This window comes from Aythya marila (genome assembly GCF_965140915.1).
Source record: "Aythya marila genome assembly, chromosome: 18".
NCBI lineage: Eukaryota > Metazoa > Chordata > Aves > Anseriformes > Anatidae > Aythya > Aythya marila.
The window spans coordinates 6,222,758-6,345,101 of NC_139059.1; the positions used below are offsets into that span (position 1 = coordinate 6,222,758).

Sequence of the window (122,344 nt, forward strand, 5' to 3'; positions counted from 1 at the left end):
AAGCAACAGTATATTTATGTTATGTGCCCAGAATTAGCAATAAATAAAGAAACTCTGTTAAGATGCACAGGCAAAAATCCTAGTTTACACAGCTGCACCAACCCAAAGCATTTTTTAAAACCATGCAGGACCTGAAAAAGGTTGAATTGCAGCCTCCTATGAAAGGGAGTTTCACAGCAGCTTACAACAGGATGTGAGGGTCATCAATACACAGTTGTAGCTACGAATTCATGTTCAAATAGGTAGAAGGAGCTGAAGTTTAGCCTAAACAGACGCATAACTTGCATCATGAGCTCTTTAAAGCTGACAAGTCATTGGAAACAAATACTTTATCTCTCAAGAGGTAGAGTACTTATTTGTAGCACACGAAGGGCTCAGACTGGGAAAAGGAACGTCAGCTAATTGGCCATCCCAGGTATTCCTGAAAATCTCTCTCCAAAGCATCTCCTGAGGTACTGAAAAAATGCGTTGAAAACAGCGAATGAACACAGAGGTCAGGTTAACATCCATCCCCGCCTGTATTTACTTTTGAGAATTGCATTATCTTGGCTGGCTGTGGCTACGATTACCAGCCAGATGTTAATACCGGCCTCACTGCAAACAAGGACAAGGTAAGGCTGTGAAATGAAATTTGTAAACTCTTAACCCTTTTCTTAGAGGTCGGCGGCTCTACAAACATGCCCTGGCAGCTGAGTAAGGAGCACGCTCAAACACGAGGCAAACTTCTGCAAGAGAAGCAATGGAATCACCTCAGCCTCTACAAACTTCTAGCTTATGAAAGGTGAATCGTAACTGCAGAGGATAAGAATGAGCCTTAACTGCAGGGCAGGGACATCAGTGGTTTTCCATCCTTCTTGACACAACAATAAGTGCATGTCAAAGAGAAAATGGCAGCATTTCCTTAATCAAAGCAAGGAACGAGTTTTCACCTGCTGGAAACAAAGATTAAGACCTAACTCTGATGAAGTTGCTGTCAGACCAATATGATTGAAAAAAGATTCACACCCTTCCAGACGTAGGCTCAAGAATGGCATTTAAAAAATAATTTGCCAGTGCCAGCTGATCTGTGTGCTGTTCCTCTACCATTTTTCATGCAGATTCAGAAAACTGCAATCTCATGGGAAACTCTAAGAGCTGAAAATTCTAAAGGCCAGATAGCTGTTTATATAAAATATAAAAGTCACTTTCCATCATTAGCCGAGTAAAGGAACCTGTGAATACGTTACATTTAAATTTAGCTTAATATCCTGCTATGCTGCTGGGGCAATGCAGTCTGTCTTTCCTTGTAATTCAGAATCAAATCACACTGCAAGTTACAGAGAGCCCTGAATACCCTATTTGATTAGGGCAAATGTCGAAAAGCAATGCTCAATGCCAAGCAGTTTTCCATTGAGTTCGTCAGAGCCTCACGGCAGTGCAGACCCCCCTGGTGCAGCAGCACGTATTTACCAATGTCCTTTGTGCTATTTCATTTTAAAACAAGAAAATGGAAAGACTGGGCAGAAAATAGACAGATTTTCACAGTCAAAAAGTGAGCCACTGTATCTGAGACTACAGCTGTTGATGGATTAAAGTAATATTAGGCTCCGCATTGCCCCATATCAGGCAACACAGGAATGAAAGTGATGATGTTTATCTGAACAAATAAGTTGCAGGTCATGTAACATAGATAAAAATAGAAATGGAGGAAAGATTAGAATGGAAGTCTAGAAGAAAGCACAGAGAATTGATCAATATGTAACAATCGTATCACAGTGAGTTGAGGTCTTCCCCCAGCATTACTGACTTCCAGCTAATTGCTTCAGTGTCACTTCGGTGGTCCTGCTGCCACCCAGTACCAAGGAATTTGCTTTTCTTCTCTGTACTGCAATAAGAAGTGTCCCTGGGTGCCTTCCCCAGCCCTGGCTTTGCCAGGAGCTGCCTTCCTCAATCACACAGCACCTCCTAGCCAGATTACCTACAAACATCCGTGATTTATCTCTTTCCTAAAGCTGAAAACAGATGTAAAACATAGCAAGCTGACAGAAAATTAAAGTTTTTTAGAAGACAATTGATTTGCACCAATATTCAGGAGGGGCACATTGTGGAACTGAAAGCACCGGGTAAGTCGTCACATTTGGTTGGGTTTGAAACATGAGAATGTACAAGATAAGACGAGGACCACAAGCAACAGACTGAGGGCTGTGTTAGAAGAGAGGAAAAGAGACTGCTCTGTCCTAATATGAGAAATATTTTTGGTTGATCTCTGCTATGGTCTGAGTATTCTCCAAAACAACATAAAACAAACTTTGGGAAGGTATCTGTTTTTGCCTGTGCCCTGGTTCTCTCTACAGTTCCCTAATGATCAGAGTATGACAAACGTGCTAATAGCTGTGGTGTGTTTGTATCTGACCACAGATTTCATCCCAGGGCTCCATGGCCATCACACAAACTACAGTGAGCTGCTCCCCAGAAGTATTTGAAAAGACAAGGAAAGGGTTCCTGCAGTTCCCACGGAGCACTGTGATAGTTTTCAACAACAAAGAGTATCCAGGTATTCCTTGCAAAGGAGTCAGGGCACATACTTAGACTGTAACTTGCAAAAGAGTAGATTTTGTAGCTAAAATGTGATGGTACCACAGTGACTTCTGACAATTTATACCCACTGGAGCTGTGTCTTGGGACAGCGCGTTTCCTTCCTTATCGGTTTATTTTGGTAGTAGGATAATATATCTACTGCTGTCAAATATATATGTATATATATATGAGACCCCATTTTAAAAAAAATAAATAAATCTCAGAACAAGTAGTTCAGAGAAGGAAAACTGATTTCCTATCAGTTGAAACCAAAGCCAGACTGGTGAAGTAATATCAGCATAAGACATCACACTGGAACAGCTCACCCTGGCATATGATGGCACAGTAAGACTAGTGCCAGCCTAATGCCAGTGAAGGATCAGGCATAAATGTGCAAAGGGATCTTTACCTCAGACTGATGAGATCTCCCTGTTAGGTTCTGACCAGCAGTGGCTTCACCTCAGCTATCAGGGGCAGCTGGTGTTACTACGGGGCAGCAGCTCAGCTCCAAAGGTACGAAGAAAACACCCACACATTCCCTAACAGCACAACGTTGTGCTCTCAGCACTTCTCACATCTATTTGTCAACTCAGTCCTTTTTCCTCGGAGACCTCCCAAGATATTAAAGCCAGCACTCGAAGAAAATTTTGATCTGTTTCTCTTCTCTTGCCCTTTCTTTGTGTTCCCAAAGAGGACACATTAGTTGTTTGCATTAGGGAGAGATTTGTGGCCGATGATTCAAGCCACATCTGCTGAAGCAAGGCTTTAATCATTTGATTTCGGAATAACTCTAGTTCTCATGCTCTGGTTAGAAAGTCATTTTTCAGCAGAGTCCAACGGGCATGTTTGAGAACAGAGTATTTGTTTCACTTGTAACGTGCCCGCCTTTATGGTGCGGAGAGGAACTAGTAAACCAAGGCTGAAGACCACACAATAAGCAGATGCAAAATTAAAAGTTTATAAGGCATACAAGACAGATTTAACCCTTTTGCAGTCATACCACTGACACTTCGCAGTCCACATTCTCGCAGTGGTCCCGTTACTAGGCGTAGGTTAATTTACTGAGACAGGCTGGCCTCATTTAAAAACCAAAGCAAACCAAACAGCACCCACACACATGAAGTTATATACGTGAAGAAAAGATAAAAAGACCAGAAGGAAGCTTCACAGAGAGGAGTACAGCGTGCCCTTGTAGGAATCTGCTCTGAGTACCAACCATGGAGCAGTCAACAATGCTGCACACAAGGAGGACATTCACTGAAGGAAATAGAGAAGGACACGACACAGAGAGGAGTCAGTCTCACTGCTGGGAACTTGGTGTCATCACCAGGTGGCAATAAGGCACGTAGCCATGTGTTTTCTAGCCTGGCATTCCTAGCTTTGCAGATTTTTTTTTTGCCTTGGGACTCAGAGCACTCGTTTTTGTCTTATATGCATTCTCAATTTCATTAATTCGGTGAAAAAAAAATGTTGCTTTAGTGATGGGCCACAGTCACATGAAGACAGCTGTACTTCACAGAATCTCTTGATAATTAGAAACAAATTATGACTGGGTTCTGTACTCAACAGAACACCCTCAGGGGGAATGGAGAGCAAACGTTGCAGGTGTGAAATACAGTTGCCCCAAATTATGGGAATTTTCATTCCAAATGGGATTTCCAACAACTCCATTAAGGTGCTAGAAATACACTGTCTGTGTTAGACAAGACAACATCTTGTCAGACTCTGAAGTAATCGAAGGCTCTTACAGACAAAGCACTTTTTCCTAAAGGTTTTTCCCTTCCTCCAGGTGACCCTTCTGCGTTTCCTGGAGAACCAATGGTATCTTTACAACATTTACACTCCTCCAGTTCCCATTCCTCTAAAATCAGCTGCTGGTCTTTTTCTAAGAGAATTCCAACATGCAGCCATTTCTGTTTGATAAAAAGATCAGGGGCTTTTGTTGTCCAGAGGTAGGCTGCACCACAAGAAGCAACTGGCTAGGATCACAGTTTGTAAACTACAACAATGCTTTTTATTTTTATTTAATATTCACTAGGTCTGCACATATATTAATTTGGTAGGGTTGTCAGGGATTAAGAGACAAATGCTTACTCAGGATGTGGAGCCACGTAGATCAGAGGCAGAGTATGCATTGAGAACTCACACCTAATACAGTGATACACATCTCCAAAAAGCTTCATGAATCACTCTTACAGAAAACTCCTACTTCAAAGATCCTTATTCTTAACCCAGAAATTGCATTCTCAGAAGTCAATATAACCTTAAAATCTCACATGGTTATTCTTCAGAGTGCCTCTAAAATGATTTATTTTTCTTTTTGCACATATTGTCCTGAAAAAAGTTACAGTGGGAAAAAAGCAGTCATCTTCAGTCTGATGCTGAATTTATGCTTTAGCTTAAAAAGTTACGAGCCACATAATTTAATATGAAAAGCAAAGGCTTCTAGCCAGTCCCATAAAATGATGTTTATAATGCTTTGCATCTTGTGAAAAACAGGTAACGCAGAGAAAAGAACTAGCACCAAGCCAGACTCTTGGCCGAACTTAGCTTGCATTGATGCCCAATGGGAAGCTCTTTACAGTGCAGGTTCCCCAAAGGCATCGCCTGTACGCAGGGTCTACAATGCTATAACTGCCTCTGCCACAAATAAAACTTAGAGCTGAAAAGCAAAATCAATTGAGGGAAAACATCACAGAGAGAGATTTTTGAAGTGCTCAGAGAAACTTAGTGGCACATGGGGAACCGCACCATTGGTCCCCTCAGCCAAGCCCTGGGGTTAGCACTTTTCTGGATCAGACTTAAACCAAGCTAGCTTGGCAAAGCTCTTCTCATTCAGCTGGAAATACAGGCGACTCGCTGTCACCATAGTAGTAAAGAGCCACCAAGAACATTTAATGCTTTGACCGGTACATCTGGTGACACTGCCAGGCTGGCAGGACAAGCAAAGACTTACACACACTACCCCAGCTGTGTGCTTAAGGGCTCAGTTTGTGAGCCTTCAAGAAATCAGTCCTCACACTTCTGGCAGCTCACACCAAAGGTGTTATGAGTGAAGGAGCATAGCTCTGAAAAATAAACCATTAATGAGCTGGGATATAGTGTTATGCAACTCAAGAGCATACTGTGTACCTGGCACTCCAAATGACACCTTGGAACGAGATGAAAGACATTTTTGTTAGTGCTCAGTTCCAAACAACAACCACTCATTAAAGCGAGCTTCCTTCTGCCATCTCCTTCTCTTCGGGATGAGCAATTTCTACTTCGCTTGACATGACACGAAGAACTAACAGTGAAATGATCTCTCCTGTTCTCTATGCCACCGATGTGCAGCAATGGTTTATGTCCACAGCAGTTATTTGACAAGGTGCCCAAAGGTTTAAAACCGCAGATAGTGTACATGCAAACTGATGAGAAGTATCCTTGCTTCTTCAGCCACGCACTCACCAGAAGGGGCAGTGGCACGTTGGTAAGGAGATTGGCTTAATCCTGTGATTTTCCAGGACTGGTGCACTCACTCAGACTCAGCTTTCACAAAGCCCTCCTGTGGGTGTGATACAGGAACTACCTGAACACATATATCTACATATTTCCTCCAAGTTAGCTGTTTCTCTACTAAGAACTGATGCAGAACAGAACAGCCCAGGAGTCTCCATCTACAGAGGAAACTGCAGTTCATACAAATACTCTTAAACACACTTTTCATCCTCTCTCCCCATTTAACTTTCTATTAGTGAAAAAAAAAAAAAGAAAGGTTTAAAGGTAAGGTTTGTTTTACTCGAAGTTTGAGAGGAAGGACACTACTGTGCTGGGATGAATGATGTGGAAAATGAACTGTTATCCTCACTCCATGTGTCATCGAGAAAGTCATTTCCTTCTCTATGCCTCAGTAGCCAATCAGTAAAGCAGAGTAAGACTCACTACCTCCCACCTCTTGTCTACCTTGTCTTTTCAGACAGTAATTCTTCCAAATGAACTTTATCTACCTGGTCTTAAAAAACAATAACAAAATCAAACACTACAAAAAAAAAAATTTCCACTGCAGGCCTTTATCTGTTTTGGATGGGGCATTCCCATGCAGATATTGTCCACGTCACCCTTTGCAGAGGTTAAATCTTTGCCTGCTGTGTGCTAGCCATACCCCACCCACAGCAGGCAGAGCCTCTGAGCCTGACCCCAGGAAGAGGCAGCAGTGACTAACCAGTGAGCAATACGTGTGTGGAGGGAGGGAAGCTGCACTGCTGCTCTGCTGCAGCTACTGCCAGCTCCCCCCAGCCTGCCCTGCCCTTGCTCCTTTGATTGCTGCTAGGGTGAAGAAGAAAGGAAACAATCACATCCCCATGAACATCCTTCTGAGACTGCAACAGCCCTTCTATGGATACCTACTTGAGGAAAAACTTGCAATTAAGGACCTGAAACTATGGCAAATGCCATGCTACTGAGTTACCACCAGACCAATGCATGCCTTTGCTTTTGTTAATTATTTTCAACGCAGACACAGGGCATACATCTTCAGAAAAAAATTCACACACAGTTTCAAAGCTCCTGACAAACCACTCCAATCTGCTGCTTACCTCTGTCTGCAGCTTCGCCAGTGATCTGAAGACCAGGTTGAATCTCATCAGTGTGAATAATTAGTGCTTTAAGATCCAAGGGTCTCAAGGTACTTTCACAGAAAATAATAAAATTGACAACATCCATAGGACGTGAGTGTCATCATTATAGCACATTGCACGGTGGTATAAAAATTAACATTCAGTAAAGTGAATCACCAAGGCCATTACTAGAGCAAGCCAGCAATATAATGACAATCTGATTCTCAGTTCCCGGCACTGTCTGGGCTGTGCTGCTTCCCCCGTTGCGCAATTACCGCAGAATCCTGCTTGTCCTCACTGCTGCAGAAACTGAGGAGAACTGCTCAGAAACAGAGTTCGTCACAGATAAATAGAATAATTTTGTTTCTGGTGAAAATTCAAAATGCCAACAAAAAAAATCCCCTTTGGCAGAAGAGATATTTACATTTGGAAACACTGCCAGGGAATCGTATGGGAGATATAGCTTAGGCCCAGGAAAGCTGACAATCTGCTGCTGAACGGCTGCATTCTTATCTTGCCTCAGTTTTACTTTCTTAAGCAGGCAGGACTCACCAGAGCCTTTGGTCTGGAAGGCAGTATGAAAATATTCATACTAGGGAGCCCAGTCCCAGAGAATATAATGTGAAACGCCTTGGAAGCAATTCGACATTTCCTAAAGGAAGCACGCTCCATTTCAGAAAGAAGTATTGCAGATCTCAGAAATGAGGATTAAAACAAAACAAAACAAAACAACACTTTCAGCAGCAAACACTTCCTCCCCCACCCAAATGACTACGATTACAACAAAATAAACATTTATTTCCCAAAGATTCAGGTCTTTTTTGACCAACGTTACTACTGGTCATTTAAGCCAATGTTCAGGAATGAAAATGGGAGCTCTACACCTTAAAAAGAGCCATAATTTTTATGTAATGTTAAGAGGATGCCACAATCCACTATTTTTCTGATCAATGCCATGAGTTTTTCCCCCTCAGCCTTCTAGTACCCTGGATCCTTTTGCCTGTCGTGTCCATGTCCTACACTCTGTTTCATATCAAAACTAAACCCTAGGCACAATGACAGCACAATGAAGCCTTGATCAAGCACTCTGAGCTCTACTGTAAATATATCAGATAGGATGAGATCTTCCCATTTGCCCTCTGTAAGCTCTGGATCAAGTCCAGGACAAAGAGAAGTTTATTAATGCACACACATTCCTACTAGCCTTTGAGCTCTTTGGTAAAAATTGTTTTAAACAAGCCCCTGTAGAAACTGAATGAGCAGAATTCAAATATTTACATCGAACAACAGAGTTAATTACACTTCAAGACATTAGTAAGATTCACTTTGCTGCAACCTCAGCAACATACTACAGCAAACCAGCAACATAAACCATTTTCCGCAATCTGAGGCGGGCAGCTTTCCATCTGGGTTTCAGCTAAGGCAGGAATGTTTCTGTCTACAATAGAACCTCACTAATCAGCACTTCACTAATCCACACATTTTATTAACTTCGCCAAAAAACTCACAGCCTCTCCCTGCCCCTCAGCAAAGATTTAATAGCAGAGACCTCAAGCAAAGTCTTTCATTACCAAAACACATTTTTTAGGCAAATGTTACGTGCATTTGAGTCAGACATTACAAAGCACTTTGATAAATAATTTGAGCAAAACTAGAGTTGTCAAAGGAAGAGAGGGATCTTGTGCATATGTAGAGAAGAAAACCCAAGGCAACCCAGAGTTGCTTCTACAAAACAATGTTTTATCAAAAAACACTTAATCCTCAGTATCTCTCGGGATTTGGCTTTTTGTGAACAAAATAACACGCACAAATGAAATTTACTTCCTTCCAAGTTAACACTACATTTGCCCACTTACTTACTGGCTCACAAATTCAGAAACTTTCAAAGAAGTCTCCTTCCAGCCACTTCTGACACTTCATTCTTCCTTTCGGATAGTAGTCAGCATCCTTTAAATGTTAGCCAACAGAGAGAGCAGAGCCAACAAAAACATATAACCATTCGCTGGAACGAAAAGCTCTGTCCATCCTGGTTTCTTAGCTCTGTGTTTCGCAGCCCTTCATACCTCTCCGAACTGAATCATATAATTCAGCCTATTAGCACTTAAAGCTTGTGGCTATGGCAGCTTCGTGTTTCAAACCTACCAGATATTATCCACATGCCATCCTTAAAAATGAAACTAAATGATTACACATTGTTAATTATCCTTCCACTTCCAAAGACATTTTTAAACTAGTGAGAAGATAACAAAATATACTAACTTGATGTTGTTTTTTCCCCTCATCAATTATGTTTGCTGTTAGTATAGAATATGAATTTATAAATTATGTACACGCATTTATAGAGCAACATAAGGAAAATTCATATGCAGAAAACCAATAAATTGGATGACGTATATTGACCCATTTCTACATTTTTGTATGAAATATTTATTCATTTAATTACACATAGAAAGCAATGCCATTTAAATACTACAAATGCTACTGAAGTTAATCAGACATTTCCAACGGTTCCATTACAACTATTGTTTTTTTTATTTTTTAGTTGCACCTTCCATTACAAATCATACGATTAATATTAGAAGCATGAACAAGTACATGCAAAGAGCATAGCATCCATTATTTTCTTCATTCCAGAAAACCAACTATAAAAGCTACCCTCATATATAAGAAACAGACAAAAAAAAAAAAAAAAAACTTAAGTTCTTTATCATTATGTTTGGAAGTGTAGGTAGATAGAAATTAATAGTTTTTACTTTATATATTTTAAGCAGTGTATTGCTAAATATTTCTTCATTGCAGTGATGCACCAGTGTTCCTCCATGCATTGTGATCAGCACACGGGCCAGGAGGAGGTGAATGGCACCAGCCATCAATAATTTGTGAGGCTGTCTTTTCAGGTCACCAGCTTGAGTTGGAAAATCATACATACTGAGAGCTGTATGTTCACCTAAAAAAAATTTCTAATGCCTGTTTTGCAGCAGATAGGAGTTCAAAACCCCACGATTTACAGCTTTGCATGGAGTCTCAGCAGGTGCAGGCGAAGGTATGATATAGACCCACCTATTGTCCTTGAGAGCCAAGGTACACCAGCAAGAGACCCTCACAGCAAGTAGGTGGAGGGGAGGAAGCTGGGATCTCACAAGTTCAGTCCAAAAGCTACATACGCCCCTGCTTCACATAACACCCTCTGTCCTGCCGCAGCCCAAAAGAGCATTGACTGTGGATGCTCTTGCACAGGACTCATTTAGAAAGTACATCCTTAAATTATGATTTGGTGGACAAAGAGTAGATGCAGGTAGATACAGCCAGAGAACAGGCCATCAGATGACCCATCCCCAATTGGCTCAGGGCCCCTCACAAAACCCTATTTCCTCAGTCTGGCAAGGTTCAGATGGCTCCATCATACCCTACTCCTCCTCATTCCTAGCTGCAGATGCCTTGTGCTGGATTTACAGTGAGAAGCACCATGAGCCTCAGGAATATAACAGTTTGTACCTGTTAATGATCTAACGCAGTTTATTACACAGACCCTGACATTTTAAATTAAATTATGCTCTTATAATAAAGCATAGAAGAAACCCTGGTGAACTGTAACTTTAAGTGAGACCAATAAGAGCAATCCTTGTATCAAGCAGTAGCGCTGTCATGTGGCTGCACATTCAATCGTTATTGCCATTTATTCTCTAACTTAGGATTTCTCTTTGACCCTTGCAATTAGCTCAGTAGGTCAAAATTGGAAAACACCACATTGCATTTAAATACTTGAATGCTGCTTCTGTCCTTGAGAGCTGAAGCAATGTTGAGATGTTCAGACTTCCTAATCAAGATTCCCCTTGCCTCCATTTGAATGAGAATGACACTGGAAAGACAGGCTCTGGGCAACACTTGTGGCAAGATCCATACACCCACTTGTATGCCATTCTCAGCTTCCCACTAATGGTTACTGGAGAATATTTTGATTTATTCAGACAGATACCCTGAAAAACACCCAATTCACCAGAACAGATGTGATACTGCTAAAGGCTTTGATGCTGCACATCTTTATCAGCTCCAAAGCCTGTGTTGTCTTAATCTTGGAAAATATTTTGCTCATTGCCTCTTTTTTTTTTGAGCTGCATTTGAGACCAATGTAGGGGTGAATCCTTCCACGTACCTTTGGAATCACAAGGGCCAATGTCAAACCATAATTTTATCTGAGTACGGAGGGACTGAGGCAACGTGTCTTCTTTTTTAAGGCAACCTGCTTTGCATCCAACAGAATGAGAGAAACATACCCTGCACTGTCATACACGAGGAAATCCAACTCTGGCATAACTATTTCCATCAACTGCATCACACAGGGCATGATGGGTGTGGCAGAGACTTCCTCTGTCAGAAGAAACTGGCAGTCCTGTGCAAATGCTATTAAGGAGATGATGAAACCAAATCTGTGGATATATTTTATTTCTTACATGAAATAGTCAATCAATGTATCTGAGAAACTTGCATGCTCCACTTTCCTTCTGAAACACCAGTAAAACCACTTCTCCCACCTTATGGATTACACTGCATTTGTTCTCACGATTCCAAATTATATTGTTAGATTTCAGTTAAATTCAGGCGGAGGCGGTGTTAACACCACGTTATGTATGCCACCAAACAAGCTGTAAGCACGCAAACACCTAGCTATAAACATGCAGATGATTGATGTAAATAACTATACGCACATGTACAAATTCCATTTACATAGAGGCAGACCACGTCTCAATCCCGCAGTCTGCACAGAGGTCTACTCTTCTTTGCAGCAACTCCCACACCACTGGGAATTTCTAGATATGTTCAAACTTGAAGTCAACCCTGGGCATGCTTTGACACCTGAATTTTTTGGTGTAAGATAGATCTGTGCTTCCACAGATAGCTCCTCAATCTCTTAATCCGACCTTTTGGTTGAAAGAAACAGTTTATTAATGATAGCCAGCAAAAAGGATTATTACACTTAATTTAAATGTAAATTAAGAGACTTTGGAAGAATATTTTTTGATATTTGTTATTTTTTAAATGAATTAAATAATATCAAAATCAGAGACAGACCTAGCATAGCTCATAAAATCAGCCTGTGGAGACATAAAATTCATCAGGTCTTTGTCTCCACCTACTGTTTGGAGGAATAATACTTGAAACTCCTTCAGGGACACAGTGAAGATACTGAATACCTTTCTCTTTATAAAAACATCTATTCCATATACATTGCAATACTTTACCAGTTGTTATCATAGCTGCTGCTAAAAACCTAACATTGAAAGATAATCACGTCTTATTTTATTTAGAAGAGAACATTAGCCCACAACTATTCCAAAGGGGCAACTGTTACGGTTTTATGGAACACCCTTCCTTCCATGTAAGTTTTGATATACAAAAAACTCTGCTGAAAATGTAAGCATAAGAGGTGATTTGGAAACTTCCTGAACAGGAATGAAAATTAAGAGCCTACACTTTTTTTTTTTTTTTTTTAAATGACCAACAATTATATTTTGAAAAACCCCTCAGGTTTGCAGTCTAAACCTGCACAGGCTTGAGAATGCTCTCAGGTGTAACGGCAAAATGAATGAAACAAAATAGTCTTAATTAAAACTGATCAATCTGTCAAAGCCTGGAAGAGATTACAGACATGTCTGATCAGTGGCTGCTCTATACTTGCACTTCCTAATCTGACAAAACAAAATGTAAGCTATACAGTTTTTCTAAAGATAGATCTTTTCCTGGTATTTTAGCACTGTCTGGCTACTTTCTCTCTTTTCCATCACTACACTTCTGGATAATCAGAAGCCAAAATAAAGCTTTTGCTTGCAACAGTCTGGGGAGGACAAGTGCTAGGCCTGCTTGAACAAAAACTGGGGAAGCCCTGGGAGTCCATTAAAAACTTGATTGAAATTGTCAGGCTGATGGCACAGTAGCAGCTAACCTGCACAGTAAGGGGGCACAGATGCACTGCAGGCAATTTGGTGTTTTTATTTATTTAAACCACATGATGTTTCCAACCCTCAGAACGTGTTCAGGCAGCAGATTGAAGTGTGCCAGAAAATTGAACCTTGAGACACGCTGGTATTGGTGAATAAGCTCTTTCAGAAATACGCCCTGGATGGACCTAAAAATGTACTTGCAAACATGCATATGGGAATCATTTTGTTTTCACAAATAACTGTCTTGACTGCATGTTGCAAAACTGTGAGGGCTTTCAGCTATTTTCAAAACTGCCTGTACGATTTAAATAGCAAGTTCCCTATTTATTACCGTGAAGAAGAGGATATGGACACTGATGACTGACAAACTCACATTTTGATCCCTTTCTTCTCTGAGTATGCAATTACATCGAATATTCTTACGTCACCTCAAAAACACACAGACGATAAAGGCTCTTACATGGTAGATGGACCTGCAAGTATCAGACTCAAAAGAAACTTCCTCCACTCAGCTCCTGATTACCCTCAGGAAGGTTGGTACAATGACCACCTGCAGATTTCCTCCAAAATAAACATTTTTATATAAGAAATACTAGATGTTACGTACGCATCCAAGCTGTAATAAAACTTGCAGTTGATATTACCTCACCATTTGTTTTTCACCTTCACTTGAGGAAGCCTTTGGGCACTCCTGACACAAGGACAGGAGAACCCCACAAACAGGTGATGAATCTGGCCATAAGCAGTGCACTGGAGACCTACATCCTCCTCCTCTGTGTCTGAAGCAGGCTGAAAGGAATCCTCACGCACCTCTCCAGCCTAACCCACAACAGACAGAGCCGTGAGGAAGGGGGTAGGGAATTGTGTCACCAGGAATGTCACGGCTTGGCCAGATGTGCACACTCAAAAACTTACTGAAAGCTTTTATGTATCCTGATAGATTGTTTTCCTGAAGGATAAAGTTTTGCAGCTGTAAAACAAATAAACTTAATTTAGCAAATACTCTCCCTCCAACGCTTATTTACAGACACTAATGCACATCTTAAAAATTGTTTTAAACCATAAGCAGAAGCTCCAAAATGGGTAAATAAAAAAAGGTTTGATAACATGCAGAAAAGGCATGTCCACAGCAAGAAAGCCGTCTTTGCGTAACAACCCTAGAGGACACGATAAGATATGCCCAAGTGCATACCCTTTTCTTCTCAGTATAGGACAACCCCCAACAGAAGTAAGCTGTGTAAGCAGCACTCAATCTTTGGCCTCTGCTGGGCAGATGTGCTGTTGGGGCAGGACAGATGCCAGGATGACAGAGCAAAACACTTTGGGTTTATTTCCTTTGCTTCACACGGTGCTGTTTTTATAACCTCACTAATATTGTTATTTGTTGAGCTCGGGGAGGAAAGCTGCATAGGAATTGTCAAACAGGATCTCACCAGAGGGCTTATGTCCATCCCTTCGTAGTAGAAATAACAGGCTATACTTTCCGACAGATGTGCTAATATTCTGCAGGAATTGGTCACAACATTGACTGTGCCAGCACCTGCAGCTTCAGAGGAAGTGAGCCCTAACGGAATAATAACGGCGTATCTGGCCATAAAAGCCATTCCTTCCAAACTTTTCATATGCTAGTCAAGGTGTACTGTACAGCAGAAATGTTCAGAAGCGAGAGACTAATTTGAAGACCAAGTGGGCATAAGCCACTCATATAAACCTGAACGCACACAAACACAACCATGTTCTCTCAGTATCACACATGAGACCCCCAGTGGTATCTGTTTGAGGTTTATCCACAGTCAGCGAGCCGCCCTGAGCTATACTTGTCTTCCCAGCCAAAGGATGGTCACCCCTGCCCTACGGTATAGACCTGAAGAATAAAATTTAATGAGATTTAATTCAAAGGTGTCACCATATAAAAGTGTGTGCTTGGGGAACAGCTATATTTCTGGCTTTTCTGATTCCTCATAGCAACAATTCCACCAACTAATTCATGCAAATAAAAAGCACTTTTTGAAGTACTATTTCATTATTTACTGAAAGAAGGGAGGAAAAAAAAAAAAGTCTTCTTTGAAGTGAAAGGCACTGCCATCCTGGAGCTAGGGAAGCTTTGGTAACTATAGCAACATTATAATTTCCATTATAAATTTTAATAGATAGTTAATTTGGCAAATCACATGCTGGAATTCAAGCCATTTTTTCCAGCGAACCCGGACTTTTCAATACACGAAGCTATTCATGTTTACAAGCAGTTGCCTCTAAAGCGCTCTACAACACAGCTGCCTTCCAAACATAATTTTCATATCAGCCTTGACAAAGAAAGTTTGATAAGTGGATTCTACTTCTGCTATTATTGCCCTTGACAACGTTTTTTTTCTTCTGAAACCAAGTGAAGTGTTTGCAAATGCTCTTTTTTTTTTTTTCTTTTTTTAGGAAGACAGAACAGGCAACGTTCAGTGGGGACTAACTCATACACTGTTAACGTAGTTCAAATACTTTGTCTTCCAAATCCTGATCAATATCCAAGTTATTTTAAAAGTACATAGCTGTATGGATAGGAGATTAATGAATAAAGTTGGCTATGAGCTATGACAGAATGTTTTATCAGGGTGAAATTCACCTGCAAAAGACTTTCTGAAATTCACTGAAGAAGGTAAGACTGCTAAGCAAGAAGAAGCATGCTGTTTATTACTAGTGAATTTGATGAGGCATTCAGGCATGGAGGCTTCCTCTATCACTGCAAAATAAGCTGCATTCCTCCCTTGTATACTACACACTGTAAAAAGCTTGAAAACAAGCAACTATCTCAAAAATCCAGATTTTTCTCAAGATAATTAAGATGAATCTTAAACATGACAGACTCTCCACCCATTCCAACCCTTTCTACCCATCCAACCCATTCCAATAATCCAATCTCTTTGCTTTGTAGCCCAACACTACTCAGCCAGGAGGGTCACTACATGGCACAGCTTACTGCAGCCACTAAGGCTGCTGCTTCCCAGTGAATTTCAGCTCCAGATTCATTCTTCATGCAGATTTCATGTTCCCCTAGCACAACGTTATTGCTACGAAATCCAGATGGCAGTAGTCAGCCTGCAGTGTTCAAACCCAGCTTTCCTCACCCCTACTGCTAGCTCCTACTCTTGAGATTAAGGTTTAGCAAAACCCTGGTAAACCGGACACAAGCTAATTAAAAAGCAAAAAATACCCCCAAAGAGCTGAAAGCCTCCTGTGCACATGCAGAGTCAAGAAGAGCCAAAAGCCATCAACATACTTGATGTCAACACACGAACTGCTTAACTTTGGGAACACCTGTTCTACATGTGGCTTCAGAAGAACCAACAGCTTTGAATACTCTTACCTTGCACTTCTCAAAGCCCATGAAAGTACAAACCCCCACCAGTGCTCTGACATCACCAAGCTGAACTTCTCTTTACCTCCAGATCCAGCTCAAACCCAAACTTTTTCTTTTCTTCCTGACGTACAACATAATAGTTCAGCCATCACCTTCACCTGATTTTTCCCTAGGTATGTATAACAAACACACATGTAGGTTTAGTGACTGTATTTGTATTCCCTTGTATCATGGAACCAAATTTTTCTTCAAAATTACAGTAATAAGCCTACCTAATGCTGTTATAGTTGGGATTATTTATTTATTTATTGAAAAAGAAATCTATGTAAAATTTTTGTGCCATACAACTGGGACCCTTTGGTAACTCAGTAGATTAACTGTCCAGAATGGTTAAGATAATGTAACAAATGGGAAAAGAAGCTTCGTCTTCTCATTTTTGCTTTATCAGATTGTGAAGAACGCATAACATTACATGCGGTCTTGCTCAGCAGGAAAAAAAGATACCATTTAACAGTGATGCCCCACATTCTGCCTGATAATATCAACCAGAAAGAGATCTCCTGTAAAATTAGACAGTAGCTACTAAATGGACAACAAAAAGGATGAGAAAAAATACGTAGAAAAATCACAAAATAAGAATTTGTAAATGGCAGCATTAACACACACTCAATGGAAGTGTTAATGAAAACAGAAATTAGCCTAATTAAATCTTCTCTACAGCACCTGACAGCAAAGTACATTGGTCTAATTGTATACAGAGTACATTTTATTGATGCAACAAGGTAAGGCAGTTAAAACTACTGAACTGTTAAAAAATAGCCTTAAAATGTCATCCTAGATCTAATGAAAGGATCAAAATAAAAACGAATGTTAAATCCCCTACTTCTTTTTTTTTTTTTTTTTTTTAAGAAAAGAATCTAGCTCTCTAGTCACAAGTACCTATTCCTAGATTGCAGTCCCCATGAAGAAATGCAATGAGATCCCTTGGGTGGAAATTTGGAATAGCCAAGAATAAAGAAGCTTCTTTGTTATTATTAGAACATGGAGGATATTTGATAAGACATGGAGAAAACAGCTGTTGCCTACATTATTAAAATAGCATTGAATGGCCAAACAGAACCTGCATGGATTAATCATGGGAAGAAGTGCTAAAAATAAATATCCTTCTCACATCAGAGTAGTGGTAAGGTAACATAGCAAAAAGGATACAAGGATACAAAGTACTCTAAACTAAAGAAGGGAAAGCTCTCAGCTCAATTAGATGAGGCTTCAATTAGTCTGAGGAAGTCATCAGATCAGACTTGATGCATGCTCAAATTGTAGAAGAGAGCACAGTTACTGTGCTCTCTCTTTTAATGTTCTCCCTTATTTACCTCCTTTCAGTCTCCTCCCAGATGCGCTGTTGATACCATCCCTGAGTTACGACACAAGGTGGAAGCTATCATAATTATCAGAAAACATATTTCTTCTTTTCTTTATCTAGAACCCATAGCTAGGGCTTACTATTATGGGCAGAAACAGAAACTAAATTTAACCCCAGGCAGAAGCAGCCACTGGGAACAACAACAAAAAAAAAAAGTGAAACACAAATCTTAGTGATAAGCCCCCAAACCAGGAGAAATCCTATTGCCAAGCCTAAGGACTGAATTGTGATGGCAACCATCACTAAACCCTTAGCAACATCCAATAGCAAGGTAAACTGAATGGGAATAACAGAGCTAAGCTTCAAAGAATATATAGCAAAAGAGGTTGTTTCCCACATACCTGGAGTCTCAGTTAGGGAACAATTAAGTCAATTAGCAGGACACTGAACTTAGTCCTTTTGTTTGCAGGCAGTCAGGATCACAAAGGCTGGGTGTTACCAGTTTCCCCAGCTCAGTAACACCAAACAGGGAGACTGCTACCTGATGGCAAAATGTTCACGTCTGTCCCCAAAGGAAATCACAATAACGTAACCCACAAATGACAAGATATGGCTGATGCATCCTTTAGTCTGTTACACGTTGCGGAGGAATGGAAGGTGCCTGGTGCAGTCAGCATGGGGAGAACGGCCTCCTCACACTGTCAGCGTTAGGTGCTTGGTTTATTTCTTTGTGCAACAGAAACCCTGCTGCAGTTAATGGGACAGGTGATGGAAACTCCCTGATCTTTGGTCTGAGAGTTTACCTCTATACATAATTAGAAGCACCATCATTAAAGTTAGTGCTTAAAATTGCAGGCAGGAAGCAGACACACAACATATTCCTACAGGGCTACAATGCACTTTATGGACCATGTAGGAAAGTCTGTGCTTAAACCAAATCCCAGATGTGTCTGAAAAACAGTTTGCCCACTTCTCCAAATTAAATCTAATCCACCTACCAACACAAGCGCAGATAATAGAACTAAATGTAGTTTTTATCTAGTAGACAGGCAGTTTCTCTGCCTGGGAAGTGTTTATGTAAGTGATTATAATGTCTGACAGGTCCTACTGAAAACACCAGGCTTCCTGCAAACCACGAGCTGCAGTTAGAGGCCCAATCAAACAAACCAAGCGTGAATGATGCGGAAGAGCTAGAAGTAAACAAATTGGATGGTAAAAGGTGTTTCAGACCAGGAAAAAAATGGGTTGTTTGAAGAATACAGGACCCAAGGTACTAGTAATTCCCTTTGTTCTCAGCATTATATTTAATATCCTAGCAAATCCAGTAATGATACTAGACAAGAAAATGATGATGGCTTCTGAACCAGCACTGTGATACTGACAAGGCTCCAGCTCCGTGCGTTCATTTCAGATTACTTGTCCAGCTTCAGGCTGTAACAGAATGAGCTAACCACAGCTGAAACAGAATCTGCAAATTTCTTTTACATATTTTTCTCCCATACTAGCACAATGCTTCCCTGATTTATTGATCCTTTCTTGGAAGCATCAGTGTAAAGCGCCTCTGAGAATCAATGATCACCTCCCTGTCTCTTCCCCAGCACAGCCCACACGCCCAGCAAAAAGCTGCATCTTGCAATAAATGTTTATGTTTGCTTCCTTAAGGACCCAAATCCCATATGATTCTTCAGGCTTGGATTGAAATTCCAGTACTACATCGATTCCCCCGCATCCATTGGATTTCTTCAGGTTTTCACAGAGGGACAAGGGCACAGCATTAACACTCCAAGTACTAGTTTGTACATCATATCACGTTTTCATGCTTAATTTTTAAATCTGTATTTATAGCTTTAATTTGTCTGTGAAGTAAGAGCCTGTAAGACCTACTAAGCTCCTAATTTATTTTGCCACGAAAACTGCTTGGCTGTATCCTGGAGGACTGAGGTTTAGGCCAGATGACCAAAGTGATCCCTATGATGTGTAGCCATTACAAGTTTAAAATAGTAACTATATTAATTTCACCCTTACAGCCTTCCCCTTTTCCCTAGGAGCATTTTAAAAGGGGTTCTAAATTGCAATGCAAAATCAGATAACTTTTTATATGAGACACAATGTAGTTTGGTAAAATGCAGGAAATACAGCAACTAGAGCTACAGTAAATTCAGGGTTCCAGCAGAATAAACAAACATAAAGGTCTGCACAGCATAAGCTTTAGATGAACCTTGCTGCCCTTCTCTAAAGATACTGTACTTTCACAACAGGTGCCATTTTGGAGCAGATGAGGTTCTTAAATTTTCTAATACTGTCCTCTTAGTGGTATGTCAAATCCAGACCAAAAACTTAACATGCACTTAACATGCTTCTCTTCTGACAAACAAACAAACAAAACATAACTCAGCTAGAAATTAATTCAAATAAAGTACTGAACAAAGCTCTAGTCGTCTACCACCATTCCCCCTAAAAGTTACTTTCTGAGACAACCTCAAAGATATTATTTTGATCAGTTGCCCATACTAGTGTTGAAGTATCAGTTATTCCTGCACTTGGTATTTCAGTTCCAGCAGCACCACGGTCACCAGTACTGTGAAGATCAGCTCAACTAAAAGACTTTTCCCTACTGCCTGGAACTCCAGGTACATAAAAGGAGATGGTACTCTCTGCTGTGGAGTATAAATCCTGTTTAATTGTACCTTCACACTTATTCCCTTCCCCAGAAGTGTCTGAGCATGCAACGCTCATAAGAATTTTAGAAGTTAACACTCCTAGGCTGATTTCTGCTATACTTCCTGAAATTACCTATCCTAATTGTTGAAAAAAAAAAAAAAAAAATCCAAAGAAAGGGAAACGGACCTTAAGACTCGTTCATATTTTTTTGCTGTGCAAAGATCAGTGGAGTTACAATGCATGTAAAGAAAGCCCATTATATAAAGAACTGAAATCCACAGCAGTAATGCAAGCTTTAGCTGAGATGCCACAGGCATTACACAGGCGGATGTACAGGGACACAGCTTCCACTTGGGTAATGAGCTGCTGGAGTTTCTACCAGCTGAGGATCTATTCCAAGTGCTTAAAGGATATTGCTTCCACTACTAAAACCAATTACTAGGGTTATGTGATTTGCAGCTTTTTTTTTTTTTTCTTCAGTAGGTTCTTCTGCCAAGCTAGGAAGTTAGGCTATGAGCTGCTAGTACCCCCAGCACTAACAACCCACCACGATTATGTTCTCATACTTGCGTATCCAATGTGTACATTTGTAATACAGAACCACTGAAAGTAAGACTCACAAGTTCCTTCCCCATGCCTACAGAAACCTACGACCAGCTTGAGAAAATGACCTTTGTTACACTGGGATTTACACTGGTGTCCTTGGAAGCAGCAGATGGTCAGGATGGGCTGCTGCCATCAGCATTTTTCCTTTAGTCTGTGAAATTATTCATATAGACACCTCAACAGCGAAGATGTTTTCTCAGTTTCAGAGCCAAAGCACAGCAGTTACAAGATGGGACAAAAGAGCAGTCAACCAGTAGTCTTTAAAATATATTAAAATGGGCTGGACTTCGTGGTTATATAACAGCAAGAAACCACTATCTCAATCTGAGGTATGAATTAAATGTTGTACCATATCAACAGGAAATATGAACACATTTCCTTTAATTACTTCCTCTTGCAAATCATTCCGCATAGGTCTCAAAGGAAATAACTGATGCACCCAAAGCAAGTTTAGTTTCTTTGCTGGCCTGTTTAAAGAAAATGCAAAACTCTTGTCATTCTTTAAATGCTGCTATTTAGACAAAATTTCTTCCTCAGAGAAGTTCAAGTGCTTTACCAAGAGGCTGGTCTCTTTGTCTGCACCTGTAAAAAGGGACTATGAGACAGAGGAGGAAAAGAAAAACAAGGGCAGCTTCACAATTGTACCCAGGTCTCCTTCTGAGTCCTATTATACAAACTACTAAGCCTCTGCCACAAAATAAACCCAGCAAGCACACTAACCTGCAGTAGAGCCTTCTGTCCTTTGTGTGGTATCTTATACTGTAGGTGGTATGAAGTGAAAAATACATCTAGAAATGGATACACATTCAACTGAGTGCTTTTTGACACTTCAGATACATGTTCAAACTAAGTTATGTACTGCCAATATGTTTCCTGCATGCATAAAAAATATTTATAATCTTGGTCCTGCAGCAGGATGCTTTCACCTCTAAAAATTTCAGCAGGCTGCAGGATTGACACTCTTGGCTTGAATTGTTGGCTCATATGCTACCTTATGTTCGTTTTAATTGCGAAGTATTCTTGCCTAGAATGACATGCTTGTGTCAACACAGAACAGACTCGGTGCAAAAGTCACAATGGAATCTGAAACACCCTGTAGTGTAGAAACATTAGAATCCATGAGCTTGGTTTCAAATCCTTCCAGGGAGATGCTTTCTGAGAAGGCTGCATCTGGTTTTCTAATCCCACTGAAGTCTGAGAGTATTCAGATCAAACCTTACATTAAGCCCCTTCCCTAACAAGCACGGCCAAGACGAACGAAATTAGGTTTGCCAACATTTCCCCAGAGAGTGCAATGCTTCTCTGCTGTAAAACCCACATGCTGTTTCTTGTGAGGTGGGTAGGGGTGGTGTCAGATTTAACCTGAAAGGGAAACTGAAAACAAATCTTTTAAGTTTACAATCATTTAAAATACAAACAGCTTGACAAGGCAGCCATTCAAGACAATTTCTCCTCAAATAACACAACAGTCCAGACAAATAAGGCTGATGGCAATTAAAGGTACTAGCTGGAAACAAACAAACAAACAAACACCTTGATTTGAGATGCAAAAGTCAATTTATAAAGTGCATAGAAAATGCCTTGGAGACTTCTGGACTGATGGAATTTTGGAATCATACAGGAATAAAATTAACCTAATTGATGTTAATAAGGACTTTGTGGTTTTCATTTTAAAACAATTCTAGAGAAGGTGGCTTTGCTTCCACAGAACTCCGTTGGTTTCATCTTTATTAAGTCTGATGGGACATCTCCCACAAGCACAGTAAAAAAATATATATTAAGCCCAAAGTCAAGTGATGTTCTTTTCTCAGCCATGGGAGAAATTCTCAGTCTAGTAAATATAACTTCAGAGTGAAATAAAAAAAATGAGAAACTAATCAGGGCCATGAATCAGTCTCACTGGGGAACAACTGAGCAATGCAGAACCCAAATCTAAATAGCTATCAATGTTAGAAATCCAGCCCAGGGATCTGACACTTGCTGGTGAAACCATACCAGATGAAAACACACTTAACAAGATAGACTTTTTTTTGCTGCCCTCTGTAGGGTAGCACTGAGCATTGCCATCTACAGCTGAGGCTTGGTAAGTGATAAATAGGCTCACAAGATAAACTGCTTTTTTCCAAACAGCCTTTACAATTTACTGGTCTATTGTTGCTTCACTAATCAGCACTCAATTTATATTTATTGATGTTGAATTTATAAGTGCAAGTCAGCAGTTTTACTCCAGTTGATGAGTCAGCTACAGTCAGGCTCAAGAGTTCTATTCCCGTTTTCTAGGTTAGAAAAAGAAGCCATATCCAAACCTAAAAGCTGGGCATAGTCAATTCCCTCTACAGAGGTATGTGCATGTTCTATCACAGGACTCCAGTTAAAGAGCAGTTCCCCTATACCTCTGATTCAATACACAGCAGTCGACATATCAAAACCCACCAGTGCCTTAGCAGAGACAGGGCTTTCTTCATGTGTGAGGAAAGAACAGAGTGTTAGCCTGGGCCTTCTGTGTAAGCATGTATTCTGGATGCATGCCGAAGTAAGTTGCAATGCAAATACTACTCCTCAGAGCACTCCATCAGACAAGAATAAAAGAACAGGCCCTCTTGTTGCAATCCCACCAGCAGGCTTCTGTTAAAATCTTCTGTTAAATCTTGGTACATAGCAAGCAAACTCTGGTTGCTTGCTATGTACCAAGATTTAACCAGGAACTCCAGTGTACCAAAAGAAAAGTCTCTTCCAAGCTCTTTTACTTCTCTGCTCTCAAGGAGAAGATTAAGGAAATATCACTGTCTTGTTCACTTCATCCTTCCAAACTAATATGGAAATTATTTTACTCTCAGAGATTGGATGATTAAAAAAAAAAAAAAAAAAAGTCTTCCAGTGTTAACTCCTTGCTTGAGAATAAACAAGCACAGGTACTGTGCTTTAGTATCAGGCAGCGTCAAAGTCATCAAGAAATTCTTGAGAGAGAAGTGATGAATGAAACATGAATATTAGAAGATCATTGTTTCTTAAGTCATCAGCCATCAAATCCACTTACGTATTTTATTTGAGATCATTTCTTTTAATTCCAAAGCAAAGGCAAGGAGGATATGGTTCTCATTCCAGCTATTCTCTTAGAGACATTGTGGAGTTACTTTGTGTTCCCATTTCCTCATTTGTCAAAACACAAGTAACAGCAAAAATATCCACATCTATCGTGAACTTTACCTCACTGCTGTGTGCAAGACACACCAAGATTACATAACCATAGATGTTTTCTTTGTCATTACATATCTGACGTAACATGAGGATGTTATAAAGACAGCTGTGGGACTGGAAGATGATATGCCTGTATGCAAGAAGGTCTGATGTGGAAAAACCTCTGCTGGGAGAGGGTCAAACACCCGGCATTCCTATTGGATAAAGAAATCCCAACTATACGTCCGCACGCGTGTTATAAATGTGACATACATTTTTCAAATACCTTCATACTGAAATACATTTAAAAAAAAAAAAAAAAAAACTCATTTTGTATTTGCCACATCTGATTTTGTCAAACATGAATATTAGACATGGACTAACAAACTACAACACAGAAGTCGGAAGGAGGAAGAGTTTTCAGAACTATCTGAACTGATTTGATAACATCAAACGGAAAGGAAAGAAAAGTACAGGTTACATGGCCAGACACACAAGTATCAGCACATCAAAGCTGGCAAAGCTTGGTGACCAAGCTGAAGTTTAGAAATTAAATACTTCCTCCCAAACAATTAATTAGCAACAACCTAGATCTATATAATACAAACTGAAAGTAGTCCAGAAACACATTGACTGCGTGCAGCTAGCACCTGCACTCTGGGTCCCCAGGGGTCAGGTGTAGTCGCTTAATAAACACCTCAGAAACAGTCTAAGATAAACTTCAGAGATGGCGTGACATTTCGGGCCTTAAGCAGAACTCTGCAAGCAAGCCAAATGGCTTGACACAACTTGGCGAAGAACACAATCCAACTCAGAAGCCGTACTTAGTTCTGATCTCATTCATCAGCATCATCAAACTGGCCAATCTCAGTCACTCTAACTGGCAGTGTAAAAGCAAGACTAGCCGCATGGTGACAACATGGGTTGTACAATGATTCCTCTTGCAAGGAGTATGAGACCAAAGGATTATTTTCCTGAAAGCTTCCGCAGTAGAGATCACCAGCATCTAAAGATGAAAGAAAAGACGTAAACCATGAAAGGTATTTAGAAAACTAGCGGTATAATGTAGCAGATTATTTTGCACTTCTACAGCATTTTCCAGTCAAGAATTTCAGTCTGATCTGCCAGCACTCATGAATTAGACCTAAAAACAAAGCAAACAGAAAGCTGAATTTGACAACATCTTCATTTTAATGAAGGTTCCTGCCACAGAGACAAAATAGTTTTCTGAAAAGCTCAATGATATACCTGAATTCAGAACATCTAACACTAGCTCTTAAAATGCATGCAGTTCTCTTCTCTCCAGGCACAAAAGGTTCATGAAGCCATTTCCCTTATTTCTCCCTCTTTCTCCACAACCACATCCCAAATTAGGATACCTCCAAGCCCTTTTAAGACTGGGTCACTGGAGAGAAACAGAAGGGCGGGGTTCTATAAAAGCTACCTCTGAACAGTATTTTCACTAGCCTAGAATTAAGCCTAATAAACTGTTTATTTAACCAACCTAGCACAAAAACAGAGCAAAGTCCTTCTACACAAGCAAAAGATTTATAGAGAGCAGATGCTGAAAGGCCAGTACATGCTACTGGCTAGTTTTCCAGTAGTGCTGCAGGACAAATTTTAAAAACACTTGCATTCAATGAAGGCAAAATGCCATAAAATGATTAACCAAGCATGTTTTTGATTTGTAGTAGTCAACAACTCAGGCACCTGTATTCAGTGTTGCAAGCACTCAAGTCCCATAATCACAGCTTCTTCCAACTAAATTTGTGAGCATTTGAAGAGCATAAACTACAGGTCAAGATGACTTAACTGAATACAGGAAAAGATGAGAACTTGTGACAGCTAAAACAAAAATCTATATAACAAAAAAATCAAAACATTCCATAAATTTGAACAGACGAGATTTAAAGGACAGCCCAGAATGAAAGAGGGAAACATACAAAAAGGAATTAGCACCCATAAAAGAATCAGTCTTTTTCTCAGGTTACCCAATATGAAAAGCTCCTGCTATATTCCCACTTTAAAATCAGAATGATTTTATAGAAGGCTGCAAAAACTTTCCCAGTTCATTCTGTTATCAACCTATGGAACTGGAATATTTTAATTCCATAAATGGCTGTTGTAAACAGAGAATCGGTATTTCCTATATAAAGAATGAACTGCGCGTATTTAATTCCAATAAATTCATTCACATTAATGAGAAGAAAATGGAAATGGTTCTTTTCTATGTCCACAAAGACACAGCAGGTTATCGCTCACTGTTGGCTAAACACCATCCAGTTGTTTTATCCCAACACACCGCCTGGCCTGAATGTCTCAGTTCAATACATGAGTCACTGTAAAACAGATTACAAACCACAGGATTAATATGACTTTAAAGATGTGGATGAAAGTGCTTCTATCCATTGCACCTTTGTCCGTGGGATCGATAGGAACATTGTCAATTACATGCACAAAGACTTCAGAGAATCAAGCTTCAAAGTAAAATAAAAATATATAATTAAAAAAAAAAACCACCCTCAACTCAAAAAAATGCCAAAGAAGCAAACAAAAAAACCACCACACGACACAGAAAACACCTACAGCAAAAGCAACAACAAACCATATTCACAACAGAGACTGAGTGCTTACACCGCTCCACACCCAAAAAGCCCACACTCTTGATGGACATTAGGGCTGGATGCTTGGAGGGAAGGAGAGTTCCTGAACTCTTCTGATTCAGAGTAACAAAGATGCATTATAATAGAGTGCTAACTTCTCCAGAGAAACTTGATACCCATACACTATTCTTACCATTTCACTCCTTAAGAATTCAATTGCTCAAGCAAGATTTACATGTGAACTTGACAACATTGCCTATAACTCCTATATTTGGCAACAAAATTATACATTACAAATCCATGAGGTAAATGTAAACATAAAATGATTCAAAAAAAAAAAAAAAAAAAAAAAGAATGTGGAGTTATTTATGGAGTTATTTTAATACATTTTCCTACACAGCACCTACCTCCACATACTCAAATGAAGTACAAGTAAATTTGTACTCACCATAAGGATTACTTTCAGACTCCTCCAATTCTTTATCCCAGTCCTCTACCTCATACACTGAAGCAGTTTGCTGCTCAGGAGAAGTAACATTCTCAAGCATATTCGAGATTTCACAATTCAGGTCTTCTAGGTCAGGCTGTACATAATGATAGTCAGCAGGAGATCGACCAACATCATCTTCATACGAAGAGGTATCAGAGAATTCACTTTCTTCAGAGTCACTGTCAAGAACACGTGGAATGTTCTTCCGCAAACATTCTAAAAACAAAAGAAAGCCAACAGAGATATTTAGGAATTAAATGGGAACAATTAAATGCTTAAGATGGAATCATTTGGCTAAGTATGTGAATGTGCTTTTTAACTAATGGTGTAATTATAACAGATGCTATTTCAAGCGGTTCTTTAGGTTTCAGATGATTGGGAATGTCAGAAACAGGCACACATCACAACACTAGCTGAAGTAAAGATATTCCATAAACTCTTGTTGAAACATTATTCTTTAAACCATGGCAGAGGAACCAGCAGACCTTCTTCACCACATTCATATCTATTATTTTTTAAAATTATGTTGAAATGCTATCGCTTTGGCTTACAAAAAATATTTTTTTGTACTATTAATGAAACACTCTCATTCATAGGAATGCACAAATATCTACATGAAAGCAGTTTAGCAAAGTAATTCAACAGGCATTTCCTATGTATCACAAAAAGGTTTTAAGTATCTTTCCTCAAGCAGAGTTCCATTACTTACCATCTGCTTTGGTTTGCCCTAGTATTATAGGATTAACTTTTCTGGGCTTCCAGTTCTTAGCTTCCCTCTTGTCAGGAAGTTGCTCCTCCTCAAAGGTTGTGTGCTCAAGGGAGGCAGCCATCACCTACAAAATAGTTTTAAATAATTTGGTTGCCTCTCATTGATTCCTCCAGCAAGGCTCACGCAACTGCTACTGTATTTGAGTGCTCTGGAGCTCTTGGGCACGACCTGTTTGTTCCCTTGATGAATCAGAGGTTTTAAACCAGACAGGCTTTGATTTCAGAAAGCTGATCTGCCAAAGGTGGCAGCAGCCACCACAGACCAGCTAGCCTCCTCAGTCACAGCAGAAATCCTGCTACCAACCTAAATTTGGGGAACAGGGTGCAAAACTGACCCAACACATAGCAGTTGGGGAACAGCAGCAGATAGCAAAAGCTGCTAACAACACAAAGAAGACAGACAGAAGTATAAGCACAAAGACCACCAACTATGGTCCAACCACCTTGTGGGGGCCGCCGTGCTGAGGGCACAGCTGAGGACCAGCGCTTCCAGCAGCCCTGAGGAACTTCTTAAAGATAGAGGACGTGATTTGAGGGCCCCCGACGAGGAAAGCGAGGTGAGTGACCCCCACCAGGGGCATTACAAGAGACAAACTCCTCGGCGAGCAGCCCCCACACGGTGCCGTGGTGCAGGGCTCCCAGTTGCACACACACACCCGGGGCCGCGCCGGCTGCCGGGAGCGGCCTGAGAGGGGCCGAGGCGGGCAGAGCACCGCGTCCTTGGGGCAGCACCACAGCAGGAGCCCCCTTTTCCTCCCCTCCGCGGCCGGGAGAAGCGAACCGGCCCGCCCGCCCCACCGGAGCCACCCCCCACAGCCGCTGAGGCGGCGGCCGGACGCGCAGCCGCGGCCCTGAGGAGACGGCGGCGCCGCCCCGGCGCCTTCCCGCCCTGCCCGTCCCCTCAGCGCGCCGTGAGGTGCGCGGTGCTCCGCGAGGGGCGGCCGGGCTTCAACCGTGCTTCGGGCCCCGCTGCTCGAACCGGCGGCTGCCACGGGAAGGGGAGAGGGAAATCTGGCGGTGAGGCGGCACCGGGACAGCCAAGAGCACCAGCGAGCGGCAGAGCATGGCCGCAGCTGCTTCTCCCTCCGCAGCGCTGAGCGCCCACCTGCCTCACAGCGTTATACGCCTCCTTTACACACAGAGACCAGTGCTGGCCGTAGTTCTTTGAGTACATGACACAAAACTTTTTTCTCTGTGACTAGAAAAGGAACTATTGCTGCACATTCCTTTACTTTCCCTAGAACTCCTCTACAGGATGAGCTAATGGCCCAGTGATAGCATTTATGTTGATTTAACAAGCGTGATACCAGAAAACGTAGTTCTGCAAACAGCCACGGACAGCAGTGTCTCAAACTGTTAGCCAGTTTTTCAGGGATTGAGGACAGAAGGTTGAAGCGTAGATCAGAACTTGTCACATCAGGAACATTTTTGGCAGATTCTCAGCTCACCTCCACATTTCATAGTCACTCTCAGAATTACAATGTAGGATGCAAACACTAACTCAAGGTGCTGACAGAAGTTGTTTGGTGTTTGAAAAGAAGGTTACAGATGACTTCAAGGTTAAGAAACAATAAATAAATACCATCATTTTACAGATTGATTCTCCAGTGTTCCGTTACTCAACTTTAATACATCTCACAGATGTAAGGTGTTGTATTTTTTCATGGTGGCGTGGGTTTTTTTTGGCATTTATGTGTTGTAATATTAACTTTCCAGAGTGTAAAAGCTGATGTATTAAGATTATTCCACCTCAATAACTGGGCAGAAATAAATCTCTTAGAATTCTCAAAGAACGTGCTCACAGGCTCCTCTGCTTTCTCCAAATGTGCACTTGAACCCGTCACTGAGATGAAAGGCTAATAACCATTGCAATGGAGGAGACAATTTTTTTCACATATGCAAGTAAAAAAAAAAAAAGTACACTTTAATATGATCCAGAAACATATTTACCTTTGTATAAAAGTTTAAAAAGAATCCACAATGTCACAATGTAACTATTTTTAGTTTTTTCATAAATGTCCAGTTTGCAATAAAGTATATTTGGAAATGAAGTCTTCCACCTGATCTCCCTGCAACATCTTCACAGCTCGCCAGTGAATACTCCCACAGTTTTCTGGTTTGCCTTGGGGATGGCTTAGTTCCTCTTTGATATAATCCAGCCAGAGATCTTAAAATGAAAAAAAAAAAAACTTCTGGTTAGATTTTGATTTGATATTACTTAACAAACATACTAAACCTAACCAAGAAATGCTCCTTTTATAAGTGTTCTTGGTCTTAATGCAACGAGGTTTGTCAAACCTCTTCCCCTCAGTCCCTTGCAGTCCAAACGTCTGGGTTCTGCTCCCAGATGGAACAGAAATAACAAAACCCTTTAGCAGCAGCTTCCTATAGCATCAGGGAAATAGACCTATTTAACTTCTTAAAAGGCATACTGCAAAAATCCTGATTATAAAAACACAGCTCCATACTTTTCACAAATGTAAATTAAAGCTGATGTGCATCTCTTATTCCGGGCCAATGTTCAAAACTATTATTTGCTAGTAATTCTGCTGAAGCTAGACTACCATAAACGAAGGCCCCGGACTGCAAGTGTAGTGTCACTGCAGTGTCACACACTTAAGGGCACAGAAGAATTAAGCTCCACTCTGCATGACAGTAATCACAAGGACAGAACAAACAACTATTTTTGTTCAAACTGACAGAAATAAAGGAGGCAGCACTGAACTGAAAAGACAAAAATCCCTTACCAGAATCCGTTGAACCAAACTCTCTCAAGGCACGTTCGTAGTATTCTCTCAGATGAAGCATTTTGCAGGATTCCTTACAAAGGAAGGTATTAAAAGACCGTTTATTTTCACAGAAGTGAATCTGCAGCTTGATTAGATTCTTACAAAGTAAAAGAGTCATGGTAATTATACATACCCACACGTTGCCAAAGATTAGTTACCATGGAATTTGGTTTTGCATTATATGCTATGAATCAACTTTGAAAGACAAATACGAACCGATTACAAACTAATAACACTACTCTTAAGCCCTTAATTTTACATCAAAGTTGGAAGTGTATTTTACAAATACAAGGTGCTAGTTGGATCTTCAGCAACTTACTTGCTCCTTTTCAATTTGAATCATCTTCCTGAAGAAGTCAAGTGAAAGTGGACGATTTTCATGTAGGCTAAAGTAAAAACAGAAATAACTTTAAACCTTATGCCTTTTACAATTTGCCCTAGAATAATCAGATTTAAAGTTTTTGTTACCTGGTAAAGACTCTTTTTACTTTCTTATAACCACCATTCCTATAAGCCCAGTCGAGATATTTTTCTTTCATAGTCACAGATTCAGCAGGAGCTGTGGCATTCAAGGATCTCTGCAAGTTAAAGAGAACCAACTACAATTAAAAGGCAACAAGGAAGAAGAAATTGAACAGTACCTTCTAATTAGATATCTGACATGCAGCAGATCTCATGAGACAAAGTACTGACAAAGGCACCCTGAATGATGTCTGAAAAACAGTATTATGTAAAACCACCAATATTTTTTGAACTAGAATATTAGTTGTAATCTAAAATACATTTATTTTTCCATAATCCATGCAGCTGGCATTTGGCATTCCTCTATCATCCTTCATGAGAGGGTTTTACAATGCTCTGCAAACAACCGAATTTAAGCTTTCACTGGAAATAAGTGTTATATGCTGTAAATAGAAAAGAAAAAAAAATGCCAGGCAAATAACACATGTTTTGCCCTCAGCGATTTAGAAAATTTACAGTGGGATTCAAATCCCTGTTTTGTTCTCAAGTCCTCTGCAACAAAGCTGACATTTTCACACAGATTGGAAAATGCTCTTTTTTGTGTTCAGACAGACATCTGAAAATACTGCAAAAATTCCAGATCATGAAGTAAGAGCCCATCAATAGTTGTGCTTACAAACATCTAGATGTCTTTGAAGCATGGGGATGACATATGTGCTTATGAGCTCACATTCAGCTGACTCTTGGTAACAGTTTTACTTGAAATGTTTTGATATCAACAAATCCACAAAGGAACTGCAGTATAAGGCACTTGTTAAATGCTCCATCCACACACAGTTCCTGTTTACTTACATATGGTCATAAAAAGAAGATTTCTATTAGCTTAGTACCTGGTAGAGAGCTTCTGTGTCTTGCTTGCTATTTGTGCCTTCACTCCATTCCACCCAGAGGGTCCATAATGGCAAAGTGCCCTACAAGGTAAGCAGAAAAATCAACTGATTAGAATACAGTAACTCAGATTGATTTACAGAAACAGATAGCAACACATCTACCAGGTTTTACATCACAACTGCTGTAAAAACTCTCTAGGGAACCTGCTTTGGCAAGAGGGTTGGATGTGACAATCTGTCGAGGTCCCTTCCAACCCCTACAATTTTGTGATTCTGCAAACTGTCCTTTAGATACAGCTTTTAGAAAGACAACTTTGAACTGCGCACTGAAATCACTTCTTGTCTCCTCCCTAACTTACAGGACAAATACTGCTTAGATGGACAGCTGCTAGACAGGTTGCTGGGGATGGGAGATGAATTCTTGTGTATCACAAAGCACTGGAGTACAAAGGTAACGTCTGAGAATAGGAAAGAAAAGGAACATATCACCTGCTTGCTTCCTCTCATCTTTCCATGTGGGCATAGTTTGAAATGTAACAGCAAATAAGCAGATAGCTAATTTAAGGCTTGTCACCCCCAAACAAACAATGCATCAGGACAGTGATGAAAGGAAACACTTTTCAAGACACAAATACCAGCATGCAAAAAAAAAAAAAAAGCATGCAAAATATCACCTCTGAGCATTCAAACTGTACAATTTTGAATTTGAAGTTAATCTGCAATTTCTTGATGCTCCCAAATGCAATGTGCATGTGAAATGTTAAGCTTTTAGTTTTGACTTTAAAAGCTGTTAGGGGTTGTGTATGTCTTGTGAAGGAAAAAAATGTTTCAAGTGTTAGAGGTTTCCTACTCAAGACTTAATGCATGCAAGTCCACAAAAGCAGCACAGACCTTAGATTTCAAGTGCTTAAAGGCTTCTTCAAAACACTGGGTCACGTTGTCATTCTTCAGTTGGATCAACACCTGCAGCCTCATCTGCCACATTTCTGCTGACAGGCTGAAGCGCTTAGTTGCAGCTTCTGCCACCTCTGTAGCCTTCTCGGAAAGGTTGGACTCCAGTAATAGTTGAAGCTAAAAAAAAATTAAAAAATAAATACATAGCAGATGCAGCTAATCACACGAGATTAGTAGCATTGTGTTAAAAGCAAGGCCTTGCACACAATATTGCCCACTTTACTAGCTACACAAAGTGGCAGTTTTAGGCATGCATCAATGCAGGACAGTGTCCCAGTCTATTCTTCTGTATCAACTCTTACCCACTGCTTATAGAGAGATTCTGGCAGCAAACTGGACTCATGCGCTTTGCTGAACACACTTAGTGTCCTCTCCAGTCTCTACACAGAGAACAAAAAAAAAATAAGCATTATTCCTTCATATAAAAGATCCCAGCATTACCAGAAGCCCAATGAATTTGTGTATCAAAACATCACTGAAATTCAATAAAAGTTATAAGTCTAATGCTTTATGTGCCCATGTACATTACAAGATAAAGGTGGAATTTAAGCATTTGAATTACACCTCCTCTTTAAGGAGCAAAAGAACAACAAAGCAATGTTCTTTTACTGTATTAAAAGGGAACATAACCACAAAGGATGATTACAAAAGGATGATTTGCACTCTTAGCAACTTCCATCCAAGGAGCTTGCAGTACTTTACTGACAAGCCTGGTTTATGCCTGGTGTATTCATGTTCAGGCAGGCCACATGTAAGCCCAACAGTAAAATTGACTCCATCAGATGGAGACTACGTTATTTTTAATCACAGCCACTTGTCTCTATTTCTGATAAAAAAAAAATCAAATACACTTACTCCTTGTCTGAAAGATTACATAGGTCAGTAAAAATAGTCTTGTTTTGTTACTATGATTTCCTAATGACCTTTTTACCTTTTGCTTTAATTCTTCACTGTTGGTTTTCCTGTTACATCTCTCTAAGCAAAAAGTGATGTAGCATTTCCACATGTCCTCTGTAGAATGAAAGGCATAGTATCACGCTTCATTGAATCACAACAGTAAACACAAATATTTGTCTTTAAGGTAAAGAATAGAGAGAATCCAAGCACTAAATGCTAATGCCATTTTTGTTTTAATATTACACTGTACAAGAAGCCCTGCATTTAAAACATTAACGTTTCAAAATGACTTCCCAGCATAAGCTGCAGTCACTAATTCTTTCTAAACATCATCAAGCTCTTAGTTCAGCTGAGGCTTCCACAAATGCTGTCCCAATTAATGTTCAGTGCACCCTTTGCTTGTAGTTTTCAATGGGCCTGCAGGAGTGACAGCACTCTCAGGCAGCTGAGAAAATCCTTTGTCTGTCTGACCCCAAAGGCTAAATTAGCAGCAAGTTTGAGTCTACTCCATGCCAGTATCCTGATAGACTTTTTTGAGAATAAGGACAATGACAGATGATGAAGTTGGATATCCCTTCCACTGGCAACTCAAAAGCATTGCTTACTCACGGCTAACCAACAACGAACTTCATTTTATCTACAGGTTTCCTTTATTCAGGTAACTTTATTTACGATTCCCAAACCTCTGTTCATCTGTCTAGATGTGAGTTTCTATTCTCCTCATCAATTAAGTCACATTAATGTTACAAGTAAGCAACAAAAACCACTTTGTTAAGCAATTCTTTCAAGACCATAGATGCATTTGAAAATAACCTGAGTAACACATAAAAATGGATCTTGAACTGCATCTAAAAGCTGCCTGCATCCTCCAAGGTATGGTAGAGCCTGCCAACAACTCCTTCAAAGCTTTCACAGTATGCTAAAATACCAGGAAAAACAGATGTTAACATGAAGGCAGAATATTTCACCTGTGGGGACAGCTGTCACAGCCTCTTCAAAGACTGCACAGCACCGTTCCTCCCTCTGGGTCATTTCGGATACTTTCATCTGTTTTGTAGTGGGTTCTGTGGACTTCAGGGACCCCAGACCCAGCTCTCGACGGGCCATGTAGTCCCACGTAAGAGGATCATCGGCATATTCAGTCTGCAAACTAACAAGCCATGTCTGTAACACCCCTGTACAACCAACATTCTTGTACAAGTACGTTTAAAAGGGTTGTTGTGTTGGTATCATGTATAGAAATGCACTCAATTTCTAAACAGTCAAATGTTAGAAAAAAATTTACCTTTCAACAAGAAAAATATTAGTTTATTTTAATATATATATATTCTCCAATAATAGCATGAACTAGACTGGTATTTCCAGAGACACCTTTCTTTTGAGAGAAGAACAACTGGGGAAGCCAAAGATACAGAACCACGAAGTAAACCAGAAATTCCATGGTTCCTACACTTAAGTAAGGGAAACAACTGTTTGAATAATTCAGTGACAACTGTATTTCATCTGCATTTTTCTTAGCAGGTTTTCAAATCCTAACCTGAAGCCAGATACAAGCATTTTTTTGTAAAGAGTATGCATGCCTCAGACACTTTGCTTTTCTTGAAGTATTTCAAATACACCTTAACGCCTTAGATTTTTATTTTCCTAGAGGAACAGCTTTTAGTCATTAATCTCTAAGCTCACTATTAATTAGTGAAGTAATAAGAGCATGCATGTTAAAAAAAAAAAAAAAAAAAAAAGCTCACCTTTCAAGAATTTCTTTTTGCAAATCTTGGGTAAAATCAAAGAGCTTTGCAATAGAAAGCACAGCCAGATGGAACTCAACACCTATAAATCAAGAGAGGAAAAATGGTACCAAGTAGAATATTACATCCCATTACATACTTTGTATTTTTGTATCTTCGTAAGCTTTTTTCAAGGCACAGATACCATTTAAGTCTTCAGACAGATACTCTTTTCTGCAAGTCTCAGTATTCAAGCCATATGGTAAGCCATATGTTACTATGTTAATTGCCTGACTGGATTCTTCATGATTTCATATTGGCCCATGACAAAAAGATGTCACGAGAGGCAGGACACTCCAGATTCCAAGGTGATAAACTAGTCCTGTCCTCTGACACGCCAACAGATCCTTCCAGCTTGGTTCCACTTGCCTACCAGCACCTGTTCTACACCTTCATTCAGTTCTTCCAAGAAAACACGGAACAGCTCCATGCACAGCACAAGCCTCTCCAAAATGGCACACAGTATGTCAATGAACTACATCCATCCACCTTGTATCTTGCTAACTTATCTCTGAGAATGCCAGGTAACATGACTTGACCTATGACTTCACAGCAAATCACTATCAATCATTACTCACCGCCTTACCTTTAGGTGTTTACAAATCATTTATATGCCTATTTATTCCACTATTTCTGCAGGAATCTAAATTAAGCCAACTCTTTCTCTAGTTTGCTCTAATATCCTCTTTTTCCCCTTTACTTTTCAATATCATTATTATATTATGTCTGTTGCCTTCTAAAACATCTACATCTGTCATGGTTTCTCAAAGATACCTGCTACTACTTTGCAGCTATTTCAGCCAATTTTCTTAATAAAATGGGTGAACTTTACTAAGTTAATTTAAAATCACCTAACCTGTTTTATTATTAGTTTGATTTTTTTCTTCCTTGTCACTACTGCTAACTGGTTAGTTGTGATCTAGTGTTCAGTAAAAAGCAAACAAACAAAAAACTTTCTAAATAATTCTAAACTATCTTCCCTTCACATTTTTAAACAGACAAACAAGTTTTGAGACTGTAAGCCCAGAACCTATGCCACTCAGTCCAAAAGTTGTTGTACTGGAAGAGGTGTCAGCATGAAGAACGGTTGTGAAATCAGAACAAATTACTTCTGTTCATTTATAGTTTGGCATTATCTAGGCATCCTGAAAAAGATGTTATTTGAAAATTTGTATGTGTGTACACTGGAACTAAACCTATTTGCATTATCAACTGGAGAACTGACATTTTCCTTAGTACAAGTAACGTTAAATCACCTTTAATTTTCTGAGCAGCATCCCTGTAGATTATGCGAGCCAGCTCCCCATTAAGAATCTCTTCAGAATAATTGAATTCCCCCTGCAATATCAAGTATAACATTGTTGAAAAAAAACCTTTTCCTTCCTCAGCTACCATTTTTGCAAACGTGGAAAAAAACATCAGAAAAAGATATTAATTTTTATCTTCACCTAAATCCATCTTAATCTATAATTTGCCCAAACCAACCATAATGAAATAAGAGGAAAAAAAAATTACTTTAAAAATAAAAAAGCACTTTAAATATTCCTTTCCAGAAATGACTACTAACTTTCAAACTGGGCGACATAACAAAAGACTTTACAAATATAAATTAAAAACAAAGCATAAAGTATTTGAGCTGAGCATCAACCAACACTCAAAAAGTTTAACATAGGCACAGGGCATGAAAAAAAACTTTCCCTAAGCTGTCCTCAAATTGTTATATAGACCCCATAAAACTACACTTTCCAATGTGTGATATGTAACCAGACAGTATCTCAAATTTAGGGGACCCACCAAGTCCATCTTGGCTTGTTCAAATTCTTTCTTTTCCTTCCTCTGTTTTTCAGCGTTCATCAGCTCCATTCTGAAATACTGCAAGAAAGAGAATAGTTAAAAGATGGGAGGTGTGGAGGCAGGGTGGATAAAGCATAAAATACACTAAGTCCACAAACATGAAGAAAAACAAGCTCTGTGAAGCTATAAATCATGTCTTGCCAATATCCCACACGTGTTTGAGAGCCTTGCTTTATAAAGATTTGTGCATATAGCCATCTGCTGTATATACTCAGACATTTCACACATTCAGAAATTCCAATTTTCTAGTCATTCTTTAAACCTTAACTTGCCCTCAAAGAAAAGCATGCTCCCTACCAAACACTAGGGATGCCAAATCTAAATCAGAGAATACAAAATCCTCAATTTGCAAACATAAGTACAAGATTTGCTGAAACAAAACCAAAAAAAAAAAATGATGCATCTTACCAATACAAAGCATTTTTCATCTATTTTTAAATCTTTTTGATAACATTCCCCCCACTGGTGGAAAAAGTTTTCACCAGCCTGATATGAGAAATTTGCTGGATTGATTTGCTTCAACTAATCAAATAACTTCTCATAGAAGAAAATCACGAACTCACCTCTTGATAAAGTTTTGGACACTCTGGATGGAAGCGCAAAGCACGAAGGAACAAGTGCCTCGCACTTTCTGATGAGAGTCGTGTCTCCATTTCCCATTTTGCTGCCATAATCCACAGTGCTGCAACAGAAGATGTGAATTAATTCATTTTAATGCAAAGCAAGTGGCTGGTCACAAGAACCCATTTTGAAGCTATTATCCAGAATGTACAAGTTGTTTTTTTCAATGTAGCTACCCCTGATGCATGAGCTTAACTATGGAATAGGACTGATGATCTCTCATATTAAGACCAAGTTAAATGAGACTAAAAGCTAAGCAGATCCAGGAAGCTTAATCTAGCATAGCTACAAATTCAGTGATATATGGTCATGTCTTCAATCCTAAAAAGCAGCCAAAAGTATTCAACAAGTGCCTCTGAAACACCTACCAAAACCTCAGTCTACCTGGGGGACTGTCATTCAAAGCACATGGGCTCCCACTTCACATCACCTTTTGATTATTCAGCACAACCTCTACCAGAGACCTTTTCTCTGACATTGCAACAAGGCAAAGAAAAGAGAACAGGAACTTTTACCCCAATAGCTTGAACTGAAATATATTAAAAACTTGAAACAAATGCTATACAGCCTATACAGCATCATTTGAATAGCATTCACCACTTATTTACCTGGTTTATTGGAATGAATGGCCAACATGGTAGAAAACACTTTGCTAAGCTGATGTTTTGCATTCTGTAAAAAACAAACAAAAAAAAAGTTTTGTTTTATCCACTCCAGTACCAAACTGAGCCAACCAAAGTTTTAGTATGAAAGGTTACTAGTTGCAATGCAATTGTACCAGAAAAGACACTTCTCTACTATTTAACTTTGGTATAAAGTTTTTCTACATGTGTAATATTGACCTGCTTTCAAATGTTACCAGAGAGCATTAGCACAGTTAACTCAAACCTTCTGGACTTAGACAACTAACACAGGTGTTGCTTAAGTCACAAATACATAGCCCCACTGACCACTTCTAAGGTAAAGACTGCATTTTTCCTTGGCCACTTGCATTACTATAACAAGATCAACTTTTCAGTACAGGAAGGAAAATGAATGCTAGAATGACATGAAGACTTGCACGGAGAAGTTTATAAAGTATTAAACTGCCAATATTACACTTCTTAGCATATCGACTACAAAAAATGTTCGGAACAAAAGCAGAATTCATAGGCAGGTGATTCATTCATTCCAGAGAAAGGATAACCATGGTTATGATGCTCTTAAACCAACGATACTCTAGATTCAACGCAATCAGAAACCATCAAATTTCATACTAATTCATCTGAGTCAGAATGTGCACTTAGATCACTGAAATTCCCAGGCAGCTCCAACTATAACATTAAAATGATTTCAGTACTACAGGATGTTGCAGAAAAAATTGTTCCCTATCTTGTAACACAAGCTCCAGATGCCTGACTGAGCAGTAATCCAATACCTTGAATCAATAAGATAAGCATTTTGAAAACTCACCCACTGCTTGCAAAATGCAACATGTGACAGCCAAAGCTGAACATCTTCCTGGTGGAAATGCAGGGGAGAGAGAATCAACTTTACAAGTAAGTACAAACTCACTTTTTCACATTGAAAAGCAAACAATATGCACTTGGTACAACCACTTAGCATGCGGAGAGAACGAATTTTGAATCCCAAATTCACTTTTTTTTCCTGGATTTTAAAATTCCTGCAAAACATCTGAAGAAAACCAACTTTCCATCTCAATATACACCCTTTGCTGAACTTAATAGAGAACTCACTGTAATAATTCCTTCAATACATCACTTAGGTTTTACCCTAAGAGGTATCACAACAGTCTTTGCCCAAAGCAAGTTAAAGTTCTTTTAATTCCATTTCTAGCCCTTTCAAGCAGATACACAAAACTTGCACAGCAATATATGCCTCAAGACAGATGACGACTAATGACTGAAAAAGACAAAATATACAAAAAACGTTTGATGTGAATGATCTACTTCTAGGACACTGCTAACTGTAAGACCAAACCTCTGCTTAGTTCTTGCTATTACTCTCCTTTGTATTACTGAAATTTTTTGGCAGCAGTGATATTTAGATTCATTTTTTACATCACAACATGCCAAAAGGGTGTTTTTCAACCTGTCACCATAAATGAAAGAAACAAACTTACTTTCCATTTTCCTGTGGCACGTTTGAAGAGGCTGTGGACCCTATGCACAATAGAGCTTTCAATTTCTTCCTTCTTAAATGAATATCCAATGCGCTAGAAGAAAAAAGTATTGTTTTTATTGCACTAGAGAATTCGGTGCATAGCATTTTGCATTCTAAAGAACTGTCAAACTTACTGCTCTTCTTTTCTTGATCAGTTCCAGCAGGTTAATTTCGTACTAGAGTGGAGAGAAAAAGCATTGAAAAGCAAATTAAAAGACACGTAATAGTAAAGAAAAAAATCCAGATGGAGTACTTTATAGCTAGTCACACAGACAATACAAATTGCATCCAGGAAAACGTAAGCAACGATTTTGTGGTCAGACCACTACTTTTCTAAGGCTGTCTAAAAGTAAATTTAAACATCTTTATTACACATTACATGTATATTCCAGACTTGAGCTGTTGGCAACCCACTCATTCCTAGAATTATAATCCACAATCCAAATTCCTGACGCTACAGAAGAAGTTTTACACACATAGACAATTTGCACAGCACATCAGGGAACTGTGATCTCTGCATCCCTGGAGAGAAAAGCAGCTCTGTAAAAGAGTCATGACACAGAAGAAGTCTCTCTCATACCAAACAGATGCCAACTCCTGGCTATGTTTCATTCTCAGGCGTGCCTTTAAAGAGCCCGCACCAATAGAATCATCACAGAATCATAGAATGGTTTGGGGGGGAAGGGGCCTGCCTTAAAGACCACCTAGTTCCAACCTCCCTGCCATGGGCAGTGATGCCATCTACCAGACCAGGCTGCACAAAGCGCCACCCAGCCTGGCCCTGCAGACTTCCAGGGATGGAGCACCCACAGCTTCTCTGGGCAGCCTGTTCCAGTGCTTTATCTTCCTTGTAATAAATAATTTCTTCCTTATATCTAATCTAAACCTGCTCTTTTTAGTTTAGAGCCATTACTCCGTGCCCTAACAAACCATTTACGATTGAACACTGCCAGCCAAGGGAGAAGAGGCTTCAAAGAACAGCAGATAACTACAAAACTTCCTAGCCCCTTACAGGGCTGGATCTACACGACCTAGCACGCTGTGCCACCCAGAAGAGCCCACCTGAATATAATTGACAAAATCCTCCTTCCGAAGAGCTCTCCGCTGGATCTTGTACTCCAGAGCCGAGGCCTTCCTGAGGACAGCCCTGCGGGAAGGAGACGATCAGCACCCCGCAGCCCGGCCGCCGCGCTCCCCACGGCTCAGGCCGGGCCGCGGCCCCACCTGATCTCCTTTGGCGTGAAGAGGCCGACCCGCTCCAGCTGCTCTAGCTCCGGGATGCGGTCCTCCAGCCGCTGCTCGATGCGCTCCGCCATGGCGGCAGCAGCCCGGGAACCCCACGCGTGCGCTGAGCCCGGCCCGGCCCGGCCCGGCCCCAGTTCCGCCCGCTCCGCCCCGCGCCTTCCGGGGCCGCCCCGGCCCCGCTCCCGGCCCCGCTCCTGCCCCCGGGGCCGGCGCTGGGGTCCGGCAAGGCCGGGGACGGGGCGCGGAGAGGCAGAGAATCTGCAGCCAGGGGGTTGCTGCCTCCAGGGCAAAGGGCCTCTCGCAGGGCGCCTTCCTTCTGAGATGATTTGCAATAAGAAAATCGGGTGGCAGTAAAGTTGTTTCTTAAATGAGAGAAGTCCCAGGAAAATAATAAACAACTAAATAAATAATACGTAGGTGGATAATATTCTTTATGAGAGTTATTTTAAATACCTACCAGCCATAGCAGGAGTTGTCACTTCTGCTGCTGAGTAGATGAGAGATGGAAAAACATCTTTAAAGGTGTGTTCTGCCCTGGTGCAGTGATTACTCCCTAAATGGAGAAAAAGGCAGGAGATGGTTGACTGAAAAAACTGTATTGTGATTTGGGAACACAAGGGGAAGAGGCAGTGGACTTGGGGCAAAAGAATTTCTGCCACAACACTTCTTATATATAATAGCCAAGAAAAGGTGTAGATTGTCTTTTGATTTATTACAGCAGAATAGCTTAAAAAGTTTAATGAGCACAGAAAAATGGACTTATGTAAAAAAAATAAAACACTTCAAGAACTATTAAGTACAGTGGTCATTTTTTTCACCTGTTATGACTTGGATTTGTGTTAGTTTGTTTTTAATATTGGGCATCAATTCAAAAAATAAAAAAAAAAAAGAAAAAGAATTTTTGGACAGGTTTAGCAACTTTTCACTCTGACAGGAAATAGTGACACTGTTTTCCACGAAGTGATCAAACAGGAAAGCTACCAGGAAATGCAGAGGCAGCATCCAGTCATAAGACCAAGCCTGACAAGCTGCTGAGTTCAGATCCTCGTGGCCAAAGCAGCTCTGAATCACAGCTGCTTCATGCTCTGCTTACCTCGCAGTGACAACTGCAGTTCCAGATGCAGGCTGTCTGCGCTGGAGATCCCCATGTCTTAACGCTGAACAGCCCAAGCTGTGGCTTTGCATATTACTGTGCTATCAATTCACCTTTACAAATCACAGTACAATTTGCAAAATCCAGCAGCTGCCTCAGAGCAGCTGAGCCCTCTCTGTAATGGAAGGAGGAAATTCCCACAGCAAGGCTAGGCAGAGGAGTAATTGACACAGCCTTCCCAGTGCAAGCCATCCCCACTTGGCAGGCAAAGCCTTCAGGTTCTCTGGACCTAAATTTCAGTGAGCACCTGCAAATCCTATCGAGTTCAGCATTCAGCAAAGCAGCACAACAAGCTAACCATTCTCAAAGTGGTGGAGTAAGAATACTACTCATGATCATCACTAACACTTTTTAATTATCTTGGTTTTGACTTTTTTGAGATGCACCAGCTTGAACTGACTCTCGTCAGTAAGTCCACGGACTGCTGAAACAGCTTAAGGACAACGAGGCATGAAAAGTGAAGTCATATTAGCATACTGAATCACTAAGCCAGAATGTGATTAGAAGTACCGTGCTTGATTGTATATCTTCATTTACTTTGACATTTCTGCCTCTGATTGCATGACTTTAGTGTATCAAAGCATTCTGTAAAGCGTATCTGTCATAGTGCACTTAGATCACTACATGTAAATAAGAACACCCCATGCAGTGTAGGAGTTCAAAGCTTAAAGGTAGATGTCAGTCATTACCTGGAAACATCTGGGATATATGATTTCTATCTTCTTGTTTTTCTTTTTCTTTAAGCACTAGGCTCTCCTCTGGATGAAAAACAGCAGTAACTGTGAACAGATACAAACATGATCAACACAGTCTTCCCTTGAACCTTCAAGTTTGCTCACTCTATCAGTCTGAAAACATTTTTGTGATCAACTTTGAGTGTTCTACCAACACCAGTCAGTTAGGAACTTTGAAACAAAAAACAATCAAACAACGTGTTTTAAGACAGGTGATATAGAAGTGTGTGTGCCCTATGGGGCAACAGCAACCGCTACCTTTAAATGTGTCTCCAGGAAAATTCAGTTATATGCACATACCTACCAATGGGTCTTTGACATACGTGGGAGCTATTCACATGCTGTCCCCACACCACTAACAATGTGTGCCCACCAATGCCTTTTGGGGCATTAAATCCCTTGTTAGCACTTGTCAAAGCACCACAATATCATCTGGTAGAAGCATATAGGCGTAGTACAAACTACTCTGCAGGACCCATCACTGTGGGACTTAAAGGAAGAAAGAATGGTGTGCACCAAAACAATAGACTCCCCAGGTTTCTAGTTTAGGGGCCTAGTATTTCCCTCTCAAAACACACACACGGAGTAACAAAAACATTTAAAATACTGAACTTGCTGGTGACCTCATGGGATTATTTATAAGCAAAACAGATCAAAAACAGATCGAAAACATTTTCTGCTCCCTCAGATATCCCTTCTTTCCTGTAAATGGAAAAAGTACAAAAAAAATAAATAAAAAAAATAAACCCTTTCCTTTTCTTCCCCCAGCAAAACAATCCTTAGAACAATTAACATTACAGACTGTCAAAAGTGTTCAAACCAAACTGACAAATGCAGTGAGTGGCAGGCAAGCCCAGCCCAACCCACCCGAACACTGCATGCTGGATTTGTCATGCAAATCAAAATGGAACCTGACATGCTCTTTGTTCATTTTCCTTTCAAAAAATCTACTTTAGATGCCTCCCATGTGCCTTGTTTTGGAAGCTGACATTCCAAATGCATCACTGCAAATTAAGGGAAGGATCCATTACCAATAAAGATGTTGAGATGCAGAGAGTTTCACAAATCCTATTGGGAAGGCTGGAGAGACAATTGCTGCAGCTTGCACCTGTAGGGTCACTCGGTCTGCTCCTACTTCTGCTTTTATGAAGTCTCTTTTGAAAAACTCTGATCAGAAAGTCCTTGCAGGAGAAGTTCTGGCAAGCTGTCACAGCCTAATATTTATAGATTAAAATCTGCAAGAAACAGATATACCGTGAATTAGGAATAAAAACAGTGTTTTTGCTTTACAGCTTGCCTATATTAAAATGCATGAAGGTTAATGTGCATAAGGCAAATATTTAAATGATAAATCAATTTAGATACCTATTTCTGCTGTTTTACTAAATGAGTGCAGAAGCAATTACATTTTTTAGAAGATGCTACTGGATTTGTAGTATGTTACTGTTAACTTACACTATATGAAGATGAATTTTAAACAATGCCAGTTATGTCCTGACCTCATGAAAATAACTGGGAAACTTCCACTGGCTTTAGCTGAACCAGCAGTTCACCCTTAGAAACATATTTTTAACAAAGCCTTCAAAGCATTTACTAGGGATGTGGGGCCTTGGTTTAAAAATATATGAACACATCTGTTAATAAAATAGCCTAGAATTTACTCTTAAAGATAGACTATCCCAAACTTCAGACTACATGAACTTCCCTCGTTTTGTTATTAAAACAATTTACATAATATTTTGGTTTGCATCTGCCAAAATTGGCAATCATCTGCATAAATAGTGGTTTCATCACTACAGTTCTCCTCTGAGCTTCCCAAAATTTCTATTTAAGACTACAATTGGTCAGCTGGGCTATTCTCTATCTACATTAGTATTTGTACCTGTCATGTACATGTGCGTATACAAATGTTAAGTTTCTATTGTGATAGACAAATGCTTGTCTGTATCAGCGCACAGCTTTATTCTTGCAGCTTGTTGGTTGCCCTGCAGCATTATGTTTGAATGCTTCCTAGAATTTCATTCACTCACTTATCTCTTCTTCAACTATGATCAGTTGAAATAAACATAAACATTTTCATTTAATGCCTTAACAGAACTATTATCTGACAATTGACTCTTACACAGAGTCCTTAAAAAAAGGCAAGACCTATGCTTTCTTCTCTGCCTGGGCTTTGAACTTGGATTTTTTATGAATCAGATTTTCTCCTACTCATTTTCAGGCATTCTGTTTCTTTTCAGTTGCCCCAATATTCGAACATCTATACAGAGGGAATTTTCATTAAAGGGAAACTCTGCCTCTTGAATTGTTTCCTTGCCAATTCACATCTGGTATTCAATACAAGATCCATCTGTTTATTCAGGGTCTGTAGGGGCATGTACAGTAGTGGATATAAGTATGCCTTTTAATTTGATTTTGTCATTTGACTGGTTAGTAAGTAGTTGAAAGTCTGTCTAAATGCGGCGGGGCAGTTACAACTAGTCAATCATCATCTTCTACTTGATACATCATAATCAAGTGGAATGCCAGTCATATTTCAACAATTTAAAAGTATATCAATCATCACCTACATACTCCCAAACTGTCAACACCATGAAATGTATTGCTTAACGAGCTTTAATATTACTTCTTACACACACATTTCCACTTAGGAGCCTTGCCAGAGCATTGTAGAGCAGAGTCTTGCTAATCTTAAGTTACCTCCCTAACCTGTTTATGTTCAGAGAGGAGATAACACTGCAGCATGGCCTTGGGTGACCTAGCCACATCATAAAGAACAAGGCAGGTAAAAATAGAACTTTGTTAGAGCAAAGCCTTATATCTTTTAAATACAAAGATGTCAGTTTAATTGAAGCTTGTACTGACATATCAAAGAGCATAAATTATGTCAGATAAAGATTTATTTCTCCATCCCAAAAGTGGGATTAGGATTGGTGTTTTATAATTCTTGGTCACAATTTGCCTCCTGCTGTGTTTCTCATCTCCTTTTGTGGAGCTTTGTCTAGCATGGTAAAAGTACTTTGACCACAGTCATGGCAACAGCCATTAAAACTATTTCTGGAAGTATGGATCATTCAGACTATAGACTACAGAGCCACAGACCTTGAGCAGCTGTTAGAAAACAAGGTAAATTCTTGTAAATGCAATCCAAAGCAACCTCTAACACACAAAAAAGGAGCAAAGATAATGTTACCTTTTGCATGAAATGTTTATATAAGCTTTCATGCATATGACTTTTGTACACCTGGGCTAACTAGGAAACACTAGGGAAACAGTTTCTGCCATGACCTTATCATTTAAATAATCGCTGATGATTAAAGTCAAAATTTTCATTTTATTAACCTGTACTCAGCTTGGCTGCAAAATAATGAACTGTCTCCCAATAAAACTTAACTCTTACTTAAAGCTAAAACTAAATTATCTGTTAACTATGAAGTTTCATTTTTACTGTCTACTCATATATATAAACATATACTATCTATTCACATATATTTCTTATATATGATTCACATATATTGATCCTCCTTTATTTTTCTTTTTGCCTGATTGAAACTTTTGTTCTTGCACTGTCAACAGACCCAAGAAACCTCTATGTACCTCTGTAACTGACTTAATTCTCACTTTTTCCTAGCAGTTTCTCTTATTCTCTAAAAAAAAAAAAAAGCCTCTGCATTTCTGAGTTTAATCATTAAGTTTGCATCAAAAGCTTCAGTTTTTCAGTATCTTTCATAGTTTCTGGGACTCATTTAAGAGAACAGAGTTTCTGAAAGTTCACTGTTTTAAGACAGTTTCACAGTAAGTACTACCCATGCTCTGAAATAACAGGATAAACTAGCATGATTCTTGTTCATTTTCTGTGTGTTAAACATTTGAACTTCAAAATTTGGCATGAGTTTTTGCTGTTTATTTTGTTTGGGATCATATATTAAATATATATATATATTTTTTCCTTATCTTTGTGTGTGTGTGTGTGTGTGTGTGTGTGTGTGTCCTTCTCATATCCAGGAGGTCTATAGGTTTTATGTAAAAAGGCAAGCAACTCCAGATTAAAATCTTAAAAGCCTATATTTTTGTTTTTGAATTTAAGCTCAAATTTAAATATGGGACATCTTGGCTAAATCATAGAAGAAAAAAAAAAAAAAAGTTGCTCTGAGGATGAAAGGGACCAGAACTTTCATCCAGTCCACCTCAAGCAGCGTTTTTGAACAATTACAGATTTGATAAAGACATTCAAAATAATGGACTTGGGCCAGCTGTGTATATGTTAAGGTCTGTTCTGAGTGCTGTGTGAGCTCAACAGAGCAGTGACAGTCCTTTATCTGCACAAAGACCCCACAAGTTCTTTTCCTGTCTATGGAGCCTTCAGTGATAAATGGAATTTATTCAGGTTTTAGCAAAGGTAGCAACACTACCTCATTTTCTTTTGGTAGAACTCGTACTTTTGATTTTGATCCGATATTGTATGGAATTTGAATTGGTTTAGTTTTTGTCTTTAAAACCAAGTGGATGTTATCCTGAATTTACTGTATTTACATTTAAAACGTTTTTTAGTTCATTGTGTGAGATGTAGTTTTCAGTAATGAATACTTTTATTGTTAGTAGATTACTTGGCTTAAAGTTAAATAATTAGAGTTAAATCATTTTAAGAGATACCCTTCCTTTCTAGGGCAACACAATAAACTGGACTTATGCTTTCCACAATGCTTTTGAAACAAGTATGGTAGTTTTAGTCCACTATCTAAACACTAAAGAAAAACATTACTACTAGCAAGCCACCAAGCAAAGCAAAACTAAATAATTAACTAAGAATCAGGAAATAGACTTCACTGTAGAAGCCTCATGACAACTATTAAACTGTTAAAATACCACTGAGAGAACTACAAAAAGGAAGTCCTGAGCATACATTTCTACTTAGCAATAATGACTAATAATTATCATTTGTTGTTCACAATGCAATTCAAAAGATAAGTACCCTATTGGTGTGAAACCTGTGCATTCACTTTTCACTCTCTTCAATAACTCAAGACACATAAGCAACCTGCTGACTGCAAGCTGTGCATTCTGGGTGCATTAAGATTCCCTGAGGGCCAAGTTGCCTGAGCACTGTGCTCCTGGCATACATTTGAACAGCTCTGTACAAAAGCAGTCCCCAGCCAAACACGTGAATGAGAACTACAAGTGGCCGCTCTGTCAATCTTGCACGCAGAGTGCTTTCATAGCTATACATCAGAATCCTTGGGTTGCTGGGTAAGATCTTACTTCTTCCTTATGCCATGCTTCAGTACAGTTGATCCCTTACCGTAAAGGTCATTTGCTCTTCTCTTAGTTTCCTGCTTTATAAAAACAAGGCAGCACTACACATTAACATGCAGGAAAGCAAACTGAAACTGAGAGCTACCACCCCAACTGCAATATGATCCCGCCACCCTAAATATACTTAGTACTCCACCTACCTACTCTCACACCAAAGCTGCAGCAACTCCCTTGCTCAAGCTGAAATATTATGCAGCCTCTGTTTACAAGAGACTGGGAAAGCACAAAGTGGGAGTTGACTTTTGCTTCCCGAGTACATAGGGAAGATTAGCTTACCTAATAATTTTCATGGCCTGATACTGCTGATCAAAGTTGAATCAGGCTGAAAATAAAGAACAAGAGCTGACAAATGAATTAATAACTACTACAGATGAAAACCCAATATCTAGTGAAATTTATTCACTTAAGGGAAAGAAAGGTATGTCAGTGAAACTGACCCGTGTTTGGAGTACACTGATACAGCAGCTGGACCTACACCTCCCTCCTATGCATGAAATATTTGGTTTTGTCTTCATTCTACAGCATTTGTGCATTCTCACTTCTCACGTGGGATACTCATGATTAGCTTGAGGCCAAAATAAAAAAGCACAGCTACCCAAAACACTCACTTTGGCTTTGTTAATCTCAGCAACACTCTGCATAGCAAATTTCAGTTCCTTACCAATATACATGTATCGTATCTCTCCCTAATAAATACTGACAGCAGCTTACGTGATGGCCTGAATCAGTAAGCAAATCGTTAGGGATGGACCACGAGGTTATATTCATGCAGTAAGCACTATTCTTGTGTTTCAAATCTAAATTTAAGTTGTCAGAAGACAAGACAACCTAAACTATTAGATATGTAATAGTAACTTTGTATATGTGAATTTGCTTTAGTGATACTTTTGAAGGGCTCACACAGCCCCTATTTCTTTTAATTACTATCAATTTCTAGACAGACATGTTTATAGATGTGGGGGAAACAGTATAATTATACTGCCAGAAATTTCACTTAGACCAACCTCCGGGTATACCAGTATTGAACTTCCACTTCAAAAAATGATTTAGATGTTAAACATTCCTGTGCAGAGATACAGTAATTTGGCAGACTGGAAGCTGGAAGTTTAAGTGGTGAGGGATACTACAGGCAAACCAAGAAAAGCGTGTGACTATGAAATGAAGAAAAAAGTCATAAAGTGGTAGAGAATTTGCGCATGTTTTTTTTCCTACATATCTGAAGAGGTAAAAATTGCTGCAATTTAGCCTTTCAGGCTGACAGGAATGCTGAATACGTACATTGCAATAAGGCTTGGGAAAAGATTTAGAAGTAGCATATGCTTTCAATCAGCAGGAAACAAATGTGATCTTTTGGATATCAAATGCAAATCCCAGTAACAGTACATGAAAACAAGAATGGATTGGCCATCTTGAGCCATAAAATCTGACATATCGTAAAAACACTCTGCCAACTATTTCTGCTTTCACTACCAGGAATTTGTTCCAATAGCAACCCTTGCTTGCAAATGATTGTTTCTTCCATTTATCATGTTAGACTTCTGAAACTGGTCTTTTTTTCCTGCATTATACTAGGATATTTTCTATATTTGTAGCAAATAAATACACTATTTTTCATCATCTTTTACTTTTTTTGATTTTATGAGCACATATCAATTTAGTAAGGTACAGTCTATTCACTCTATTTCACTCCTTGTCTTTATTAGTAAACACATTTTTACTAGCATTGTAGATATCCTGTCGTTTGATAAATATATCCAACTTCTTTCTGTAATCTGGTCTACATAAACAAGTCTCTCTCTCTCTCTCTCTTTTTTTTTTTTTTTTTTAATAAATTAATCTATAAAGTCTGTCCAGTTTTATATTACCAGGCAGGACAAGGACACAACAGTCTCATGCTACAGCTCACTTCTTCTGGAGAAACCATGATGAGTCCCACTGTCCTTTTGAAAAGGACTATTTATTTTCTTGCTTCTAACTGCACTAAGTATTATCAAGTTACTTCTGTTCTTTTACGTCCTGTGTTCTTTCTAGCCACTCACAACAGAAAGCCCCAAACACATTTCAGAGTTGTTAAGGCTCTTTCAGTAGAACATACCTCAACAGTACTCTACACTAAGTTTAGATGAACAGCCCAGGGCAGATCTGAACAAACAAGTTTTTAAAAATTAAGTCCTTTTTACAAACTAAGGAAAACAGGCTCAAACTATCAAAGCTTTACTATTTGGCAATCAGTACTCTACTTCCACAGGGCTCATACGTTCACATATTTGTTGTGCTACCCCACTCCACTAAAGGCTAGAGTCTTATCCTTAGTTCCTCTATTCACAGGCAGATCTGACTCCGGTGCCAGAGATTAATTGCCTAATTATCTTTCCTTCTCCCGTTTGGAAAATTGCCCTCTGGCTCCTCCTCCTGGTTCTGAAATTTAGAAGGATGAGCCACCAGAAGCAGCAGAGGCTTATAAACAGTAGGGAGGAAGCAGAAATAAATTTTAGGTTGTAACTCCAAAAGACAAAAAATTGCAACTATATAACATTTAGAAGCCTTTTTCACACATTGTGCAATTGTTTTTTACTTTTATCACTTGGCACAGGGTATCACTGACCTCAAGATCAACCTTCGATCACCTGAAGATGCTCCTCATTTGGTGTGCTGTTGCTATCTAGTCTCTGCTTTCAGAAGACTGGCAATAGCAATACCCAAAGCACCAAAAGTATCAGCAGGAAGTTCCCTGGCACTGAGAGAAGAAAGTAAATGTGAGGTCCTCAGAAACGTACAGTGCATCAAAATGCCGCTGCCAGTAAGTAATTAAAGATACGTTCAGAAATAATGAATGAATTGGCTGTAGAGAAGTTAAGTAGGAGACCAAGAAACTAGAATACTAAGCAAAGTGATTATGGTAAACGGGAGAAAATGTATAACAATATTTTACAAACACTTTAATAATCACTTTTATAATCACTTTTTTTTTGTAGGGACAAAAAGTATAATGTGTCTGAAAAGGTGGCAATGATGAATTACAAAAATGCATGACAAATAATGGAGAAACAAATTACTGAGAAGACTGCATCAATATCTGATAAATGTGGAAGAAGAAAGAATCATAAAAAAATAATCGGGCAGGGAAGGTCTTCCCAAAACAATCTTGAAAGGTACAGCAGACAAAAAACAAGAGGCGATCAAAAAATACACGTTTTGGGTATCAGAAAATAAATGAACTATAAAAAACGTACACGTAATTGTCTAAGTGCATGTGTGAGGCTACATGCCTACACTTTCTTAACGAGCAATAACAGGACTAACATCAGATCCGAGTCCCCCCTCTGCCGATAACGTGGGGCACGTTTTACGGCGTGGCTGAGGCTGACAAAACATTTTCCCGATGCCGATGCTAAAACATTTCCGATGTCCGCTTCCTTAACACCGGGAGCGAGGCAAGATGCGCCCGGCCGGCACCGTGTGGGGACTCCGAAGCGCTGCTGGCTCGCGACCCTCGGGCGGTGACTCCTGAGGCGCCTCGAGCGCGGGGACCGCGGGGCAGAGGCGGGAAGCGCCGCCCGTCAGGAGGGCTTCGCCTCAGGAGGGCTTCGCCTCAGGACGGCCCCCGCCGCCCCCTTCCCCTCAGGGGCCCGGGGTCCGGCGCCGTGCCCCCGGTTTTACCACAGGACCGGCGCCGATTTGAGCGGGGGCCGAGCGGGCTCCTTCAGCGCACGGCTGTAGGGGGCAGCGGAGCGGGCGGCTCGCCTCAGGGGTGTGTGGGGGGGTGCGCTGGGGCACCGCGGGGCTCGGAGGGGCTCGGAAAGGTTCGGCAAGGTTCGGAGGGACTCGGAGAGGTTCGGCAGGGTTCGGAGGGGCTCGGAGGGGCTCGGAGGGGCGGGCCCCGGGCGCGAGGCGGAGGCGGCCCCGCTCTACCCAGCATGCCCCGCGCCGGGAGGGCGAGCGGCCCTTTCCCGCGAATTCAGTTCAAAGGAGGGGGAGGGGAGAAGCGCCAAGCGGCGGAGCGCACCGACCAACCAAACTCTTCCAGAACCATCCGTGCGTCACGCGGGGGCGGGCCCGGCGCCGGCCAATGGGGCGGTGCGGCGCCACGTTCGGAGCCAATGGGAGGAGGGCGGGGGCGGGCGCGTTGCGGGCCGTCGGGTTCGGCTGGTCGCGGCGCTGAGGAGGAGCGGAGCGGCGGCGGCGGCGACTTGGAGGAGTTGGGGCTCGGCGCTTCCCCTCCCCCCGCCTCGCCCCCCGCCCCCGGCCGCCCCCCCCCTCCCCGGGGCCCGCTCGCTCCCCGTCCCCCCGGGGCGCTCCCGGGGGCCAGGCCCATGGCTCCTCAGAAGCACGGCGGAGGCGCGGGGCCCAGCTCGGGCTCCGCCGGCGGCGCCGCCGGAGGAGGAGGCGGAGGAGGAGGAGGCGGCGGTGGAGGAGGAGGAGGAGGAGGCGGAGGAGGCGGCGGGGGCTTCGTGGGCTCCGCCGCGGCGGCGGCTCCGGCCGGGAAATCCGGGGGTGCGGCGGGCGGCGGCGGCGGCGGCGGAGGAAGCGGTTACTCGGGCGGCTCCTCGGCCTCCTCGGCGGCGGCAGCGGCGGCGGCGGCGCTGCCCCCCGTGAAGAAGCCGAAGATGGAGCAGATCCAGGCCGACCACGAGCTCTTTCTGCAGGCCTTCGAGAGTGAGGAGCGGCGGGGACCGGAGGGGGGGTGGGGGGGCGGCCGCGGAAAGGGCGGGAGGAGGAGGCGGGGGTTGGGGGGGGGGAAGGGGGAAGCTGTGGGGAGCGGGGGGGAGGCCGGGGGGCGGCGGGGCCTCAGCCCCCGGCTGCCCGCCTCGGTCCCGGCCCCCGGCGGGCTGCGGGGCTCTCGGGGCGGGCGGTTGGGTGCCCGCGGGGCGGAGGGAGAGGGGGCTTCCCCCTCACGCACACCTCGGGACGGGGAGCTCCGGCTCGCCCCCTGGCCCCCGTCCGGGTGGTTTTCTTTGTCTCGTCCCCACCGGCCCCCGGTTGGGGCTGCGGGGCGGGCAGGGAGCTCGGGCAGCCCCGGGAGAGGAGCGGGGAGCCCCCGGGGGCGCGGCGGGGACGCTGGGGGAGCGCTGAGGCACGGGCACGGCTCGGCCCTCAACTTAACGGGGCTCGGAGGAAAATCGGGAGCGCCCTGCGGAGTGCGCGGGGGGGTCCCGGGACCGCTGCTGTCACCGCTCGTGCCTCCCCGCTGCGGGCGGTGACAGTGCTGGGGGAAGAGTTGGAGCTCTTGGTGTCGCCTCAAATCCCTCGTAATGTCGGGTCCTTTCAACCTGAGCCTCGTTAAGGAAGCTGCGGGATCGATAATAGCGCGCTGCGAACGGGGCGAGTTGCAAACGGGAGTTTTAAGATGTTTGCTCAGTGTTCGGTGTCGGAGGCTGGGGGGGAAAATTTCCCTTCGCGTGCCCCCGTCTGTCAGAAAAGGGGAGGAAAAGAAGGGGGCAGGTAGGGATCGGGGACGTGTTACAGCGCGAATGTGTCACAGCTGCTAACTCTGGTGCGAATACTATGGAAAACCTGCAATAAGTAAATATTGGGTTAAAAAACCCTAACATGCATAGTATTGAATTGCATTCTTCTCAAATATTTTTGTCCCTTCTCGAGGTCATATGGCAGAAAAAGATAAAGATTTATTTTCAGCTTTTCCTGAGCAGTATGGACTTCTGAAACATATGTCTGTTTGCGGGTCGAAAAGTGTCACAGAATTTTTCTGCTTGGGGAAACTGAAGTTGAAACACCAGTGCACTGTCTTTAAATTACATATTACGTCACATGATTTGATGTTTTCATACCTTTATAAACTATATTACAGTTTTTTGGAGACTAAAAAATTGAGATCTTTCTTTAAAAGTCGAGACTACGTATTTTCACTTTCTGTTAAAGCGCACGTTTCTTATCTGTATTCTTCAAGTCACATTACCACCAATTCATTAGGGTGGTAGTTCTTAATTTGCATTAAGCAGAATTTTACTGGTATTCATGAGGCTTCTGAAAGTATAGACTGGGATTCTTTTAAGATTTCCTTCTCTTTAACACCTACACACCTTTCTAATAATAAATTATTTAGGGTTTTATGTTCATAGGTTTATTTCTACACTTAAGTCATATCTTTAAAAATGGGTGAAGAATATGTAACACTCTCCTTTTTCACCTCTAATCACAAAATTCCATAAACCGGAATAAGGTTTTCAGCTATTTAAAATAAATGCTTTGCCATAATACACAAATAAAAACATTATATTTGTTAAGAAATAAATAGCTGTTTAGTTTCTTCACGTGGAAAGCTGAGGCAGCGCTAGTAGCCTTAGCGCGGGCATCTAGGCGTTTTCCCTATCTCTTGCTCTCTGTTTGTTCTCTCAAGTTATTTCCACGTTTCTTGCTGATATTACCTAATCAAGGTGGCTGAAAAATGGTATTTTTCAGTTTGTATTGTATTTCTGTTTTAAGAAAGAACCTGATGCAGACAAAAACTCTTTTTGTCCTGATTTATCTTAATTGGTTAAAACTTAACTGAAGGTCCGCTTTTCTGCAGGCATGTCTCGCTCTTTTGAACTTTGGTTATTACACCTATTTCGAGTGATGCTGCCCTTTCATGTCAGTATCGAGCAGAGCTCTATTATCTTCCATCAGTTTGCACTTTGAAACAGTAGTTACTGTAGCAGAATCAACATTTTTCTGGTCCCAAGAGTACAAGAGATTTTGGAAATGAATTTTCCAGCTTAAATGATCTGTGCTGTGTCGTAGTCAACTGTCACTGCCTATTTCTGTTTTGGTACCTCGTGCAAGTGACCTTGGTACTTTCCAGAAGGATAAAACAATCGAATCATAAATTGCCTGACTCTGTAAATTTAGTGTACTCTTTTGGTCTTGTACCAGACACGTTCATTAACTTGGTGAAGAAAATTTACCTGTTCAACTACAAATTGTAATACATTGAGGTATTTTTTCTGCCCCTCTCCAGTGCAAAGCCTGTAAGAAGCATATTTTGTGAAAAACAAGCATAGTTGTCAGGGTTGTCGCGACCAGTTTATGCTACCTTAAACAAGAAGTTGCTTTGTGCTGTACAATAGATGGAATAACCTTTGACTTATTAACTTAGGGTTATTTAGACATCACGGTGCTTCACTTAAACTGACTTTTGTGACAGTTGTTTAAAACAAACAACCAACGTGTTAAGCTTGATAGTACTGCATCATGGCTGTTGCTCTAGAGGTTTAAAGCATGTTGGATAACACGTGTTTCTTTCTCTTAGAACCAACACAGATATACAGGTTTCTACGTACACGGAATCTCATAGCAGTGAGTAATTGGTCTTTTATCACTCCTTTACTTTGGATTTGTAGGAAACTTAATTAAAGCGTGTTAACCTTTTTCATATTTTTTTTTTTCCTGCAGCCAATATTTTTGCACAGAACTCTCACTTACATGTCCCACAGAAACTCCCGAACAAATATCAGAAGGTAAAATAATTTTTTGAAAACTATCTTCTGCTACTTCATTAACATTTTGGGATTAAATAAATGAATAGTGGAGGGTGACGTCTGCTCTTCAGATGGTGTATAAACCATTGCTGTGTCTTTTTCAGGAGCTTAAAGGCATACGTTACTTTACAGTTGATTTCTGAGACCTAGGAACTTTTCTGGAATGTTAAGTGTGTGTGACTTTACACTTGTGACTTGTTTTGGTGTTGGGAATATTCAAATATGGAAAACTGTCTGCACAGCCCTAACCTAACTGTCCGTATTTGTTTTCTGTTTTGGGAAGAGCTTCTTAAAAACAAACAAACAAAACTTCTGGGCTTATGAAATGCTTAATCATAAGAAACATGTTAGTTTAACCACTTATTTAGAAAATCAAACAAAAAAATAAACAACAAACACTTCTATTTTGGTTTTGTTAATCAGTCTTAGAAAGAACCAGTACTCTTTTCTGTAATTATATTAACTGAAAAATGATTTAATTTATAGCATTTTACAAAAAAAAAAAAAAAAATCCAGCAGAGGCTTTAAAAAGGTTGTTTTGAGCTGGATGTATCTGAGAAATGGGCTTCAGTTTTGACATTGCAAATACTTGTTCCTATCATATGAGGTGCTACAGCTGCATGTCAGCTGCTCTTAAAATACATAAATATTGCATCTCGGAATGTGCGTGTTGCAGTTGTACATTATTTATTACTAGAACTGCAAAGTCCTTTCAGTTTTATCCCCCTCACTGAAACTCATTTTTTTATACTTTGGATTTCTTGTAGAGTGAGCACTGAAAATATTTTAACATTTCAGTTCTTACTACATGTGAACAATTACTATAGGACTAAAATAATTAATCGTGAACACTTAGGAATAGCAACGATCTAATTTTTGCAGACAATTCTAGTTTAAACTATATTTGTATCTTAAGGAGGTAACTTTTGAATGATCTATCAAGAGAATTTGCAGATTTTAATTAAAACAGGATATATTTAGCATTCTCAGATCTCATAGATATTGTTTAATGCTTTTGCCGTTTTCTTAAAATTGTATTAATAGCATACAACTTCAAGTACTTTAGGATGTATACTGCTTGATCTCATCCTGTCCTTTGATCATTTTTTTTTTTTTAACTTGAAGTTGCTGCTTGATTTTTGTTAAAGAAGTTACCAAAAGGAATTGTTTGCTTATTTTAAAATAGGCTAGAGCCAAATTTTAAGAAATAACGTTCAGGTGCTGTTATTGTTTGTTTGCTTTACACCAGAATTGTGCAACAGGAAATTGTTCTTGCTTACTACCAATTTTAATTTATAGTTGATTGAAATGCATATGTTCTTTTACCTGAATCTTATTCTGTTTCTTTGAATGTTTGCTGTAGTTGCTGGGAAACAAGAAGTGGTACTTTGCATGTACATTGTGTTGTCCACTGTTCCAAATTCCGGTTCAAATTCAGCCGCACAAGTAATGCCTAGTTTCTCTTTGAAACATACTGATTTTTATTGCTGCCCATAATACTCTGTTCTAGAACTGTGACTTTGGTTGCTTGGTGTTTTCATCCATAACAGACAAATTAATAGTGATTTCCCTCACTAGTTTTCTGAAAATACTGGCTTACTGAAATCAGTCTGCTAATTAGGTCTTGGAAGAAGAAGTAAAACACTTGAGTATGTTTTTCTTTCTAAAAACACAGTGATGCTGCAACAGAAGTAAGCCAGCACAGTTGAGGAGGGAAAAAAACAAAACAGTTGCTACGGAGTGTGTTCTCCTCTGGGTGCCCCCTGCCTTTCCGTGCTGTGTCAGTACTGTGGTCTCTCTCTGCCGAATTAAAAGGCAGAAGTTGTAGCTTAAAGGTAGTTCAAACTGTTTGGCTGTTTTTAGGACATTGACTGAGGGACTTGAATTAAACCTCCCCAGGAGGCTGTTTGCAGACTTGCTGGCAAACACTTCCAAATGTGCACAAGGCCTTAGTTGCCATTCCTCATTCAACAGAAATTGTTAAAGTATAGGGTCCTGACGTGTTGCTCAACGTGAGGCTTTAACAGAGAACAAATATCTAGACTAGAGTGGAAGATCCTATTGAGGCTTACATTTGGAAAGCTTTACATACCTAACTTTGATATAGCTAAAATTTTGGCAGAGTTCTCTCTGCAAATAATTATCTTCTAGAGCTGTGTAATTCTTAGTCTGCTTACATTAACCTTTACAAAGTATGCAATGTATTTTCCCTGTAAGACTTAGTAATTTTGCTGCTCTTAAATTCCCGATCATTGTTTTGATGGCCATTTTGATAAAAACGGTATCATATGTAAACTAAACAAATTATCACCAAGATGTATACAGTTTAACTATTACAGTAGTAATTATGGCTCCGCATCTTTTATCTCTAGCCCTACAGCAGTCTGAGAAAAATGCCAGACAAATTTATCACTTGGAGGTAGGGAAGTAAAATTGCATTTTTACGAAGAAACGATCCATTGATGTTGGTTTATATGTTTAAGACTGAGAAAATGTTGATAATGACCAGGATGCTTAAAGTATAGGGAGTAAGTTAATGAGCAGGTGTCAACTTACGCTGTAAGTCTTCATTGTGTTTTGTTTCATTGAAGGCAACAATTGTTTGAGCAGTATTCTTTGATAAAATTATACTTTATGGAAAATTAAAATGGATTTTCGGCCTGTGGGGCTGTCTTTAGGTGTCACTGTCTTGCTAGATCAAATGATGTAGATGGAAAAATGATACTGTATTAATGAAAGTTGCTTCCTGTACAGTATTTGGATAAAGGCATATTTTTTTATTTAATGCTGGAGTAATGGCATGCTACTATGATGTGACTCTTAATACTTTGTTAATTATTACCGTGCTGTACTGGAGTAAGAGTGGGTGGAGAAAGGAATGTGCAAGATGCACATACTTGTAGCCCAAGTAAATGCTGTCCTAAAAATCCTGGGTATTAAGGGCTATTATAAACTCAGTTTTGTCCCCCCTTATGCGTGAGTAAGGAACACAGTAACATAAAAACAGTTCTCTGGGTTAAAGGAATGTCAGTACTTCCTTGTGTTCATACAAGTTAACTTCAGAGGTAACAAATCTGATTTAAGTGTTTTTTTGTTGTTGCTATTTTTACCTTTTTCTCAAAGGTTTTGAGGGTTTTTGTTTCTTTCTTTTGACTAACCTGAGTTTGACATTTGGAAAAGTTATGCAATTGTTATTTGTGAGTATTAATGAACCAGAAAGTTTAAATGCAAGCTGTGTTAGACAGCGATATACCTTAGGAAAGGTTGTGAAGCTCCCCCTTTCTTGAAATGTTAGTTGGTTTCTGGCTCCTGTTCTGGCCATGACTTGACTTTGCTCTAGCTGCTTTGAGGGAAGTCTTTAGTCTGAATAAAGCCCTCTAAAGATCGGTGTGCCTGCTTGCTGTTCTGCAGACTGCTGGCTGATTTTGAGCTTGTGCAGTGTGTGCGTGGATGTTTTTCCCTTAGAATCTGAAACTTTCAACTCCTCTGTTCTTAACGTATCTAAAACTGAGCATTGCAAGATTCATATTAATAATCCCACACTTCAGCGTAGTTGAGTCACTTCTTGAATCTGTCATCTGCCTGAACCTGAGGCAGAGTAGAGCTTTGAATCAATTATTGTTTACTACACAGAATTATTTTTCTTACCTGACTGCAAACATGTACTTGGCTTTCTGGTCCAGAGTTACTATTTAGCCACATGTAACAAAATCATTCAGAGGTATTAAATGCTGAATGTAGACAATGTTTGACATCAGTGTGTTCAGTCAGAATGTAAACAATGCCTCCTGCTTCCCCATAGAGGTCACCCCCTGACACTTTAATAAAAAAAAAATCATGTATTTGCCAACAGATTATTTTCTTTTCATCTCATTTCTCTAAGGTATAAGATGCAAAGAATGATACCCTTACTGTTTTTGTACCATTACTCATCTGTGCAATTCTGTTTGCCTCTAAGTCCAAACATTAGTTTTCCTTTAAAGAGAAATTGAAAGACTAGTCTAAAAAGTATAGAATAACTTCTGTTCATGAGTGAGCTTCATTTAGCAATAATATTAAATGATATATATATATAGTAAAAGAGGCTGAACATAGGAGCATGAACAAACTGATATTGTCAGAGAGAAAATATTTATAAAGAGGTTATTCTCTGACATTGTTGTCATGTTTTTTTCCTCTGTTTCTTATGAATGATTTCTAGGAATATCTTAAAAATTCGTTGCTTTTTCTATTGTGTACATCTGATGCAAATTTGTGGAGAAAAAATCTTTGATCATTAGGCTTTCAACTTCAGATAATGTTTTCGTTATTTGATCAAGATTAAAGTAGTGATGACTGGAGAATTAACTTGAATGTTTCTAGATGTCATGAGTGTTGCTAAAGCAAGAAGATTTTCTTTGAGCTAAGTTGAAATGCCATTAGACATTCATAGAAAAGCTGAAATGCTGTTAAACAGCACTTATGAGCAGTTAGATCACTTCTGGAAGGTCTCTATTTTCATTATTTTGATACTGCTTGAGAAGCTGTATTGCAGATACTTATGTAGGGGCTTTGTGAATGGAAGGCTAAAATTGCATATGTAGGTAGTTTTTAATACAAAATCAAGTCAAAGTTTTGACTGATTCTTCTTTTATATATGGGAACAGTGGCTACATTTCTTTCTGCTTTTTCTTCACAGGAAAACGTTCAAAGTAGATGACATGTTATCAAAAGTAGAGAAAATGAAGGGAGAACAAGAATCTCACAGGTACTGTTCTGCATATTTATGTTTGTGTGCATGTAGGAATGCTAAATCAAAAGGCTTTTGGATTGACAAAATGAAGGTGATAGAGTAATTATTGGAAGCAAGGTATTCTGCTGAAAACTTGGAGAAAAGCAATGTTGGATAAACTCTCCTAATATTTGTAGTGCCCTTTCTTAAAATGTGTAGAAGCCTGAAAGAGGTATTTGTCTTAACCTTCTTTGTGATATTGATTATATCACTAATAACTAATATGTATGTGCTGAAATTTAAATAAATAAAGTAATAGTATTTTCCTGTAGCTGCCTTTGTTCATCGGGAGGGGGAGAGGGAACGCTTACAAAAACTGTTATCATTATTTAAAAGATCTTATCGTTGTCCTTTTCAAGCTGTACCAGGGAAACTAGTTATAAAATGTTTTTATTAAAGTCAGTAGGACTTGCAGTTTTCCTTTTGTGATTTTCTAGTGAGAAATATTGCTCAGTCAGAGATTTATCTTGTGATCTGACCACACGCATTTCTGAACCTTAGCATAATTCTAGCTGAGTAACAGTGTTCCGTCTTTAAAAAGTAGTTGGATTATTTCAAGTCTTAATTCAATACGGAATTGTTAGACTGAGGGGGGGAAATGCTTAATGAATTATAATTGTGAAATGGTAATTTAACTTACCTATTGATTTTGTCATCTTAATTATATAACACTTATTTAAATGTTGGATAAAGCTCACGTTTTGTCAGGTCTTACTACGATACTTCAGAAAAAAATATTTGACGTTTGAACTTGCTGAGTTTGCCGTGTTGTATTTGGTAAAAGTCCAAGTTCAGCAGAGGCGCTGAACTTGGGAATGATGCATTTCAGTTCATTTTTATCCTAGCCAATGGCAAAAACAAATTGCAAGTCTGCATTGTCTGTTATTTCAGCACTATGACGTGTCAAGAAAAAGTTTGAAAAACTCGCTCACAGAAGTAATACAGTATACAGTATGTTCACATTTGAATGTGATAGATAATGACCTTTTTTCTTCTTAAAATTGTTTTCTTTATGTATGATTTAGTTAAACACCTAAGCTTTTTGTGAAGATATATATGATGGGAATAAACCAATCCATTGTAATGACTTCCAGAATTATTTTCTTCTAATCTACACAATTCAGCCCAAGATCCGTTTTAATCCTGCAGGTTGGCTTTGTGTTCTTTTTAGGTAGAAAGATTGTAGATGATTTGCCAAAACCCTTCTTTTTAATGTACTTAATGGATAATGAGAAACAAAGCATTCTGGAAATTGTAAGACAAAAACAAATGTTGAAAGACTAACCTAAATTGCTGGAATGTGTGAAGACCCATTCAGGGTTTTTTGTGGTGTGGCTTTCTTCTTAACCAGCTATTCTTTTTCCATAGTGTTTGCAAATAATTAGTCTGCCTCAGAGGCAACCATTCTAGATGGAATTTAGGTTGAAACAAATTTATAAATTCTGTGTTTCAAGAGATTTTATACATTTTGCTAATAGTATTGTTCATAATTATCTTTTGCTTTGTATGTTATGGTTGCTTAATAGGCAAATCTCCCTTAAAAGATAAGGATCAAGTTGAAACAGAATATAGATTTGTTTGTGTTGGTTTTCTGCTTTCAAAACTATTAAAAAACAAACAAACAAAAAAAAAAACATTTTAATCTGGAATTGGTCTGGAGGAGTAACATGGCTGAATGATGCAAGTTGGTGTAGACAGAATCCTTCAAATGCTCATGGACACTTGTTACCTCAGAGCTTTCAGGAAAGTGTTTAAAATAGGTTTTGAATGTCAGGTATCTTTCTGAGAAGTTGATGAAGATGCTTATCTAGTGTTCTAGTGTGACAGACGCTTTTTGTAAATTCTGTGTGCCTTAAAAATACGGGGTGTTTTTGAAACCCATTTAATTCTGGTTTTGTGAATACTTGCTTTGAATTGAAATGCGTTCTCTAATTAACAAATTGAAATAAAATGGGCCTATGATCAGCAGTATAGTTTAGCCCACAAGCTGCAGTGCTATGAAACAAAATAGATGCAACTATTACTTTGTTTGCATGTGTTATACCTCTGGCTTCACTGTTGTGAAGATTCTGCTTAGTGAACTTGAAATACTTGTACAAAAATTTTGATACCAAGTTCAGGGTGAAGTTCTAGACCATTTCTACCAAAAATCATTCTGTTGTTGACAAAGGTTTAGGAAATGTCTGCATGCCTGTGGTGGCAAGATCTCACCTCTACATACAGCACCTTTCTACGGAAGTGTTTAGGCCTCTACCTTTTCCCCCACCCTCCCCAGTCATGGAATATAGAGAGTGAATCCGTCTGGAAAGAGAAGACTGGTCTACAGCTGTGCCTTAGTGCATGCTGTGCCCAGACAGTTTGAAAGCAGGTGGAAGGATGGGCTCTGTTGTGGTTAGGCCTGTCCTGACCATTAGTGAATGGAGTGGCTGCTATGAGGAGAAAATACTTCTTTGTTCTAACATATCCTTTCTTTTTTTTTCTGTTTAGCTTGTCTGCTCATTTGCAACTTACGTTTACTGGTTTCTTCCATAAAAATGGTACGTTTGCAAAATTCATTCATTATACCGTTAATTTGTGTAACACCTTTGAAATTAGTACAGATTTGTGAGCGGAATTTGTGAACAGTATGTTACAATCTCTGCTGCTTGGATGCAGATTTTAATTTTGTTATTCTGTCCTGTTATTTACAGTACCTTTAATTGTTCTTTCAATATGTGTTAGTGTAACTGTAAAGTTAAGTAGCTAACGCTTCCAGGGTTTTAGTCAAAACAGTGATTTTGATGAATACTTCATCTTCATCCATTCAAACTTGAAGAAACTTGAAGTAGAGCTTGATGAAAGAGTTCCTGAAGAAAGATTTTATGGACATAGGACTTTGAAGTATTTGAAGTATCTTTTACAAACAAAAGGGAAAAAAAAAAAAAAACACAACAGAAATTCAAATCATTATCAGCTTTAGAGGTTTTGAATTTAACGTAGAAGTATGCGAACAAATTGTATCAGGTAGAGCCTAGAAATGTGGAAAAGGTCATGCTGGGGATTATAAGAGTGCAGCTGAAAACGCTTCTTGGTGACTTGCAATAAATTGGTGGGTTTTATGCACATAAGGCATTACCTCTCAAAATTGGAATATCTGGACTTCCCAGACCAGAATGAACGGTTCTGTTCCTTTAACAAAAGCAGAAGTTACGTGCTGTATGCTGTATAGGCATGGGTAAATTCATTGTCTTTTTACTTTCCCGAAAAGAAAAAAATTACCTGTTTATCCATTAAAATTAAGCAGTGTTTCTATTTTTTTCAGTTAAAAATATTCTCTATAACATCTTAGTCCTTGGATGTAAAAGCTACTTCAATTCTTGTAACGGGTTCTATGCTTCAGTCTGGAATCTGTCATGTTCCATCAAACTATTTTGTGTTTAACTGGATCTGTTCAAGTCAGATGTCTGGAAGATAAAGTTGCAAATGTCTAGATTTCAGAATCCCTTTTTTAGTAAACTAATGTCATTCTGAGAAAGTTCTTCCAGTATCTTGGCTTGTAAAGTTCTGCTTCTGGAATTCCGCTTCAGAATGCTGCTGGTCTCAGTGGATAATATTCATCTTGTTTCTGTTCTTATGAATTTCATTTTATATGTTGCCTGCAGATCTTTAGATGAGAAAACAACACAAAATGAGGACTACTGGGGCAACAAGTAATAAGAATAAATACATCTTAAATTCAAATGCTGTTCTGGAAGGATCAGATTTTGAAGATGTTAGTAAATTCCTCACACATGGAATTTAACCTAGTGGATAGGATAGTTGTCTCATAGTTTCTGCTGACTGGCCTTGCCTTTCTTACTGTGTAGTAGAAGTGGGCTGTAGGAGAATTTTGAAAATGTTTGACTTCTGTGTATTTTCAAATGTTTAGATTTTTTCTGGACTGTTAGCTCTTAAAAAACTCCGTTTGCTTTAAGAGAGAGCGAGAGTATGATGTCTCTTTGTACCATGTAAACAAATGTCACAACATAAACAATGTATACTTTGGTAAATATAAAATATAGAAAATATTTAAATTAATGAAGCTGGCACAGTTAGCATACTATTTGTCTGGATAGAAAAATATTTAGGAAACTCTTGAAAGAAGAGTGTGTGATGGCTTTTTTGTTTGTTTTCTGAGCTTCTTTATTTGCTAAGAAAAGATTTCTAATATATCTTATATTTAAAATTGAAAAAATGTTTTTTTTAATTGCTAGTACCTATAGAGGACTTACTGAAACTTTCAACTGAAGCACGTTAAGCTTCTTCAAAGTAACATCAGGAGGGAAGCAAGTGAAGATGCATGGGTTGAGTTCTCTTTAACATAGTAAAGCTTTGCTCTTTATACCTAGTGAGCATAAAGAAGTTTTTCATTGTCAGATTCTTTGCGACAGGGATAAGCTTAAGTCATTTTGTCATTTAACTTCAAAATGTGTGTAAGCCCATAACGGTATTTGTAAGACTTTAAAAAGCAGAAATAGTTTCATGCAGATCTGTTCAATTTTGGATGATCGCTTTTTCAGAATTTCTTCCACAAATTCTATTTAAGCATACATGGAATATTTTAATCTTTTTTTTCCATATGAGGGCATATTTCCAGAATAACATCCATTCACATGACTAAAATTTCTCTTTCTAGACAGTGAAATTTATTTTAAAAGGCAGTTCTTAGTTGGCATTGGTGATGTACGGCTGGTCGTAGCCATCTTGAAGATTCCAGGTTCTAGGAAACTTAGTGTGAAGAGGCTGTGATGCCAAGTCTCATTTTATAAGAGTTTTTTTTGGGTTATTTCAAGAGTCATTTAACAGCTATTTGGCATAGGCTTAACTTCGTATAATTTTTTGTTGTTTTTCTTATAGCATCTGGAGCTTAAGTTTTGATAAGAACCAAATTCTAGGTTTATAAGCAGTAAAGTTAAAAATTATGGGAACTAATTTCACTTATCTGTAACTAGTGACTTTTCTTAAATCTACTGATATCTTTTTCTTCTGCTATAGAAATGTTTTGGCTAGATCGTGTCCTGCTGTGTCTCTGGACTCTTTTATGAACCTACACAACAGATTCACTTTCAGTTTTTACCCACAACACGTGCTCACTCACATATATAGTGTATGCTGTTCTTTGGCAAGTGGGTTGTCTTCACAATCCATCTTTGTACCTCTAGTTCTAGAATTGAGGTTTAGGAGGTAAGGGGGTCACTTTTGCAGTTTTTTTTTCTGTTTTTGTGAAAAATAAGGTAGAATTATTTTAAGGATGAAAAGAAACCAAGAGTAAAGAATGCCAAAGGTTTAGCAAGTTTACTGTTAAATGTTAAATGTCAATTATGCTAATGTTTTTAATCTGCTAGTAGTAATTAAGTAGGATATGTTCTGAAGTGGGAATTTACCATAAGCTTGGGCAAAATTGAACTTAGAATTGACTGGAGGTCTTTGTGCCTGAAAGTAGCTATGGTTAGAAAGTAATTACAGATGAATTTACACCATTGAACAGATTTTTAATTTTTCAGAACTTAAAATATTTTTCTGTTTAGATAAGCCATCACAAAACTCAGAGAATGAACAAAATTCTGTAACCCTGGAAGTACTGCTTGTGAAAGTTTGCCACAAGAAACGAAAGGTAAAAGTGATTTGACAAACCATTAATATGTATGAAAGCAAAATGTGTACCTGATTCTGGAACATCTATTTAACATTACTATACAAACAGCTAATAGTGAAATGTTTGTGTTGAGTTAAATTTAGTCTTTATGAATTAAACAGAAAACAATTTCTAATTACGACTGTAAATGATTCTTCAGAAGCAAGTGTACTTTTTTTTTCTCTGCTCCCTGAGAAATAACTGGAAGTCCTTATAAAGGCATACCACTTTATTTTATTTGAATTTAGCTTGCTTGTAAGTCATCCACTCATTCTGTATTTTGGCCACCTCTAATTTCACTTCTTTTTTTGTATCACATAATTAAACTGTTAATTCTGTTGGCTTAAGCAAATTGGGGAATCGCAATATCATAAAATAGTCTGTGCTTTTTAGGGTTCAGAGATGAAAAGGAAGAAATTGTAATTGTTTTGAAGTCCTCGGTCATCTGTCAAATCTTCTTTCCTTCCTTTTTCTGAACCTATGTTTTTATGTTGATCATCTCAGTTACTGCAGATTTTAGCTACTATGAATCAATTTTTATCTTTTTTTTTTTCCCCCAAAAAGCATCTTTGAATTTACCTGCTGTTTTAGATACGTTAGTTTCACGCTAGTTGCAAGTTATCCTCACAGCTATGGGAGCAGCAATGCACACGATTATTTTTAATCAAAAAGGGAAATATTTACAGTGATAATTCTCTATTTTCCCTAAGAATATTAAACTGTTATGGCATAGTTTTAAGAGTTACTGTTGTTTCTAGCTAATTTTGTTCTTGTATAGATAAGTATAGTAAAATGAGGAGGTGCCAGTGATTATTTGAAGTATGTTTTACTGTGAATTTCATACTTAGGCCATCTTGCCTTGTTTTTTCAATATTACACAGTGTTCCGTGATCTATCTGAGAGATACTGAATATAGTAAATCCCAGGTAAGTGGTTCTTTATCTCCCAGATAGCGCATAAGTGCACTTTGTAATATTGGAAGAAGATAGGAAGCCCTTGGAACATATATATGTAACCAAAACATTTAATTTCTGTAGGTAAACTGAATTAAATTAGCATTAATGGCTGTTCTGCAGTTTTTCTGAATACTTGATGTCAGTGTTAATTTAATCACTTAGAGAAAGATGGCTGCTGTCAGAAGTGGTTATAAAATGCCAGGTTTCTTTACACTTTCAAATATCTGTTTTTACGTTTAGAACCTGGACTTGTTATTCTGCTTTAATTTACATCTGTTATAAGGCTTATTTTCAGAAGGGGGACAGGACAAGTACAATCCATAAGTAATACAAATTTTCACACTTAATGTCTTAATTTTGTATTCTAAAAACCTAAACCTTAGCTCTCTTGTTTTCCTGCAGGATGTCAGTTGTCCAATAAGACAGGTTCCTACAGGTAAAAAGCAGGTGCCTTTAAACCCAGACCTCAGCCAAATAAAACCAGGCAACTTCCCGTCGCTTGCGGTTTCCAGTAACGAGTTTGAACCAAGCAACAGCCATATGGTGAAGTCTTACTCATTGTTATTCAGAGTAACTCGCCCAGGAAGAAGAGAGTTTAATGGACTGATCAATGGCGAGACTAATGAAAACATTGGTAACTTCAAACTTTAAATAGGCTTTTATGAGGTTTATCTTGCAGGCATGTATACAGTTGTCCTGATCTGTGGTGTAGGTCCTACTTGGAGAAGGCAGTAATAGATGAGTGACTGAGTTGGCTTTACTTGTTTTTACCCTTTCAAGATATAGCCGAAATACAGTTTGTAGCTAGAAGCTGTGTTTCTATTTTTGTCAAAATTTAACACCGCTTTTTGTTAATGTGTGATGGTGTTAGGCAATGCTGTGATGTGGGTGGCAAATAATGAAACTGTGGTCTCTGGGACTGCCTACATCAATGCTGGTCACTACTGACTCAGCTGGAGGTGTGGTCATGGTCTCTCATCAAAACTAAACGACTTGCCAATAAATACCTTTTTAAAAATTGCTATTGAGGTATTTTTTTTAATTTTATTAAGGTGTTAATGTTATATCACAAATGTTGCAGCCTTGAAGACTAATACAGATTGAAAACTTCCTTTTTTTTTTTTTTTTTTTTTTTTTTTTACTATTTTACAATTGAAGAAGGAGGAAGGCCAAATTCTAAATTGTTTATGGTGACAGTAATATGACTGGACTATAAATATGCATGAATGTATCTAAAACATGATTGTCATTATGCTAAGTGCTCTTTCTATTGGCATTGAGCTGTTCATATGGCACATCTGACATAATCAGCAGCCAGTGATATTTTACAATTGCACAGAAGCTGTTTGATCATTTAAATTTGTGCCTATATAATAATTGAATGCAATGTTTGATATTTACAGATGTCAATGAGGAGCTTCCAGCTAGACGAAAAAGAAACTCTTCAAATCGTGAAGATGGAGAAAAGACATTTGTAGCACAAATGACTGTATTTGATAAAAACAGGTAATATTATCCAAAATGAGTATTTCTTCTGCTAATTGTTGGGATTTTTAAAAAATACCAAAACTGAACCTGTTTTTTGATTTAATTCTTGGATGTCTTTTGATACATTCTTAGTTAGTAGGTACAATAAGAGCCCAGGCTTATTGTCTTAAAAATAATTAAAAAAAAAAAAAAGCTCTACAGGTTTTGTAGTGCACGTTTTATACTGAGAACTATTCAGTGACAATAGTAAATTACTCCCTTTTATGAACTTGAATGTTGTCACATTAATATGCATCAGTTAGTATCAATATACCTGCCCAGCCTTGTGCTGTTGTAGTCATCTATCTTCTGCTAGTACCTAATGAAGTTCTGCGTTATTACGGTGAAATCATAGTAATGGCAAGTTGCTCTCTGGAATGATGTGCTGGTTATGAAGTTGTTACTGTGTTCTAAATAGAGTAAACGAAGGTGTTATAGTGGCTTCTGCAAGATGCTGTCAAGAAATAAAACAAAAGGTATCTGGTTTAGTTCTGCTGGGACACTTCTGTTTTAATATATTTCACATGTGAAGAAAAAGTGTAGTTCGCCTCTTCCAGTATCTCTCACTGTATAAAACAGGATACTGAGGGGTCAGAAAACAAACAATTTTTTTCTCATATTTGCACTTTTTTCATTAGGGATCGTGTTTTTCCTAAGATTTACATTTAGTGGCCAAATAAATTTGCCTGAAGGTCTGCATTTAATTTCAGGGAAAGCTAGTTTCTGTGATATATATATTCTGCCTTATGATAGGCAAACGATAACAATGAGCTGCTTTACCCATAACACATATTTGGTGTTGACAGGCGCTTGCAACTTCTGGATGGTGAATATGAAGTGGCCATGCAGGAAATGGAAGAGTGTCCCATTAGTAAGAAAAGAGCAACATGGGAAACAATACTTGATGGGAAGGTAAGGGGTGTTTCAGTAGCTGTATGACTTGTCTTCACTTAAAAGATTCTGGATTAAGGTGAAATGCAATTCAAAGTGCAGTAGTCCCTGAAAATGGATTAGGTTAAGCAGACGATAGTACTTCTGGAAGGATGGAAACAAGTTAAATTTAGGTATTTGTTTAGGAAAGCTTTGGCTACACTGGATCATTACACAAGCAAATGTTAGTAACTGCAGTGGCCTTTCAGTAAAGAAGGCCTGAATACAACAAAAAGATCTCATGAGATTGAAGAATTTAATCTTAAATGTAGGGTGTGCCATCTCCTTCAGTTGTTCTAGTATATCTAAATGTATGTGTTGAGAACACAAGAAATTTGATTAGAAATGACATTTGTCCTCATTCTGTGAATTTTCTTTTATGAGTTTTGTATGTGGTAAGACACTAATTCTGGTGGGATTTTGCCTTTTTTTGCCCACCAGAGGTTGCCTCCATTTGAAACATTTTCTCAGGGACCTACACTTCAGTTTACTCTTCGTTGGACAGGAGACACAAATGATAAGTCTACAGCTCCTATAGCTAAGCCTCTTGCAACACGAAATTCTGAAAGCCTCCCTCAAGAAAACAAGCCTAATTCTGTTAAACCTACTCAGACTATAGGTAAGCAAACTTTGGTTTTGATGCTGTGTAGTGATCTGCTTAGCAATTCTGTACTTCAGGGTTCCTGACGCACTGGTGGAATTGCTTCAGATAAACATGAAAAAGCAAAAATGAATGGGTTTATGTATCCCATATGTTGTAATATTTTTAAGGTAAGGTAAATATTATCATGACTTTAAAGGTCCAACTATTTTTAGATTTTGAAGTGATTGTATACCATGGTCATAAATCATAAATCCTCATGTACAATAAATTAGCAGGAAATCTATGACCATGACTTCCATGATTGTCTGCTTTCCTACACTCTTTTTAACTGCTGTTCTACGAATACTTGAATTCACATTATTTAGGAGTTCACATTTTTACGCTTTGTAGTAAGAGTTTAAAATTTGGTGGATATCAACAGATAAATTTAGCTCTTGGAAAACATGGCTGTTATTGTGAAATGTGACAGAAGGTATCTAAAGTATTGCACTTGTATTTTGCATTTCTGGATAAAGATAACTCAGGTTGCTTCAAAAAGCTTATGGCCTGGCATTTTTGAAGCATTTAGAAACTTTTCATTCTATTTTTGCTGTAATGAAAGGCATGTCTTGTGAAGTTTTGGAATATAAAAGTTATATTTATCCTAGGTATTCATGTAAAACTTTAAGCACTATTAGAAAAAAAAATATTAAACAATTTAATATATTTATAGGTATGTGTTAGAAAAGGTATGCATTTCTTTATGGCAAGTCTGCCAGGGATATTTCCCTTTATATAAGTTCAGCTGATCTGTATTGGTGCTGGTTTATACCTTGAAAATCTCAGTCTTTATACAGTTGGCCCCACAGTAATTTTCAAAGAATATGCAATCGCATACTTTTTTAAGCTCATGCGTAATTTAAAAACATTAACAGAAATAAACTTGCTGTAAAATGTTTGGAAGATTGTGGTATTAAAATGTGTTTAAATACACAAAAAAAGCCCAATATTTTTGTCCTCGCAGTTGTTTACAGCTTGCAAAATATTGGGATTGTTGCTGCGTTGGGGATATTGATACCACAGACCATTTAACTGAACACTTGACGATGTACCTGTACAGCGGGTAGCATGTGTTTTTGGATGATAATTATGTCAAAGAATTAAACTTAATATAGTGGTGATGTATTAAATGTGAATTAGTGACTAGTTTTGTACATTTGCATAATTGTAATTTGCTTGATGTTTGTAAAATCATGTTTCTTCCTTGCTGTCCCACAACTTAGCTTAAAAATGTCTTCTTTACCTCTTCACTCTGAACTGAAATGCTTGTCTATACCTGTGTTTTTTTCAGCTGTGAAAGAATCCTTGCCAACAGACCTTCAAACAAGAAAAGAGAGAGATGTTTTAAATGAGCCTCGACAAAAGTTGCGAATATTTTACCAGGTATTGAAAATATCCAGGTATTGCAAGTAATTATAATGTTCACGCCTGAGTTGGCGAAAGTTTTGGTTTGGGCTGGGGGTAACTGTCTCATTTGCTACTTTTGCGGATATCTTAAGGGGTCTTAAATTCATGTAGGAAGAGCCATTCTACATTTCTTCTTACAGGAAGTATTCTAGGAAATTAATGTTCCTGGGGCCATGTCCAACATAGTCCAAAATACAAAGGACATCTTTTGTTAGACATCTGGAGGGGGAGAGGTGGTCTCCATAGGGGGCATGGGGAATTCTTGAAATACCATTGTTTCAGTAAAGTGAGCTCATTGAGCACTCCCAAGAACTTACTGTTACAGTAGAGATTTCCTGAAATTATGTCCAACCTTGCTGGGGGGTTGGAAGGCTAACAAGTGAAATTCATTTGATGTTAACGCTTACCTTTTTTGTTTGCATCAGTTCCTTTATAACAACAACACAAGACAGCAGACAGAAGCCCGAGATGACTTGCATTGCCCATGGTGCACGCTGAACTGTCGGAAACTGTATAGTTTACTCAAACACCTTAAACTTTGTCACAGCAGATTTATCTTTAATTACGTTGTAAGTGTATTTTTGTAGTTTAGTGGTGTGAGACGGTGTGCAGTTTGTCACAGATGACATATTGACTGCAGTGACTTTATTGCTAGCTGGTTAAGTTGTAGGACTATCTACAAATCAACTGCAGCTTCCTTTGAATGTTGACATGTTACATGAGGCACAAATTTGTGGGTTGCATTCTGACTACAGGTGCTGCTTTTGCACCAATGTATTTTTTGTGATTTAAAAAGCAATGTAATCTACAATTGGTTAGAAGTTTCTTGACATTTTAGGAAGGCAGTAAACATTTAAAGTTAATATTTCCTTATGCTGATAAGGACCTATTCCTACTAGTCTGACCTTAAATAAAAATTGTTCTATGCTTATTTGAAGATAATGTAGTTTCCTATGACCACTACACTGCTCAGAAGATTATTCCAAAACTTTACTCCTTAGCTGGTTAGAAGTGTTCTAAGTTCTAGAGTGCTTGTTAGAAGAATTTTGCCAATCCTGTCCTTAATTTAAGAATTGGTTGTATTGAGTCTTCTCATACAAAACAGTAAGATCATAGAGCAAGGAAGTTTTAGTATAATTTGTTTCTAGCAGTTATTTATTTGGGTGGTGTAAAAGGAATCTAGAGCTCTGTCAGCTTATTGATGGGATGATATTTAAGGTATTTGAAATTGAAACGGTTACTTTAAACCTCTGGGTATGTTGCTAAACATATTTGCAATTATCTGTTTCAGTATCATCCAAAGGGTGCTAGGATAGATGTGTCTATCAATGAGTGTTATGATGGCTCCTATGCAGGGAATCCCCAGGATATCCATCGTCAACCTGGTTTTGCCTTCAGTCGTAACGGACCAGTCAAAAGAACTCCGATCACACACATACTTGTATGCAGGTAGGGAGGCTGAAAAGGTCTGTCCATACTTGTGTGGGATAGCATATGCACCAGACTTGTGAAACCTGGAGACTTTTACATCTATAGCTGTGTATAAGCAGTGTTAAATTTCACCAGCATTAAAGTATAACTGTTACTGACTGAATAAAAGACTTTTGAGGAATGATACCTTCACCTGTGATTTTACATCCTTTAAGTTGAGGCATCCATCAACACAAGAACTTGTTTTTGTAAACTGCCTCATCCTAAAACTTCCCTTGCCCAAAAGATTGAGTGCATCTTTTTCTTAGGGAGGGGTTGTGAGTTGGATTTGTTTTTTTGTTTTTGTTTTATGGCATGTATTTCTTTGCTGGTGATTTTTTCCTGAACACTTCTGTAAACTGGAGCCTAAAAGAAATCTGTATTAATTACCATACTTAGCATTTGTATGTTTGATTTAGTAGTTGAAAGCAGTTACTTGTTTCCTTCTGCTAGGCCAAAGCGTACGAAAGCAAGTATGTCAGAATTCCTTGAATCTGAAGATGGAGAAGTAGAACAGCAGCGAACATATAGCAGTGGGCACAATCGGTTATATTTCCACAGTGACACATGTTTACCTCTCCGTCCACAAGAAATGGAAGTAGACAGCGAGGATGAAAAGGACCCTGAATGGCTACGGGAGAAAACCATTACTGTAATTATCCCATTTATACAAAACTACTTTCAATGGGTTGTGGTTTTTAAATGATGAGCTGAGTTGTTTGGGGAACAAATAGGGTACATGTTGTGAAAATGATGTATTTATTTTGAGAGTAAGTAGAAAATATTGTGATGCTCTGCCACTAATGATGTAAATTAATGGATTCAAAGTTTTTATTTTCAAGTACATCTTTGGTTGCAATGCTAGCTCAGTCTACATGGGTCCTAACAAGTTTTCTTTGTTATTTGTGGCTGTTTCTCCTTGAAAGAGGAGGTGCTGGTGATACAGGAGTACAGTGCTGTGTATATAATATGAAAATAATTTATCACAGATCTCTATTTGATCTGACTGCAGTTCCAGAACTTCTTAACAGTAGTCACTTCTGTGATGTATACGTGACACAAGTTGACTGTAGCTGTACTTTAACCGCTTGTCAGTGGACATACAGTTTTCTCATGTCATGTTTTCTTCTCTTTTTGTCCTTTCTCTACTCCTTTATGTTTTCAGCAAATTGAAGAATTCTCTGATGTTAACGAAGGAGAGAAAGAAGTGATGAAATTATGGAATCTTCATGTTATGAAGCACGGGTATGTTATGATAAACTTTTTTTGACACAAATTATATAGATTTGGTTGACTGTTCTGCATTGTAATTCACTAAGCACTTAAAATTCAGTGCTTAGAAATGGATTGTTAAAGGATGAGTTGGGAGTAAGTTTTCTGTGAAGCTTTAAAAAGTTCTTGGGCCTACTAGTTCTTCAGCTTTGAAAATAATGAAAAAAATGCAGATGTTGAGATTTATATAATAGTCTGTGCAGTTACCCTGCAACAGTGTTTATCAATGTCTCTTTTTGCTTTTGAAAATGTTCTACTTGGATAATGACGGATTTCTAATTTGGCAGGTTTATTGCTGACAATCAAATGAATCATGCCTGTATGCTGTTTGTTGAAAATTACGGACAAAAAATAATTAAGAAGAACTTGTGTCGAAACTTCATGCTACATCTGGTCAGCATGCATGACTTTAACCTCATCAGCATAATGTCAATAGACAAAGCTGTTGCCAGGCTCCGAGAGATGCAGCAGAAGTTAGAGAAAGGAGAATCAGCCTCCCCAACAGATGAGGAATCTTCTGAGGAACAGAGTGGGACAACAAATGGATATAGTGAAAATAATATGAGAGAGAGAATTTCAGAAATGGATAGCATCTCAGGTGTCACAAAACAGAGCAAGAAACAAAAGCTCTGAAGTCAAAAGTCAAATTGCATTCAACGGACAAGCATTGAAGTGACATTCTAGGGTGCATGAGCTCTATAAAGAATTACACACAAAAAATATAGAGATTCCAAACAGGCACTGCTGGATGGAAATAAATGATTTCAACAAGGATATTGTTTTAACAGGGTTCCTATTCAGTTAATTATGCAAGTACTACATGTATATCGGTTTTGGTGATGTAATGACAATATAAGAGTCTGAGCATGAAGAGCAATATGAAAATCTTTTTGTAATTTTAGTAATTAGTGTCTTAAGAACTTTATGGAATTTACATAATTTAAGTATATGTAAAACAGTTTTTATATTAAGATTTTTGCATCTGTATCTGGCTGTTTTTCCTACCATGAAGTTGTGAAACATTGGGGAAAGGGGTTTGGGATACAGTTTCTGCTTTTCTTATTTAGAAGTTCTCCAGTTAGCTTTTTGTGAAAATAACGTCTCACTATTTAAAGTTTAACCTTGATCCTTGTATTTGAAATCATTTATCGATTGATCATAATTGCAAATTTATTTTACACTAAAATTTTGAAAGTTGGCAAACTTAGCACTTCCTTTGTCTTGTGCCTGTTTGGAAAGATCTTGGCTTTTCATGTTGCAGACACAGTGAAGTACCACCGTGGCTTTTTGAGGTTACCAGCAGTTTGGTTTTCATGGATAATTCTGATGTATTGATCACACAGTGTACCATTTTAAACTTGAACATTAGCTCCTTTTATATTTTTATTACGCATTTACACAGCTACACAAACTACTTGATGTAAACCCTTTTTACTGGGGTTCTGCATCATAGCGTGCCATGCTAAAGCCGAGAGTCTATAGTCAGTATGTAGGCATTACGTCAATTAACTTCTTTTGAAGTTTATGCCTGCTGTTTTGCCTGAGTACAGACTGCAAGTCCAGGCCATAGGTTTAGCTTTGGCTTTTGAGATGCCACTCTTGAGGGAAAAATGCACTGTAAAATTGGACCAGAAAATGTGTTGCACTTCTTATGCAAGTATTCTGTGATGTATTGTATTCAATACAGATACTAAGATGCTGACTAAACTATATTTGAGCAGTTTTGCACTGCTGTTAACACATTTTATGCATACGTTTACAGATTTTTTCCAATGGAAAGTGGTTTCACTACTGGTACAGTATCAGCACCGAAGGGTTTATTCCAGCAAGCACTGTGGTTGAGTGACATCACCTCAATTTTTTATTATCCTTAAAATATTGCATTTTTCATATTCTTTATTTATAAAGGAACAATGCTGCTGTAAATACAGGTATTTTTAATTTTTTATTTCATTCCATCACCATGAGATGCAGTTCCCTATTTGTTTAAGGGGTATATAAGCTTTCTAATGGTGTCTTCAGAAATTTATAAAATGTAAATACTGATTTTGATGGTCCTTAAGATGTGTTTAACTGTGAGACTATTTAACTAATGGTGTGGATGTGATTTGTCATCCAGTATTAAGTTCTTAGTCACTGATTTTGTGTACAAAATAGGAAAGAGGGAAACTGCAGCTTTCATTACAAACTTCTTGAATTTGCCAGCTCTCTGAGTTTTAGCAAACTCTAATTATGCCTCTGGATAGTACATCAAGCATTTCTCTCTGGCTTTAATTCGCTAAAGCTGTGCACATATGTAAAAAAAATAGATTATTTTAGGGGAGATGTAGTTCTAGAATTATTGCTTATGTCATTTCTTAAGCAGTTATGCTCTTAATGCTTAAAAGAAGGCTAGCATTGTTTGCACAAAAAGTTGGTGATCCCCCCAAAAAACAGTAATGAAATTACTTCTGTCCAGTAAACTTTGTATGTCATGTCAATTTATAATAAAAGCTGAAAAAATCCCTTTGTTTTCTATTTATAAAGATGCCTTTTCTATATGTACCTTTGAGAGATTTTGAAGATATCGTGTAAGCTGGTTAAAAATTTGAATGGTACAGTAGATATTTAAAAAAAAAAAAAAAAACACACAAAAACAAAACAACGAAAAAGTTCAGTTGTTTAAATGAACCATTGTTTTTACATTAAATGTTTTATTTGAAATCGGCTTTTGTACATAAAGTTCAGTAATATAAAATCTGCCATGATGGTTGTCCAGTCATTTTGTGTGTATGTAAAACGGCCACTAGGAGCACCTCGTGTAACTTAATCTTCTGCTTGTCTGTTTAGCTTTAGATTCATGTGTTTCCTGTGCTGCATAAAAGTAGCTAAGTATCTGTCCAGTCTTTTCATTGTATGTAAGGTATTGCCATAAATTACCAGATTTTGGCTATAAGAACTTTAATTCTCTTCTTTTGGGGTTAGAAGTGAGTACCTGAGACAAGTTGTGTGTCACTGTTTAGAACTGTAATTTTTGTAACTGAGGAAAAACTGTGTGAATGAAGCATATTGCTCAATGTTTTAGTTACAAAACGTCTTTTTTATGTACAAGTGGTTAATGTTTCAAACATCTTATGAGATGAACTTTATTTGGAGCAGAGTTTAAATTGCTATCAGTTTAAAACTGCTTCTGGTATTATGGAGGATGGGTACTGCAGAAAGAAGTGAGGAAGGAATTGCACTGCTCAGCAGAACAGTGGCTGTTGAATAGCTGATGCTGAATACCTTTTTCCATGTTTAAAATAATTCATATAATGAATACAGAATGACAGCTAGATTTAGTAAACTGTACTGCGCTTGTCCAGTATACCATTTTTTCCTAAAACTGGCACAGTCCTAATCTAGCCTTCAGTATGTTCATGGCAGATTTTTATGGTACTTTATAGTTGGTGGTCACTTAAACACACCTGGTCTGTAAACCCCAAGTTGGAACCTTTGACTAATGTTAAGTTCAGTGCATTAAATGCCACAGTCAAAATTGTTATATGAATTTGTTAACTTTAAGTGTGCATTGCTTTGAGCGTTTTGACTGTAGTTACCGTTTTGTCTCTTGAGATACTGTCAGGTGGGGTAGGAAGGTAGAGATTCACTGCCTGGAATGGAGCAGTCACAATTTGAACAGTGCTCTTTACTATGTTAAAGTAATCACTTAACAAACAAAACCAGCAATTTTATTTCTACTTTGAGAATGTAGAAGCCATTCTGTGAGGACAAATTTGACAATGTTGTTCAAAATGAAGTGTTTCTGAATTCACAGAACAGTTTGGTGCCATCATCAACCAGTGTTGGGACGAACGTGTTGCTGTTAGACCAGCTCCTGTTTATAAATCTGCTCTTCCATGCTGACACAACCAAGAAAACAAGAGTTTTTGATGAAGTAGGTAAGTCTTCCCTTCCAAGACTGTTACCCGTTGTTCCTAAGTTGCTTGATTTAAGACTGAAGCTGTACTCTTTAGGACAAATACTCTACAACTTAAGAAGTAGGTAGTTGATATGAATGTTGTATTTGAGAGGAAGTTACCCTGACAGCTACCTTATTTACTGGTTTCATGAGTTATGTTCCATTCAAAAGACACCAAAGAAAGGGAGCAGGCTGCAGATAAAACAGAACTAAGGGAGTAAGAAAAACTTTTAATTCAACATGGACCTAACTTGAAGAGGATCAAACACCCACTTCTTGGTTATCAGTAATGGTAGCCAAAATCTAGTTTGTAGATGATTTGCAACATTTAATGTAACTAAAGAAATGTAAGCAGTAAACTAAAGACATGTTAGTAAGATTGAATATTGAGGGAAGTAGTGAGAAATGCTTTCACTAATAAAGCAAGAAAAATATTTTTGCAAGAGATGTCAGTTTAGATCTAAACTACATGAAAGTAAACAATTGCTCAAAGAATATACAGGACTTATGAGAAACAAGATGAAAATGAGGAAAAATTGAGGAGCTCTTATTAAGACAGATGCAATGCTACAGAATGCATTTATATTCTTGTTAGGTGAACTCAGTGGTTCCCCACTTTTATGCCCCAATCAACAATTTACTACAACATACACAGCTGTGGGATAAAACTTTATTTAAAAAAAATCAAATTTCACTTGACACAAATGTCTCAGTTTTGAGGTAAGAGAATGTACTAGCTTCAGAAAACAACTTTCAGGATTTCATAGGCAGTTAACGCTCTTAGAGTCTTGCAAGGCTCCAATAGCTAGAGGTGAAAAACTGTAAAGGATGTGCCAAGTCTTCTATCTAGCTGAATGCTGCTGTGAAAGAATGGAGCTTAACCCTTTTTTTAATCCAAGCTTATGTTGGTTCTTTATATACCTTGTTTTCTTACTCAGGTCTTGCCCTGAGATTCTTCACCCCTCCCAGGTTTGAGATATGCTTCTCCTAAGAGGTGGTTGTACAGTACCTAATTTGTGATCTGGGCAGCTAGTCTTATGTTTAGTTAGAAATACAAAATTGGCAAGCTGGCCCTGTTCAAGATGCAACTTAAAAATTTATGTCAGAAGAACTATTTAGTCTATTGCCATCCTCAGCTCTCAAGGGGAACAGTAGGGGCCTCCTGGGTAGCCCTTCACAGTCATCTTAAGCTGCTTTCTGTGTATATGCCGAACAAACTGACGAGGCATTACCATCTCTGGAAGTACCTGAATTCAAGACTTTAAGTTTCATGATCTATTATGCTGGTAAATATCCTGCAGAATCAAGTTTGACTAGGCCCTCCAAAAGCAGGTGAAGAGGTACCTGAGCTGCTTATTCCTCAGAAATGTAGATATTCACTATTTTAATTTCCATACAGTAAAAGTACTGAGTTACAACTAGTACCTGACACCTGAAGTCTTACTAATAAAACTACCCGCACTACTAATTGGAGCAAGATTCAAGTTGGCTGCTGGCTGGAGTGCCAGCCTGATCCCCTAAACACAACTGACAGTTTGATCATCTACTTGACTTTCACAGCTATAACATAAGAACTGTATTCAAGATGTGACAGCTGGGATACAGCACAATTTTGACAACACTCGTCACAATAATTCAAAGGAATTTGAAGTATAGGATATGGTAAAAGTGAAATAGTTACACTTGATTAACTGAGAATGCTGCAGCTATTTCCTTGCTAGCACAGAAGAATAATAAACCTGTGGGTGTCCAGTCTTTCCTCCTTCCTTCATGTTTTATAATACATTCTAATTAATTCTATATGTTTTTTCAATTCCTCTGAAACTTCTCAATTTTTTTTCTTGTAAATGGTAAAAATATTAGCTATCATTATCTTCTGGAATTCATGTACCCCTACTACCAATGCTTGGGGCAAAATGCAGGCAGGACAACTCATTTTTGTACTGACAATTTGAATGGGGAGTATTAATACACTGTAATGAAACTTATGCTAGCGTAAAGGGATAATATAGTATGTTGAAAGTGGTGAAAAAGGGCAGGGTGATTGTCTAGGTTTTATAAAAAGAACTTGCCCCTCTAACATGTTGAAATGTATATTTTTAATTGAACTTAATGCAATGAAAACCTTTTTTAAGGGCCTCAATGAGCATTACTTTAAAGAATACTTTAAATGCAGTTTCATCTTTTGACCAGGAATAGTCCATGTGACAAGCTCATTATAAATCTTATTCCCCTCTTAAGGGGAATACTGGTAACTTTATGTAGATTTTAAATTACTGCCTAGTACTTTTTTATCCCATCCTACTACAGTGAGAAGAGAGCTAAACTAGCACCACACTGTACTCTGCTTTGACTGCCACAGGTTAAATCTACCAGCAGTGTCTGCCTTAGGCCCTTCTCTGTTACCTCCTAACTTGCACCTCCAGCTGCAGTCCCAGCTTGCTCAGACAGCACGCCACTGTGTGTGGCCTCAGCTGGCTGCAGTGGCTGCACCAGCAGCAAGGGAGGCCTTGTACTCCCCTGTAATAGTATGAGTGAACAGCTGGGATTTCTAGGAGTCCTGTACAGCAGAAAACCACCTCAAGGTCACTATTGCTGGGACAGCAGAAAGTTGCCTCTGCATCTTAACACGGCTCTGTGAGGAATCATGGCTGCCCTCCGCATGTCATACTTCAGCATGACACCGCCCAGACATCAGCTACAAAGTAAAATATAACTAGGAAAGACATTCAGACCAGAGAAGGATAACTGTCCAGCTGTGGGCATTGGTCTAATGTGAGACAAGTGTCAGCATTAAGTTGAGGATGTAAGCACCACCCTGCAACTACTCTAGAAAATCTATTCTAAGATACAGGGAACAGTTCAAGAAATACATGGAAGTAAGGCACTTAGATAAAACCAAGTCATTTAACAGACTGGGTACATATCTGAACAAACACCATGGCTCAGACATCCTTGTTTTGGGGGAAATGAACAGTACCGTGCATGGAAGAAACTGTGGTTGCATGCAGAACCCACTATCCGTTCATATTATTAAGGCAGCATTGTGTACAAGGAAGCATAGCAAGGCATCACTGCTCTAAATACTTTGCTCTTTTTATGAGTGGTATAAATAAAGCTTTGGTCCATTACCTCCAACCCCCTAACGTTTATAGGCTTATTTCACAGAACAGCAGCATTAAGCAAAGTTAATTTCATACAATAAGCGTACCCTGAGACTAGAGTACAACAAAATACTGACAAAACTCAAGTCTGGAGGAAAAAAAAAAAAAAAAAAAGGGTAAAGTCTTCTGGACTTGCTTAAATTAATGTCTACACCAATGCCTGTTTCGCTTTTTCCAGAGTAAAAAACCCAATGTTTCACAACTTTTTTTTGAAATGAATCCAGTAGGAAGTACAATATAGCGGAGTTCAAGTAGTACAAAGATTGTTGGTATCAAACAGCTGGAAATCCAGCTTTTGACATTACAGAGTATAGCAAGAACAAGAATCCCTTCACTCACATGAGCTGCTAAAACACCAGAACTTTCCAGCCTGGGTATGAAAACGAACATCCAAAATACAAAGAGACACAGCACTGATCCAGTACCCAGTCAAAGACCACTTCCCTGTTGTTAGAGCTAATGGTTACTCTAAGCTTGAAGTTTCCTCCCTCATTGCTGGAAGGTCCTAACTGCACAACTTCCATGTCAAATGTCACAGTTGATCCAGAAGTAACAGCAGGCAGTTGGTTTGTCATCTCTTTTCCGTTTACAAACACTGCCCCTGAAACAGTCAAGGTATCAAACATTATTTTTCATTTTCTATACATACCAACATGCAAGGCTGCCTGTGTTTGGCAGGCAAGTAGAAACGAAAGGCAATCCTGTCACATTGCTTTTTGTCACATCAAACAGGTTGCAGTAACTGCATGCAGGAGATCCATGATCTCACCAAAGATGGTAACTGCATGAGCAGCGTACACACAACGTGGGTGAAGTTGTTTGTGTATTATCCAGGGATAAAAAGGACTAGGGACTGCAGTATTTGGGGAAAAAAAAAACACATTCTTCAGTTATGTGATTGACTCACCATTTGTGCTAATACACACAGCCTTGTCCCGCTGCAAAGAATCGTAGCCATTCTGCTGCTCCACACACACTCCCAGGCTGTCTCGTCTGTCTGGCTGTCCCACGGTTTCAATTCTACCAAGCAAAAAGTCAGGTCAAACCCTGAAGCTTTACACAAAAGCATACAATGAAATTCCCAGTAACACCCTGTCATGTAAGACTTCTGCACTGTGCTCCAGGGCTTTCACCAAATTCATTGGGCTCTTGCAGCTGAGTAAGAGTGCTTCTGTATCTGGGTGTTTTCTCATGTACTGCCTTTTCTGAAAGGTGCTAAACCATGGTTTTGGGAGAGCCTGAGTGACTCAGGAAACTCAACTGGTCTTTTCTAGGAAGTAAAGCGATGGTTATTTTCTGTACAGTTTAAGAGAGGGAGAAGCACTGATCCTCAGTTGTTGTCAAACAACAGGAAACCCCAAGCAGAAGCTTTTAAGAACTGAAAATTAAACTGGGCAGTAGGCTGGCACACAATGAGTTAACTCTGTCAAGACAAACAGGGAAGATAAAATTGGAACCATGTTTTACTGCTGCACTCTGTTAGGTTTTTCAGTCTCCTGGGAATATCACTAAGATAGCAAGAGCCTTGTGCTGTAAAGCAAAACAAAATTAAAAGTTAAAATATCCAAGAATCTTTTAATTTGGAAATGATCCACAATGCTTTCCCAAAACAACTTCAAATGAGAAATTGAATTAATTTTGGTACCCTAATCTAGATTTTAAACTTTGAGTTACTGGTAAAGTTTTATAAACAGCTATATTATAAACAGCAAAGCCTTTGTGCACAAGGTAATGTTAATTCATTCCATCCCTAGTTAAAGGAGCTTTTCTTGAGATTTCTGTCAGTACAAACACTTACTTCCAACCCACAAATGACAAAAAAAAAAAAAGAAAAAAGGCGTAGTTATAGACCCATTAAAAAGTAAGAATTCTATCCTATCAATCTGCACCCACACTTACTCATTTTTGTACACCCTTTTCTGCAGAGCACTGTGAAAGTAACCTGGACCAGCAGCACCAGAAAGAAAAAACGATGACACAAGCAGCAGGACAGCAATACTGTGAGGTAGGAGCAATGGTACCCCCAGACTGGGATCATTTACACAGCAGCCAGTCTAGGACCAACTGAACTGTTTAGGTTCAGCTCTCTCAGTGAATCCAGGCTGAGGCCATGTTTCGCATCATGCACTTCTGTATTGATCACATCCAGGCTTTCCAGCATCACTACATCACCATCCTTAACCCCTAGAGAGCCAATACCAAACCTTCCTTACACCATAAAGAGGAAGCACAACACGATTGCCCAAGACAAGGGCCAACCACACAGTTCTCCCATGGCCTTCCCTCCCTAGCATGGAAAAGAAGGCCAGGATATGGCATAGATCACCATTCCTCTCCTTACCTGGTTTTGTTTTTACAGTGATAAATAAATAGCCAGCTCAAGAACAGTACAGAGCATCACTACACAGCCTCCTAAGCTTTGCTTTACTGGACCGATCTTTCCTACAACATTAACAAAGTTTTCCAGCCTTTATGATCTTTAAGGACTTAAAATTTGTTTACATGGTAGGAACAATGCTCAGTGGAACACCATTCAAATCCCCTTCACTGCTTCCAGTGCTGCAGAGCAAATGACTTTGCCCCAGTCACTGCATATACGCATTGAAACAGTTCAACCACCACCAGTTTCCATTTGTCTCAGAGCACAGAGAAGTAAATCTATGGGTGATCACACACACTTCCTTTTAATAGCTTTAAGGAGAGTTGTGGTGGGCTCCTGGCACCCCAATCTTCACACTGCCTCTGCTGGATGTCCTCAAATCAGCACCCTGCCCAGACTGGCTGTGGCTCCCTACTGCAAGCGGAAACTTCAGAGACAGCTGCAGAGCTGGTCCCTGGGGAGAAACGTCACCTTCCCGAGGGCAGCTCCCTGAAGGCTGCAGAGAAACAGGATGAGTCTTGACTTAAAGCAACGCTCTTTTCCTCCAACTAGTCCAAATGCCTTACCTCAGAGGATAACTAAAGCAGTCTATCTTTTAAAAACAGATACAAAGCACTGCATTTATTACAGCTTCACTTTTCACTGATGAGATATTCCTGTGTCCTGAATGCACTGGAAGAATACAAAGCTGCTTCACAAACATCTGTAACGTGAACCTCGCTTACTTGGTTTGCTCTGCAACCCACTTATCCCCTTGTGAATATAGTTTTGTTTCAACAGATGGAGAAACCAAGCACCAAATATTACATCTCACAGCTTAGCAAAATCTTACACACTCTGAAACAGGAAGCTACTCTCCAGCCTTGGAAAAGGAACACAACCGATTTGTCAGGTTGTCTTCAATCGTAACATTCATGTCATTACAATTCTCAAGGACACGTGCTTGTTGCTGCTCTGCCATCCTGAAACAATCTCATCTTGGAGAGAAGTCCACAACACTAAACTGTAAAGATTTTCATGTGTTACCAATAGAGAAAGATAAAAGGATGTTGGTCTGAAACAGAACCAAGGAAAACCTCAAAGTTCTGCCTTTAATTTCACAGGCACTTCTGAGCCAAAAGATGTTACATCTACCAACAGATTTCAAATGAAAGCTTCGGGTCTTTTTATCCTGTCCCAGACAGGACAACTGAATACATCCTCATGCTACAACCATCTCAAGTTAAGATAATTTATCAGGAAGGGAGAAATGACACACCGTGTTACAAAAAGTATCATGAACAACGCCCTTAAATTATCTTTGGGGGTTGCCTACTGTACAGCAAGTAGTTTTATTTAACCAAGAGAAAGATGAAATAAAGCTTCAGAGTCTCTGAGGTCTGTAACTACAGCTGACAAACCCATAAGGAAGTTCCTCACACCCAGTTAAACAGTGTTATCTCGGGAAAATGACTACAGGCAGCAGAGCTGCCAAAGTTTTTAATTACATTCTGTATCAAATGTAAAGCTTGAATTTCACAAGATATCTTTTCCAATCAAGACCTTCTAATGCCAGGAGTCTGCTGAGCAATAATTATCTCAGAGGTTAAAGACAGTGGTGCCAGACTGTCAACGTTATCTGTCTTGAAAAAACATGCATTTTCCCATCCAATGTCATCAAAATGTGGATAGTCTGGGAAGAAAAGAACCCACTGGCTAAAGAACCCACTGGCTAAAAAGACTCAATGGAAAGTCTCCACTGACTTCTAGCAAGCCAGTAAGAGATGCTACAAAACAACAGAAAACTCCGTGTTCCACAGATTTGCTCACCATGGGCTATATTTCACTTTCCCTCAGGAGTTCACTCTAGTCTGTGCTAGATAGGTGCAGGTCCTACAAAAACATCAGGTGTTCTCCTAGAGTTGGGAAGCAGAAGTAATGAAAAAGATGTTCAGACTTCACACAGACATGATATCTTAATTTGGTCTGAGCTAATACAGAATTCAAACACGTATCATGACTCAGGTTTACATACAATTACGATAAAACAGACAAGAGAAGGAATTTCAGTTCACAGTAGGTGCACCGGACAAAAGCTATCAAGAAAGTACTTGCCTGAATGTTAACGTTTGCCCACAGAAATAAGTAGGAGCTTTGGAGTAGAGCACACCACATGACTGAGAATCATTTCGAAGTGCTATGTTTCTTCGACTGCTCAGGCTGTAACCCTCCAAACCAGTTGTCCATTCTTCAAAGAAAAAAGAAATAGAAGCATGGACTTCAATTAGACTAGTTACAGTCCGTGCAAAATACTGTCAGTTGCAATGTCCACTCAGTTTACCTCATATGAAGCTTAAGCTAAGTAAAGAACGGGGGCTGTTTTTGCTTTCTTCTGATGGAGAGATTTCTTTTCCAAATCCGTTATAATCACAGAATATATTTTCCAGCTCACAGGGTTTGCCAGAAGTTTACTCTGTGCTGCAATCCCTGTGAAGTCATCTTGCAGGCAAAAGAAAACCTGTGACCCACTGCATTTACAAAACTGAAAGTGAAGATGAAATTGAGGTTTTCTCTCAATACAAGATAACTTGGTCATCAAAGAATTTTTAGGAAGGGAGGAGACAAGGGGAAAAAGATCTTGACTTCTGGCCTGCAAGCACTGTCTCAGAGATGGTTTCCAAGGCTAAGCACTAAGCTGCCTGCTGGAACAGCTCACTGCCTCTCGCACTACCAAGCTGAAATCCAAATTCAGCAAAGAGTAACTTCTAGTATGAAGGAACAGATAGCTCATCATATATCACACCTGTATCATAGGTAAGGAAACCCCACCACTGCACAAAAAGCAGCTCCATTCAACTATGGACCTTCAGGAGCACTATGCTGATGACAGAATTAAGATGAAGACGAACAGCAAGGAAACAGTACCATGGGGCACTAGCGTGGTGCGGCCGATCTGAGGAACACTCCATGGACTCCACTCTTGCCGTCCATCTCCTCGGGCACAGACTCTGAACTGGTAATCGACATTAGGATCAATGTGCAGTACTATGAACTCTGTCTCTGAGCCAACATACACATCTTCAAAGTGACTGGCAGTGCTCTTACGATATTGCAGTCTGTAATCTTGTGGTACAAAGTCATCGTCCACCTAGAGAAACACGTATTACATTAATATGTAATTAATGTGTGACCCTGCCCTTTTTTTGCCTTCCACCTCTGAAGCAGCACACATTAGGGTCGTATTGCAGACTGTCAGCAGAGGCAATTCAGGGTAACAAGGTATTAAAGAGCAGAAAGCACGCCTTATAGAAAATAAAATCAGTCTCCAAAACAACTAATAAAAAAAAAAAATTGATCACAGCTTAGAAGTAGCTACAGAAGGAACAACGCAGAGCTTATCAGCTTATCAGTCTAGCAGAGACATAACAAGATCCTTAAGCAAAAGCTGAAGACAAATTTGGAGACAAAATTCAGTGCCAACTTTTAACAGCAAGAAGAGTTCACAGTTATCCTTCATAATCCGTTCCAGGGAAAAACTTCCAATTCTTTGATATCTCTAAGTCAAAGGAGTGTTTCCCCCCCCCCCCCCAAAAAGCTCTACTATCACTCAAACGACCAAATTCAGGAACTCTTTATAACACAGAAAAATGAGACTACATGTTACAATCGTGCCTATGCTTTCACACTCTGAATCCACATCCTTTACAAGGTAAGGTGACGAATGCCTGGCTGTTGCTAGAAAAACAAAAATTTGTTTCGTGCTGCCAAGGAACATAGAGCTGTCCAACAATGACTAAACCACATCAGAACATAGCAATGGTTTACTCAAAAATAGTTCTTGTATATCAAAGAGAGACTCCTTGAGTAGCTAATGCCAATATTAAAATATCTTCTCTTTCTATCCACTCCATTTCCCTAAGAACACAAATGTGTTTAGGTGTAAAAGCCTAACAGAACAGGTTCAGCCTCCTCTGGATGATAATCCTGGGTCTGCTAAAGCATCTTCAAACCGAACCAAAGCACCACCCCAGCAAGGTTCAGTCTCAACAACAGCATTTAGCCATTGCTGCCACACAAAAGCAGCACGTGGTTCCACAGCATGAATGGCTTTGTGTGAATCACATCTGTCAGAAACACACCAGGGATCTTTGGTCGTGTTTGTACAACAGCAGCACAGGTGGATTACTCTCTGCTATTTGTTTAGTGGGAAGAGTACGTGGAGGAGGCAGTGCCTGCTTGTCCAGCATCTGGCACTTGTTTAAGCGTGGGAAGGAGGGGCAGCAGTGTTTCCAGCTGTTCCTCCCGACTTTTCCACAGACAGGGAAGGAGACTGCACGGCAGAGGTGCACTCATGCACTGGCCCTTTCTGCCCGCACATGGAGGCAGGGCACGCAGCAAGAGTCTGAGGCAGAAGTGTCACCATCAGGCAGACACAAGCCTCAGCACCATCCACAACGTCACCAGATTACCTTGCCTTTAAACGAGGCAATTATCATAAAAATATTTTCTGAAGTTTTTAACTACACGCTGGAGTGCACTATTCCCTGAAGGCAGCAGAGAATCCAGAATGAAAGGAGATTTTTCAATTTATTTCAAGAAAGCAAAAGCCTGAATGATTTTCAGCCAGGATATTTTACCTACCTTACACCATCGGACTAAAATACCTCCAGGCTTCTCAACAAATTCCTCTAACTGTACAGGTGGGCGAGATGCTACAGTTCCATGTCTGAATATTTCATTTTTCAGTATGGTAAGAAGGCAGTCATCCAGCTGGGCAGATAAACAAGGCACATCAACCAAGGAGGGCACTTCTGGTAAGCTGAGAAAGGAAGAGTTTGCTGTAATGAAAGGGGCCAGCCTCTACAAATTCATGTTTTGCCCATACACTTGAATCTGTACAAACTTAGCAAAGAGAGAACAGCTGCAGAAATTGGCACGTGCATTTCGAACTTAAAAGGCTCAGAAAACACCCAGCATTTCAGCCCTAACCAAACTGTCTGTTTCTCAGTAAATACTCTGTAACACAGGCTGTTCCACAGGGAGGGGTTTCACCATTGACAAATAAACAGCCGGTATTTCTACAGAACATATGCAGGTTGAAAACTACTCCATTCTGTGGCTGCCAAACCCAAAAAAGCCTATGAAATAAACAGGAGAGAAACAGCTCAGATAAATCTCTTAAAGGAATGGAAGACAGGACTTGTGTTTCAAAGCAGAAAAAATCCCCATGGAGGAGCAGCACATGTGCCACTGCCTCCAACCACCTCAGTGTGACAGTATCTTACCTATCTAGCTGAATATGTAAAGCTTTTTTTGTAAAGTTGCAAAGTTTTTCATTCTGTTGTCCCACATCTCCATGGACTGCACTCTCTCCTGGAATCAAATGGTAGAAATATTACTAATGAGAAAATGTCCAAGTAAGGCATTCTTTGCTTCAAAGAATAACCAGTTCTGACACGAACAGCCAATTAAACATGAAGCTTTCTCAGCACCTTTGCTCGACTCTAAGCTAGAAAATAAAATTACAGTTAACAACATAAAGCCTATCTAGCAACTTCTGAAGCTCTCAAACTTCCCGTAGACACATCCATAGCACGTAATAATTTGCCTCAGGTCTCAAGCAGCAGCAGAACTGGGGTTGGATGCCAGAAATCCCTTTCTCCATCTGCTTTAAAGTAAGAAAAAAGTAAAGCACCTTCACTGAGCAGAAAATCAAAAAGCAGTAGCTTAAAAGTGAAAAATAATTTCACCCATTGCTCTGTTTGCTACAATGTAAGTGGTCAGTATTGTCATAATGAATGAAGTAATCCATGAATTAAAGTCTGGAGATAAACAGAAGTCTTCTCATAAGCTTTCCATATAAAGTCGTGTCCTGCACTTCAGCTTACAGGGATGTATGCTCCATCTATCTGATTTATGGTAATTCACAACATAAGCAAGCTCAGTTCTTTTCCAAATGGAGAATTACAAACATTACAAATCTCTAATGAAAAGCATACGTCATAATTGGCAGCAAGAGATTTAATAAGCATGGAGGCTTAACTCCTCTCTGACTCATGCAATCTCAGCTCACTTTATCGACACGACTGAGCAGTGCCTGTGTGTGTGTGCAGAGACAACAGCGACCCGTGGGATGGGAGACGCGCAGCTAGTCAGATCCTCAGGAGATCTGACAAACCTGTAGAAAGCAGAGGCGATCTTTGTCACCACCCCGTGATTCAGTAACTTGAGATGTAAAATAAAAACAAGGTGATTACCAGCTGTCCCAGAGCTGTGGTGCTGGAAATAAACCAATAAATTAATCCTTAAATATTGTCGCTATTCCTGTGAGCAGGAGGCGCAGCGGTACCAAACCAGCATGTTTTTTAAGCACTAAGCTCACTGCTGAGTGCAAGCTGGTACATTTCCTACCCAAGGGAGGCTGCTCAATACCCTTTAGTTCACAGAACTGAGATCATGTTGAAAGAAAGTTAAAGTTGAGACATGAGAACAATGCAAGGAAACTGCCAACATACTCATGGCTCAGACATGCTCCCAGTAGGTTCTCCAGTCTGGGGAAAACAGTCAAGAGTGACATTCCTTTCTGCCTAGGTATTTAGCATCAGTAGGATACAAACTTACAACAGAATATGTTAGTTCAGGTTGGAAGGAGTGTACAAGTAACTTTCTGCAAGTCCAGAATGATAGGACAAATGTTTGCTCACTCAGTCTGCACAGTATGTCACTTTGCAAGACAGATATATTCAAATTTTAAATGATTTTATTCCATGATGAGAGCTACTGGACCACAACAGACGAAGTTTATCCTTACAGAGGACAGACATTAAAGCTTATTCACACCTGAAATTCTACTGGACTCAGTTGCTAACTTAGTAAGACCAGAGACATTTTGCTATATGGTACCTGAGATGCATTTTATTTCAAAGTAGCTTGATAAACTCATTCTAGAGTGGTGGAGTGCAGGACACCCCTGCAGCAAGGCACATTTCTAAAAGCAGATACTCCCAGTCCTTAAGAGAAGGCTGCACTGACACACATACATCCTAGGATTGGAGTGAAATATTAAAGCACAAGGTAAAAATTGATCAGCTCCTCAGACTACCCAACTTTTAATCTCTTCTTAACACTTAATTTGAGAGGAGTCCAAAATGAGCCAAGCATGCCGATGCTAACAGGAACATTTGAGAAAAGACTTTGAAAAGAGACACACTGGAAGGCAGAACTAAGGCTGGGTACTGGGTCCTGCCTTACCTTCCTGGAGCAGATCATCAGCAGTGCTGACTCCGTGCTCTATTAGCTTCTGGCATTCGTCCAGCGGTTTGATGCTCTCTTGTTCTATAGCATCCACTTCCTGCAGCAATGACATCAGTCGCTCATCCAACAGCTTCTTTAGGGTCCCTTTTAAATCGTTAAAGTGTTGCTCGAGTACATCTCTGGTCAGCGTTGCGCTTTCTCTGATCTAAATTCAGGTGACAGGAAAGGAGGACTCAGGATAAAGGCAAAGACCAGGCACGTCTTTTATTGTTCTGAAGCACCTCATCTGCACCTGTGTGTGAAGTCAGCTCTAAAAAAAAGGACACAGGCAGCTAACAAACAAGCTACTGTAGTCATTTAGCACACCTACAGGAGGGAAGGAGGCAAAGAAACTAGCACAGACCAGGGGAAGGGCGTATTAGCACAGCAAATCAAGGTAACTTCTGGGGCTTGAGCTGAATACAACTTGGGTTACTTGTACTTCACTCGAGGAATTCTTGCCAGAAAAGTCTGAATGCTTTGTAGGTCCTCCTGCCCTGCCAGCCCTCACAACCGTTGGGATTCCATTCAAACACCACTCTGCCATCACACACAAGCAATCCTTGGTGGAATGAGGAGACAGCAGACTTTCAGAAGTCTATATAAAACCCCTTTTCCAGACCACATCCCCTCATTAGATTTTTAAGATCTTACTAAAGCTGCTTTTTTTTCAATCCTTTCCAAACAACCACCTTTGAATTTGTCTGTGCTCAGGGTTACAGCATGGGGTGAACAGCAAATCTGATCGGATTCTGGAGGAGCCAGGCCACAGAAGATTCTACAAGTGTTCATAAAATATTGGCACTCACTGAATCTAAGGAAGAAAATGCGTTTGAAAACCCTTGAACTAACACTGCAAAACTCAGAGGCAAAAAAGTTGTTCATATGAAGATGTGTAAGTTACACACACGAGGAAATGCTGCAACATGCATGCTGCCTTACACGTAATTTCTAGATCTTTAGAACTACAGACAACCAACACAGGAAGTTCTCTGGTTAGGTAAAACAAATTTCCTCTTCAAGTAATATTCACGAACCTCTACAGCTGCCGCACAGCTCGGTTTCCCTTCTCTTGCTATTTCAATGCTTCAGAAAAAAGGAAGTGTTCGGCTTTGTGCAGGGGTGGGGTGGAGGAAGGCCGAGCAGCCACTTCTCTAAGCCCGCTACCTCCATTACGTGTGGATACAAATCAAACAAGGCTCGGGGCTTGGGACACACAAGGTCCTGAGCATGCAGCGAAACAAAGCTCTGGGAAATCTCGTCCCATCGGTCCGAAAGGAGAGGACACAGTGTAAGTGCCCTGAAGTGCTTTTCCTATCACCTGCACCCACTGGTCCCCAAGCAATGAAACTTCTGCTACCTGAGCCCCAGCGTAAGGCACTCAGCACTTGGGGACTGGGGGAACCCTTGTGTGGGTGTCGTGTGGCTGCTTCTCCGTGGGCAAACAGCGCGTGGTCATGGGCACGGAGAGCAAGAGCAGAAACAGACGCAGACAAGCGGCCACAGCAGCAAGGAAAACAGGTTCGGTGTCGGTATGCGTGGGGTTAGCAGGAGACACCCTGAGACTGCAGCGCCTGGGTTTGGGCAGGCACAGCCAGCCCGGCCACACGCAGCCCGTCCTGCTGAGGAGCTCCCGGCACTGCGGCGCTGAGAGGAGCTCACAGGGCACGGCTCCTGCCCCCCAGCCCCGGGCACCCCCGGCGGATTTCCAGCGGGTTTCCGCGTGCCGGGCCCGGCTCCAGAGCAGCGGGAACGCCCCGGTCCCGTCCCGTTACCCCTGGGCTCCCTCAGCGGGGCGCTGGCGGCAGGGCCCCGAGGTGCCGGTGGCTGTGCGGGAGCCGGGCCCCCGGGCGCTGCCCCCGCCCCGCCGGGCACCCCTGGGCCAAGGCGGGTCCCGCCCGCTCCGTGCCCCGGCCGGCCCCGGTACCGGCGGGCAGGGGCAGGGCCCGGCTCGGCAGCGCCCGGTCCGTCCCGGCGCGGCCCCTCCGCCCCCACGGCCCCGCACCTGCTGCCGCGCCTGCTGCAGCCCCCCCAGGCGGTGCCGCAGCTCCCGGCGGTAGCTCCGCGCCGCCTCGATGCTCTCCCGAGCCTCCTGCAGCAGGAGCCGCGCCTCGGCCTCGGCCTCCATCGGCGGCCGCGGCGGGCAGGGGGCGGGGCGGGGCCTGGCGGAGGGGCGGGGCTTGAAGAAAGGGGCGTGGGCTGAGGAAAGGGGCGTGGCCTCTCCCCAGGGCGCCGTGCCCCGAGGGGCGGGGCGCGGCGCGGCGCGCAGCCAATGGCCGCCGGGGAGCGAAGGGGGCGTGGCCGCGGCGCCGACCGTTGGAGCGGGCTCGGGGAGGGGAGAGGGGGCGCGGCCTCCCGACCGCCACGTGACCGCGCCGGGCCCACGTGAGGGCGGCGAGCGGGCGGCGGTTGGCGGCCGGGCGGGGTCACGTGGCGCGGGGCGGGGCCGCCGCCTTCCGCGCGGGTCGCTCCGAAGCGCTGCCCGCCCGCCCGCGCTTTTCTGCCCGCCCGGCTCCCGCGGCCGCCATCGGTCGGGCCCCGCCGCCCCATGGCAACGGCGCGCGCCTGAGGCCCGGCCCCGAGGGGGCTCCGCGCCCCGCCATGGTGGGCAGGCTGGCACTGGCCGCCGCCTCGCTCCCCGACAAGGACGGCGACGGGCAGGTGGGGCAGGGGGCGGCCGGGCCCGGCCGGGGGAGGCGGGGAGCCGGGGGCTGGGAGGGTGTGGGGGTGCGGGGGGCTGACAGCCTGAGGGCTCCGTGCGGCCCTTGCGGACACCCTCTGGGTGCCTTCAGTTTCTGAGGCGCTCGGCGCAAGGGGCCTTCCAGGGCAGGTGCGGTACCTGGGGGCTGGTGGCATCGCCGCCCCTGCTGTGTTGGAGGCTGGACGTGGTGCCCGGGGACATGGCTCGGGGGGGCGTTGTGGTAGCGATGGTTACAGCAGCTGATGGTGAAGGGCTCATCCAGCCTTAATGATTCTGTGGCCTCTGATGTAGCAGCTTCTGTATTTCAGGCTAGAATAGCTTTTGAAAATGGAGATATAGTTGATGTGCACGCAGCCATAGGGGGCTGACATGGGTTCTTTGAGTGCTTTGTCCTCCAAAAACATCCCAGTATCACAAATGTGTGCTGCAGATTCTGCACTGCTCTATGTAATCTTACAGCATCTTAGCTTTTAAAAACTAAGATTTATACGAAACTTTTTTTTTGTAGCCATGCAAGAAACGGCGAGAGGAAGATGCTTCTGTCAAAACAATCACAAGGTATTTCTCACCGTTAGCAAAAACAGGGGATAAAGCGTTGTCACCGCCAAAACCCAACAATATACTGGATTATTTTAAAAAGACATCTGTACCTGAGAAAGCTACGGTACCAACTGTAGCTGGAGAAAATAAAGCACAGTTTGATGCTGATGATAAAGACTGCAAATCACATCATAAACCAGCTTCAAAGCTGAAGAGGAAAAGGAAGAGAGTTAACTTAAATAACAAACTGAGAGAGATGAAAGAACCTGAGAATGAAGGTCCAATAGAAATTAATTGTGATGACAGCAGAGAAACAACAGAGATAAAACAAGATAGTGATGATTTCATTGCTACCTGTACTTTAGTTGACCAAAACCGTGTAGGAGAATCAGCGGAAGATAATATACAAGGTGAGAACTTCTCAGATGCAGACGTCTATGGAAAAAGTGTGAAGAAAGCTGGCTTTGAAATAAATGCAGTAAAAAACAGGATAAGAAAATCGAGGAAAAGGAAGCACAAAGTATATGTGGATTTGTCTGAAAGTCTTTCATTTGAAAACCAGCTGAATGAAGAGTGTAAAAAGGAAACTAAAGATAACAAAATGGTATCTCCTGAAATAGTGGAGTGTGATGCTATTACTATTAGTGACTCGAGCTTTGACATGCATACAGATAAGGCATCGCAGGTAAATAGCAGTACAATAACAGTGTCATTTGAGGACTTCTTGAGGAGTCAAGGAGAACATAACGTAGATCATCTTGAAGAAGGCACAAAGCCAATGCTGGATGATTCTGTTACACCAACTGAAATGGACAGAAGTGGTAGTACTAGTGACCCTGAAAAGGGTGAGGAATCTCAACAGGTACCGCTTAGGACAGTAACCGTCCTTGCACAAGTTCATTCCGTTCCCCCAAAATTAGCTTCTTTAAATAGGGAGCAAAAGGGTTCTATGAAAATAGCTTCAATTTTTTTGAAGCAGAAAGGATGTATAGGAGAAAAAGAAAGTAGCCCACCCCTTTTGGAAAGTGAACAAACTGAACACATTACTCAGAAAAGAAAATCCAATGTTGTCATTGAGGAAGAGGAATTGGAGTTAGCTGTACTAGAGACTACAGGATCAGATCCTTTGAAGACAAAATCTGCTCTGGAAGAGAGGCATCAGTTTATGAAAGCATTCAGACAACCAACATCAGATGTAATAAAAAGTGGAGTTAAAAAGGCACCTGGAAAATCAAAACAAGTAACTGGAAAATCTTCAAAAGACAAAAAAGGATCAGAAGGTGACATTGGTTCAAATAAGGAATTAGAAAGTGGAGTACCAGAAGATTGTGTGGATAAACATATGCATTCTCGTTCTGAAAACCATAGAACTAAAACCAGAAGACCTAAAAAGTTTCAGAAAAAGGGAAACAGAAGAAGAAAGGCTTTGGAAGCTAAGGAAGAATGTGCCTTAAATACTAGTGATTACAATGAAGAAAAGGATTCAGGAGCTAATCTTCAAACCAAGGAAAACAACTTGGATGTAAGAATTTCATCAAGTCCAAAAGTGAACAAGTTGAGGAGGAGTCTGAGACAGAAGAAAGATGACACATCCAAAACTGTTACACCTAAAAAAAACAGAATGAGAAATGCCTTTTCTGAAGATGAAAGTGTCTGTCCTTTACAGACTTCCACACCAAAAACAAGCAAGCAATCCTTGAAAAAGAACATGTATAAGGCTGAGGTGATTACAGTGCCCTCTGATGCAAACAGTCCAATAAGGTAAACATTTTAGAATATATTCTGGCTTTTTGTTTTCCCAAGTATTGTAAGAGAGAGGCAATTGTGAGTTAACTGGAATGCAGCTCCATGAATGCTGACTGTGTTGGCTAATAATACAGAAGAACCAAAGTTGACTATAAATGTGCTTGAAGTGAAGACTTGGGGGAGAAGGGGGACACTAGCTGTTGGGGGTTTGCTTATGTTTGCAGCACTGCATTTCTGAAGTCTTTTGAAACTGAGGTTTTAGAGTTAACATTCCTTTCATTAAAAAGTCATAACAGCACCTAATGCTTTTCCCTAATTAGAATGAGGTTTACGCGGATCAGTGCAACTCTGAAATCAAATAAAGGTGAAGCAATGAAAAATGAAGAGTTAAACTCGAAAAATATAAAGGTAATGTATGTAACAGTTTGTTTCAGTATCTTGTAATTTACTACGTGCAAAGTAATTGTTAACATCCAGTATTGCATAATAGTCTAGTGTAATGAAGTACGACAGTTCTTAGAAGCCCAGTGGAAAGCGAATATTACTGTGATTTACTGCTTTTCATAACTGAACAGAGAAATATGAAAAAACAGTATGCTCACGTTCTGCAGCTTCTCAAGATGGGACTTCATGTTTTGGGTGTAGCAGAACAGCTTATGCTTAAGAAAATCACTGCCTGTATTTCACTTGTTCTATAGACAAATTGGAGGATCCCCTTGTAGGGCTCCCTTTTGAAAAGTATTGATATCCTCTTAGTTTATTCCTCCTTTCCATTCTTTCACTTTCGTACTGTTACAAATTTTGATTAGAAATCATGTGCTTTTGGGCATGAAAGATAACATTATTACTTAAAGATATTGCTATTAATTGCTAGATATTCTGATCGTTTTATATTTTAATAGATAAGCTCTACCTCTAAAAACATATCCAAAGCAAAACAGCTGGTTGAGAAAGCAAAAGCTATACGGCATAATAGATCAAAGGTCAACGAAGACTTACCGACTCCTGTGAGGCGCTCATCTCGACAGCAAGCTCTAGCTGAAAAGAAACAATTACAAGAAAATGAAGTAAGCCTCTATACTTTGTAGTGGGGGAAAATATTCTCAGGTTCTTACAACTCATGTAAGCAGCAAAAATGTTTCTTGCAAACGTTTCTTCTAAAGTATCAAATAAGGTAGATAGTGATAAAATGGTCCAGGGGATGTCAAATAAGTAATGCAACTGCTGGACTTGGACTGGAAAGCTCATCCTAATGCAGTTCTATAAAATGCACCAGATGGGCACGCTTCAGAAGTGACTGCCTCTCTTACCTAATGGACAGCAACCTGTCTGTTTCAGGTGTGTATGTTGCAGACATCTAAACTTAGAGTAATTCTGGCCTTTGTTTATATATTGGGCATCTTATTCTATACGCTACTTCTGTGGAAGCAATGCTAACAAAATTGCTGCATAATCTACAAATGCTATTCAGTAACTTCTAAGCTCTCTAACGCATTTCTTCACTTTCCTCAGTACCAATCAGTAAATTGTATCCTTAATGAAGGAAGAAAAATTGTTTCCCTTATTAATTTCTCTGCTTTCCATCTAGAAACCAGCAATAACTATACAGTCAAGCCTGAGTAATGCCACTACTACAATGCAGAATGTGAAGCAAAAGAATCTTCGGAGCTTAAATGATGTCTTGGGGAAAAAGTCTAGAAATATGAAGGCTTCTAAGAACTCAAAAGGTAATTGGGTTTTATTAAATCTGTTTTATGACATTTATTGCCTGTTTTTATTTTTATTTTATAAATCTGCCTTTGTAGTACATTCGACTTTTGATTTATATAATATTCCGATATACGCTTCTTATTTTTATGACCTAAGTAATCTCTGCACTGTTCACTCACAGGCACTGTTTTGTCTTTTTTTTTTTTTTCCCCCCTTCCAGGGAAAATTGTATTTATTTTAAAACCTAGTGAAATATAACTGCCAATAGCATACTGTGCTTTGTCTTCCACAATTTTAAGGATTTTTTTAATACAGTGATAAAATAACTAGAAATATAGCTCTAACGAATTGTGATAAAATACTAATCTTTTCCTTTACTCATCTTTTTCCATAAGAAAAAGGAGTTTTTCTTATGTTATTAAATTGAATGTATAGATAGTAAACACAGAAGCCAAGTTACAATTGAGACATTATGAGAGAAATAGACTTGTACGTCAGCACTAACCTAATGATTTTTTGCTGTCCTTTTTTTCTGAAGGAAAACTGGCATATCCATCTTCATTCCTAGCCAAAAATGCTCAAAAATCTGCAGATGAACCAATTGTGATTTTTGATGAAAGCAGGTCAGTTTTCAAAATTGCAGTTGTTTAAGAACCAAAATATATTTCAAGGTGACCCTAACGTTTTCTCATGCTACAAAGTTAAGTGCTTATTGACATGTGATGCAATAAAAGCAATTTTATTGAGAGTTGGTTCCTGAACCATTGTTGAACCATTTTAGATGGCTGAAAATCTAGTTGATGACTGATGTAAAACATCCTAAATAGCATTCAAAAATAAAAATATCAAGAGATTAAATTTAGTGTTAGAGATTTTTAATAACAAAATTCAAAACTTAACTTACTGCATTTAAATTAACTTTAGCAGTTCTTCCAGGTTGCATAAACTCATGCATAGAAGTGAATGTGATTGAGCCTGAGATACCAGGTAGTCCTAATGATTTTCTTCAATTTCTATTTTCATTAAAGCCAAGATGCGTCAGAAAATTCTCAAGATGATGATCAGTTCAGATCAAAACGTGAATTCTTGATGAGTGGTTTGCCAGAATTACTGAAAAGACAGATCGCAAAGAAAGCAGCAGCAACAGAAGCATATTCTCTTGCAAGTTCATGTTTTAAGACTGTTGTCCATGTACAGCAGAAGGATGACTGTAAGCTTTTGTTCAGTTATTGATAAATGTATTTGACTTTAAGTAAATCTTTGGGCAATCCATTCAGAAATGAAAAAAGAGCTTACTGTTATGACTGGAATAGTTAACGGTTCCTTCTTGTTTTGCATTGCAATAAGAAAACAAAACTTACACGCTTCCAGTCAGATGCTTAATAAACAGTTTTCAAGTTAAACTGATGTAAAAGTAATGTATACACTTGTGGGTAGAGATACAATGCTCTTAATGTTCAATCAAACAAGTTAGTCTTTCAAGTTCTAATTTTGAGAATAAACATAATGTTGGACTGAATGGGCCAGAAGGCATTTCCTTTTGACAAAGACAATGCTTTGAGGGAGTGTGCTACAGTGTTTTCTGTCACACCCTTACAGAAGAACCAGAAGGCATAATAACCATTTAATGGTTCATATTTGCAAACAAACCAACTAAGAAACAAAATCCTGAGGAGTGCATCAGTCCTACAGAGGTGAAGGCAAAGGCTGTTATTTAGAGTAAGCAGATGCTGGGACCAATGTACTGGAGAAATGTATGCAAAAATGTGCAAACTTGTTCTGCTTGTGGGAGGAAGAATTAGCAAAGATAAGAAGCTAATGCAGTGTAAATTAAATAAGCTTGGCTTTGATATGAGCAAACACTATTACACCTATAGCTTTCTTTATTACTGTGGGATGGCTTTGTCTGTGGTGTATCTCTGTTTTGTTACCACGTTGGTTTTTTTTTTAACGCTTTTTTGTTGTTTTCATTTGTTTTCTTTTTCAGGTCATCCAATGTGGAATTTGAATTCACCATTGTGTCCTCTATTAACTAAGTTAAAGAAACTGAGCACTGAGGTCACTGATGTCACAAAAATCACCATCTCACTTGGTGAATTTTCCACTGTGAAATCAGAACTGACTGGAAACTGTTCTGCACCTGTGGTGAGTCATTAAAAATGAAGGGTCTTATTACAACAAAAAATGAAAAGAAAATTGGAATGTGTTGCTACGTGGTATGAAATATGTTGGCGGGGGGGGGGGGAAAGCAAGTACAGTTTGAATCTGTATCAGTCCTGGAGGTTTGTTTGTTTGCTTGTTTATTTTCTTTTGTGGATGTGTGCACGTGCACTTTACCCCTAATGTGTTGTAATGCTAGGCAATTCTCAAGGCTTTCTGTTAATCTCAGGTCTTAATAAGGTAGCTACTGATCTTACCTTAAATTATGCAAAATTGTAACTGTTATTCTACATAACATTTTCAAGTGGCTTTTTATTTTGTATTGCAGTTTTCTGGTCACCGATCAGTTTTTCCTGATGCAGTCAGGAAAGGTTTACTAGATGAGATTGTGTCTTCTAACTCTCAATTTCCTGTGAGAAAATACCTTTATGCGTTTCTGAGAAGACAAACGGAGCGATTGCTTTTTGAGAATAGTATACAAGGTTAGTAATCTACATAGGAAAAATAAAATATATCAACATTCATAAGAAGGCAAGCTGAATCTTCCAGAAATATTACAATAAATAAATGTCCTTGGAAGAAAACTGGTCCACATGTTTTAGGTTATCTTGACCAATTTTTTTCAAATATGGTTTGAACAAATGTACGGCTGTAATGGACAGAACTTGAAATTGTAAAGAGGTGTTTTTTTCTGGGTGTTCATGTTGTTTGGCTTTGTGGTTTTGTTTTTTTTTTTTTCCTTCATAGAAAGCAGAGTTGGTGCTGCAAATTCTGAGGTAATTCAGAAACATTCTGAGAACTGGAAGGAAACTAAGAGGAAAAGGAGAGAAACAGAAGACCACAAATCGAAAAGGAGAAAACAAGTTGAGGGTACAGAGAAGGAATTAAAATCCAGAGTTTCCAGGAACCTCACTGCTCCTGTGTCTGGAGGAAAACAAGCAGATGCAGCACAACCAACACACTTTGGGAAAAACAAGAACCAGAAACCAGATATTATAATAGGAGACAATGAATATTTATCAGAGCCAAATACACTTTCAGGTAAATCTGTGCTTCCTGTCTGGTTTTCATTCTCTCCGTATTCAGGGAACATATGTCAGCTTTCTATGCTGATGGAAAAAATCCTGTTTTGTCTCAATATTTTACTAGACTTGAGTAATGGATAATACTCAAGATATCAAGAAAATGGATAATGCTTAAATTATCACATTTTTTTTTTTTTTTTTTCCCCTGTAGGTGTTGAAAAGGAAGACGTGCTCTGGACAGAAAAGTACCAGCCTCAAGACTCCAGTGAACTTGTAGGGAACAGGAAAGAAATTGAAAGGCTACACAGGTCAGAACCATACTTAAAATACCTCAAAATATTGTACTACTTCTTTATGTTAATGAAATTGTTAATTATTTCACACTGTGCTTGAGTAAGACTTAAAACGTATATGTTTGTGTCCTTTGACTTCAAGAAAGTTGGAGAAACAAATCGGCAATTGGTATGGATAGTTTTTTGGTCATGGTTTCTTTTATAGAAGTAAGTTGGTATCTTGTATAGTAAAAAATTAACACATGAGAAATACTACATGAGGCTATCAGATAGGATACAATAATGCTTTTATACATCTAGTAAAAATCAGTGGTTTTGGTCGGGTTATTTTATGCTTGCATGTTAGAGATAGGAACTTGTCAGTACTTGTCTGTGCTTTCTACAGGCATACTACGTACTATAAATATGCCCAAGCCTGATCTCGTTGCAATACATCTACTGTTGATGGTAATATAGTATTTAAATCCTTGTAATCTATTGTGGGTTTAGTTTTATCTATTTGTGTTTTTCAAATTTTCTATGGTGGTTTAAGTTCTTCTTGTGACTCTTGCACAAAGTATAATGATGCATCTTGCAATCAATGCTATGAAATGTTTTCCACAGTTTAAATGGTTTGCTAAGTGACTTGGGTTTTATACTAATCAACTAATAGAACAGCGAATGAAGAAGGAATTGGTCTTTACAAAATAATCAAACCTTGCATATTTTTTTAATTGGAAGAGACTCATTAAGTTTCAAAGAGGGAGATCAGCCACATATTTTCCTTGAGTTTTGTTCTGTCCCATCCGAATTAGATCTATTTTATTCAGCAATAATTTTTGTTGTTTTTGTTCTCTGTTCCTTCCCTTTATAGCTGGTTAAAAGAATGGAAAAAAAGAGCTGATTTGGAAGAAAAAAGAAATCAAAAAGGAGAAAAAGAGGACAAAGAACACCAAGGTGCTGATAGTTTGAAATAATATATAGCTTCTCATTAAAGTTGGCATTACAATGACATGAATTGATAATGATTTGAACAATATTTTCCGTTTCAAATAATTTTACAGATTCTTTAGACAGCCTTGATTTTAAAAGTAATGAATCTGATATTGAGGAAGAGATCAACCTCTGCAATACAGTTCTGATAACTGGCCCACCGGGAGTGGGTAAAACTGCTGCAGTGTATGCTTGTGCTCAGGAGCTTGGTTTTAAGGTATGTGGAGCTTTCTTGACAGTGCTATTTTTCTTATTTGTAATTAATGGTATAAAAACATTTGCAATACAAGATATCTATTTAATTTATTTATTCATTTTAAATGCCATTGCAGATATTTGAAGTCAACGCTTCTTGCCAGCGCAGTGGTAGACAGGTACTGTCTCAACTAAGAGAAGCTACTCAGTCTCATCAAGTGGACAAAAAAGGCATTAATGCCCATAAGCCTTGCTTTTTTAACAGCTGTAGCAGTGCAAAGTCACCAAGTAAGTTTCATAGTTATATATGTCTTTTTAGGAACTGAGTTTAAAAAAAAAAAAATTTAGACATCAGTTCTTTAAAGAAGATAGCAAATGTCAGTTCATCTGGCCTCTGTAACAATAAGTGCTCTCCTGGTTAACACAACTACACAACAAATTAAATAATGACTTTATAATGACTCTTCAAAAATGGACTTTCGATTCTCAGGTTATTTCTGTAGTGATAGATTAAACGGTATGACACTTAATAGGAAGTTGAACAGAAAGCATTCCCTGGACATATGAAAAGTAAAATATACATAAATTGTTACAGTAAAACTGTCATATGCTATAAGCAAAACTGCAATTTCCTCTACACTTGCTTGAGAACTGTCAGTTTGAGATTACATTTCAAGCTTAAGATTAATATAAAATGTATCTTGCAGAAAAAATGTATTCTCCGAAGAAAGTAATTTCACCAAGAAAACCTCCACTGTCACCAAAAGGAGCAGGATTAAAACGAAACTTGCCCCCTAAAACACTTGCAAACTATTTCAAAATGCCTTCCAAACATAAAGGTAATGATGGAACAGTAACATCTCAAGAAAAAAATAAAGGTAGGTGTCACTATTTAGTAGTTATCTTTAGAGATAGAAAAGCTCTACTGCACTATTGTATACGTGGAGAAAAGAATAGAATTTATTACATTTATTACACCAGCTACTGGCAGGGATGATGTAGTGCGTCTCTGATACACTTGCCTACATAGGAAGTAGTTGTCATTCTGTGTTAGAGGAGAGTTAACTAATGTACAGGCTATTTGAAGTTCAGTAGGCTCTCTAAAGGTGGTTTGGTTTCTTTGTGCTTTTGTGTTGTTTCTTTCTGGTATTTTATTTGAGACTCTGAATTTTAGTACTTTGAAAGATGTGCTAAAATGTTTGAGACCACAAATGTTGGAAGGTATGTTTCCAAATTTTTCATGGGATCAGATAGTCTTAAATGCAGGTTTTTAGAAATGGAATACTGTTTTTGGACAACTAGTTATTTTGAAAAAGCAGTATGGAGGAGCATGTGAGCAAAAGAGCTGGATAGATCTGAGGCAATGGAGTCTAATCTGAAAAGGATGTTGGTGTAGGTTTTCTGAAGCAGTTTATGCATAGGATGTTTTGTAAACCACTGCTTAGAGTGCATATTAAATGGTTTAAGTCCTTCATTTTCTGCTCAGTTCTTCATCAATCTGCAGGAAGTCTTCAGAGTTCATCTGAAGAAAAAGATGCTCAAATTAAGTCAACAAATAAAGAAGTAGAAGGAGGAGAACACAACAGAAAAAGCGCGACATCTCTCATACTTTTTGAAGAGGTAAAATACAGGTGAAACTTACTGATGTGAGCAATACATCCCTTTTTTGTTTAAGTAATGTAACTATTTCCTTCCTACTTGGGACTTGTAGGTGGATTGAAGTGTGAGGATTATCATCTTAAAAATGAATTCAGTTCCCGAGTAGTTTTATTAACCAGACTTGAATAAATTTGTTAAAAGATAACGTAACTATCTATACTGTCTATCAACAGTTGTTCACTGTTAGAACAGTTTGCAGGATTCTACTAATTCAATTTCTTTGACTGTCAAAAGTATTGTTTTTGTTTTGCACTACTTGCCTGCAATGACACTTTAAAACAGGCACTGTTAGCACCTCAGTAAAGTACTTAAGCCTACATTAATTTTTTTTTCTTTAATGTCTTACATACAAATGTAGTTGAGTCTTAAACCAATAATGCAAAGCTACAGCCAGGAATGTCATTTCAAGTAAATAAAGGAAGTATAGCGATGTTTGCTAACTGTGGGCTGATCCTACAGATCACTGGTGCAGTTCTATTAAAAAATACTAAAAAGCTATCTGGATGTTGTTTTTTATTAAGTTATCCTGAGCAACCTGCTCTGTGTGACATAGCTTGCGGGGAAGCGGGGAGTTGGGCAAGGTAATACCTGGAGATCCCTTACAACCTCAGCCAGTCTCTGATTCTGTGAACTTGTGCACAAATGAAATCTGTTCTTGTTCAGTCTTACTCTGTAGTTAACAGTTTGACTGCATTTACAGCTTGTAGCTACTCTTAAAGCTATTGGTATCTTGCATGTCATTGTGTTTTCTATAGGTAGATATAATATTTGATGAAGATGCAGGATTTCTAAGTGCAATAAAGACGTTCATGGCAACTGCAAAGAGACCTGTAATTCTTACTACTAATGGTGAGTAGTGCTTGCTTCTGTAATTACAGGCAGAAAAACCTACTTGAATTCAAATATTTAAATGGGAATGGTTGATCTAAAACCTAAAATTTAAGAGACTGTAGAGTATTTCAAGTATTTGATTAAAGATGCTTCAACTGTCTACTCTAATGGATAAATAAAATAATTTGTTTTGAACATATCATGACAGTTCACCGATATCTCTTTATCTAGATCCAACATTTAGCTTAATGTTTGATGGCTACTTTGAAGAAATCAACTTCAGAACTCCTTCCTTGGTAAGTCTATGCTTGGAAATGTAGATGATGTCCTAAGCAAGTAGTTGTCAGCTGATTTAATCTTGAAATTTCAATGTTGGTGTAGGTTTATATCTATCTGATGGAATATATCTTTTAACAGAAGACTGTTTTGGTTGTATGCGAGAGTATGTAATATGTTTTCATATTTACACATAGAATTTATTATTAGCCTGGAGGATTTATTTATCTTAACCATTTAGCATTTGAAAGAATTATAGGAAGAACATCTTTATCAGATCTTAGAAACTCAGGTTAGTAATTTCCTAGAAGATATCTAATAGCCTTGATCTGAAGCCTGACTGTGCCAGTATCAGTTTGTTCATTAAAAAGTAAAAGAACTAGAAATATTATGGGTTATTCCTTTAATATTATCACTGTCATCCTGTTACAGCAAATACATACTTGCAGCTATGTATTCTATAAAATAAATAAATATATGAGCATCAGAAGGAACTAGTTCTTGAGAAGGGAAACATTTTAATGCAAAAATTAAAATTCTTTGAGATAACAGAAAATACAGATTGGAAAGAAAAAAATATTTATGGTGGATATAGTTAACTAACACCTGCTCAATAATTACAAAAAACGAGCTGTATGCAGTTCTAGGAACATAGGCAGAATGTGTTTTTTTTTGTTGTTTTTTGTTTTTTAAATGAGTTAAATTTTCTAAACTCAAATTAATTATCTGACTTGGACTATTTGGAGCTGGTACAGAATTGTGCTGAGGTTTTAATGTAACTAATTTAATAAACCCTAATCTTTTATGTTTAAAATATATATATCAAGCATAAATAGAGTAACTTCTGTTTTACAGTCCTGACTGGTAAGAGTTGTTTTCAGTGTTGTGTTTTTATTGATACATTTTTCTTTGATTTAGATAAATGCTGCAAGCTATCTGCAAGCGCTGTGTTTGGCTGAGAATCTACGAACAGATGTAAAAGATTTAGCTGCTTTGTTAACCACAAATAACTGTGATATCAGACAAAGTGTTCTCTTCTTACAATTCTGGGTTAAAAGTGGAGGTGGATACTTGAAAGACAAATGTCTGGCACTTCACGGTATGTTGATTTTATTTAAAATAAAATAAAAATTAGATTTTCCATCTTAAGATGACTTTAAATCAAACCATTCCTAAAGTGCATGAATAGATGGTAACTTTCTGTAAGATTTGTAGAGATTTAGGTGGGTGTCTTGTGTTGTCAGGATTATTTTCTTTGCTACTTCAAAACTTCTTAGCGTACACAAGGGTTTATAAATTTGATTACTACTGCATCTCATCATGATCCTTTATCTCCCTTTCCTCTTATGAATAGCAAAACTGGACAAAGCAGGGACCTAGTAGTTGTCTCCCTTCAGCTTAGAGTTTGCAGTTCTTTATAATTTATCAAGTTGTGGGTAACTTACCTAAAAGAAGCAGAATGGAAAAAGAAGAAAAAATTGACAGCTAGCAAGGAGGAGGAAGCCTGAAGGATACAGGAAGAGTGTCCTCAGGAAGTGTGGGTGTGATAGAGAGAGACTACTGGAGCATAAATGGAAGAAAAGACTATTTCTAATGGCTGCTTGCAGAGAACTGAGAGTTGGGCAGATTGACGCTTAAGGAGACAAAATGGGTGTGATTAATGGGGCAATTTTTGTTGCTATATTCATTCAGAACTGCAGCAAGAGGCAACAGCTACGGTATTTGTGAAAGGAATTGAGACCAAGGGGTAATCAGTAATTTTATGATGCAGCTTTTTTCAAGTGAAGCACGTTGTTTTTGTGCAGGAGAAGATGAGACGAACAAAGCAAATCAAGTAATTAATGCTGAAAAGGCTACTGATTCAGAGATAGAAGTTTCTCAGGCTGATGCACCTCTTCAGGAGTTTCCAAAATGCGACGCAGGCTGTGTAGAGACATTGCTTGGCCTTAGAAATATCCTGTTGCCTTCAGAAGATTTGTTTACATTTCTTAAGGTATTTTTGTTGATAAGCTAATACTTTGAATAATTGCTAGATAATTGTGTAACTGTCAGTATGAATAGTATCTTAAAAGCAAATCTTTTTGAAAAAGTTGGTTTTAGAAGTTATGGTATGATCTAGTAATAAAGCAAAATGCAAACTGGGGCAGTCTGCTGCAAGCCAAATAGTCCTTTGCCTCTGAAGTATAAAGACGGGAATATGAGGTTTTCTGTAGTATTTTTTTTAACACTTGAATGCATGATTATTAAACTTAGTAATGCTTTTTTCACAACTATTCTACAGCAGAAAATCACAACCATGGAGAAATGGGATAAATTGATACAGCTTCTCACAGAATTCCAGCTGAAGACAGTGGATTTTATATACAGTAATCTCGAACTGCTTCTTCCTTTACCAGTGCATTATCTTTCAAACCAGTCTGAAGCCTCTAACTCCACACTTGAAAGGACTACCATAGTTTCTTCAAAAAGCAAATCTATTAACAGCCACTGCTCTGGAAAAAAATCTAAAAAGACAAAGAACAAGAAAAGGCTTGATGTATTGGATGATAGTGACTTATTTGACACTGAACTGAACTATTCAGCTGAATTCTTAAGTTTGCCAGCAGATAGTTCTACATCATGTGCTGAAGTGAATAGCGAGGAATCAAAATTGATGATGAATAGCGAAGGAAAAGACGTGAAAAATAAAACCCCAGCAAATGATAAAAGATCTGCTCTTGTTTGTCAGTGTCTGAATTCACTGACTGAATTTGTGGATAATATGTCTTTCTTGGATTGCTGTGTAAACAGTAACACCAGGGAGCCACTGGAGTTCTCTAAAGATGAAGGATTTAATTGGACAAATGGCAAAATCAAAAATGGTCTTTGTGATGAATTCAGTATAGAAAATACTGATTGGTGGAGTTCCCAGAGCTGTAGTGAAATAAAGGCAGCTATTGAAGCACTCAGTTTTAAGAAATGTTCTGTTAGTATTTCCCAAAAATTGGAAACCTCCTTGAGCTCCAGTAAAACACCTGAAAGTGATCAACTTGAGGGACTTACTATGCATATCTCAAACACAAGAAATTATGTATCCTTCAATCAGTCAGCTGATCCAAGGTAAGGCTTTGCAAATATTTCTGGAATACACTGCATATGCTTGTCAAGAAAAGCATTTCAGTGTGTAGGACTGTTTCAGTTACTTTATGTACAAATTCATACAGATAGGAATGTTCTCAGTATGTCTCAGAACAATGGAGTAAGTTGTTCACCTAAGTAAGCTTAAATTAACTGCTTGGCACTTGCTACGAAAAATGACTTTGTTTGAATAACCTGACTATAACATTGTTCAGGAATGGTGACCTTAATCTGGTCTACTTCAAAACAGCATACACACCATCACCCCAAAAAGGAGAACAAAGGAGTGTTTTTTTCCAAGATAGTCAGATGGACTGAAATTGGTTTTGCAAGTACCAGACACTCAATTTTTCATCCAGGGCCCCTTTGTATTAAAGGTGTAGGTGTTGCCTGATGAAGACCTAACATTGAGCAAAGCTATTGCATTTTTGTAAGTAAGAACCAAGAGGAGTAATGTCAAAATGGATCTGCCTAATCTGTGACCAAACTTAGCTGATATATCATGAATTATAGATTGGATCTGAGTCTGCTATTTTCCTGAACATCAGTCACAAAATGCTTTTTATTTTGAAGACCACAGATGCGCTCAGTTGTCTGACGGATAAACTAAACATCACATATATAACTAGATTGTGAAGACCTTGTCAGATTAGATAGTTAAGCTAAGAGCATTGGCAAAACAAACTACTGTCCCTTGTGTTTCTGCATAAGTGCAGTTTTGAAATGTTGTGTAAGCAGCATATGATCAAAAATTGCAGGTGTCTAATCCACTGAGAAGCAGTGTCAGACACCAGTATCTTTAACAGTTTTAAACCAGTGGCTTTGATTTTAAAAGAACAAAATGGGGATGATGATCTTGAACAAGAAACAATAAAGCTTCGTTCTCATTTTAGCATTCACGAAAAAGCACAGAAGAGGTTGGCAGTCATCAGAACTATATTTTCCAGAGCTCCTTTAAACCTGGGTAACAAGCAAGCTAGCATACTTGAATATCTCCCTACTCTTCGCAGTATTTGTAGGTCTGAGAAGATTAAAGAGCAAGGAAAGACTAAAAGAAGGTAAGTTTTTTTAGTTTTCCTAAATCCTGCTATGTTTCAGTATACGAGTTAGTTGTATTTTAATTTATTTATTTATTATAAAATATTTTGTAAAAATCTTTCTAGATGAGAAAGGTGGATATTGCCTCTCTAAATAGAAGTATTTTCTACAATTTGGAAATAACTTTGCCCCCTTATAGTTACTCTTACTTTTTTTTTTTTTTACAGGTTCTTGCATTATCTTGAAGGAATTCATCTCGAAATACCCAGACAAATGATACGCAGTCTGTCTCTAGACTTCCCTTAAAATTGCTAACACCAGAAATACATTGTGCCTAATGGTGGTTTTCTCACCATGTTTTTTTTTTTTTAAACACATTATTTTATTGTATATTCAGAGCCATTTGTATATTAAATTTCTGTAAGTATTTAAAATAATGTATATATCTATTGTCATGATATTGCTTTTAACAACTGAAGTGTTGGTGCTTGTCTAGTAAGTGCATTTAGAACATTAAATGTACAAATTAATCAGGACTTCATGCTATCTTTTTCTGTAATCTGTGAATCATGTAGCAAGAAGTCCTTTTTTTAAAACAAACAAACAAACAAAAAAAGACAACTTTCACAACTTCTACAGCAAAGTTGTTGTTTTTCTTTTTTTTTTTATACCTCACTCACCCATCACCAGGAGCTGACTTTAGTAAAAGAAGCTTGTTTCTTTCAGAATTTGCATAAGTGTTAAATAACACAGGGTGAGGCAGGAGCAGGGAGAGCAAGCAATAACTCTTGTGAAATGTAAATGACTGAGCAACTCCATTCACAATAACAAGTGGGTAGCAAAGTCTTTACGAAGCACTATGCCTTGATGTACATATATTTGTATACATTGGTTTCAAATTCACTCATTATTTACAGCTGGTATGCATGTTGATCTTAAAAGGGTAGAGGAATGATTACTGTAGTTCATGATGGACTTGGACATTAGGCAAGACTTTGTAAATAACAATTATTCCAGTGTTACTTTGATTTCAGTAATATTTAACTACTTCTAGTCTTGTATATTGTGTTCTATTTTTATACTTCATTTTGTATTTGGCAAGACTTCAGCCTGATTATTTGTGATTGAATCTGTTTTTATACAACAATAAATTTGTGACACTTTGCTATAGTTCTGGATATTTCTGATATTATATATGAAAAGTAATACTTTAATGTTTTTGGTCTATAATATTTATTTTTTTTTAACTGGAAATAATCTCAACCATGTTTTTTCTACCTTTTATATTGCAGTTTTACTGTTCTTCCTCCTCAAATTGAGATTTTTGCATTACAGTGCCATTCCATTTACCTCAATGTTTCTATAATAATGGGGAAGGCTATTTTCTAGTACCTTCTGTTCTCATCCTATATTTTTCATGTCTTAAAGATGTTCAGGAATGAGAAATATTTATAAAAATGGTAAATTATTTTAAGGATCTGCATTGTAGATAACCTTTATAGTTTACTCTTTCAGTAGCACAGAGAGTGAAATAAAGTGGTGCCTGTTAAAATTTTATTGGATTGTATTGTTGCATCAATGGTCTGAGTCCTGTGAACTTCTGAAAAAAATAAAGTAAAAGCGTATCCATTCACTGCTTTATAAAGGCTGCTAACTAAGGCGTGGACTTGCATATACTGGAGACAGGCCCTATAATGTGTTACTTTCTATTTTAGAAAATACAGGGGAAGACATAAATTAGCAGTGGGAGACAACTTACTTCCTTTTGAAGCTAATTCTCTGGTTCTAATAATTGCCTTAGGAATTAATTTTAGAGAATGCTCAGGCTGTGGTGGTATAACAGGAGTCCAAAAGGTAAGGTGGAATTCAAGCAGTTCATTCCTTGATGAGAGGCTTCTGTGCAATTACCACAAAAAAAAAAAAAAAAAAAAAAAAACCTCAAGCTATCTTTCAAGCTAATATACTCAGAACAGTTTATTTGAGCTCTGCTGAACTAGTCACTTTGCATTTCTGTGCATCAGGTATGAGCATCTTACTATTCTACTTAAGTAGTCAGAAGTTTAAACAGGGTCAGTTCAGGATTAAGAGACCAGGGGCTGAAGCAAGAACTGTGTATCTCTTGGATGTCAGAAGGCAGGTTTCTAGAAGGGGACAGGCTGGTCTTGAGGAAAAGAGAGGAAGAGAGGATTAACTGAGCCTAACCAGAAGACCTATTCCCCTGAATGTCTTCTACCTTTGAACCAAACTCTTTTCCCGCAGTAGTGTGCATCCTGCTTATTATTTCATACTGCACATTGAGCTAGCCCATGTGCCTTATGTAGTAGGACATGCACTCATGCTTCCACAGCATGAAAGTATAAATGTAGGGAAAAACTTCTCTTCGAAGCAACAACCACCTTCTCTTCCACCTTATAAAAAATCAGCTTCAGAAATCAGGGGAATGATAGGAAGATTACCTGGAAAGAAGAGACAACCCATGCCTGAGATCTACCTAAACAAAAGACTCTGCTGAAACTGGAACTAAAAATAGAGTTTCGAAATGACTACATCCTATTTAAGCAGTAGTTATTATTGGGTGTACAGTAATTTCAAAAGTATGCATGTTTATTTATAAACATGTTATTTGCTGGAATCTCAGCCAAGTTTGAAGCTTGTCTCGCTTTTTAGCATTATCCCATTATTGCTTTATAGAATACAAGTGCAAAGGAAGAGAAAAGGAAAAGGTGATGGATGAACTTAACTAAACCATCTTGCTACATCTCTTTTAACGCTCTTCTACACTCCCAGAGTATAGAAAAAAAGCTGCTGAGCTTTAGGTGTACCCTTGTGAACGTGTGATGCATTTATACTAATGCAGAGTAGGATGAAAGGATCCCTTTGCAAGACAGGGCTTTCACAAAGACTGAGATAGTCTGGAAATGGTGCAAGATAGTGACTAGGAGGCCTGGGAAGAATATTTACTTTCCTTACAAGTTGCAAAGGTGCACTGAAGCTGAGCTATGTGACTATGATATAGTATTTTAAAACAAAACTAGTTAATAACTAATGCTGTATTTTTTACTGTCAGGTTTGTATTTAGTCTTGAATATAAATAATTACTTGTAAATGTCAGGCATTTTCATATCTTAAAGGATTTGTAAGAACAGAAAGATTAAGCTAGCAAAAGATCTTCAAGGTATGGTTTGCAGGAAAGCTATGGGGAAAAAGAAATCCATTCTTATATTCTCACATGCAACAGCACTTAAAGCTGTAACTAGAGTACAAAAAAAAAAAAAACACAAACTATAACTAGAGTAAAATGAAAAATACTTGACATTTTTAATTTTCACTTTTAGTCAATTGCACTTTTAATTAGCTTTGCTGTAAATCTTTCCTTCATTTTAAAATATTGGGTCTTCTTCCTTAGGTTAGGAAAGTTTCCCGGTTACATTGACCAGTGACGTTTGGCTTTACCTTGCAAGAGGGGCATTGCCACCACGCTTTGCAGACCCTGACGTGCTGCTCTCCCTGGCTTCTCAGTGCAGCCCCCTGTTCCTGCTGGCAGCGGGGCGGCAGGCAGCCCCCGGGGGTTGTGCCGAGCCCCTGCCCGAGCCTGCCTGCGGTACGAGCGCTGTGGCCGGTACCCGCAGCCCAGCCGCCGCTCTGCTGCACAGCAGCCTTTGCATTTGAAAATCTTCCCGCAGGAGAAAGCCGAGCCTGGAGCGAGGCAGAGGAAGAGCAGCAGGTGCGGGGACGAGCCCTCCTGCCGGCTGCAGGACCCCGAGGAGCGGGCAGCTCGCAGCGGGGACCCCCCCTCGGTTCCGAGCCGCGCCGAACCCGCACCCGGCCCCGCCCTGCCCGGGGGCGCGGAGCCGCCGCTGGAGGCGGCCGGAGGGGAGGGCAGGGAAGGGGAAAAGAGAGCAGGGAGTGCCCCGCGGCTCGGGGCCCCGCTCCGCTTCCTCATTTTCCGCCCGGGGCCGGCGCCGATGGACCGCGACCGGCCCAAGGTGCCGCTGCTGGAGCTGCTGAAGGCCGCCGGCAACGGCCGCTGCGCCGACTGCGGGGTGGCAGGTGGGGGCTGCGAGCCCGGCACGGGGGCTCGGCACGGCTCGGCTCGGCTCGGCTCGGGGGCACCGAGCGAGGCGGCGGGGGGCCGGGAGCCGGCCTCGGCACCCCGGGGGGTTGTGGAAGCGAGGGCCGGGGGCGGCGCGGCCACAGCCCCCCGAGCCCGGGGGCTCGCACCCCGCGGTGTCGCCTCCCGAGAGCGGAGCCCGCGGCGGCCGGGGAGGCGCCGGGCAGCTGCTGCTGCTCGCTGCGATAAGGGAGAAGCGAGGCGAGGCGGGGGGAAGGAAATGATCGAGCGGGATGGAGTCCTCCGAGCACCTCGGGGCTGCTCCCGGCCCTGCTGAGTTGGAGGGAGCGGGCCCCGGACAGGGGGGCGGCTGAAACGCTGCTCCGCCCTTAGGTCAGCAGCAAAAGTTCCCACGATGAACTCTGAAGCTCAGCTTTCCCATCGCCGCGAGGCTGCCTGCACGGTCGTATTAATTTTTAAACAAATTCTCCGTGGAAAAGCTTACGGGTTTCAGGGCTGCCGTTTCACTGGGGAAAGCAGATGTGGTTCTTTTAAATACAAAGAGGTGACAGCCTTAAACAACGGGGTGGGATTTGATGAGTTAGGTGTGAAACCTGGGCTGTACATCAAATATGGTTTTTTTGCCCTTGCCGGTGGCTGTGCCTTTTCCCATTTATCCATGCATTCTTTTTGTTTGCGTCTAGATCCAGAGTGGGCTTCTTACAAACTTGGAATATTCATTTGCTTGAATTGCTCCGGAATCCATCGCAATCTTCCTCAAATCAGCAGGGTCAAATCCCTTCGGCTTGACTTCTGGGAGAATGATCTTATAGAGGTACAGAAAGAAAAGGAATAATTCACTTATTTTTGCCTGTATTTCAGCATAACCTCCTCTGACTCAGAATTCACACCATTCTCTATGAACAGAAGAACATAGAGCCAAGTGAACTCATTGGGTAACTTTAGGTGTTTTTTTATGACGTACTCAATCAAATTACACTGATAGGTGATTGTACGTTTAACAGCCGGCAGTATCTGCGTATTGTGGCTTAGAGGCCCACAGTTACTTCCAGCTAGTATGTTTTCTTTAGTAACCAACATGCCTTTCTTAAATATTGCTTCAGCCTCTCATTTTTCTATTGAATCGTGTTAACAATGCAATCACAATTTATTTCTAGGAACAGCTGAAGGTGGAGGAAGATCATAAATATATTTTCTCTTCATTCTCTTTTGTTATTTCAATTAACAACCACAATTGTGTGTTCCTTCCCATCTGGTTCAGAGCTGTAAACAGTGAAATATCTAAAATAGTGCAGGCTACAGTTCCAAAGGAAATGTATAAACTTCTGTGTAGACACGCTGAGAGTTTAGTTTAAGTTTTGTTTTACGCTCATAACACAGTATTGGTTTTGTAGTTGCATATCTAAGTGGAACTTATTTTGTATTTCAGTTTATGAAGAAGCATGGGAATCTCTGTGCCAAAGCTAAATTTGAGGCCAAAGTCCCCCCCTACTATTACATCCCCCAGGCCTGTGACTGCTTGTAAGTTGATGGTTTATTCAGTGGGGCAGACCTTTTCAGCTATCAAACTGCCGCTTTCCTCTACAGGTCTCTTTGGTTGGTTGATGAAAATAGAGTAGAGGCAGATCAGCTTTATCCATGTTTTCCTCTTTCAGGGTTTTAAAAGAACAATGGATTAGAGCTAAATATGAGCGTGAGGAATTTGTTGCCACCCGAGTCTGCCAAGATCCTTGTTCTGCAGGTAAAAGTTAGGATTGTCAGGGAAAAGGCTTTAAGGCCAGCAGCACAGTACTCTGGTTGCAACCTTGAAGATCTTTGAGGATGGCTTGCCATGTATGAGTTGCTGGACGTGCAGGCCTTGCTTTTGAGGCTGTAATTTTGAGAAGAAGCTCCCAACAAGTACAAGGTGTATTTAGCTTACATGTGTGATCTTACAGTTTTCTAGTTCTCCACTGATTCATTCCATTTGAGGTGAAAATTCTCAGATGGAAAAGAGGCTTGAAACTCTGTGGCACATTACCATGTAGATAAACAGTCCTGCTATAGTGCTGCCTTTGTCTGATGCTAGTCTTGGTCCCATATGCAGGTAGCCATGAAGGATTCCTCTGGAAGCGCGGGCGGGAGAGCAGACAGTTCCAGAAGAGGCGATTCCTCCTATCAGCAAGGGAAGGGATATTGAAGTACTACACTAAAGAAGTGAGTTCCCCGGCAACAGCTGGTTGTAGGTAGCTGGTCAACAACCAGCCTCAGACTCTACTCTTTACCAGTTGAAAATAGTATAAAGGGCTTTGTCTCTAGTTTTGCAGCCAGGTCAGCCTGTGTTTGGAGCAGCCCAGAAGTTTCTGCATTATCTGTGGTATCTTTCTTAGGCAATTGCTCTTTTGGATTTAGCCCTTTTCCTCATCCCTTATCTTAACCCTGCAGCCTCCTTTTGCTTAGTGAATGAAGGACATGGATACTGAATAGCAAGATGAAGAAGAGATCTGTTAGCAGATGCTACTTCTCACATTGCCAAAATATTCTGTCATCAGCTGCTGCAGTAACATCCTCAACGTCTCTCCCTTCCAGTGAGAATGTGTAGCTAATTGATCTCCAGCTGTGAGGTCGGAGAGAGAATATTTGCAGTGCAGACACATCGCTTTCCAAGAGCCAGCCAGCATTTGTGAAGGAAGGGGAGTTATCCTGTCTAACTGATTTTATGTGACACTATAGCTTTTATTCTTCAGGTATATCCAATTATCAGGTACTTCAGGATGCCTGCTTTCTGTTCAGTAGGGACCTAGTTCTCATAAATTATCTATCCTCCATTGCCTTCCTTGAGACCACTTTAATACAGTGATGCTTTTCATTTCACAGACCAAAGGTCCAAAAGCCGTTATCAGCATTGAGAAACTGAATGTGATGTTCCAGACAGAGAAAATCCAACATGCTCACGGACTGCAGATCACATACAAGACAAATGGTCAGACAAGGAACCTTTTTGTCTATCACGAAAGTGGAAAGGTGAATACCACAGAGATTTTGGAATGAGAAAGATTCTCTGATGTTGGATATATAATTTGGAATATATACCTGTTTCTGCAGGGTCTGATTTTCTCTGAAATCACTATGACTTGTAGAATATAGAAAGTTGCAGAATTTTACACCAGTAATTTTAACGTCTTGCTCCTGTTCTGTTGGGGCAGACAGGCTTCAATGGTGCATATGTTTAAATCTCTGTAAGGTAACTGTCTAATGGTTTTATATAATTCAGTGGTTTTATTCTTTGAAGCCTTCTTGACACACATGGAAAATATTGTTGCTCTGCATTATTTTCAAACAGACTGATAATTTTAAGTACATCTACAGGTTTTGTTAGATTTCTGTTCCTTCCTTGCCATAGTTCTGAAGTGTTTCCAGGTACGCAGGTGGTTAAACAATCCATAACTGAACCAACTGAAAAAGCCTCTGACTTGGGTTATTCCCCATGCTGAGGATGTCCAGGACCTTCTCGGACATTTAAAATTTTTAAGGTTAGCATTTAAAAATTATTTTGGAGGCTCGGTATTTTTCAGGTGTCTGGGACAAATTACTCTCTCTGGACCTTGGGGAGAAACTGCATCTTTGTAAAGAAATCAGAATGAAGGAGAAAGGCCTTTTTGGGAAGGCAGTGTTCTTACATGTTATTTTTGTCTTTATGTTTGTCTTTGCTGTTTTCCCTAGGAGATTGTTGACTGGTTCAATGCCATTCGGGCAGCACGTTACCATTATCTTAGAACAACCTTCCCAACTGTCCCTGAGTCTGAGGTGAGAACTGAACAGGGCTTGAAGCGGTCTGCTCAAACACAGCATGGGAAAACATTTTCTCACTTCTGCCAGAGCCAGGTGCTCAAACAGCTGCATATGGGTTTGGAAATGCCAGCTGTTTCTCTCTGGAGAAAGAGGGAGGCTGTCATACCAGGCTGTTCTTGAGACCTCCATGGTGGCTGTCCTCCAGTGTGCCTCAGCCTGGTGCTACTGCTGGGATTTGGAGGCAGTAGCTTTAAAGTACATGAAACTGGTACAGGTATCCGTGGAACTACTGCTGGACTGTGCGATGGCATTGGGGAAAAATAGATCTGCAGAGCAGATATGTAGAAACACTTGTTCAAGAAACAGATAGAGGCCCTACTTGAGAGAGAGGAACTCCATAATGCTTACGTCAGGAGGTAGTACTTTTGTTTCCCTTCTTATGTGAAATATCTGAAGCTCTTTTTCTCTGCACAGCTAGTTATGGATGAACTTGTGGAGAAAAACATCAATCACATCCTTAATCTTTTTTCCTTCTGATCCACTGTGGACATAAAAACTAAATCTTTGCTTTTCAAAGCGTATCTGTGTTTAGCCATACCAGCTGTGAGCAAGAAGAGTAACACCTTTAATCACTCATGCTCAATGTCTCTGTTAGTGCCAACACAAATATTCTTTAATACTCAGCTGCCTTAGAGATGGAATAAAGGCAAGTCTTTTAATGATAAACACAAGGAAGCAGAAGCTAATTTGGGCATCTGTGTTTTATCTCTTACTTTGACTTGCTGGTCATCTTTCCTGGCAGGAGTATTGGGTTCTCCAGCAAACACAAAGATGGTCTGTCCCACATTATTCCTTCCCTTGCATTGGGCATCACTGAATTTTCTTTTTATTCTGTGGAACTAAGGTCTTTCTAGGTGGAACTAAGATCTTTTTCAGAGCAGCCAGACCACAGCCAGGCTACATACAGTGCCAAATTAGTAGGTGAGCCTTGGAATGGATGGAAGCTGCAGAAGAAAAGGCCACACAAAAGTCTGCGTGTGGTTCTCTTAACGTGTAATCTTGCAACAATTTTATGTTCCTTCTTAATTCAGACTTCCCTTTACTGAGCAGCCAAAAACAACCCTAACCATAAAAGCCAAAATTGACGCTGATTTGCCTTGAAAGAAACAGAACAGAAAAGCAAGCTTGAATGAGATGGCAGACCTTTTTTTGTGTGCATTCTCCTAGCTTGTACCCCGGATCACAAGAAATTATGTCAAAGAAGGATATATGGAGAAAACGGGACCAAAGGTAGGTCCAGCTTACATGCATAGTAGTACACAAACAGGATTCTTCTGGAAGGGGATTATTTGATAATGCTATAATCGTTTACTAGTAAGCAATTTCTTGAGTGACTGCGTGCTTCCTGGGTTGATAACAGACATTGTTAAGCCTGTTGTGTTCTTGGGGTCATGCTGTATTTTGTGCAGGAAAAAACAACTGTGAAGAAGGATCCTCCTTGAAATGTAAGTGAGATGGATTGGCTGGCAGTGGAAATGCTAAGTACTGTTGGGCAACACTGAATAGGTTCCTGTGTCAGTTGCCTGCTGACTGCAGCTCTAGAACTACAGCCACCTCTAGAACAGAACATCACATGATAACTCCCTTACTTCCCTATTTCTCTTGAAGTCAGTAGCAGAGAAGTCACATCTGTTTATAGCAGCAAATTCTTAGGTCTTAAGCCTATGTTGGGTCGTGGGCTTGTTTGTTTTCTTGTGGGAAGTTATTTGGGCTGCTGCTTCTTGGAACATCAGAGGGAGATGGGGAGATTTCAGGCTCTGCTGAAGGAGCAGAGAAAGAGCAGAATTCTTCCCTGGGATTTTTCTTTACCAAACTACCATCTCCTTGCAGCAGAAGGAGACCTTCAAGGTGCGCTGGTTCAGCCTGGACTGTCAGGAGAGGAACCTGCTATACTTTAAAAATCCACTGGTAAGAGGGGTGTATCCCCCAAGCCCCTTCACAAAGGTGGGTGGGAAGAAGGGGTCTGTTATCTGACTCTTCCAGTGGCTGCATAAGACAGTGGGCTCAGTCTCAAGAGCTCATCTCCCTTATAGGTTGTCATCTCCCTTATAGGTTGATACCTTTGAAGCTGAGCAGTTTGGGAACTCTGTCCCTTACAGTGGCTGTGAGGAAGATCTTAGTCTTTTACAAATAGCTGCTAGCTTCCTGCTGCCTGTCAGTAGATCAGTGATCCCTCCACACATCCCCAGCTCCATGTCAAAGGACAGAACAATGTCTGCTGGAGCTGTACTATCCGCTGGCTAATGACTGTCTTCTGTTTCCTTCTTCCTAGGATGCATTTGCACTGGGCCAGATTTTTATTGGAAGGAAGGATGAGGGCTACGAAGTACGAGCTGGCTTGCCCCAGGGAGTCTGTGTGAAGAAGAGGAAACCAGGGATCACCATGGTCACACCAACGCGAGAGTTTTTATTTATATGTGAGAACGATAAGGAGCAGAGGGAGTGGATAGACGCCTTGAATGGAGTCATTGCCCAGCCTTTGACTGGTTAAGACCAACAGTGAGTTCTGGTGAACTGCACTTCTTGGGCTCTGTTCAGCACTGGTCTGCAGCCTCTGTGATGTTCAAGCCCCCTCAGTGACTACCACAAAGGGCTTCCTTCAACAATTGAAGGCACAGGGAGGGTGGCAACAGAGAAACAAGTAAGGTGGAGTGCAGATATTCGAAAATGATCTGTGTCTCTGCACAACCTTCCTCTAAAGTGCCTTCTGTCTTCCTTCCCTTCTCTGCTTTTGAGCAGAGGAGGCCTTCCCAGACTGATGTCGGGATAAATCGGCCAGTGTTCCCTTATGGAAAAAAAAACAATGTCAGTGGAGAAAGTCTGACCACAGAGGGCTAGCATGAATTTCCTTGAGGACTCATGCAGGCAATGTCATATCAGATCCTCCTTTTCTTGCTTTGGTCTGATAGCAAACCCAGAAGGATGTACTTGACAATCCACCCGGTGGCATACAGTCTGCCAGTGAATGTGATCATCTGTTACATGAGTGCATAGAATGAGCGACCAAGAGGCAAGACATCACCACCTACCAAGATGATGCAGGGCATCCTGTTGGGTAGACCGAAGATATAAATTCATGCTGGGATAATTGGATGAATCTTTCTCAGGAAGGAGCACAGCCAGGCAGCTATAGTCTACCTGACTGCAGCTCCTATCCAGATAGGGACATGTTTGTTTTCCATGGAGTGGTTTTAATGCCTTTTACAGTGTTAAATTTCTGTCACAGAAATTGTAAAAAAATAAAAGTCAAGTTTGAATTGTGGAGAATACTGTAATGGAATCACTCTAATGACAGATGTCCCTAGCTCCTTGCTTTCAACAGTCTCTGCTATTTGATTCTTTTATGAGTGGCAAATGAGACATGTAAAGACTTCTTTTTTCTTTTCCAAAGCAACCCCACACACTGCCTCAGTCAAGACATGAGTTCAGGATGAAGACACACTGATTGGTGTTACCTCCAAAAAACAGCTAAAGCTTTGGGTCATTAGTTCACTTACTGAATTTGATTAGTCTGAGCAGTGAAAGGTAGAAGTTAGTTTTAAAAGTGCTGTCTTCCTTGGCTTGTTTGAAGACACTCAATGTATGAGGACCAGCACGGAAAGCACAGAGTGAGTGCCTCCTGATCAGGTGCTACGTACATCCATTATGCGCAGGAATGGGTGAGGATTTGCACTGGCTCACAGAGGGCACTGAGTGTTTTTTTGCCTCACAGCCAAGCCCAAGATTTGGTTCTACCAAGAAGTCAGTCATTCAGATATTTAATTCTTCTTTTCAGATTCCCTTAGTTTGCAAATCAAGCGGAAGTCTTGCAAACTAAGCTTCTGGTAAAGCTTCCACCTTTTGCTGTTGCTTGCCAGCCAGTCTAAGGCACCCCAAATAGTTCTACAGAAAGAAGGAAGTACCAATATATGCAGGGATTAGTGTGATTAACTCTTTTTTTCCCACAACAGTACAGAAAAATTGACTTGGTTCATCATTCTGTCTGTCTTAGTCAACTCATCATCATCCAGCCTTGAACAAACTGCAGGAGTTTTGCTTCCTGACATTCTCCCATAAACTCCCTGATGTTTCTGTTCTTTCTTCCCTCTCCCCATATGATCTGGGGAATTACAGTTCACACGCTGGTTCAGCAAATCTTCTAACAGCCTCATCCTGCAGCTCCTGAAATCAACAGCGAGGCACTTGTTGAAGATCATAGTCTGGTTTGAGATGCTTTTTTTTTTTAATTTATTTTGAGGTGAGCTGAGCAATTCTGGATGATCTCAAAAAGTTTAGTCCACCCAGAAGCTTCAGCTTCACGGATGGGGTTCCCTGTGTGATGTCCGGGAAAGGTCAGCAGACCAACCGTG

General features: G+C 39.7%; 5 protein-coding genes across 8 annotated transcripts; 3 read left to right on the top strand and 2 right to left on the bottom strand.

The window, feature by feature from the left end:
• Nucleotides 1-26,501: 26,501 nt before the first annotated feature.
• UTP6 (UTP6 small subunit processome component) lies at nucleotides 26,502-42,321 on the bottom strand. Of its 2 annotated transcripts, XR_014318729.1 has the most exons (22): nucleotides 42,224-42,321; nucleotides 41,746-42,128; nucleotides 41,584-41,668; nucleotides 40,656-40,697; nucleotides 40,481-40,573; nucleotides 39,811-39,858; nucleotides 38,967-39,030; nucleotides 38,301-38,419; nucleotides 37,678-37,755; nucleotides 37,140-37,221; nucleotides 35,845-35,926; nucleotides 35,068-35,249; nucleotides 34,134-34,213; nucleotides 33,505-33,582; nucleotides 33,140-33,319; nucleotides 32,249-32,329; nucleotides 31,365-31,474; nucleotides 31,216-31,282; nucleotides 30,855-30,927; nucleotides 30,058-30,274; nucleotides 28,049-28,172; nucleotides 26,502-27,555 (listed from the first exon to the last, which is right to left on the bottom strand). XR_014318729.1 is itself a non-coding variant. In XM_082774690.1 (20 exons), exons 2-20 carry the CDS (start codon nucleotides 41,835-41,837, stop codon nucleotides 30,117-30,119), a joined length of 1,794 nt encoding a protein of 597 aa, XP_082630816.1. In that variant the 5' UTR covers nucleotides 41,838-42,128; nucleotides 42,224-42,321; the 3' UTR covers nucleotides 29,435-30,116. The 2 variants fall into 2 exon arrangements, 1 of the variants encoding a protein (XP_082630816.1); XM_082774690.1 differs by lacking the exons at nucleotides 26,502-27,555; nucleotides 28,049-28,172 and having other exon boundaries at nucleotides 29,435-30,274.
• Nucleotides 42,322-53,038: 10,717 nt separating this feature from the next.
• SUZ12 (SUZ12 polycomb repressive complex 2 subunit) lies at nucleotides 53,039-77,815 on the top strand. Its single transcript, XM_082774787.1, has 16 exons — nucleotides 53,039-53,622; nucleotides 56,216-56,262; nucleotides 56,359-56,423; nucleotides 61,123-61,191; nucleotides 63,703-63,752; nucleotides 66,762-66,847; nucleotides 68,227-68,458; nucleotides 69,228-69,330; nucleotides 70,158-70,263; nucleotides 70,723-70,900; nucleotides 72,216-72,307; nucleotides 72,757-72,900; nucleotides 73,623-73,780; nucleotides 74,255-74,453; nucleotides 74,967-75,046; nucleotides 75,361-77,815. The coding sequence occupies exons 1-16, from the start codon at nucleotides 53,067-53,069 to the stop codon at nucleotides 75,704-75,706; spliced, it is 2,511 nt and encodes an 836-aa protein (XP_082630913.1). The 5' UTR covers nucleotides 53,039-53,066; the 3' UTR covers nucleotides 75,707-77,815.
• Nucleotides 77,816-79,669: 1,854 nt separating this feature from the next.
• On the bottom strand, nucleotides 79,670-93,977 carry CRLF3 (cytokine receptor like factor 3). The gene is made up of 8 exons (XM_082774788.1): nucleotides 93,835-93,977; nucleotides 91,788-91,995; nucleotides 89,822-89,909; nucleotides 89,178-89,355; nucleotides 87,462-87,684; nucleotides 86,652-86,784; nucleotides 83,085-83,197; nucleotides 79,670-82,778 (listed from the first exon to the last, which is right to left on the bottom strand). Exons 1-8 carry the CDS (start codon nucleotides 93,955-93,957, stop codon nucleotides 82,525-82,527), a joined length of 1,320 nt encoding a protein of 439 aa, XP_082630914.1. The 5' UTR covers nucleotides 93,958-93,977; the 3' UTR covers nucleotides 79,670-82,524.
• Nucleotides 93,978-94,284: 307 nt separating this feature from the next.
• On the top strand, nucleotides 94,285-112,077 carry ATAD5 (ATPase family AAA domain containing 5). Of its 3 annotated transcripts, none has more exons than XM_082774784.1 (23): nucleotides 94,285-94,490; nucleotides 95,039-96,831; nucleotides 97,137-97,224; nucleotides 97,719-97,883; nucleotides 98,405-98,543; nucleotides 99,065-99,149; nucleotides 99,555-99,736; nucleotides 100,514-100,671; nucleotides 101,015-101,168; nucleotides 101,434-101,727; nucleotides 101,923-102,019; nucleotides 102,858-102,940; nucleotides 103,048-103,193; nucleotides 103,309-103,459; nucleotides 103,879-104,049; nucleotides 104,658-104,791; nucleotides 105,586-105,679; nucleotides 105,893-105,957; nucleotides 106,856-107,036; nucleotides 107,743-107,930; nucleotides 108,219-109,036; nucleotides 109,948-110,112; nucleotides 110,320-112,077. In XM_082774784.1, the coding sequence occupies exons 1-23, from the start codon at nucleotides 94,431-94,433 to the stop codon at nucleotides 110,396-110,398; spliced, it is 5,490 nt and encodes a 1,829-aa protein (XP_082630910.1). In that variant the 5' UTR covers nucleotides 94,285-94,430; the 3' UTR covers nucleotides 110,399-112,077. The 3 variants fall into 3 exon arrangements, with proteins under 3 accessions (XP_082630910.1, XP_082630911.1, XP_082630912.1); XM_082774785.1 differs by having other exon boundaries at nucleotides 108,222-109,036; XM_082774786.1 differs by having other exon boundaries at nucleotides 104,676-104,791.
• Nucleotides 112,078-113,961: 1,884 nt separating this feature from the next.
• Nucleotides 113,962-121,276, top strand: ADAP2 (ArfGAP with dual PH domains 2). The gene is made up of 10 exons (XM_082775236.1): nucleotides 113,962-114,142; nucleotides 114,848-114,978; nucleotides 115,594-115,685; nucleotides 115,820-115,905; nucleotides 116,251-116,360; nucleotides 117,021-117,167; nucleotides 117,867-117,950; nucleotides 119,163-119,225; nucleotides 119,826-119,903; nucleotides 120,268-121,276. Exons 1-10 carry the CDS (start codon nucleotides 114,058-114,060, stop codon nucleotides 120,484-120,486), a joined length of 1,095 nt encoding a protein of 364 aa, XP_082631362.1. The 5' UTR covers nucleotides 113,962-114,057; the 3' UTR covers nucleotides 120,487-121,276.
• The last annotated feature ends 1,068 nt before the right edge of the window (nucleotides 121,277-122,344 follow it).

Bases quoted from the DNA above. Each gene is read 5' to 3' on its own strand.
- UTP6 (XM_082774690.1), bottom strand. From the start codon at position 41,837: ATGGCGGAGCGCATCGAGCAGCGGCTGGAGGACCGCATCCCGGAGCTA. The intron at 40,698-41,583 runs GTGGGCTCTTCT...TCTCCACTCTAG, and splicing joins ATTTTGTCAATTATATTCAG to TACGAAATTAACCTGCTGGA. The intron at 38,420-38,966 runs GTAAATAAGTGG...CTTCTGTTGCAG, and splicing joins CATTCATTCCAATAAACCAG to CACTGTGGATTATGGCAGCA.
- SUZ12 (XM_082774787.1), top strand. From the start codon at position 53,067: ATGGGAGGAGGGCGGGGGCGGGCGCGTTGCGGGCCGTCGGGTTCGGCT. The intron at 56,424-61,122 runs GTAAAATAATTT...TTTTCTTCACAG, and splicing joins TCCCGAACAAATATCAGAAG to GAAAACGTTCAAAGTAGATG. The intron at 70,901-72,215 runs GTAAGCAAACTT...TGTTTTTTTCAG, and splicing joins TAAACCTACTCAGACTATAG to CTGTGAAAGAATCCTTGCCA.
- CRLF3 (XM_082774788.1), bottom strand. From the start codon at position 93,957: ATGGAGGCCGAGGCCGAGGCGCGGCTCCTGCTGCAGGAGGCTCGGGAG. The intron at 89,910-91,787 runs GTAAGGCAGGAC...ATTTGATTCCAG, and splicing joins TGATGATCTGCTCCAGGAAG to GAGAGAGTGCAGTCCATGGA. The intron at 86,785-87,461 runs GTACTGTTTCCT...TTTTCTTTGAAG, and splicing joins CACCACGCTAGTGCCCCATG to AATGGACAACTGGTTTGGAG.
- ATAD5 (XM_082774784.1), top strand. From the start codon at position 94,431: ATGGTGGGCAGGCTGGCACTGGCCGCCGCCTCGCTCCCCGACAAGGAC. The intron at 96,832-97,136 runs GTAAACATTTTA...TTCCCTAATTAG, and splicing joins GATGCAAACAGTCCAATAAG to AATGAGGTTTACGCGGATCA. The intron at 100,672-101,014 runs GTGAGTCATTAA...TTTGTATTGCAG, and splicing joins GAAACTGTTCTGCACCTGTG to TTTTCTGGTCACCGATCAGT.
- ADAP2 (XM_082775236.1), top strand. From the start codon at position 114,058: ATGGACCGCGACCGGCCCAAGGTGCCGCTGCTGGAGCTGCTGAAGGCC. The intron at 114,979-115,593 runs GTACAGAAAGAA...TTTGTATTTCAG, and splicing joins GGGAGAATGATCTTATAGAG to TTTATGAAGAAGCATGGGAA. The intron at 115,686-115,819 runs GTAAGTTGATGG...TTCCTCTTTCAG, and splicing joins CCCCAGGCCTGTGACTGCTT to GGTTTTAAAAGAACAATGGA.